This window comes from Brassica napus, chromosome A6, assembly GCF_020379485.1.
Source record: "Brassica napus cultivar Da-Ae chromosome A6, Da-Ae, whole genome shotgun sequence".
In the NCBI taxonomy this organism is placed as follows: domain Eukaryota; kingdom Viridiplantae; phylum Streptophyta; class Magnoliopsida; order Brassicales; family Brassicaceae; genus Brassica; species Brassica napus.
Window position 1 is genome coordinate 17,837,543 of NC_063439.1, and position 141,684 is coordinate 17,979,226.

The following is a 141,684-nucleotide window of genomic DNA, read 5'->3' on the forward strand; positions in this document are numbered from 1 at the left end:
GTGCTTCCGTTCTCTGCGGCCTCCTCTGAAGACTTGACATCCCTCTTACCGTTTCGATGTACTGAGCTTCAACAGAATTATTTAAAACGCGAGGTCACTGCAGCACAGATCAAAGCCACGTTGTTTTCCATGCCCATGAATAAGAGTCCGGGTCCGGATGGTTACTCTGTGGAGTTTATCAGAGCTTCTTGGGACACTGTGGGTGAAGATGTCATCAAGGCGGTTCGTGAATTCTTCAGGAACGGTAAATTGCTAAAAGATATGAACACAACTGCTATATCTTTGATTCCTAAGAAGCCAGAAGCTTGTTCATTGAGTGACTTCAGACCCATCAGCTGCTGCAATATTGTCTACAAGCTAATCTCGAAAATCATTACGAACAGGCTTAAACCTATTCTGTCTGAGTGTGTTAGCCCCAACCAGGCCGCTTTCTTAAAGGGTCGCAGTCTCGGGGAGAATGTACTTTTAGCAACTGAGCTCATCAAAGATTATAACAAATCCTCTTGTCACAAGAGCGCTATGCTAAAGATAGATATTCATAAGGTTTTTGACACAGTCTGTTGGGATTTTGTCACCAAGGTGCTTGCGGCTCAGGAGTTTCCTCCTATGTTCATTGCTTGGATCCAAGAAGGCATATCATCGCCTAGATTCTCGGTTGCAATAAATGGTGAACTGGCGGGGTTCTTTGAGGGCAAGAAGGGTCTTAGGCAAGGAGACTCAATTTCCCCATATCTGTTCATTATGTTGATGGAGGTTCTTTCTCGTCTATTAGATCGCGCCCAAGCTGAAGGCTCCTTTCGCTTGCACCCACTTTGTTCTGACCCGAAGCTAACCCATTTATTATTTGCGGATGATCTCTTGGTGTTCTCTGATGGCTCTAGGACGTCAACTGCTGGCATTAAAGAGACTATGAATCTTTTCAAGAACTGGTCTGGACTGGATATAAATGAGACAAAGTCAGAGATCTTCTATGGAGGGTATTCTGACATCCAAAAGTCAGTTTTAAGTGATCTCTCTGGTTTTCAGCGTGGTGAGTTTTCGACGCGGTATCTTGGTCTGCCCCTAAGCCCGAAGAGAATTTCTGCAGCTACGTTGCAGCCGTTCGTTGATCGAATAACCTCAAAGCTGCACTCCTGGACAGTAAATTTTCTATCGTTTGCAGGTAAGGTGAAGATGATATACTCTGTTATCTATGGGATGGTCAACTTTTGGAGTTCTATTTTTGTATTACCGAAATGGTTTTATGCAAAAGTGGACTCACTATGTTCTGGGTTCCTATGGAAGAACAACACAACATCTGCGATTGGGGCCAGAGTCTCTTGGGTTAATATTTGTAAACCAAAATCAGAGGGTGGTCTAGAAATTATACAGCTTGAGGAATTTGAGATGGTATTTAGACTGAAGAGGGTGTGGCTTTTCTTCTCTGAGTCTGGGTCTCTTTGGGTTCCTTGGCTAAGGAATAATAGGTTTGGTGGTCGCTCTTTCTGGCAAATTAATGATGCTCAGAGATTCTCTTCCACTGTTAGAAGTATGCTTCAACTGAAGCCGGACCTTCAAGGATTTCTCCGCTGCAGCATTGGTGACGGCAAAACAGCAATGTTTTGGTATGACTATTGGACAGAGTTGGGTCCGTTACTCTTACTGTTCGGTTCATCAGGCCCTAGAACTCTAAGGATTCCGCTTAATGCTACGGTCTCTCAAGCAGTTAGCAAATGGCCACTGGAATCTACCGCCCGCTCGGTCGGATATTGCAGAAACACTCCATGTTATCCTATCAACCACTAGAGTCCCGACTGATGCGAATGGCAAAGATGCCTACTTGTGGAGAAACCAGTCCGGAGGCTTTGCTGCGTCCTTCTCGTCGCGTGTGACATGGGAGAGGCTTCGCACGCCTAACCCTTCAGTACAGTGGCACTCATTTGTTTGGTTCAAGGAGGAGATTCCTCGCTGTTCTTTAATCTCCTGGACCGCGTTCCTTGGCAGGTTACCGACACGAGACCGCTTGATATCATGGGGACTCTCTGTTCCACCAGGTTGTGTCTTTTGCACTTCAGCAAATGAATCCCATAACCATTTGTTTTTTCAATGTGCTTTTGCGGCTGCTATTTGGCTTCGATATTGTGGCAGGTACATGGCGTCACCTCCAGCTTCATTGGATGCAGTTATGGTGCAGTGTCGCAACCTCCAGGGACCTCAAGCTCGACGTGTGGTGGTTGTTTTGAAGCTCCTCTGTCAAGTCATCGTCTACAACCTGTGGCGTGAACGGAATGCTCGCATCTTCAGGGACGTGAGGATGAATCAAGACGGTTTCTTCAGAGTGGTGGATCGTTCCATGCGTGATCGTCTCCTTTCCCCTTCTCTCGTATCTTCCTCATCTCCCTCCTTGCTGGAGTTGTATTTTTGGTTCCTTTCCCCTTATAGTTAATGCAACTTCTCTCTCTCATTCTCCTTGTAATAAGTTGTGTTTCACAACATTGTAAAACCTTTTGAAAAGCTGGTATAAATCTTAACATTTAGACCAAAAAAAAAAGATTACTCCTATAAGATTACAACACTATTCAATATTTTTCCATCAGTTTTCTTACAATGATTGTGTAGCATTTTTTATTTATTGTTAAAGTCAAAATGATTGTGTACTACATATTCTCGATTTTTCTATTTCTATACTTTTGGTATCTCCACATAAAAAAAAACTGAAGTAAAAACTGATTGTTATAATGTCGTCTTCACATTCGTAAAAAAAAAAAAACAAGAGACGATCAATTAAGCCATACAAATGGATCCACTTTCTTTGCCTGATATACATGAAAGTGAATTGTTTCCCTTGAAATGTACGTATATTATCCTTCACAATATATAGTACAAAGTTGTTGAGAGATATCAGAATATACTCTCATATCTTACAGAAATATAAGAGAATAATATCTTAACTATTCAGATATAGTTATCTTATGTAATACCCTTCCGCAGTTGCACGCACGCCAAGACTGGATCTGAAGCTTATGAACAATGAAGATGGAAGACCTTTGGTTAAAATGTCAGCATACTGAAGTGTTGAAGGAATGTGAAATACTCGGACCTCTCCCATAAGAATTATTTCTCTCACAAAGTGGATGTCTATTTCAACAGCTTTGTCCGCTGGTGTTGAACGGGGTTTCAAGATAGTTAGACGGTCCTCACATTATCACAATAGACAACAGTGGCCTGACAAAGTGGTTTTCCCATTTCGAGAAGAAGGTTCCTTAACCAACAAGCTTCTGCAACGACATTCACAACTCCTTTATATTCAGCTTCCGCACTCGAACGCGATACCGATGGTTGCTGCTTTGCTGACCATGAGATTAGGTTATCTTCCATGTATATACAGAATCTAGAGGTTGACCTTCTTGTTGTAGGACAACCTGTCCCGTCCGCATCCGTATAAGTTGTGAGAGCCATGCTCTGTTTCTTGAGGAGTTGGAGACCCATTGTTTTGGTGCCTTGAAGGTATCTTATTATACGCTTAAGGGCATGTAAATGAGGCTCACACGGTGCATGCATGAAGAGGCAGATTTGTTGTACGGCATAGGAGATATTCGGGTCGTGTAAAAGTTAAGTACTGCAATGCACAAGCAAGACTTCGATACTCTGTCGCATTCGCAACTGGCTTGCATGTATCTACTGCAAGCTTTGATTTCAAGTCCACCGGGGTCGAGCATGGCTTGCATTCAGACATTCTAGCCCGTTGGATTATCTCTGCAGCATAGCTTGCTTGCGACAAGAACAGCATGTGCTGGTATTGGGTTAGATCATGGTTGCCATCTTCAATGTCCAAGACAAAGGGAATTTGGTTTTTGATGTTGGTAACTCCGTAGGCACGTTCGAGTTGTGCGGGAGCAGCAGCCATGATAGAGAATATATAGAAGAAATTAGAAGTGAAAGAAGAGGTTTTGCGGAAAGAGAAGAAGAAGAAAAGAGAGGCGCAGAGAATTAAAGTGGTTCTGGATCGCTAGAACCCTCTGATACCATGAAAGTGAATCATTTCCCTTGGAATGTACGTATATTACTCTTCACAATATATAGTATAAAGTTGTTGAGAAATATCAGAATATACTCTTGTATCTTACATAAATATAGGAGAATAATATCTTAACTATTCAGAGATAGTTATCTTATCTAATAATACATATTTGATTTCTTGGAGATCTCACATTTTTTCCAATCTTTCTACGATCATCAAAGCGTCACGAGTCTTTCGCTATTACTCATGTTCGTTTCATAACCGCTAGACTCAGCGTCGGCGTCAATAAATTAACCGTTCGAGTCTCAGCGGCAATAAATGGTGAATGAAAGAGACGCTGAAATTAATGACGTTACCGGCGTTCCACTTTTTTGTTTCCGTAATTCTTTAGCGTCTATTTCAACTTTTGATTCTATTATTTTGGTGTCCATCGCGTTACCTTTTATTGCCGGCAGCGTCTACCTTTTATTGCCGGCTGACGCTGCTTCTAGCGGTTATGAAACGAGGAGGGTATTATACTATTATCAAACCCAACCCCAAAATTTCGACTTCTACCTACCTCCCCTCTCATTTTTTATCATCATGGTACAATCGAATTATTTTAATCTACGTGCGGAATTGCGGGCCTTTGGTCCATTTATTTCACTTCCCACCTACCTAACTAGCCCAAAAGATTACAGATGTATTAAATATTCAAGAACCATCAACATCTAACCCGTAAGGCCACCATACTCGTTATCTCCAAAAGAGAATAATATAAAATGAGAAACTCCACACATAGCACAACTTCCTTGACGACTCCATCAAGTGTAAATAACAAAACTCAACTAACCAACCAACTTATTCATCTCTCAAATAAAAATCATAAATTTACAGTGTAATCATAAAACTTTACTGGAGCTAAATTTTCCAAAAAACCCTTATTTAATAAATAAATAATCATTTATCGAACCATCTCCCTCCTCCTCCTCATCTCCATTTGTACCAATTCTCTTGCTCCTTGAATCTCCTAAATACTCCATCTAAGGCCACATCGAAAGCATCTTTGAAAGTCTCTAATCCGTTCAGAGACTTTGCGTACACCAAATTCGGTATCAACTCGATCACTTTTTCCCGCATTCTCCGCACATCTTCTTTGCTGAACCGTTCCAACACTTCCTTTATAGATGTCGTCCCGTTTTTCACCTCATTCCGGTCTATGTAAACCGAGTAGCTACCCAGCTCCTTCGGTAAAAACCACTGATACTGCATGTAAGCGGTTCTACGCCAAAAGAAAACCGGAATAGAACCGGCTAACATGCAATCGAAAATCGAGCGGCGCGTGAAGCTATCTCCACGTGGCTGAAGGCAAAAATCAGAGCCGAGAAACGTCTCCAAGATCGCCGACGAGCCATTCGAGCATTTTCCTCCGGTGCAATCCACCGTCCGGCAAGCTCCTTGCGACTCCTTGCAGTGATCGAGAAGCATTCCTCTAAAATCGTTCTGAATCCCGGCGCGTGGCGCTCCGGCGAAACAGAACAGCGTCTTGCGATGGCGATTCCTGACGAAATCCTGCCATTTCACGACGTCGGAGTCAGATCGAGGGTGGAATCCGGTGGGGTACGGTACACCGACGTCGAAATGGTCCCAAGAGTTACGCTCAATGAGAAGGCGCGTGATGTTACGCATCCCCGGGATGTAGATACAGTTAGATCCCCAATCTTCGTCTTTGGTTCTGCGAAAATCCCATGTGATGCGACCCATGGTAATGAAATGATCCCATCCGTTGGATCTATTCCAATAAGGTTGTTCCCTGACCCACTCAGTCATCATCTTACAATGACGGTCGCGATCAGCCGCCGCGTAATTAGACCATAAATATTGACCGACAGCGAGTCCAGCGTAGAACGGGATGTAGAACGCCGTCGCGGACTCCGGATCATAAGTCCGGCAACGGTGGTTGAGGATCCGGTTGTGGAAGATGATCTCGGAGACGAACTGATCAGTCCAGAACCATGAAGGAACCAAATCGTCAGGGATCACGCCTTTCAACGACGTCGCTTCTTTGCCGAAGCCGTCGTTGGAAAGCGCGTCGCAGCGAGAGCTCCACGGGTTGAGATTGTCGCACTCTTGCAGGATCACTTCGTTGAAGATCTTCGGCATGTCGTAGACGAATACCCGACCCGTTTCGCATCGCCCTGAGTCGTCGGGTTCGGAGCGGGTTCGGGTGGGTAGAGACTCGTCCGAGGTTAAGTGAGGCTCATCTGAGGTGAAGAGAGACTCGATGGAGGAGACGGAGACGGAGACGGCGGGGGATGGGAAGTTTTCAGGGGAGCGACGGCTGGGGAAAGCGATGGAGCGGAGAGTGAGGAAGAGGAGGAGCTGGAGACAGAGGAGAGAGAGGATGAGCCATGTACAGTGGCTCCGGGAGGCAGAGCGGTTAGCGGACGAGTTTCCGACAGAGTTGAAGGAGATTTTCTGATCAGTGTCGGTGGTGGTTTTGTCTGGTGTTCTCGATTTCTTAAGGAGGCGTTCAGGACTGGTTGGATTTGAGACGGGGAGCATAGTTATCAATTAGGAGGGAGAAGGGAGAGATTCCGTCGCCGGAAATATTGGATACGTTGCGAAGACGAAGCTAAAATCTCCGGGAAAGGAGAGACGTTCTTTATGTGGTTCTCGTTGATGGCGTAAAGCTAAGTAGAGAGAAGAGTTTTAAGAGTGCTCGAGAAACAAGGAGATTCTGTTTCCTTTACCTTTTTTAAATGTTCTGTAATAAAAAAAATGGAAACTATATTTAATTCGCTTCGGCTGCTACCAAACTATCTCACGGTTCACGATTTTATCTCAAAACTTTCACGAGTTTGTAAACTCTCCCTACATCGTTGAAAGATAAGTGTAATAATAATGAATTTTATTTCCATTATTCATCCTCGATCAAATCATGATTTTTACGCAGATCTGGTAATTCGAATCCTCTACCTAACAATTTAATGTTTGAAATTTTATTGCTAATGATTGAAATATATCATTAAATTAACGACTACAAAACATGATTTAATTGTCACAAATAACCATTGACATTTGCAGAACATAAATTATGCTGTTTGCGCAGTAGACCATTGTGTTAAGCTCCATGATTTTGGTAAGAATAGATGTATAAAGATGTCAATTTTGTTGTCAGATTGGGTCTAAATAAACAATTAAAACTTTGGGTGATAATACTAAAGTTTTAGAAGATGGAGGTCCTGATTAGTACACTGGTAATATTAATTTTATCAAGGTGTTGGAAGCATTACGGAGTGGAAGGACATGGACACGTGCCTGTGAGATTAACCGTCTATGCCGGCAACCGACAAGGGAAGACCACAAGAGCCGGTGAATACTGAACACTTGGAACTCAGCCGTTACAGACAACGTGTCCTTGTAGAAACAGAAACTATTATCTTAGATTATATTTTTCTATTTATTAACATAGGTTGTGTCAGAAACTAACTATTAGTTGCCTCTCAACCACGTTTTCCTTCCGCAGAAAAGGAAAAAAATCACACTAAAATATACTCCATATGCAGTATGTTTAGAAACATCACCTTAAAAAATCACCGATATCTCTGTTTTTAAAAATTTAAAGCGTTACGATTAAAATTTGTAACGGAATACAAAGGCGGAAGATGCACCGAAACGGTGATGTTTACGTGTAGGTGACAGATTAGAGTGAACTGTGCGATGTTGAAAGTATTAGCTAAGCGTCATGTGAGCTTTGTGGCCATGCTTCTTCAAACCACGAGTTATGCCGCATGACGTGTCACATACTCCAACTTCTTGCCGACAAATATTGTTTTTATTGATTGATGACATTAGTTTATTTGAGTACTTTGATTTGAATACATATTTGTAAACCGGAGAAGACCGCAAAACGGAAACTGATTCTGATTATACTCAAGCCCAAGCGCATAGTGAACTCAACTTAACTCGGTTCGGTTCAGAATTTGGTCTACCTCTATCGGAAAACATTTGTCGTTTTCATATCTAACATCAACTTTGGCCGTTTTGGTGTAATAATTAACAAATCACGGCAAGCGTTTCTCTGTGGGTCAATGTCTAATAATTTATCTTTAAACTTGTCGGTCATGTTTCGTGAAAGTGAAGAGACTATTAAAATGACCGAGATTAGAATAATAGATCGTGGCATGTGGTAATCAAGACAAGAAACACAAAAATAAGAATGTAACATTATACAATGTACACTAGTTCAGTAAATTTGTATATAAACGAGCAAACGGCATATCACCAAACATTTTTTATATAACGCACAAATTTAAATAAGAGAGTCAATGAAACCAAACATTTTTGTTGGCAAGTAAAAGAACGAAATGAATGCCTAAACAAAATTAGAAAAAATGTATTGTCAACATACATGGTTCCAACTCAGAAAAGCAAAGTTACAATGACCCCAAGAGGACGAGATTAGGGTCAACGTACGTTTCAAATATAAGCGCCGCATCTTTGTTGTACCACACAACGTCGAATCGAGTTTATATATTAATTTTGTAAAATGTTCTATTCCATCCGGGTCAAAATGTACGTTTGAAATGATTTTTTATTTTTTGAAATGATTTTTTATTATTTCATAATAGATGATGTTTTCAACATATCTAAATAATTTTATATTTATAAAAAAAACTGTATAACCAATTATATTTTTAACATTTACATTTATATTTACAATTAAAAACATTATATTTAAATATTATTCTTGAGTAAAACATACTCTTACTTCTTATTTTATATGTACATTGATATAAAACATCATCTAATATGAAACATGTGAAGTATATAGTTTTAAATAAATATAATATATTAAGAGATCTTCGACCTATAACACTATTATAGTGTTAAGATTACACTATTTTAGTGTGATATCAACACTAAAAACTTTTTCATTTCCAACCTAACTCCAAAATACTATTTTAGTGTGATTTTTACACTAAACTTCTCCAATCCAACACTAAAAGTTACACTATTTAGTGCAATACTATAATTTCATACCAAATTTAGTGTGGGAGGTGCAGCCCACGGATAGACCCTCCCCCAGATATTCAAATGGGCTGAAAAGTAATAGTCCATATCCGTATAGGTGACCAGGAAAATGTGACTTAGTTTCGCATAGCAGGTGGATCGAACCTGAAATGTGATGACATCCCAAACCCTTCCCCTTACCACTTGACTGGGAGCTTGTGGTCGAGTGGTAAGGGGAAGGGTTTGGAATGTCACCACATTTCAGGTTGGATCCACCTGCTATGTGAAACTAACTCGCATTTTTCTGGTCATCTATACAGATATGGGCTATTGCTCATTTGAATATCCGGGAGAGGGTCTATCCGTGGGCTGCACTTCCCATCCAGAGGTTAGGTCTGTGTCTTTAATAGACTCAGGTTTAACTTTTTTCAGTTCAAAAAGAAAATTGATGTAAATATATAGTATCACACTAAAATGATGTAATTTTTAGTGTTGGACTGGATATGTTACACTAAAATAATGTGAAAGTCACACTAAAATAGTGTTTTGGAGTTGGGTTGGAGATGGCCTAAAGATACTATTGGTATTAATATTGTTGGAGCTATACAAAAAATGAGATGTGCACTGTTAAGTAAGGATATTGGGTAGTTAGGAACCTGCTCAATAGGAATACAATAGAGGCACATATAGAACTTAGTATCACAAAATTTCAAGCCTTTGCTTGGAAGATATAAACTCCACCAAAAATAAAACATAATATTTGAAAAACGATACCTGGATAACTAGCAGTGACAAGCAAATTGACACATAATCATATGCGATGTGACAATCATTGTCTTAGATGTGGAGCAAAGGATGAAACTATAAACCATGCTATCTTTGAATGTCTCCCAATTCTACAGATATGGACACATGTAGCAACCCCAACTCTGTCCTTAGTGTTTTCTAGTGCAAGTCATTTCACGAATATGGATTATTTATTTTGGCGGAAGAACGATATTGAAGATCCTGAGCTAGATAAAGATTCATACCCTTGGATCATATGTATATTTGGAAAGCAAGAAATAACAAATTGTTTAAAGGGATGGACATGGACCCATTGAAAACTGTCTGGTATGCTGAGTCAGAATGCCATGCTTGGTTTGATGCGAATCGTAAACAGGAGGATCCGACGGAACTACAATGTCCAGAACAAGCACTAATCACTGAAAGATGTATGATAGATTGATGATCATGGACACATGACGCACTCTTTAGTGGTTATGGATAGACATAGACAAATTCCTTATGAGTAACTCAACTTTTGGGAGCAAGGAACCAGCTGCGAAGAATCTCACCACTTTACTCGGAACTCGAGGCCTTTTCATGGACAATGGAGTGCATGCTAACACATTCGACGTGTCAGACTTTTTGCACCGATTTTAGGATCTGGTCTCAATGATTCAAGACTCCGAAGCATGACCTAACTTTTCTACTAAGCTAAAGGAGCTGTTGAAGCTAAAGAGTATATTCACTAAGTTCTCGATTTTTTTATTTCCCTTGTTCTGAAAATGTATTTTCTGATTCATTAGCTAAGATAGCACGTTCTTTTCACATGGACTTGTACTATATTGGTTGTTCTATTTCGGTTTGGTTCCCTAGACCACCTCAAGTCTGAGTAATAAAATAACCATTTGAGGAAAAAAAATATAATATGTTGAAATCTCCACTTGAAAAAGAGTAATAATTAGGACACATCAACTCGCAGTTTGAGAATCGAGATTGGTACATAACTTAAGAACAAGAAACAGCGTGATAGACTCCCATGTCTCTAACAATGTAAGCATAATTTAATGTTTTAAATATCAATTAGTGCATTTTTGACAAAAAGAAAAGATTAGTGAACCCTCTCTCGCATCCTAAAATTTAAAGTTGATTTTTTTCGGCGTCAGCTACTGTGTGAGCGCACATGCTGGCACCAAAACATCCGTCTATCGTATTTTTTGTTCATCTGTCTTCTGCTTCCTCGATGTCAATTCTTTTCTATCGTCTTTCTCGAGGTTGTGCTTCTGGAGAAACATCTGATTAAGGTTTCATTCACGGGTAGGCTCTGAGACAATCTTATGTTTCTATTAGTTATGGAGTCTGGGCACAGAGGTGCAGTGCTGGCTCTCGGTGGAGTCAGCATTTAGAATAAGAAAAGGGAAATTTTCATTTCTGGTCCTCCTTCGTGAGGCATCAGCGAGTGGGCGGTGGTAGGATAGCTTCTTCGTCAGATCTGGTGTGTGGTCTTTCAATATATCTGATTCGGGTATGGATGTGTTGTGGCTTAAGTTTGTGGTTTGGTGGCGTTTATCTTGGAGTTTCGGTGCACTTCTGCCTCTAATCAATGCTTGGAGAGCTCAGAAAGTTTCTTCAACTCGGATGCGTGTCTAGGTGTGCGGTTTTCCTTCCCATGTTGGTGATGTGGTCGCAAGCTCATTGAGAAGTGAAGGTATGTTACTTGTGTTGGTCATCTATCCGTAGTCAATATCACGATCCCCTGGTTTAGGAAACTATTGTTATAGCTAACACATAAGGCTAATGTATATAAAGTTTATTGCATTTGTCCATTATTTATACAATAAATATAGATTTTTTACATGGTATCAGAACACATTGGTAACCCTAATATTTCTATGGCCGCCATCTCCTCTCTTATTCTTCTTCTTTCTCGCCTAATCACCATTGTTGCTAATGCTGAAACTCACAATGCTACTCAATCATCTCTTCTCAACGTCAACATGGTTAACATAGCAAAACTCAACTCCACCAAATTCATGACATGGAGCCTTCAAATCCATACTCTACTCGACAGCTACGATCTCGTTGGTTGCATCAATGGATCTCTGTCTGTACCAGAATAGACTCTCACCTTCGACAACTAAAAAACACTGAACCTAAACTACATAAAATGGAGACATCAAGACCGTCTAATCTACAATTGTCTCATTAGAACACTTTCACCATAAATCCAAACTCTTGTCACCAATACCAAAACATCTGATGATGTTTGGAAATCGCTCAGTGCTACGTATGCAACTGCAAGCCAAGGCCATATCCAACAACTGCGATTGCAGCTCAAGCACTATACCAAATGTGACAAAAATATTAATGATTACTTGAGGGGTTTCACTAGTCGCTTTAACCAACTAGCGCTCCTAGGTAAACCGTTAGACCATGAAGACAAAATTGAGTACATCATTGATGGAGTCGCTGAGGATTATAAATTTGTGGCTCAGAAAGTTAAGGGTCGTGATACCTCACCCTCTGTTGTTGAGATTCATGAGAAACTCACCAAACAAAGAAGCAAAGTTGCTGACATTGTTTGTTCCTGCTTCAAGCTTTGTTTCGATCACTGCTGATAGACCATGTATTTTACCCAATTTTAACCATGGTTTATGAGTGTTTTAAGATATATTATTACTATATAGAATCTATTTAGAGTAATTACAGGTTCAAGTACTAACTAGAAGAAAGTGATGTATTTGAAGCTATTTGGAGACGTTTTGAGCTTTGGTGGATGGCCGATTATTTGTCAGAATATCGACCAATAGTTACCAAGGAATATCGATCGATAGTGAACTCCTCATATCGATCGACGGCGAAGCCACCCGAGAGTTAATAACAAATTAGAAGAATTAAAGTTTCATAAAAGTTTCAATAGTTACATTTTAAGTCCATGGCCGCCTGTTAAGCTATTTATTAGGGTTTTGTATCATTTTAGAGGCGGACTTGCCTAGAGACCTTTTTGGACCTAGTTTGGAGGAAGGAAGAAGCCACCATTGAAAGGAGAGAGCTTAGAATTGGAGAGAGATATCAACACTGCAAAACAAAGAAGATCTTGAACTCCCTTGCTTTTATTCATTTTGTTGCTTACTATATTTACTCATTTTATTTAAGTATTATTCAGACCATCATAACTATGTGTTCCATGAATATGTCTGAGTAATCCTTATTGTTAGATTTAAGTTTCTCAATAGATTGATAAATGTATTACTGACAACAACAATTTTTAGGGTGTTTGGAAATATAATTATTTCATCTAGTTATGCTTAAAGCTAAGTTTAGGATTGATCACCCTTTAAACTTAGATCTTAGGATTAATTGGGATCAAGCTATTGCTTAACTCAATACCTGGAAATAACTAGTATGATCTAACTGACTAGATACAGACGAGAGTTAGTCTAGTGAGTTAGAGAATTTAGATCAAACCTATCCGTAAAGCTTTCTGGAAGAAGTATCGATCGACGCACCGATAGCCCTGTCGATCGATATTTTGAAAGGTGCATCGATCGATATTAATAAAGAATTATCGATCGACACTTTCTCGTGATTAACATACGAGAGTTGAAATCCGAGATCCAGATTAGATAATAAGTTTGATTATATCTAAAGTTTGAATTCAAGAATGATTAATATCTATAAACCTTTAAAACCCCAAATTAAGTTTTACTTATCATAGCTGAGAATATATCTGAATCTAGCTATTTCTCCCAACTGTTAACAACCTCAAAACAAATCAATCGAGCTATATACTTGCTCACCACTCCATTAACTGCTTTAAAACTTATAAACCATTTAATCTAGATTTATTTCAAGACCATAATCTATTGTGTAATCCTAGAGTCTCTATGGATTCGATCCCTAAGTACTACATCCGAACCTCTTATTTGAGAGATTAATTAATTCCTTAGAGTAATTTGAGTGATATCAACTGCCATGGCAACAACTCGTCTAAAGCAGTACCAGAACAAACAGTATTGCAATAACAATAAAAAAAAATGAAGCACTAACAAGTCACAACAAGACATTAACAACAACTCAGCCAAGCAAGAAAATCTTCAATATAAAGGCCATCAGAGATGATGTCAAATATGTAGCATTTTTGGCCATAGCCCAAACGATGTCCTCAGCTGCTACAACAAAACAGTTCTAGCTAAAATTCATCTTCGTTTCATCCATGGCAGCCAAAATCTAATATGGTGGTTGCGTCTCATAACTCAACAAATGCATGGATGATGGCTTTGGAGAAATTCATCACCTCACTAGCGATCTAAACAACATGGCGCTTCATCAAGCTAACAATGGCAAAGACTTGATTCCCATTGGATATGGAACTGGTTTGTCAATCATCCACACCAATTCTCTTTCTCTTTGTTCTCAAACTCGAAACTTGATCCTCGATATTTTTTTGTACATTCCAAACATTAAAAAGAACATTATCACTGTCTATCGCATATATAATGCTAATAAATTTTTGGTTGAATTTTACTATGCTCACCTTTAGGAGAAGGATCTCAACTCGGCGGTTCCGTTAATCCAAGACAAGACCAAGGATGAGTTGTATGAGTGGTCAGCTCAACCTTCTACCATTTAGTGTTTCTTTGCCTCAACCACACCAAAAATAACCATGCATGATTGACAGTTTTGCCTAGAACATCCCTCTGCTTCTATTCTTAAAACCATTGTTTCCAGTTTTTCCTTATTTTTTGTGTAATATGTAACTCACAACTCTATATACTCAGGTTATGCTATCAACAAAACACAAAAATTATCTTTTTCCCAAAAATTTATTACATCATCTCGTTCCCTACAATATATATACACATACCTTCTAAGCTCTCCTAACATCTCAGCTGACGGATACAAGTATTACATCGTACTTATTGATCATTGTACCCAGTATATATCCAATAAAATAAAAGTCACATGTTTGTGACACATTCAAGACATTCAAATCCCTGGCACTTTAACATCAAGATTGAAGCGTTATACAGTGATAACAGAGGAGAGTTTGTAGTTCCACAAATGGTTCTAATATAAGCCGACATCTGTCATTTGACATCTTCACCTCAAACACCTAAGCAAAACGATATTTCAGAGAGAAAACACAGACATGTAGAGGAAACCGGCCTTACACTTCTCACTCATGGTGTGATGTCTCACTTATACTGGACCCTACAACATCCCCTTACCTTATCAACTGTCTACCAACCCCGATTCTCAAAATGGACTCTTTCTTTCAGAAGATATTTGGAACGCAACACAACTACAACAAAATCCGAGTCTATGGTTGTGTTTGTTTCCCTTGGCTAAGCCCATACAATGCTCATAAGATGGAAGAGAGGTCAATCCCATGCATCTTCTTCGATTATTCACCAACTCAAAGTGGAAACTTATATCTACAACCAAATACCAGACGAATCTATGTCTCTCGACATGTGAGATTCGACGAAAAAGCCTTTCCACTCAAAACATCTATGCTCATCAACCTTCCTCACAAAACCCAACTGATACTTCCATGCCCATACCATCACCATTGGTCATCATAATACCTAATCCGCAACCACTCCTAACACCAAAACCTCACCATCCACTCGTACATCAAACGGAACCAACAAACTTGAATTCTCATATGCAAGTACAAGAAACTTCACTGGCACTCATCAACTAAAGCCCCATCAACACATCTGCAACAACGCCGATAACTCAGACCACCTCGTCATCTTCACCAACTGATACAACACAGCCACATTCGGCTTCTTCATCTCACAACACTGCTGTTAGTGATCAACAAACATTAACTGCAACAAAATCAACGGACTCAACATTGCAACCTCCAGCGCAAATTAATCAGCATCATATGCTCACTAAAAGAAAAAATCAGATCAGCAAAACAAATCCTAAATACAACTATGCGGCGGCTCTATCACCGATCATCCCGACATAACCTAATACCATTACTCAAGCTTTGAAAGAACAAAATGTGGTGTGAGTAAATGTCTACAAAAATGGATGCACTTTCTCCCAACCATACCATTGATCTTGTACCAAGACAACCACATCTTAATGTAGTTGGTTGCAGATCGATCTACAAGAACAAATTTCATACAATTGGAACTCACAAGCATTGCAAATCTAGACTTGTTGCGAAAGGTTACAATCAGGAGTTTGGACGAGATAACACTGAAATATTTAGTCCAATAATAAAGACTATGACTCTCCGCCTTGCTCTTGATGCCGTTTTAAGCAATTCAATAACTTGATGTTAACAACGCTTTTCTTCAAAGAACCTAGACATAAAATGTATATATGGAGCATCCTCTAGGTTTCATTGACACTGACATACCAAATTATGTTTGCAAACTGAAGAAAGAGATATATTGTGACACCTCTGATCGTAGATGACCCGAAATGAAACGGTCGATGTTCATGTTCCTCGATGATCGATCCGAGGTTCTAAAAATACATCTGATTGCCTTAGACCAACAACCAAAGAACACCAATGCTCCAATCGTATATCACTCTAGGCTTCTCAACCCGAAAAAACCAATATATGATTGTTAGTTCGTCCGAACATGGACTAATATCATATGGAAACCGTACTGTAAAAACATTCTTTATATATCGTTCAAAAGCATCTTACAAATTTTGTTATAAATTAACCTCGAGGTTTTCGGTCAACAAATCTTATACATAAGAAATATCAAAAAGACTTTGCAAGGATAATAAAACTACCGCTGGAAAATATTGTTCCTTCCGGTCCTAGAGTAAGGTATCCCGCCAATTGGTTACATGTATCACAAATGTGTCATGAGTAACTAGTTTACTTAGTGAGCATAGTCCCACACCCCAACGTATATTAATAATATCTCGAGCAATCAACTCCATTTGTATGTACTGGAAATATATTCCATAACTAATAAAAAAACATATATAAGACCTATCATTCCATCGACGTTAATCTTATCTTAAAGATCACCTCTACGACACCCGCTATTCACTCATACTTATTATATATATATATATACTAAACTCGGAAAACCACCAAGGCTAACTGAGCTTAGAGGGAAATAAATATAACCACCATCTCCATTAGATATTCCAATATCGAACATCTAACGCTGCATATGCAGTTACACGGCCTCCAGGGTGCGACCCCATCATCGTGTCTTCGTTACCTTGTTCTGTATCGCGGTAAATTTCGGAAGAATGAGTATACAATAAGACTTCACATATTTATACTCATATATTAATAATATACATATATATTAATACCTGAGAAAAAGTACTAAGGTTCGGAATAAACCTATACGACCATTCATAAATATTTATTAAGTGCTTATATTAAATAAACACCTCACCAATTCAATATTGATCAAGAGACAAAACCTATCAATCATCTACATTCAGTACGTTCAATAAAAAAATATTCATTCACTGCTCATCAACCATCTATCTAGACTCTGCTTTGATTATATGAGATTGGCTAAGGAAGACTAGACTCAAGTTTAAGCTAATCACACTCCACTTCCCGTACACTTCAGATTCAAAACGACAACCAATAAGGATCCGGTTGATCCTACCATTGTCCTACACCAACAAGGGGTAAGAAATCAAAATGGTTGGAGCGGACTGGTACAGCAAGGTGTCTCAGCCTTCTGACCCAATCAACTCACAGCTTGATAAACTCGGTTGGATTCTTCTTTAAGTTGAGAAATCTCTTAACCTTATGCTGTCTCACATGACCAGACTGAAGTAAGATGATGAAAATTAAATCACCCATGACCAGACTGTCTAACAGGACGTCCAGGAGGAGAGATGATAATAAGTTGCTTCAGGTCAGGGTTTTCTCTTTACACAAGGCAAGGCTGAGAGAGACATGTGGTGAGCTGCTTCATCACTCTCAACAGCCAAGCAGTTCTCCTTTCCCTCACATGTAGAAAGCTGCAAGCAGCTGAAAGTATTCCCGACCAGTTCTCTATTAAGTTTTCACGTCCATCGGTTCTCATCTTGGTTTTGTATAAACTCGTCCAACTTAAATAAAACCTGACCATAAATAATTAACACTCGGCCATAACTATCAAGGAAATATCTTTCGGCCACAAGACAGTCCCTTCGGGACATTAATTCACCGGGTCAATTTTTAATTATGGTCCAACCAACTCCAAACTGGTCGAGCGGGATTTTTCTCGACCAAAGTCCTATCCGCTCGTGAGGGGTTTTACATATACAGACTCAAACAAGCTCATAGCGCGTGGTACACAAAGCTTTGTAACTTTTTGTTGAGTCTCAGATTCTGCAACTCTTAGCTGATACTTCACTCTTCGTTCTAAACTGGGGTACAGAAATCATCTATCTCCTCATCTACGTAGATGGTATATTAGTCACAGGAAATACTGCATCCGGAATTAAGCGGATCCTTTAATTACTAACTGATTAGTTATCAGTTAACGATGATGAGGATCTAAATTATTTTCTTGGAGTCAAAGTTCACCAGACATCGAAATGTCTTCATCTCAGCCAACGAAAATACATACTCGATCTACTGCAAAAGTATAATATAACGAATGCCAAACCAGTAACGACGCATGTGGCATCTTTTCTTTGGAACAATGCTTTCTGGCCCGTCATATTTCAGAAAACTCATTGGAATCCCTCAGTATCTTCTATTCACCAGACTTGACATCGCTTATGCAGTCAACAAGCTCTCTCAGTCCATGCATAAACCTATCGATGATCACTGGCAAGTAGCCAAACGCATATTGAGATATCTAGCTGGCATGCCCACCCTTGGCATCTTCTTCTTTGCTACTAACAAACTGGTTCTCCATTGATACTCAAATGTAGATGGAGCGGGCGACTCATATGATTTTGTCTCAACAAACTCCTACATCATTTACCTTGGACATCATCTGATATCATGGGCTTCAAAGGAACAGAACGGGGTAGCTCGTTCTTTTATTGAAGCAACTTTTATTGAAGCAAAGGCTGAGCTGTTGCTAATGCTACCTTGGAAATTACATGGATCTGCACTCTCCTTAGAGAACTTGGAATTGGACTGCCTTTATATTCTCTACTACCCTGTGATAATGTTGGTGCCACTTTCTTATGCGCAAATCATGTTTTTCACTCGCGGATGAAGAACATTGCTATTGACTATCACTTCGTACGTGGACAAGTCCAAAAAGGTGCTCTAGAAGTATCTCATGTCAACACACGTGATCAACTAGCTGATGCTCTGAAAAAACTACAGTTATGTGTGCGCTTCTTAGAACTACAAAACAAGATTGGAGTTACTTCGGACACTCTATCTTGTGGGACATGTTGGAGATATGATTGTGATCTCCGTATATTACGTAGTCAAGATCCAATGTTTTAGGAATCAATTGTTATTAGCTAACACCTAAAGCTCATGTATATAAGGCAGATTGCATTGTACATTATTTACACAATCTATTATATTATTTGAGAAGTAATTTTGCTGATAATTCAAATTATCTATAATCTTAGACTGAATCATTAGCTTTAATAAGAAAAAATTAATCATTAATTTTAATAAATATTTTCGTAATTATCTCCATAAAATATCTGTCATTATATTTAATATAATTAATTAATGGATATTAACTTATGATGAGTCATTAATTTTAAATGATTTTTCTAATTTGTCAAGTTCTTCATAATTTTAGGATGATAAATTAGCTTTAAAAAACAACTTTCTGAATCATTAATTTAAAAAATGTTTTTAGTAATTATCTTTATATATATATATATATATATATATATATATATATATATATATATATATATATATATATATCATTATATTCAATATAATTAATTAGTGGATGTTAACTTAGAATGAGTCAGGAATTTTTATAAACAATATTCTAAGTAATTAATCTTAATAACCAATTTTTAAGGATTATATATGTATATTTGTCATTATATTCAATATAATTAATTAATGATAAACAGTACGTACATAAGCTCTCAGGAAAAATAATATTTTCTTTCAATGAAATATTTTTAAGAGGAAACATGTTTGAAATGGATATTATGATCTATGATTACTATGAGGCTTTTATGTGGTTTAGTGTAAAAATAAATAAAAGATTTTTAAATACCAATGTATTAATTATTTATGTTGTGTTGCCATAGAAAAATTTCAAACTACATTTTAGAGCACCACCTATTTTATTGTTAGAACTTATTTATAACAAAGATGAAAAGAAGAATCACTGAATAATAAATCTTGAATTTTTGAAAGATCTAACATCTAAATATTCTTAAGAACACTATCTAAACAAAAGTAAATTTTAAAACTACTGAACTAAAGCTAAACCAATCATAATTATAAAAACATCATCACTTTTCAATCTTAAATTAAATTTCACTAAAGTCAATCCATTAACTCAATCAAACGTAAAATTATACTTTCGAAAAGAATAATTATACATAGATAGTGAGAAAAATAAAGTCACCCAACAAGCAATCAAAAATTGGTTAAAAACACTAATAAATTATTTAATAAAATAATTAATTGAATATTTTATCTAATTAAATATTTTAGATTTAAATACAAAATTTATAAATTAACATAAAATTGGATATATATATTAGTCTATAAAAGGTGCAGAATTTCACCTAGTTAATATAGATTCTTTCAATCTCGACGCGGTCTCAGTGGTCTATCTTTCCTATGTCCTCCTCTACTCGGTTTGGTTCAAGATCTCCACTGATACTTGGCAAAGTTTTTTGGAGTCTTGCTCTTGGTTCTTATTATGTCAACTTTTTCTGTTTGTCACCGGAGCAATCTTCAGTCTTGGTGAAATTCATCGTCTTTTGAATCTTGGAAGCGAGACAAAGATTTGGTAACTTCGAACGTTTTTAGTTTTCAGACTCTCCTCTGTGACTCCTTTTGGCATGTAAACATAACCCAGTATATTGGTTGATCATTTGTCTCCCTTGGCAGTGTTGTTCACTGTTCCTATTGTATGTCTCAAGAGCCTACTCTGGTTTTTCAAGCAGTCGTGGTCTCAGGCCCGATTTTTGTTCTTTGTTCTTTTATGTCGCTTGAAAGGATATGGTTTGCGCTTTGGTCATCGTAGCCATCAGGTATGGTTATTGGATTTCTTTTCTTTTTGCGCTTCATAGACTATGGAATCTTCGACTATGAGGAGAGTGGGATGCTTTTGGCTCTTACTCGGATTAACTTGGGTGCAGTGGTAACGACGAAAGGATCTGCAGTTGCGCGCGCAGCTTGGTTATGTCGTCTGAATAATTAAATCTACCAAATTCATTATTGTACCTATCTTTTGCTATACTCGAGTTTGTAAGGTCTTGTAATGATGCTCTTTGGGGAAAATATTAATATATATCTTTCAGTTTTGAAAAATATAGCATCTAATGTTCTAAATTTAAAATATTCAGTAGCAATCTCTCTTGTTAAAACATAATCATTTTTTTGGACCCAACTGGTTTTTGTAAATTTTAAAAATAAATATACTTTTCTAATATATAGTTAAACCCACCCTTATTTAGTTATTACTCCCTCCCTTTAATTTCTACTATTGTTATTGTATGGGGTTGGAATCGTGGACTACCTATTTTAGAAATAACATGTTAAACATCAGTAGTATGCAAGAACATTATGTTAAAGCAGTATGAAAATATGTAGGGTTCAATAGATTATGTCATATTTATAATACACGAGAGTTAACATTATGACATCCCTATTATTTAAAATCCAAATCGAAATAATCATGTTAGGACAAAATATACATAATATCGATAGGTTTATAAAGTAACTGGTTCACGAATTCAAATGTTTTTTTAAATCTGATAAAGTAACTTGTTTTTCGCTTGTCCTTACAGTTACATGGTTTGGATTCGAGTAACAGGGAGACTTCTTAGCCGGATAATTTTCGATTGGCAAAACACTGTTACAAGGATGCAGTGTGGTCGTGGCTCTAATCTAGATAAAGTTTTGGAGAGAATGGCTTTTCAAATGACTATATACCATATATGGCAAGAGAGAAACGCACGAAGGCATGACAAAGCTTGGATATCGATGGAAAAACTAGCACATCAGATTATAAAACTATGAGAAACAAAATCTTATCTCTTAAATATTTGTATGAGAGCAAGTTGGAAGGTCTGGTGTGGCGTTGGTTTGAAGTCACAAGCTGAATTTCAGTTTTGTTTAATTCATTCATAGGTTTTTTCATTTAAATTACCGCTTAGAAGGTAGCTAGTTAAGTGCAATTCATCATGTAAATTCCTATTCTTTGTTTATTATCAATAAATTTGAAATTTCATCAAAAAAAATTGTCAAGTTTATCTTTTTTCACTTGGTCAACAATTGTAATGCTATGAAAATACACAAATAATATAATTTTAATGTTGGAACATAAGAGTATACCTACATAGGGGGTGGAAATGGGATGTGAATTTGTAATAATTGTTAAAATTCCCAAATTCTACTTTTATTGGTTAATTAATTTTTACTTTCTTATTAAAATCTAGTATTATTGGTTTTATGATTATTTAACGATTTTATAATTCCATCAAATCTAGGGTTTTGGTACTTGAATTTTAGACAATTTTATTCTTAAAAAACAATTCAAAAATCTTGCATATATTCTCTAGATTCTTAAAATCATTATACTAAAAAACTTTTATTTTTTTTAAATACGAAAAGCTCTTTAAAATTCTTTACAAATTTAGAAAATCTCTTGATTTTTATAATCAACTATTTCTACATAAATTCTACTCTCACTAACCGTTCCATAATTTCTACTAAAATAATCGATAAATTCTGTAATAATTTTTTAAAATTACGTAACAAAATAATGTACAAAAGAATTCAAAACACAAACTCATATTAACGTTGTATTATAACTAAACGCAATCCGCGTTTCGTAGCAGCACGGATCATGATCTAGTATATATCAAGATTACAAAGATTCTATTACTTTGTGTATTTCGAATGATTCTAGATACATATACAAAAAGTGCGTTAAGAGCATCTCCAAAAGAAACTCTATAACTTCAAATATGAAGTTTATTGCTTTCCAAAAAAGAACTTTAAAACTTCAAATGATCTGTATTTGAAGTTTCACTACTCAAAACTTCATATTTTATTTGCATTTTGGTTCCTACAATACACATCACATTCATGATCCATAAACATTTTCTCGTTTATTGCTTTAATCCTTAAAAAATTATATCTCATAAATATTTTAAATTTTGTTTACAGAATTTAAGTTTTACACATAAAATTAAATAAAACTTTAAAATATGATTTAAAATATTTTAAATTAGATTTAGACAACAATAATATACAAAAGAAACTTAACAAAAAAGCTTTTAAAAATTACACGAAGCTATAACAATTACACAAATTTAAATATTACAATAACACTAATAGTCAGGTAAGTTTGATCCGGAACCTTCAAAAATTTCAAATATTGTCTCTTTTTTTTGTAAATAAAGATGGTTGTTGTTGTTGTTGTTTTTGATGTCTTTTTTTGTACAATTCTTTCTTGTTCATATCGAATATATTCATGAGTATTAATATCATCAATAAAAATTAGTCTTTTAACAAAATTTTATGTTTCTCTTTTACTTTATTGTTCTGATCTAATGTATTTACAAATGTTCATACCACTTGGTTTCAATAACTTTCTTAATCTATAAAGTAAAAATGAGGAGAGCTATTTTTACTTCAAAATGGACTAGTAGATCATATATGCATTACGAAAATTATTTTATGGAATAATATAGTATTTTGTTTGAAGTTTAAGATTAATTAAGGTATTTTATTTAAAATTTTAGGTTTTAATATAATATTTTATTAATTAATATTGTTGTAATATGTTTATATATGTGTTAGTTATTTATAAAAATTATATGAATTCAAATTAGTTATGAAAAATATAAGAACCATATTTTAAAATACAAATAGTTTTGAAGTTGAGTTTGAAGTTTTTTTTTTGAAAAAAAATACCCTTAAACTTTAAATATATAATTTTGAGAACTTCAAAATAGTATTTGTTTTTGGAGATGCTGTTAAGAATCAAAACTACTAATTTAGCTAAGCGCGTATAGCATAGACAAAAATATTCTACTATATAAAAGGGACTAAATTCAAGGCTTTTGGGACTATCCACCTCAGCCAAAATATTCTCATCCAAAAAGAATTAGAAATATATGTCATTTAGAAGATAATTAACTAACATACGACTTTTGATATTTCTAGAAATTTCAAATTTGTAACTGCTAATTTATTAATAGAATCATATATCTATATTGAATTATGTTATATTTTTAATCGTTAGACTTCAAGGGTAAATAAATTGTTAATTTATAATATATATAGTTTATAACTTTATATTGTAGTTATAAATAAAGAGAAAATAACCGGGGAGGGTGAAGAAGCTCATGTAAAATTATGTAATTAAAATGGTAAAATAGTGAGTATGATGAGGTGAATCTAAGAAAATTTGTTGTACAAATTATGGTGCTTTCTTCGTCCACTATAATGATTTAAAATAAAATATATATTCACACAAATAAGTCAATATTTGTTGTTTTTTTTTTGTAAGATGTTAAGATTATCATTTTCTGAAAGGTTACACTGTTGTTTTTAAACAACTTATTACAGCAAGAAAACAAAAACAACCAACAACAACTCAAGGTAAAAAAAGCCGTAAGGAAGTCTTATACAAAAAAAGATAAAAAGAAGTAGAGAAGAGGAGAAAGAAGAACTTGCCGGGTAACAGAGGAGACAGTCACGCATCATATGGTCGAGAGAGGCAAGGATGACTGATGAAGGTGAGGAGACAGCTGTGAACACACGAGCATTACGCTCTTTCCACATCAGGTAGATGGCTGACTGAAAGTAGAGCTTGATGACTGGAGTAGCATGTGCATCTGCGTTGACGCGAGGTTGATTGATCCAGGCTGCAACAGAGTGTAGATCAGCCGGAGGAGAAATCCAATTTCAGCAGCAAAAGGCTCCCATATCAAGCGAGAGAAAGAGCACTCAAAGAAGAAATGATGGTGAGTCTCTATTTCCATATTACAAAGGACACACGTTCCTGAGACATTTAACCTCCAACGCCTCAAGCGATCCTTGGTTGGCAGTCTTCTCCGCAAAGCCAGCCATGATATAAACGCATTACATGGAATATATTCCTTGAACCAAATAGTCTTGTGCCAATATTTGTTGTTGATAGTGTTTATATTCTTTTCTGACATTAGTATCCATATTTTTTAGTAAACTTATCCAAAGAGATTAGTTTGTGGAGATAACCAAACGAGGATTATAGTGTTTACTTTGGAAAAAATAATAGGTTGAATGATAGATGGCGTGCGTGCTTTTTCACATGGAAATCTGCACATATATTAAAATTGTAAGATTTGAATCATAGAGAAAATATAGTATATATGACTGAAGTTGGGCCATTCCGAAACTAAAGATGGCTAAAAATTTTCTTTGTCAAAATGCATAGATGTGAATCTTATATGAATAGAGTTTTCCATTGCTTATAGCAGTGTAATAAACTCCGTGTGTAAAGGAGAAAAAATGTTATATAAGTGAAAACAAAAATTATGAATTTTTTTCTTGTGCCTATAGGCTCTTCGCAATTTGAAGAAGAAAGAACATATTGTGTGAAAATCTTTGGCTCGGTCAAATTTTATCCAGTTGTTTATAAAATTGTTGTTATCTGATTCATGTAATTTTTCAGTGTTGATTTAAAAGCCCAAAAAATCCATCTATACTGACTTTTTGATATTTTTTTCTGTGATTTGAATTTAAAAAGAGATAAAACTTTCGATAAGTTATGTAAACTCAGAACAAGTATTTAGCTTTAGAAAGCATTTACATGTTTTAAACTTATAATATATACATATATAATGTTTAAAATTATGCATATAAAACCTGTGTAAAATGTGCCTGAATATGTTTCTCTTCTTTAATGTGTTAATCGTACTATATATAACATTATTTTAAAATTCAAAAAGTTTATGTCACATATAAAAAACCATCAATAAAAAATATAATTCTCCATCTACAACAAGAAAAATGAAAAATTATAAACATATAAATTTAAATTAAAAAAAAACTAACATTGGAAAAACAAGAAGTTCATGTAAAAAACAAAACCGACAAATAATATTATAAATAAAATAAATTTATAAAACACAATTCGCGCGAAACGCAGAAAAAATCTCTAGTACATGTAACAAGAAGTCGCATGGAAACACAGTTTACGATAAATTGACAAAAGAAAATTATTACTAAATAATGAGTGTCGGCGTCAATAAACGCGTTGATTAATGTGAACATTAGTTAATTTTCTTGGCTGCCACTGAAGCATACTTATGTTGAACGTAAACTGGTTTATGTTGATTCGAATCAGACGGATGAAAGGAAAATGGTTAAAAGATACTCCTTCTGTTTTTTAATATTATATATTATAATTTTTTCACATATTTTAATGAAACACATTAAATTTACATAATTTTTTATGTTTATCTTTGTTCCATAATTTTAAACCAATAAAAATTTAGTAAATATAATTAAGTTTTTGAAATTTACAATTAGTTAATAAAAAATGTTTTGAAAATGTAAAAAATAGATCTTTTTATAACAAATTTTTTTTCTAGAATATATAATATTAAGAAACAGAGGGAAATGATTTACACCAATTGTTATAAATTTAAACGAAACGGATGGCAATCATTTCTAGAAAACAGAGAGTTTATAACCATTTATTATAAACTGCTGGTTAAAGTCGCAAAAGTCTGCTCAACAACCAGAAAGTGTTATAAAAAGGTGGATTAATTTGATGGAAAAGTAACAAAACCATTATGATTACTCTTGTAACAAAGGACAGTGGTGACGCACTAACGAGAAGTGAAAGATGCTAATGACATACTAAAATAATGTACATTTCATAGTTTAAAGAACATACGCTTTACGGAAAAATCGATCAATTCACACATCGATAGACAATTGCAGTTTCGATCGGTACATAAATACGGATTCGGTACTAAAACATACATCAACACATAATATATACAAATTTCATATACAAACAAAGATAATTAAGTTTATACATACATTGACCGTATGTAGATTAAATATATTTTACATTTTAAATAATTAATCTCACTATAAAAACAGCTAAACTGGAGTTTTTTTAGAGGTGCCATATAGGAAAAAAAATTGAAAACCAATCTGCCATGTTATCCCGGACTGGGCTTGAAAGACCAACTTTCGCAATCTATTATTACTAAATTTCAGAGTCTATTTACACCATTCTCAGCATTCCATTTTAACAGCCCATTATTATTCAGATACTAAAGGCACTAACCCATTATTACTCATATACTAAAAGCCCTAAAACATAATCCCTAGTTAATTAATACTAAAAGCTCTAAAACATATAATTCCTTAAAAACTAAAGATCACTCATCCTCACCCTAACCCTAATCACCGACTCCATCTCATCGTGATTCTCTTCATCTTCAACTTAAATATTATCATTTTTGAATGAAAACATTATTATTATTGAAATATTAATTATTTATCCTAAACTCTAATAAACAAAATATACAAGTTGTTAATGCACTCTATTGTTTGCAAAAAAGTTTTTCATATTATTTCCCTTTTTCATTTAATGCACAAATACAAATGTAGATTTTTCTTTTATCTAGAAGATGTTTTTTAATTTAACATACAAATTATAAACCGTTTGACCATCTTTATCATAAATTTGGTTATATATATATATATTTAGTTTTAATATATTATTCATTATTTACATCTTATTAGTTTTAAACCATACAAAAACATATATTAATTGCATATTTTAAAACTTACTTTATATTTTAAAACGATTAAAGTCACAATGACCAATTATTTTCCAGCACCACCAAAAACTCGAAAAATCCTATACAACCGAAATTTTATTTCCATATATTATTAAATTTTATTTGTTTATAATATGTTATAAAAACAAAACAAAAACAAAATTGTGATAAAGAAGGAAAGTTTTGATAGAATGACCAAAATGTTTCATTTAATAGGTAAAATGACCCTTATACCCTAGATATATAAAATTTAATTAAAAATATTAAAAAACATTAAAATAAAAAAATAATTAAGTAATAGTCTTAGATTATACGTTTTCAAAATACAATTTTTTTAAATAATTTTTTTACTTGATTTTTTAATTGCTATTTTTCTCTATTTTTGTTTTCAATTTATCTTTTTGTAATTCTAGCCGAAGTTCACAACAAGTGGAGCGACAACCTCGGACATCAACCAATTATCGCTAGGATCATTAGGATGTGTCCCATCACAAATCACACAAATAAAAATGCTTTCCTAAGAACAACTTTCATTTATCTAGACATATAGGTTTGTCTAAAAAATACTTACTTTTAATTATTCCAACAACATTTCAAATAATTGCTTTTAACCACTCAACAAGAACAAAAAATGGAAGGGCGGGTGCCTATTTCTACGTCTGACACAATGTACCAACGGTTCGAGGAAGGGAAAATTTATCACATTAGATATTTTAATCTTCTTCCCAATAACCGACGGTACATGCTTACCGTTCAACCATACATAATCAATATCAATGAGACAACAATTATAACACTGATTCAAGAAAACATTTCACCAGATCCTTCATACATTTTCCGGCCCCAACGCTATCCCCAGTTGTTCAGCTTAGCAAGTGCAACCAACTTCCTTCCAGGTCAAAAAAAACCCATACCTATCACACATACAAATAAATTCTCTATTTTTTAACAAATTATTCCCACAGATGTTGTTGGCCGCATATGCCTCTTCCAAGGAAGTGATTTATATAACCACAACACAGATACAAAAATCATTATTGGATTGCGTTAAGCAATAAATATATAATACAATATTTTTTTGTAGATCCAAATTGGTCCGTCTAACTATATGGGACAATGAGACGGCCAATTTCAGAGAGTTAAATCACATATCTACCAGGAAAAACTAAATCGTAATCATCATAAATATCATTCCAAGGTTATATGAAGGTAATCAACTAAACATAAGGTTTATGTCTAACTAAATGCTTACAAATATTTCACTTTTCAGGGAAACTATCACTCACAACCACACCAGGATCGCGCTTTTACTTTGACAACGACATAGATATCATACAACGCTTTCAAAAGAGGAATAAACTGCTATCCTAAGCCTGATGGCATACCTCCACATGGGATCAAACCACAAGACGGAAACCGACACGAGTCAACTGTTTTAAAATTTAAATTTCAATGCAAACAACCATATATTTTTCAAACTTACTATTGTTTAGAAAACAGAAACTGATCACCGCATCTCATTCAAACAAAAACTCTATGGTTAATTCTACAACGAACCTAGGTTCAATATCTGATACTTAAAACTACAAAAATATAAAAATTTACTTTAATAAAACATATTATCCCCGCGGACCCCGGCTCTAGTAAAAAATAATAAAATTAATTTTTAATCTGTCCATAGGAATCAAACCTAGGTTCAAACAAAATTAAACCATATGCTCAACCACTGTACCAAATCAGATTATTGGTTTTGTTATCTTTGTGTCATATTTATATCTAATATGTTTTATTCATATATTTCTAATGATCTAGAATTAGTTCCACGAATATATAAATTCTAAGTAATTGTGATTAATTAACTTAATTATTCTTATTCTGTTTTTTTTTTAAATCAGAATTTCAGAATAAAAATTTTAAAAATCAAAAAGCATTCAAAATTTAAGAAGAAAATATGAAAAATACAATTTTTAAAAATTGATTTTTTTCTAAAATTGTATAGTATTAAAGTAGAATCTCTACTAGAATTATGTCCTTACCTTTTGAAATTATTTACAGTGTTATGTCACTCTTTTATTTAGACTTTTAAAATTTATTTTGCCACCTATTACTCATCCAGTCAGTTTATCCCATTTTAAACCATTTAGAAATCTCAACAAAACTAAAGGCCCATCTAGACCACTCGATTTTCTTGCTCAATAGCTCATTTTTAATTGGTTCTGTTAGTTTCCTATCGTAAGTGATTTCCTTTTTTTATTTTTGGCAAAATGATGTCTATATATAAAGGGCTTATTTGTGATATAACCAAAAAAAAAGTAAAATTAATTTTGTAGAAAGAGGTTAGAGAGAGATAGGAAGAGAGAAGAGGAGAGAGGATGTGATTTTGGTTATATAATGAATTATGGGTTTTTGTTTGGTTATATCACCTAATTTTCCATATAAAATTCAAAAACAACCAATTTTTACTCAGTAAACAAATATGTATTCTAATCCCCAAACCACAAAATACATACCCTAATCCATTTGTATAACATTATGCTACTTTTTGATGTACATCATCACAACTCTGTTTCGAACAAAGATAAACCTGAAATTTTTTTTTAATAAAAAAGTAATGTTTAATATTTGTGTTGACTATAATTTTCCTAGATAACTTAAGCAACTAATTATACCATTTTAATTGTAAACTAAATGGTCTTGACGGCCCAATGGTCTTGAGGGAGCTTTCGGCCCAATAAGGATCCGAGTTCGAATTCTCCTAGTCATCGTCGATTAAAATGAGGTAAAAAAGGCAGCCCTCCAGAATATCTTCTGCGGAGGTGTACTTAGACGCTAGTCGAGTTTTCTCTGGGGTGTCCAGATTACATGGATTATCAAAAAAAAAAAACTAAATGGTTAAAATATTTCTGTTAATTAGTATATTCTCCTATATATTGAATGAGAAGTCAATTAAGTGATTTTTTGCTTATGTGTCAATCATAGAGAGAATTTAAGAAAAAATGTTATAACTTGATTGGTTGAGAGAGTTTCAATTATTTTAATTTGATTTAAAATATAAGGTAAGTCTAGAACTAATTAGTGTCACTTACCAAATAATCTAAATGATATTACAAATAATAATTTATAGTAACTAATTTTCAAAATTATAAAAAGTGTAATAATGCTTGATTAATTTCTATTGTATCTATATACAACATAAAATAATTAATAGAACACAATTTATCGAAATCGATATAACGATTTAATATTTTTTAATATAAAACATTATATTCACATAGTATTATAATAAGCATTAATTAATGTATTACAATGTCCATATGTGTCTTATAAGTCTTTTATTAAAAATATTATAAAATTATTTATCAGGGCTTACAAAATTATTTTATCATAATTTTAAATTATTTATAAGAATTTATAAAACATTTATGAAAAATATAAATACGCATATATATTTAAAAAAGTCACTTAAGTGACTTTGGCTTACATGTCGATCATTTGTGAAGTCTTAAGAAAATTGTAATAATTTTTTTGGTCGATAATTTTTAATTTTATTTATTTTAGTTTAGATTGGACGGTTAATTAATAGAACACAATTTATAGAAATCAATATAATGATTTCATATTCATATAAAAATTATAATCATATATTTTAATATTATTAATCTCTTATATCGTCCATATATGCTTTATAAATAATTAGGTTTCAAAGATTGGCCGAATTATATTGAACGAAACATGTGAGAACTTTGATTAAAAATTATTTTGCATTTAAATAAATTAAAAAGTGAATAAGGTAATGCTATGATTGAAAAGAATTATAAGATGGAGTTTTAGTTTATTGATTGTATAATATGTATTTCTATTTAGAGAGAAAAATAAATATTTGACAAAAAATAAGTAAAAATTTAGGAAAACATTAGCAAAAATTAATTAAAAAAAATAGGCTGAAGAATATGTATAATATATGTAGGAGAAGTAAATATTGTATTTAAATATATAATTTCATAAACATTTGTTATTACTAAATATTTATCAGTTGTTTTTACATCAAATTTATGGAAAATTTTCGAAATTTTATATATAATATATATTTATATAATATTTATATCTACGAATTCGCGGACAACCATCTAGTATATATATAAAGTACAAAGTATGAAAATTGATAATCTTATATAATAAAACAGGGTTTTCTCTCACCTCCTTGCGCCACGTCAGTACAGTGGGAGGGGCAAATCCCGACACGTGTTGCCATACCAAAGCCTCTGCGATTTGTTTACTTCAGCTGTTCTGTAATTGAGTGTTTGAGAGCTGGGCTTTTATTAAAATGAATAGGTTAGGCCCGTACCTTTAGCCCATTTAGAGACTCAATTGATATTAAGGTTCGTCGTCGTCTTCCTCTTTCACATGCGACCTCCGCGTTGATCCGAAATCTGTAACGTCTCCCCGAGGCAGGATGACTTTTTGGTTATCTTGATAAAGTATCTGAATACAATAAGCTCCATGTAACCAGGTCTGATCCTTGATCAAAACTCCTGATTGTTATTATATTAATTCCATTATCAACTTTCGTTCCTATCATGAAACCAACGAAAAGGTTTCAATCGCAATCATCGCCACCATGACTGTGCTATCATCTACAGATCGAGGTTCGCTATCATCTCTTTTCTCTAATGGTTTGCATGTTGCGTTCTCATGATTCATCTATTTTCGCTTGCTGGTTTGATCTTTTGTTATCTTGTCATGTTTCATTTCTGGAGAATTGGTTGAGTTTTCATTCGTCGATCACCTGATATACCAAGTAATATGATTGGTTCTGTCAATGAAATTGTGTTTTTGATTCCGAGAATTTTGCGATTTCTAATTCTTAGATTGCTTTCATTTGTAGATCATACAAGGGATTCATGATTGCATAGACTTATGGAATCAGAACTGTATAGGAAATGAAATCTTATTGAGTTTGTGAATGAATTGTAGATAACGCTGAGAAGAAGGTGAAGAGTTCGTATTTTGATTTGCCGGCTATGAACGTATTCGTTGCATTTCCTCAAGCAACTCCAGCCTCTAAGTTCCCAACGTGCAGTAAGGATTTTTTTCAGAGAATATACATTTTTTGTTATGTTTTGTTGTGCTTTTGCTTCAATCTGTGTGTTTGTATACTTTATTACAGCTTCAGACTATTATCATTTCAGTGAACTATTGACTCCAGAGGAGCAGGCTGTGCGGAAGAGTGAGGGAGTTCATGGAGAAAGAAGTTGCCCCCATTATGACAGAGGTTTGTCTATCTTTGTGTTTGTTTGTTTGTTTACTTTGATATTATCATTGCGTGACATCATCCTTCTTTCTTTGATTTTTACTCATCAATACTGGGAGAAGGCAGAGTTTCCGTTCCATATCATTCCAAAGCTTGGAGCTTTAGGTGTTGTTGGTGGCTCTATTAAGGTATGTTGAAATGCTTTGTTTCTATTTTTTTTTTATATGTGGATGGAAGATTCGTTTTTTAATTTGGTCGGGCTTATTAGGGTTATGGCTGTCCTGGCCACATCACAGCCAATGCCATTGCAACAGCAGAGATATCTAGAGTTGATGCAAGCTGTGGGACTTTTAATTTGGTCCTTAGCTTGGAGAAGGTTCCATCTCAAGACATAGACTGATATTCAATTAATGATCCCACATCAATCAGCTAAAGACCTGCATGTATATCTTCATTATCTCATTTGTTATTATAACAGATTGTGGAGTTCCTTGGCACTGGAGAAGTTGTTAGAATTAAAACTACTAATGGGTGGTGCCTGCCCGTGGATTCTCTTCCTTCACATGTTCATTGTGCCATAACGCCAGCGCAGTTGGGGGATCTCAGTTTATCAAACTTTAGGTTCTAAACTCATCACTACCAAACAATATCAACACTGTTATGCAGGTACCTAAGGATGTCTGCACCGTCAAGAAGCCTCACAATGGTTAGCTTCGCATCATTGGGAGTGTCCAAGCCTAATGCCCATTCATGCTCCTTTTGTTTCTAATTTTCTTCTAAGTTTGAATAACATGTTTAGCAAGTCCCTTCCTCTCTGAATTTTTTTGTGTGGTCAACTTTTCGGAATATTTTCTATGTTTAATCTTCTCAAAAATTTCATTTTGCTTTGCTTGGTCACTTAAAAGTCTATTGGGCCCAATCTTAATTTATAAAAAAAAACATAATTATGAAATCTCAGTATATCTTTCATTTTAGGCCAAAAAACCATGCTGCATTGTTATTTTTCAAATGACAAACAGATGCTGAGTTTGCAAACGAACTTGAGGAAAGGATGGGCCCCAGTAAGATCATAAGAACGAAAACCTGACTTAAATTTCTTACCGATTAAACAAAAATAAGTTTTTTTTATAAACCTAACAAAAATAAGTTAAATTAGTGGAAGCTTCATTATATATGATTCAATTGGTTTAAAAAATAAGCATCCTAAGAAAACTTTAAAATAAATAATACAAATATCGTTTCTTAATTAAAAAATAAGAATCCTGATCAAATTATAAATAATAGTTATATTATTAATAAAATGAAACGTCAATATTAAAAATAACACCCGAAGACAATAACATAACTGATGATCTTGAAGTTACTCTTACGATCACATATTACAACCAAAACGCGACTGCAAGACTTGACGTTGACCTTATCATCATCGATCTTAAGTGAACTAATAGGCCTCCAACTATAGAAGAAAAACATGATGCATGCATTGTATGTTTCGAAAATTACAACAATGGTACCTATCTATGCTCTCTTACTTGCAGTCATACTTTCTATTTCCGCTGCATTGATTAATGGCTTCGTATAAACATAAGTTGTCCCATATGTAAGAAAGTCATCTATGATTCAACATTATTACAATTTATAAAGAAGTTTCTTATGTTCTAATTTTCAGTTTCATTAATATACTGTTTGGATATGTGTATTAATTTTTAAACAAAACATATAAATGTTTTTCCTCATTTCCTAATATTTTCCATTGCTAGAATTGGTTTCTTACCAAAAAAAAAAAAGAAGAAGAATATATGAACAAAATTTTATTACACATGTGTAAATTCAGATTAATCTCTAAAATAAAATTTCAAATGTCGTTCTTTTATATACTGTCCACAATCACTTATGCTATTCCATTTGAACTAAGCTATTTCAAAACAAAGTAATATAATACAGTTGCTAATTAATCACTATCAAATGCATCAGAGAAATATCATTTTCTTTGACGTATTTTCATTTTCATTTTCATTTCTGTGAACATACTTCTTTTATTAAGACCATAAAATGAATTGTAAATTCACGTACGAACAAAACATATGAACCCGGCACGTAGCGCCGGAATACCACTAGTATACAATAATCTATGCTATTAAAGTTAATCTCTAATAGGATTCTGCCATTGACTTTTTAAATCATTTACAAGAGATTGTCTCTGCTTTTTTAGATTTTTTTTTAAATTATTCTCCCCCACATATTGCTCGACCAATGACAGGCTCCTATTTTTAAACCATCTAGAAATCTCATGCTTTAGATTGTTTAGGAAATTTATGTTTAGGAAAGTCAAAAAAAGTAGCTTACGTTTTTAGGCCAATCTTGATGAGACAAGAACATGGGCCTGGGCCAATAATGCTGAGAATAGAGAGTAAAAAATGGGTCTCGGCCAATTTTTAAACAACATAAACATAAATGTAAAGGCCACCATTAAACACGATTTTAATGTGTTTTATTAATTGTTTCGAGTATATGTTTTATTCTAAATGATATTAACAGTATATTATATCCCACTAGGGTCGGCCCGCCCTACGGGTTGGATATTAGTTAATTTGATATTTACTAAATGTTCGAGTTAAAATTTGTTTTAAGATTCAAGAAATTGGTTATCTGTTATGTGTTAGTTATTAGTATGCGGTGATATAGTTGTTTTTCGATTATTCTTGGTATTGTATCAAATTAACTAATTGTCTAACTCATAATTATAGATGTACAAATGTGGATTTGTAATAAAGTTTGATGACAATACTGTTTTTTTTTATTCTTATTCATAGTGGAGTGTGCATGTGTCAAAAAGAGGCATATAACAACTTTTATGTTTTTGCGTATGGATTTTAAATATATACTAGATTTTGATCCGCGATTTCAAAGCGCGGGTTTATTTTTATTTATTATTCAATCGACAAATATTTCGTAAATATCATATTTTTATATATTTGTGTTTTATTTTATAAAAGACTTAAACTTTTTATCTTTTTATTTATCGTATTTCATTTTAAATGACTATTTATGTTAAAAAATTAAACATTATTTATTTTATGAATTAAGTTGGTATAACTCTGATAAATTAATTTTATTATCTGGTTAATATTTTAACAAAAAAATTATATACTTTTAATAAAGATTTATACTTTTCAATGAAAAAAATCAATTTTTTTTATGAATGCTTAAATTATATTAAGAAAAGAAAAAAATAATAAGGATAGTTGAAAAAAAATTATTTGAACTTGGACTCAATGGCCCAAAGGAAAAAAATGTGAGAATTGGATCTGATTTCTTAATCGGCCCAAATGGGCCAAAAGAGATCTGATGTGGACTGGCTCCAAAAAAAGACTAAATATAGATGTGTTATTAATATTACTTGATTGCCCTTAATGAAACATGCAATCTCTACTAATAAAAGGGAGCTTTTGAGGCTCCATAGGGCGTCCACATCAGCGAAAAAAATTTCTCCCGAAAGATGACACGTGGCATAAAATATAGTTTTACATTTTAATATTACTAATTTTCGAAAATTGTAAAAAATATGTAAACATACAACATAAAAAATGGAAAAACTACATTAAACATATCTCTACTAATAAAAGGGAGCTTTTGAGGCTCCATAGGGCGTCCACATCAGTGGAAAAAATTTCTCCCGAAAGATGACACGTGGCATAAAATATAGTTTTACATTTTAATATTACTTACTTTCGAAATCCTTACTAATAAAAGTGACCTTTTGAGGCTCCATAGAGGGTCCACATCAGCAAAAAAAACTTCTTCCGAAAGATGACACGTGATATAAAATATAGTTTTACATTTTAATATTACTAATTTTCGAAAATTATAAATAATATGTAAACATACAGCATAAAAAATGGAAAAACTACATTAAACATATGTAAGATTATCATTTTTCACTTGAAAAAAGACGGCTTATCTCCATAATGTAACATTACCGTCTTATAAAAAAACAAAAAACATTATATATAATTTGGAAAATAATAAATATATGTAAACATACAACATAAAAAATAGAAATACTACATTAAACATATGTACGATTACCATTTTACATTTTTATTTTTTTAAAAATAATATGTAAACATACAACATAAAAAATGGAAAAACTACATCAAACATATGTAAGATTACTATTTTTCACTAAAAAAAAGACGTCTTATCTCCATAATGTAACATTACTATTTTGTAAAAAAAACATTATATATAATTTTGAAAATAATAAATAATATGTAAACATACAACATAAAATATGAAAATACTATATTAAACATATGTAAGATTACCATTTTACACTAGAAAAAACGGCTTATCTCCATAATGTAACATTATCATTTTATAAAAAAATAAAAAAACATAAATATAACTATTTGACTATTTGTCCAAGTTCTTCTATTAAATATTACCGTTTTACATTAAAATGAAAAAATACATTGAGACTTAAAATATAAAATATAAAATATAGATATTAAATAAATATAAAGTATAAGAAAGAGAAATAATAAATATATAGAAAAATAAATAATAATTAAATATTATAAATATATTAATATACGAATTATATATACAATAATAAGTAAATGCACAATTTAAAAAAATGGAAAGAGTACATTAAATATTAAACATCTATCTTAAAATGTAAAATATAGATATTAAGAAAATAGAAAGTATAAGAAAAATAAATACACAACTTAAAAACAATGGAAAAAGTATATTAAGATTTAAACATCTATCTTAAAATATAAAATATAGATATTACGCAAATAGAAAGTTCAAAAAAAGGAAATACACAATTTGAAAAAAAATGGAAAAATTACATTAGTATTTAAACATCTATCTTAAAATGTAAATCTATCTTAAATTATAAAATTATTAGTAAATAGAAAATATAAGAAATATAAATACACAATAAAAAAATATTAAGTAAATATATAATATAAGTAAATCCCCAATTTAAAAAATGGAACATTACATTAAGATTTAAAAATATATCTTAAAATTTAAAATACAGATATTACGTAAATAGAAAGTATAACAAATGGAAATATACAATTTAAAAAAATGGAAAACATACATTAAGATTTAAACATCTATCTTAAAATGTAAAATAGAGACATTAAGTAAATAAAAAATACAAGAAATGGAAATACATAAACATGAAAATAAATAATAAGTGAATAATGTAAATATATAATATATGAATTATATATATAATAATAAGTAAATACACAATTTTAAAAAAAAAATGGAAAAAGTTCATGAAGCATTAAACATCTATCTTAAAATGGAAAATATATAATATAAGTAAATACACAATTGAAAAAAATGGAAAATGTACATTAAGATTTAAATATCTATTTTAAAATATAAAATATAGATATTATGTAAATAAAAAATATAAGAAATGGAAAAAGTACATTAAGATTTAAACATCTATCTTAAAATGTACATCTATCTTAAAATGGTAGTAAACTATATTAAAATAGAAATACCACATTAAACAAAAAAAATAAAAATGTGTAGTTTTACATCAAGAAAGTCTCTATAAAACTCATTATTCCATCAACATCAACCTCACACTATCAAGGAAAACTTCAAAGCACTCGAGCAAAAAAAATGGTTCCACCATCAACTCTTGCCGTCCCAAAAACCTTTAATGACCTTGAAAGAGATTTTTTATAACAACGAACTTTTTGTTAGGTGGATTCATTGTTGGAAAACCCGCAACTTCCAAAAGCCAAACTTATTCATGGGAATTGAATTGCTTTTCATAGACTCAAAGGTATTCTTACAATTTTAAATTAATCTAATCCATAATTTTATTGTTAATATTCATAGTAACTCTTTCATGATCAAACCATTACAGTTAATAACCATTCAAGCGTTTATCCCGAAACACTTCCTTTCTCGCCGAATCAGGTATTGATTCATGTTGGTTTAGTATTGTTTTTGGTTTATTAACCGGTTTAGGATGGTCCTATTGTAAATATAATTTAAGTTGGTTTAGCATATATTATGCTTAAAATAACTTAAATTATATAATAGTAATATTATGCTTAAAATACAATTTTAGAGAGTTTTCAAATATAGTTTACAGAACATTATAGGTGATGAATTTAATTTATTAAATTTGTTTATTCCTTAAAACTAAATTTTTTTAAAAACATACTGAGTTATAAATATCAATGATGGATTGGTGAGTATAACATAAAGAAAAAAATATAATTATTTGATTTTCAAGATAAGAAATTCAGCTTTTATTCAGTTACTCAATATATAATTTCTTAATTTTTTTTTTAAAATATACATAATTTATATATATATATATATATATATTAATCTTCCAAACTTAAACTATTATACTATATATGAATAATGTTTTTAAATAAAAAGAATTTCTGATTTAAAAATAAAATAAAAACAACAAATGGTATTTTCAAATAATGGATGTAATTTACATTATACTATCATTTAATAAGTATTAGATATGTTTTGATATATCATTATTTTCTATTTCCAGAAAACAATAAATTGTTAAACATCAATATCATCTAGGTTAAGTATACGAACAACACAAATTCAAACATCACAAAAAAATATTTACATAAACATTATAATACAATGACTTAATCAGAAAATACAATTCAAAAAAACAATATTCAAAAGAATAGTTATATACTTAATATTTAAAAATCAAAGATATTTTTGCTAAAATTGTACTTACCTGGCTAAGGAGATCGACCATCTTTTTACGGATCGATCGATTGTTTAGCATATGGTCGATCCGAAAATACTCTGCAGTTTGATTAAATATCTAAAACATTTATTCCAACACTCAACAGATAATTTTGCTAAATATGATAACTAGATAGCCAACAAAATTCCAAAAAAATATTTAAATAGTAAAAAATATGTTAATTTAATGTGTTAAAATTTAAAAATAAATTTTAATTATGACATGCATCTTAACATTTATATAAATATATATCATAACCTAAATATAAATAATTTAACAACTTAAATTGAAAAAAACATAAAAATCCCGGGCGTAGCCCGGATTAATCCCTAGTCTATACTATATTAAAAGGGTTATATGAGCTCCATACAGCATGTCCACGTAGGACAATTAAATTAACCAATAGGAGATTATATATTCGCCACGTCAGACGTTATTTGAGACAGAATCTACCGGGTCAAAGCAATTGGGCTTATAACAATTATAACTGGCCCATTACACGGTGCTCTCTTCGCGAACGGGATCATCACCTCCGATCTCCTCTTCGATTTGCTCTTCGTCGAGTCTCTCACCCTCTTCGTCCCCACCGACTCCATGCTCTTCGATCTCGACATGACTCACTCTTCCTACTTCTACGTTTCCACCCTCCACCTCCACTGCATCCCCCTCCGCCTCCCGTTCTCCGATCTCCGATCTCTCCCGAACGCCACCTCTCTCCCGACGCTTCTTCCCTCTCACCACATCTGACTCACTAGACCTTCTTCTTCCTCCTCCAACGATTCCATTTCTCTCGACGGTGTTCCCGTTCTCCTCCCTGGTTTGTTCTCCTCCAACAAGGTATCGACTGTTTAGCTTCCTTCTTTATTTAGTTTTAGATAATTTTGGTTGTGGAGATGATGGAGCCGACTGTTATTTTGTATCACTCTTGAAGACAAGGAGGGCATAAGCAATCGTATGGCATAACTCATGGGGTCTCAATACCAGATTAGAAATTGTTTAATCTTAATGTGATTTATTTTGTTTTGACGTTTTTGGTAATGTTATTTCCTCTAATATCAAAATTGAGTTCATGGAACATAGATTAGAGTTATGTTTATGAGTCATGGAGAAGACAAAGACTTAGCATTTCCTCCAAAAGTTGCAAATCAAGTAGTTGATCCCAATTTCCTTTAAAGATATTGTCTCAGAAGCATTTTTGATGTGTGTGAAACTATTGAATCCACCTTGCTTGGGACTTGAAACCGTGCTAAAATAGGGTTTTACGACAACTTTTATTGCCATTGGAAGTATTCAGATCGGGGAATTAGAAGGTGTTCCAATGGGAGTTGAAAATGGTCCAAGGGATTTGGCTAAAAATTAGGCCAGCCGTGTCTCATAGTATGTGTGTAGGCTAACAGTTTCTTAGATTCTTGGGAGCAGCTGAGATGGATTTCATGAGAGAAGACTTCACTAAAAGAAAAAGGTCGAAGAAACCACTCAAAGGTAAAACTAGGTGGATTTTGTCGAAGCTTTGAGCTAAAAAGAAAATTTTTTTTTTCTGATTTGAGCCAAAAAATCACATTGGAATAGCTTCTTGACGAGGAAGAAACTATTCAAGAGTGCTAAGGAAGAGCCGACTCATACATTTATATTTGTTCTGATTTTTTTCTCGATACATCATTCACATTTCTTAGAAAAAGTTTCTGACTGGACTTTGGAGTATTGATGTTTTTAGTCTTATGTGATAAATCTCGAATGTAGAAACTATTGTGGTGCCAAACTATTGTTGAAGAACCTCGGGATGATGCTGATACCAAACGTACTTCAATTAATATATAGTATTCTGAATTCAGTGCGCATTATATTTAGGTTTTGATTGGTAACATGATTTATACTTGATTTAGTTTGAGTTAGAGGTATAAATCAAAAATGTTACCAATCATGATTTAATTATAACTTTTTGATTTTGTGTTTGAGTTATAATGTGGTAAAGTTGAGTTATATTTTTGAGTTGTCTTCTTTGTAAAATCACTAAATCAAATTCTAAACCAACATCAAGGAAAAGTGGGTGTATTAGAACTTGAGTTAGTGTTTTAGTTGTTTGTTATTTCCACGTTTGTTTTTTTTTTAACTTTAAACAATTTATCATCTTTTGAAACATGGTTTTTGTGTTTACTATTGGTGACTTAATAACTATTTGTTTCTTAGTCTTTTTATAAGCATTCTTATTTCCATTTAAATGATTCAACAGAATAATTTTATAATAAAAATTATTAACTATGTTTGTATATAAAGTTGTATGTTTATATGAGATTTTTTGCTATTACATATATAATACAAATGTTTATGTATCTTTCATTAGTTTAGTTAATAGAAATTAATTTTCTGTAATATATTTCTCATTAAAATTGTATAAGGATAATCATTTTATACTTATAATTTTTATTTATTTGAAATAATATTTTGTACATATTAAAATAAAATAGTTTTTATTATTATTTATTTGTCTTAAATGGTTTAACGTTTAATTTATTTTAATAAATAATTAATTATTTATAAATTTAATTATTTATAAAAATTGTACTGCAACTTGTACATCAAAAAAGTTATCAGTCATTACTTTAAAAAAAATCGTAACTCATACTTTTCCTGCAAACCTACCACATAAATTTACAGTTTTTACCACATAAATTTTACTGCAAATCACATCAAATTACAATACATACTGCAAATCAACCTTAATACTGTATGTCACCAGTCGGAGCCTTATTTGTTGAATGGTTCTGGAAATACTTTAACGGTTATTCTTTTAGGATTACATTCATCTCTTCTGAGATATTCACATCTGGATTTGATTTTATTTTAAAGACTTTGGTGGAGGATGATAATTGATAAGGTCCTTTTTCCTCATTCTTTTTATTTGGATCTGATAAATTATATTTATCATTATTTTTCTCCTTTCTTAGGTTTAATTTCACATTAGAGCTGATGGATTTGGCCATTTCACTTTTTCCGAAACTGAGTCGTCCTCATAGTGTGTATCTGGCAGGCTAATTTGTCAAGGTCTCTACCATACGTGAAAACGGAGGATCTAGACTACATACATACTCCTCTTTTTACGGCTGTTGTCTTTATACAACCTGAACTAAGAAACAAAATTTCTTTTTATTCAAATTTATATGTAATAAATACATATGTTTTTGTTCAAATAATAATAGATATGAATACATTTTAAATTATAATCTTGAAAAGGTTTTTATTTATTTCTTTTGGTTAAAATATATTAAATTAAATTCTATAAAATTAAAAGAAAGTTTTGTTAGATATATAAGTATTCAAATTAAAAACTAAATAATATTTTAAAATTTGTAGATATTAAAAAGAAACTAATGGTATTGAGATTATAAAATTACAATTTAAAAAAAAACTGCATAAAATTTTGAATAATTTGTAGTAAAATTACATAATATATAAAAAATATTAAAAAAAAACTAAAATTATAATAATATTTTTGTTCCTTTTTTTGAACAGCATTTTTGTTTTTACTATTGTATTATTTATTGTTATATTAATGATGATTTATGAGTTAACATATTTTTAAAATATTACCAAAAATATAAATCAACATTAAATATAAATATACATGCCACAACTAAATTTAAAGCATGTCATCATAGTTAAAATAACATGTCAACATTTTCTTTTTCGAAATCAATATAGTAATGACACATAGCAAATCACTTCTCAAATAATGTTTTGGAGATTTGATCTGTAAAATGTGCTATTTAAAGGTTACCGGCTTTCTCAGTAAATCATCCCAAGACTCTCTTCATTTCATCTGGATATTGGAGAAGAAACATACCAAATACTGAAATCGATGTTGCAAAATACTAATATTATCTAGGATATTTTGTTCTAAATTTCTTTCTCGCATGGCAAAGAAAATAATGACATGATTCTTACAACTCATCTCATGACCATTGTATCTTCAGTCACTGTATTTCAATTGTCCTAATTCCACCACTTTCTGAAGAAAGATAAAAACAAATCGATATAGATATTAATTATATAATAAAAATCCAAGGATCAATGCAAAGAGAACCCAATTTTCAATGGCGTAAGTAAAAATTTATTGTTAGTAGAAAAATGAGAACTTAATTATTCCAAAGTTTAAATTAGTTGTCAATTTAACAGTTGTTTTTATATGAACCTCAATAAAAAATATATAAGAATAATCAGTACCATCATATATGTATACACTCAAATAAAAATGCGAAAAACATAAACTAAATTAAAAATTGTAAAACAACCCGGGCGTAGCCCGGGAAAAGCCCTAGTGTTAGTAAAGAAAAGGTAGGATAAGGTAAAAAGGACAATAGGATCCTGCTTTAATAGTAAAGATTATTTTGTATAATGCATACTTGTTCTACAACATTTGCTTGTACACTAAAAAAACTGTTTTCTATATTTTTAAAAGAGAAAATATTTAGTCTAGAATATAACATGGATATATGTATTGACTATATATAGAAGTTGAGTGTTATTTTAAAATAACATATGTATAGAGGTTTTTCAACCATTACTTCACTGGCACAAAACATGGGGAAATTACATGTTTACCACTTTCATGCTACCACTTTTCATTTTTACCATTACTAATGAGACATTTTCAAAAATACTTTCTTTATTAAGTGACAAAAGACTCTTAGGTCCTTGTTATTTATATATATAATAAATTATTATTCAAATAAAAAATAAAAAAAATAAACAAAAAAATAAACAAAAAAATAAAAAATAAAAACTATTCTTTTTCAAACTCGAATTTTTTTATAATTTTTTTTGAATTTTTTTTCGAATTTATTTATTTATTTTTTTCAAATTTCTTTTTGAAAAACGAAAATTATGTTTGAAACTATTTTTTAAAATTTTTTATATATTTTTTAAGTATTTATATATTTATTAGAATCATAAATTTCACATTCTAAAAGCCCTACCCCACCCCTCAGCTCTAAACCCTAAGTCTAGATTAGTTAACCTTAAGGGTATAATTATATTTTACCCTTCATTAAAAGTGAGGGTAAAAGTGGTTAGTGTAAACATGAAAAGTGGTACTATGAATGTGGTATTTGTGGCAATTTCCCACAAAACATTTATAACTGTAAATACCTTCTTTTAAAAGTAAAACTAATAAAAGTGTGTACAATAAATGTATTTTGATATATATTATATGCATCAAGTTATAAAGGTTGGAAACATTGCAAAACTGTTTGGAGCAAAGTTTTTAACTTCACGATCTTCATCTTGACGTCAGTTCAGTGTCGGCGCTGGCCACAAGCAGAAGAAGCATGGACTTCCAGCCGACACGATAATAAGTATCTTCGCGGCCACATATTTATATAAATGACTTTAGCCTAGTGGATCTAAGAGAAATTACCAGTGCTAGAGGTGTTGGATTCAATTACCCCTGACTGCATTCATTTATTTTGACCCCAAATATAAAATAGGACACCTTATACTTTCATAACGCACGACTTGATGATGTGGCATCACAGGAGAGAAACGAACATATTTATATATATATATATATTATATCATTATACAATTAAAAAAACACTGATAATAATAATTTCGTTGAAAATGTCAATTTTAATTTAAGAAAGTGTTATACACTCTTATGTTTATGTCATAATAGTGGAATCTAATACAAATAAAATCTAGTACTGTCAATATACATAATACCCATCACAATTTTTTTCATGCAGATATAGAATAATAAAGATGATTCATAAACGTGTAGAAAAAGTTAAGAAATTACAAAATAGACAATTATGCGCTTTCAAAACGCGGGTGAAAATCTAGTTATTATAAAAATTTAGATTTGAAAACATATAATTTGAAACTATTCAAAAAAATAATTTATTATTATTATTTATTTAAGTTATCTTTGAATTATTTAAAATTATTTTTTCATATTTTCTTCTTAAATTTCTAAAATGCTTTTTGTTTTTTAAATTTATTTTTAGCTTTTTTAATTTTTTTAAACACAATAACAATAATTAAGTTAATTAAACACAATTAGTTATAGTTTATATTTTGTAAAACTAATTCTAGATAATTAGAAATATATGAATAAAACATATTAGTTATAAATAAGACACAATAGATAACAAAACATATAATCTGGTTTGGCACAGTGATCATAAGGTCTAAATATGGTATGAACCCATGTTCGATGCCTCCACCTACAAGTTAAAAATTATTTTTATTATTTTTTATTAATTATTTTAAATGTAAAAACCACGTAAACAACCGTTAAATTCATATAAACATCCGTTACAATTTAACTAACAGAGACACGATTAATGTATGGATATACCTAAATATTTTTGCTCAAGTATAAAATTTGAATATATTATGTGTTGATGTATGTTTTAGATCGAAATCGCAGTTGATATACCATGGATTTTATCCATTTTTAGCCATGGTATATATGTGTTTTAAATACATCATAGTTGTTTTTGAGTCTTTCCAGTATGTTTTCAGGTTTTGGAGTGATTTGGAGGAAAATAGTGATTTTACAGCATTTTGGAGATAAGATGATAAAAACCCTGTAGTTGACCATCGACCAGGCTAGCGATCGATGATCGAGGATAATAATCGATCGACACACTCTGTATTGTCGATCGACGACGAAGCGCACAGAGGCCATATTGGTTCCAGCTGACTTTAAGACCAAGTCCCACAAGAATTACAAAATTACCCCTGATGAGTTTTAACCTAATATTTATGTGTTATGCCATTGTTTTAGGCAACACACGCTTTCTTACTTTCATACAACAAAATACTTACACGCTTTCTTAGGTTTGGAGAAAAGATCTAAGAATTTCTTCAGAGATTTGTGATTGGAACTCTAGTTTTCTATTATATTTTGTTTATGCAATTTTCATATTTCTTTGTTATTAATTGTTTAATTATATTTGAGTAGTTTTCATTGTTAGATTTAGGGTTCAGATATTCAAGAAGGATTAGCTTAAAATATAGAATTTCTAAGTGTTAGGATATCCATAAATTAGACTGTTCGTATTGCATGTTTTCTAAAGTAGCTAACTAAGAACTTGCCTATAGATTGGAATCTTCCTGCAAGTCTGGAAGGTATTAGACTTAGTGTCCCTGGTTTTCTTTCCACCTCTCTTTGGCATCCATATATATTTACGAAAGATTGAAATAATTTCTTGCGGTGTAGAGGGGTAGGAGTGTCTCATGCGACCCCATTATTCTACTATAATAGAATGATCACACATTGTTTGGAAGCGAGTGGTAGATATATTATCGATGACCCTACTATTCGCCTACGACTTTGCCGAGTAAAAAAAATTAGATTCAGAGAAGGGAGAAGAGAGAATGGAAACGAGAAAAGGTTACATGTAGTTCTAGATACTTCTTTGAGTTGATTCCATGTGTCTACTGATCGATACTCCCAAAGTAAAGCCTACACCTTTATTATTTATGTGAATGAAATGAGGTCAGTAGAAGGGTTAGTCACACATGATTAGTTAAGTTGCTGGATGAATGGAAATGATTGCTAAATTAGAATATTGCATAGAAAATACTTCTAAGTTAAGATTGATTTGATATGGTTTGCAACATTGTAGAGGTAATGATAATGAATTTTTAAATTGTGTGAGTCTCTGCTGTCAAACCACTTCCAGAAAAACTGCTTGTTGTTTTGCTTGAGGACAAGCAAAAGAGTAAGTCTCGGAGTGATATACCATGAATTTTACTCATTTTTAGCTATGGTATATACATTATAGTTGTTTTGAAGTCTTTTCAGTATGTTTTCAGGTTTTGGAGTGATTTGGAGGAAATGTGGTGATTTTGATGCATTTTGGAGATAAAATGATAAAGACCCGTAGCTGACCATCGACCAGCCTAGCGATCGATGATCGAGGATGATAATCGATCGACACACACTGTGTTGTCGATCAACGGCGAAGCGCGCAAAAGCCAAATTGGTTCTAGTCGACTTTAAGCCCAAGTCCAATAAAAATTACCATATTACCCCTGACTATTTTTAACCTAATATTTATGTGCTCTGCCACTGTTCTAGGCAACACACACTTTCTTACTTCCATACATCAAAATACTTAGAGTCTTACGTTTGGATAGAAGATCCAAGAACTCATTCAGAGATTTGTGATTGGAACTCCAATTTTCTACTATATTCTATTTATGCAGTTTTCATATTTCTTTGTTATGAATTGTTTTGCTATGTTTGAGTAGTTCTCCTTGTTAGATTTAGAGTTCAGATATTCATGAGGGATTTGCCCAAAATATAGAATTGATAATGTTAGGATATCCATCAATTAAATTGTTTTAATGTATGTGTTCTAGAGTAGCTAACTAGGACATTGCCTATAGATGTTAGGGCGCAAGCAGAAGCTTGATTCTCTGTATGAATTAGTTTAGATTATGCTAGGATTGCTAGAAACAAGTGGAAGCTGATTTAGCTAAACCTAGTGAACACGTCAAACTCGTGCATAACGCTTCCTGGAAGGTTCATCAATCGACTACTCATTAGTTGTATCGATCGACGGGCTGAAAGGTGTATCGATCGACACCCCGTTTTTGGAGTCGGTCGACACTTTCTCAAGACCAATAAGCGACAACTAAGGTCCTAGATCCATCGATAGATAATCTAAAAATATGGAAGCTGATCTAATATTCTTATTGTTTGAGTTCTAGAATATCCATTATATACTTAGTATCTATATCTTTATAATCATGATTTTCTGAATAGAAACCCTAAGTATAACGCTTTCCATATATGTCTTAAAACCCCAATCAATCAATCGAACAATCACTTGTTCACAAACCTTGTTATTTACATTTAAGACATGTTTGCCTAGCTTAACCACATAACTAATAGATTTATTGTTTGTCTTAGCTCTCCGTGAATTTGATTACTAAGTACTGCAACTCGACATCTTATTTGAGAGAGTACAAATCAATTATATAGTAATTTGAGTGATATCAGCAGTCTTTGGTTGATGTATGAATTGGCCGATTTTCGATGCTTTGTGCTATCAGTCGGGACTCGGGATCAAAGACCAAAGCATGCATTTTGGCTAATGGCTACTGAAATAATACTGATTATCCTTTCTAGGATCCATAATAAAATATTATACTGAAAACCTCAAAAAGACTTACATGAGAACTGAACAACGAGTACAATGGGCCATCAAGGTCAATGTTCGAATTATAACAAGTCCATTTGTTACAAGTATTGGGCCTAATTCGTTTGGTTAACGAGATGGAGTAACAAAGCAATTTGCATGGTTTTATTGGATGTGGGCTTTACAACATAAAATACTAACCACATTCGTTTGATATACGTAGTACTTGCTAAGAAGTAGTCACAAATTAAATGTATAACCAGAGTTCCATTGGATCTAACGGAAACCATCTCAGAAACTTTACCAGGAAACCACGCAAAGACCCCTATTTTCACTTGCCGCATGGATGGCTCATGGAATGACACCACAAGTGGAGCGGGTTCGGTTCTACGTTTACAAGATGGATCAATTGATCTACTTGGATTACGTGGTGGTTACAAGGAAATTTGTCACTACATGTTGAACTCAAGAGTTTAACGTGAACTTAAAAATGTTTATCTCGCCATCGACGTTATTCTAATCATTTTGTCACTAATTTTCAAGAATTAGTAAAAATGATATAGATGTCTGAAGATTGGCCAGCCTTCGCATCTGAGCTTAGCGAGCTCAAATCTCTGTGGGAGACCTACCATAATGTCAAAATGGTATACGGTGCCAGATCCAATAATACTCAAGCAAATATACTTGAAAGACAAGCTTAAACAAATAAACTTGTTTTCTCATATGTCAGTACGTCTGTTTTCTATTGGATGGATACTACCTATCTTGTTTTTTGCGAATTCGTACTAAATTTTATTTTTGTTTTTCTTTTTCGAGATTAAGAAAACACTAGAGTTCCATTGAATCAAAATTCTATTAAAAATGCAAATTTGAAAACATACAAGACATTTTGATCAAAAAAAAAAAGAAAACATACAAGACAAAACAACAAACCAACCGGAAAAAAAATTATAAAAAAAACTAAACCTAAATTCATAACGATATTAATACGGCTCAATTATTTTTACAAAAGTAGTAAACTAAACAGAAACCTAGATTGGGAAACCTCTAGCAAATAATGCTTTTAGAACTAGTTTCAACGGCTGGGATAAGATGGTGCATTGCCCACCGTTAGTTCCCCTAGGGATGATGCAAGCCAGTCCCAAATCAGTTACTACTTACTGATACAACCATCGTCTCAGCTTTTGTCTCAGCTTTTAACTAATGAAGCATACATGTCTTGGCGTGTCAACCTTGCCACTTATCCACTAACTCTTCTCCCTCAGGATATCTTTTTTTTTAACGACCTCAGGATAAATCTCTAACACTATAAACAATATTTTTTATATATCTATTTTAACACTAAGAATCATTTTGTCATTCATATATGGGATCCAAACAAACCAATACACACCAGTGAAACAAAAGAATTAACCTCAATCGCAGACCAAAACAGAAGATAGCGAGGTAGAAGTGAGACTCCTTAACAAGATAAAAAAGAGAACCACAAGGGAAACCACGCGCTACATATGATTAAGCAAAAAAATTTAGATATCACACTCTTTACAATCAAATGGACATGAGCATTTGTCTTTCAATTAACCTGTTCCAATTTTCATTGCCCCTTTAGGATGGCCAAATGGGAGGTCTTAAAACAGCTCATAACAACATTTAATATAAGCATCATTAATTCTCTTGCGTATTTATTTTGTTTAAATGAAAATGTATTTTGGGGTAATTCTATCCTCTGATTTACCAGTTTAAAATAAATTAAAAGTGTACTTTTCATGAAGTGGAACGTGAACCAAATTTACCTCATTTGTTTTTAACGTTTTTGTTGTTGTTGTTGTCAATTACCTCTTTTATAAAAGTAAAACATAAATGTTTATTGTTTTATAACTTCAATAATATATGCCCACGTTATAGAGGTATGTCACATTAGTATAGGAAGTGGAAGCCTGCGAGCTTTTATGAAAATATAAACTCGTTTTCTCTTACATCTTGTATCATAAATTACTATTTGCACAACCGATAAATTAATAGATGAAATAAATACAAGTTAGAAAAATTCTATTTACACTAAAAGCAGTGTGGTCTTCTCGCATAGGCCATAGCTGTGAACCCATGCACCTTTAGAGCCTACAGACGCTTGTAGCTGAACCTATTTAAGCACCTTTTGTTTTCATTTATTATTTATTGGCGTCGTCGATACAAATTTTTCTCCAACATTAAATACAAAGATGATTATTTAGTTCTTACTTTACGGTGAACACAATAACAAATAAATACATGCAACTAATCCTCACAAGTCACAACTAACAACATCACAATCATTGTGTAAATAAGAACTTAACTGAAAATTAAATTAACAGCTTAATGGAACTGTATAGTCTTCCTAAATATTCAAAATATACAAAAAGATTCAAACGTTTGACCGATAGGGAGGTTAAGACTGTGTAGTACGACTGTACACGTAAAAGGACTGTAGCCTAAAGATCCAAACCAGTGCAGAAAAATCCTTATACCAAACTATTTTCTCAAAAACATTTCAATTAGATACAACACTAATCATAGATTATTTTACTTTTGGACTTATGGGATAAGGTTTATTTTATTTCGTATTTATCACAAGGTACAACTTCACCTATTTTTTCGCTTCATCATGCAACTTTAATTGTGAAAACAATCCATAAAAAACCAACATGTGGCATGGTCTCTATACAAGAGTGAAAAAATCACATCAATATAACAACATGAGGTATGTTTTCTAATCACTTAAAAAAACGAACGGTCGATAAAAAGGATAACCACAGAACCCTAAACCGGTCCAACCGGTGTTTCCCAATCACTATCAAAGCATTAACTAACTTTCACAAGAAAAGGCATTGTCTAGTTTCTCCACATCCCGACCCACGCTATTAACCGTGTACACGAATTATCCACCGTACGATCAGACACGCATTGTAAAATCGCACTCGTCCCCAGCATTGGAAAACGGCGTCTACAACAGACGGCGGGTCATGTCCCCGTCAAAATCAAACCTTTCAATATTCCTAACGCCGTTACTCCTCCGTTAACTAATGAATGTGATCATGTACTAATAATCCGAAGTAGAGTGGCTAACGGTGACATTAGTATCATGGTTAATGTTTGATCAAATGCTGCTAAGTGATATATACTCTCTCTCTCTCACTCTGACAGATTTGTCGTGGTCTTCGTAGTTTCTCTCTCTCTCTCTCTCTCATGGACTCAGCCCTCCTAGTTATATAGACTGTACATTACCTCACTCTCCATCTTTCTTCAACTCTCTCTCTCTCTCTCTCTCTCTCTCTCTCTCTCTCTCTTTATTAACATCTCTGGCTCTGCATTTCTTGCTGTTCACGCTAATCTCCTGTGCGTTTTTACTTCTCTCTCCCCAGCAATGGCAGTGGGAGCCTGAACTTTCGTTTCTTTTTCTTGTTTCCTGTCTGCTTTGCTGTTTACTCTTTGGTTTCTAACTAGAAACAGCTTCAACGAGTGGTTTTGGCTTATTACCATAAAAGGAAAGAAAAAGGAGTCTCAGAGAAGGAAGGAACAAGACGAAGGGAAAAAAATGAAGGAGATGATGCAGCTAATGTTGGTTTTCATGCTTCTTCTGCTTGGTGTTGCTTCTCCTATGAACGACGAAGGTTTCTTTCTCTTACTCTTTGTTGTTGTCTCTTCTTCCTATTACATTTGTCTTTAACTGGTTCTGTTTCAAGATTCAAATCTTTGGTTTCAAAACTCTCTTTTTAGACACTGAGAAGAAGTTCTCATCAAACAAACAGTTTGGTTTCCCCGAGAAAGAAGAGTTCAAGTTGAAAACTTTTTTATACCCTATTCTTAGCTTTGGCCTCTTCTTCTTCTTCAAAAAGATGCAATCTTTTCTAACTATTTCCCAAGAAAACCACTGATATATCATGCCTCTTCCAGGACCATTTAAAGACTGTCTCTTTGATATTTTCATTCTAATTCTAATTTAACTAAAGAAGAATGTTTTCGAATTAATCCACAGGGAAAGCTTTGATGGCGATAAAAGGCTCATTCAGCAACGTAGTGAACATGCTTTTGGACTGGGACGATGTTCACAACAGTGACTTCTGTTCCTGGAGAGGTGTCTTCTGCGACAACGTCAGCTTCTCCGTTGTCTCTCTGTAAGAATCTTTTTTGTTTTGTACTAATGAATGGTCTCTCCTCTTTTGAAGGTCATAATAGTTTCTTGTTCTTGTTTTCAAGGAATCTATCGAATCTGAACCTTGGAGGGGAAATATCTCCAGCTGTTGGAGATCTACGGAACTTGCAATCAATGTAATCTGTGTACTTCTCTCTTTGAATGTTTCACTAGTGGTGGTAGATTGTGGTTATTAAAAGGCTTTTTTTTATCTTACTTGCAGAGACTTGCAAGGGAATAAATTGGCTGGTCAAATTCCTGATGAGATTGGAAACTGTGCTTCTCTTGTCTATCTGTAAGTCCTTTCTCATGGTAAAACATACTTATCTTTTAAGCTTTCAAGTCTTATATATGAGATTCCTATACAGGGATTTTTCTGATAATCTTTTGTATGGAGACATACCCTTCTCAATCTCCAAACTCAAGCAGCTGGACACTCTGTATGTGTTATACTATTTTACCTTTTTCTTCTTTTCCCCTGATTTTAAAGTTCCATCTTTTGTCTTCTTGTGCTTCTTCCTTGTGGATTTTTCTGAACCTTTCAACTTGAGGATGTATTAGGAACTTAAAGAACAATCAGCTCACAGGCCCACTACCTGCAACCTTAACACAGATTCCAAATCTTAAGATACTGTGAGTTAATTTTTAACCTACTTTTATTTACTTATATGCATCAAATTTGGAAACTGATCTTCACACATGTAATTTTGTTTTTCTAATCAATGATGTTGCAGTGATCTTGCTGGGAACCATATAACGGGTGAGATACCAAGGTTGCTTTACTGGAATGAAGTTCTACAGTACTTGTAAGTTCAATAGTCATGTCTTCATAAAGTGGATATTTATTTATCCTTCTAATACATGATCTCTCTCTCTCTCTCTCTGCAGCGGCTTACGTGGGAATATGTTGACTGGAACATTGTCTTCTGATATGTGTCAGTTCACCGGTTTGTGGTACTTGTAAGTGGATCCTATACGCTTGCATTCTCCAGAGTTTTTTTTTTTTTTAAGTCTGAGTTTTAACTTGTGTTATTTTGTTGATCAAGTGATGTGAGAGGCAATAATCTAACTGGAACTATCCCGGGGAGCATTGGAAACTGCACAAGCTTTGAGATCCTGTATGTGTCTGCTTCTTATATAAACATTTGAGTTCCAGCATAGAACTGTACTGTGGACTTATGTCTTTTTCGATTTTACAGGGACATATCTTATAATCAGATAACTGGAGAGATTCCATACAACATCGGTTTTCTTCAAGTCGCTACTCTGTGAGTATTGAGAAACACTTCAACCTTAGTTTGATCTTATGAATAAAAATGCGGTTACTGAACTTTGTTTTATATTTTTCTTGAAGGTCACTACAAGGAAACAGATTGACGGGTAAAATTCCAGAAGTCATTGGTCTAATGCAGGCTCTTGCTGTTTTGTAAGTTCTGTTCATAAAGATAAAGTAAAACCAAAATGTTATATATCGAACTTGGCTCATTTGACATATTCTCATTCCCAGGGATCTGAGTGACAATGAGCTAGTGGGTCCTATCCCACCGATACTTGGCAATCTCTCATTCACCGGGAAGCTGTGAGTCTTCTTCTTTGTATAAACCACAATAATGCTTCATATGTTCAGCTTGTGGCATGTCTAAATGCATGTTTTTGTTGGAATAGGTATCTTCATGGCAACAAACTCACTGGTTCCATCCCACCTGAGCTAGGCAACATGTCACGCCTCAGCTACCTGTATGCTTGTTTCAAACTTTAAATCTGTTTACTTAGCTTTTGCATATTCATATACTCATTTTGTTGATTTGGCAGGCAACTAAATGATAATCAACTAGTGGGAAGTATCCCACCTGAGCTTGGGAAGCTTGAGCAATTGTTTGAACTGTGAGTTTTCCCTTTTTTTTTCTCTTTTGGTTTCTGTAAGAGTCCTTCATTTTAATTTATGGCAACATTGTTTAAAACATGAAAAGGAATCTTGCCAACAACCGTTTGGTAGGGCCAATACCATCAAACATCAGCTCATGCGCAGCCTTGAATCAATTGTAAGCTCTGATGTGAATGAATCTTCGTGAAATTATTGTCTACTCTTCTTATATTCACAAACTTAACTTCGGTTTTCACTTGCTATCAGCAATGTTCATGGGAACCTCTTGAATGGATCCATACCGTTGGCGTTCCGCAATCTGGGGAGCTTGACTTATCTGTGAGCTTCCTGTTCTAAAATGCGCTACACTACATTGCATCTCTGTAAACATTTTAGTGACCTTTTAATGCAGAAATCTTTCATCGAACAATTTCAAGGGGAAAATACCAGCTGAGCTTGGACATATAATCAATCTTGACAAACTGTATGTCTTCTCCATTTTGTTACATCATTTGGTTGGTTTTGTACTTGCACCAGCTAAACATAAGTTTTTCTTATTTATTTTATTTCCAGGGATCTGTCTGGCAATAGTTTCTCAGGGTCTATTCCATTAACCCTTGGTGGTCTAGAACACCTTCTCATATTGTAAGTCCTCATTCAACCCGGAGGTTGCAAACTTGTTTTTTATTAACTTGCGTACTCTGCTTGATTGAACAGAAATCTCAGCCGGAATCATCTTAATGGACAACTGCCTGCAGAGTTTGGGAACCTTAGAAGCATTCAGATGATGTAAGACTCAAAGTTGCTTTAAACTTATAACCATCTGTTTCTACCTGACTTCTCTGTTACTCCTGCAGTGATGTATCATTCAATCTGCTCTCCGGAGTTATTCCCACTGAACTTGGCCAGTTGCAGAATTTAAACTCTTTGTAAGCTAACCATATGATCTTATCTTTCCCATTCTATACAGAAAATCAATGTAGTTCTTATAAAAATTTATGTAGAATATTGAATAACAACAAGCTCCATGGTAAAATCCCTGATCAGCTTACAAACTGCTTCACTCTTATCAATCTGTAAGTTCTCTTGTAAGAAATCTTTTCACTTACTGATATTTCTATGAAGATTTAACAATCCAACATTTCTTCTAAAAACGTTGTAGGAATGTTTCCTTCAACAATCTCACCGGGATAATCCCACAAATGAAAAACTTCTCACGTTTTGCTCCAGCCAGGTAATGAAGCTACTCTCACTAGTCTGTCATTGTGATCAATAAAGCATATCATTTTTGATGTAAAACTGCTTCTCTGTCTTTTTGTATAGCTTCCTTGGGAATCCATATCTTTGTGGAAATTGGGTTGGATCTATTTGCGGTCCTTCTTTGCCTAAGTCCAGAGGTATCTTCTAGATTTATTCTCTAAGCATTGTCTTCAGTATCTGAACTTACTTTCTTTTCTTCTTCTTTGTAGTATTCTCCAAAGCTGTTGTGATCTGCATTGTTCTCGGTATCATCACTCTCCTATGTATGATACTCATCGTGGTTGTCAAATCTAAGCAACAGAAGGAAATCTTAAAAGGCTCCTCCTCCAAACAAGCCGAAGGTAATGAATGACGCCTTCATTGTAATTCTTAACTCATCTTCTAATCATTAGATGTTGAATACCTCTCTGCTCTTGATCCTCTCAGTCTCAACCAAGCTAGTGGTTCTCCACATGGACATGGCGATTCACACATTCGATGATATCATGAGAGTAACAGAGAATTTCAACAAGAAGTTCATAATTGGATACGGTGCTTCAAGCACGGTCTACAAATGCACTTTGAAAACTTCCCGACCTATTGCCATCAAGCGACTCTACAATCAGTATCAGGACAACTTGCGTGAGTTTGAGACAGAACTCGAGACCATAGGACGCATCAGACACAGAAACATAGTCAGCTTGCACGGATACGCCTTGTCTTCTGTCGGAAACCTTCTTTTCTATGATTACATGGAAAACGGCTCTCTTTGGGACCTTCTCCATGGTAAGTTCCAAAGAATGATTTTACTCATGGAGTGTAATACAAAGCTTTTAACTTGTTTTCTTTTTCTAAGTAGGGACATCTAAGAAAGTGAAGCTTGATTGGGAGACAAGGTTGAAGATAGCTGTTGGAGCTGCGCAAGGACTTGCCTATCTTCACCATGATTGCACTCCTCGGATCATCCACCGTGACATCAAATCATCGAATATACTTCTTGATGAGAACTTTGTGGCGCATTTATCAGACTTTGGGATTGCTAAGAGCATACCAACTAGCAAAACGCATGCTTCCACTTATGTTTTGGGGACTATTGGTTATATAGACCCAGAGTATGCTCGCACTTCACGTCTCAATGAGAAATCTGATATCTACAGCTTTGGGATTGTTCTTCTTGAGCTTCTTACCGGGAAGAAAGCAGTGGATAACGAATCTAACTTGCACCAACTGGTACATGAATCACTTCAAAATTATAGATATAGTTTTGTATGGTCTTGAACTATTGAGTCAAATTTGTGTTTTGTTTTGTGTTGCAGATCTTGGCAAAGGCTGATGATAATACTGTGATGGAAGCTGTTGATCCAGAGGTTACTGTGACTTGTATGGACTTGGGACATATCAGGAAGACATTCAAGCTAGCTCTTTTGTGCACAAAGCGTAACCCTTTAGAGAGACCCACTATGCTTGAAGTCTCTAGGGTTCTGCTCTCTCTTCTTCCATCTATGCAAGTGGCCAAGAAGCTCCCTTCTCCTGATCCATCAAAAAAGCCTACAAACTATGGAGTTAGGGAACAGCAGCAAGAGAGGAGTGAAGAAGGATCGCAATGGTTTGAACAGTTCCATGAAGTTATCTCCAAAAGCAGCGTATAAGATGTCAACTTTGAAAGAAGCTTCTTCTAGGGTTTTTGCCTTGCTTTCTTGATTCCCAAGGAAGTTGGTGTTGCTGATTAGAAGAAAAGGATGGTTTTTTAGTTAATTTAGACTAGTACAAGGGGTATTTTGGGTAAGGAAAAAGAAGGTATGTTTGGTGTGGGAAGCATTAAAGACAAGAACAAAGATTATATGAGAAAAGGATATGTGAAGTTAATGTTTGTTTTCTCCCAAGAATATTGCTCACGAGTACTGTAAAGTCTTTAGTCTTCTGATTTAATAGCTTACATATGTATGACCCCACAACAAAGAATCAATGAAATCACTTTCTCTATGCATATATCTAAACAAGTATACACGTTTCTATATATATATATGTAGACATAGGAAGGCGTTTGTATTAAACATTATCATAACATCTTCAATGTGAAGATTAAGCAATGATTAGGCTCCCTGAAACTTCCTGTGAATCGAATTTCCGGCATAAATTCAGGCTCCTGTTCAAATTAAAAAAAGAAAAAAAAAAAAATCAGTGGTGACTATGTCATGGCCCGTTGTTTTTTGAACTATTGAGGTAGATTAGATTGTTTTAGTTACCTGTAAGAGCTCTTAGTTCCATATTTGATGCTAGTTGGTTCAGGGAGTTCTTCTTTACTTGATCTCTGTCAAGAAAAGGAAGTTTCTAGAGTTCTTTAATACTATTACTGTATACAATGGGACTTTTCATGAGTTCTTTTTTTTTTTTTTTGGGAAGAAAGCTGATTATTTACCTTTGAGTCTAGAGTGCAGATATTAGATCCATACACTTGGCAATTTATCTTTCTGCTGTGGTTTCCTTTGACTAACCTACTACCCTTTGAGGAATCAGTGGCTTTTAGCCTGCAGAGAATGCACGTGGGAACGTTTTTAGCAGGTAAACTAGACTATGGCTATGCAAGAAAGGTAGTAGCATTATAGAGTCTTAAAGCTATGAACTACTAACGTTCTGGAGTTAGTAGCAACGTTCTCTTGTACGGCATCAATTTTCGCCTGCAATATGAGACATCGTTTAGTAATGTGTGAACATAGAGGCGAAGAAGTTAGAAAACATTTGAAAATGGCTTCATATGTTGGATTTGAGATTTACGTTTGAAGAGCGTTCCTTTGCTCTCAGTAATGTTCTTAAGCCAAATACCTAAACATAATTTATTTTTAGTTAATGTGAGGCGGATAAAAACTTACGACTAATAATAATATGACAGATTAGTCATACCTGAAGATCTTGAGACCGTGGAGTATTACTTTTTGGCAAAGGTGTTGAACAAGGTTCAACATTTATCTGCAAAGGAACCCAACACATTAGTTTTGTTTCTTAACTACAGCTTCTGAGAATGTAGTAACAAGATTGAAAAACAAAGAGAGTGAACAGGTAATACATTATTGTTTGTAGCATTTCTTTTGGATGAACTAATCCTTGATTTCGCATTCTGCTCGGTTTCTGAGTTAACCTTAGACCTGAAACTCTCACAGAAAACATGTTTATAACGAAGCCAAAACACTGTCTTATTGACAAGCAGCAGAGATTATGATTACCTGTGTCTTTCAGATCTTTCTGCAGTTCTGAGATTCGGTTCCTTTGGAACAGTGAGTTTCGATCTTTTGTTGGAGTTAACTCGAGACACCTGACCACAGTAACAATTAGCTTAAAGATTTCTAGTATTAACAAATTCAAAAGTCCATAAATATGTATATAACACAGACCTTAGCTTCCAGTTTTGGCCTTTTGGTGTCTTGGTTTTGCAACTTAGAGTCTAAGATCGGAGATAAGTTACCACCAAACTTTGCTAATGATCTCTGACATCTGAAGCACCAAATAAAAACATTTGTTGAAGCCAAAAGAAATAAAAAGCAAATTCACATTAGTAATTTACTCATTCATTAGTAGTACCTAGTCAGAAGTTGAACAGAGTAAACGTCTAATGGTTTGTTCTGCCTTGCAAGTAAAGAAGCCGTAGGTCTTGTTAAAGTTGAGCTACAGCATGATTTCGTTTTTGATTTGGGTTTGGTCTTTGAGACATCTTTAACTGTTTGGTTATAATAAATGAACCCTGAACACCAAAAATACACACTTTAAGTTAAAGCCTCTCAATAATGAATTGACGCAAAACCAAGTGTAGAAAGAGGAATCATCATCATTAGTACCGTTGTATTGATCTTTTCGATTCAGACCGGATTCTATAACCGGTTTTGAAATCTCAACAGGCTTAGTTTCGGAGATGATGTTTGTGATTTGCTTAAGCGGCTCGAGTTTCCAATTGCACTTTGGGCTAAAAGCTGAATAAAATAACCAGACAAGAAAAAGAAAAAGAAAAACATTGTAAGAGAGAGAGAGAGAGAGAGAAAAAGGACAAAGCTTTGTAATAAAAAAACAATCTTTGCGTGTGTCTTACGCGAAGGAGGATAGTTTCCAGCGGATTCGAACCAGAACTCGATCTCCTCTGTCTCGGAATCGAGCTCAGGTCTGGAGAAATCGTAGAAACGAGGTGCGTCGAATTCGAAATCGATGTCGAATTCCTCAAACGAAAAAACTTCTCCAGATAAACTCGGAATCATGATTAAGGCTGGAAACGGGGTGGGAGAGATTCACATTCAACCAAATTACAAAAGGATCGGAGATGTTTCTTCTCCCTCTCTCCCTCCTCCTCCTCCTCCTCCTCCTCCTCCAATCAATTTCCCGCAGAACCTCTGGAAAAAAAAAGTTTCTCCAGAAAATTAGGAGAGAGAGATGGAGAAGAAGAGAGAGAGAGAGAGAGAGGAAGGAGAAGATAACGGCCCTAAATTCAGTTTGGCGCGGATGTGAAACGACGGTGATCAATTGCTCTTATGTACAGCTCATAAATTCAAATTTCTGAATTTTCTATTTGGTTCTTTATTTTTGAAATTTCATAAAGTAGACCCCTTAGTATAATAAATGGTTTCCACAAACCCTCAATCAATGTTTTTTCGATACAATAATTTTTGTTTTCCTTGGATTCTAAGTCAAGGGAGAAAATTGCAATTTCAAAAGATAAGGGGAAGAAACCAAATATATGAAAGTTGCGTTCGTTATAACGACTTACCTGTAAGTCTTTTGACTAAAACATTGAATCCCCTTTTGTTTCTATCCGAAACTTTTTTCTAGGAAAATAACAACGGCTGTGTCATCATCATTCAATCCAGGTAAAGGTCTCTTCCTCCATTTTCCTGTAACATTTCAAGAAAAAAAAAGTCTGAAATTAAAAAGTGAATATTGCCTTTTTTTTTTTTGCAAATTCATTTGGAGTTAAATGAACGTTCCAAAACTTGTTATCATTTTAAGAAAAAAGACCATCTCCATACAGGATTGAATAAGATAGCGAATGAGGAATAACTCTGAATTTAATTTTGTTATGATTGTAACGGTATTTGTTGGCAGAGTTTGGAGATGATAATGTCCAAAACTCAATTCGAATCAATCTGCTCAACTCTTCTTCAAGAACTTGAGGTTTGTTCATTTGCGATTGCTTCAGCCTCAAGAAAAGTTTTTCTTTTGTACAAATGTGATTCTGTTTCTTGATACAGATTATATGGGACGAGGTAGGAGAAACTGAAACCGAAAGAGAGAAGATTTTGATTGAGATTGAAGACGAATGCAGAGTAGTTTATTGTCGAAAAATCGAAAAGGTAAAAGAAGAGAGGAATCGGCTAAGACAAGACATTGTTGATTCAAAGTCGAGAGTTATTGCTATATGTTCTGTAATGGAAGAGCCATCCAGTCTTGGAAGACAACACCAATCTGATCAAAGTGGAAGAAGAAGTTTGAAAGAAGAGTTAGTAAAGATTCTTCAGAAACTTGAAGATATGGAAAAGAGAAAATCAGAGAGGAAGGATCAGTTTATTCAAGTAATTGAAGATATAAAATGCATACGAGACGAGATAAATGAAGAATCTGTTGATACTTGTTCATCTGATTTTTCTATTGATGAGTCTGATTTATCTCTTAGAAAGCTTGAAGAGTTACACAGTGAGCTTTACACACTTCAAGAAGAGAAGGTTTCCTGAACTTAACATATTACTTAAAGTTTTAACTTTGATTTGATTTCTTTTTTCAGATTATTAATATTAATTTTGAGGTATATTTTTTTGGCTCAGAGAAACCGCATGAAACATATTCAAGATCATCTAAGAACTCTGGAATCACTTTGTTCGGTTCTTGGTTTGAAATATGGAGAAACTGTTACCAAGATTCACCCAAGTTTAGTAGAATCTGAAGGGTCAAGAAGTATAAGTAACACAACACTTGACAAGTTAGCTTCGTCAGTAAATCAATGGCATGAGACAAAGATACAGAGAATGCAAGAAGTAAGTTAAATGTTTCCAAACTTCTTCAGTATCTTAAGACTATGCTCTTTGTTCTTAGCCATTTTATTTATTGCAGCTACAAGATCTTGTGACGACAATGCTTGAGTTTTGGAATTTAATGGACACACCAGCAGAAGAACAACAGAAGTTCATTAACGTTTCCTGTAATATAGCTGCTACTGTTTCTGAAATAACCAAACCTAATAGCCTTTCCACAGACTTGCTTGAAGAGGTACATTCACATCAGCTTTAACTAATTTCTAATATTTCTAAGATTTTTTCTCTGATATGGTTTAATGCTTAAAAAGGTTAAAGACGAGCTAAGTCGGTTAGAGGAATTGAAATGGAGCAAAATGAAAGAACTTGTTTTAAAGAAGAGGTCAGAACTTGAAGAGATATGCAGAAGAACACACATTGTTCTTGAAGAACAAGATATCTCAGTGGAGAATGTAATTAAAGCCATTGAATCAGGAGATGTGAACCCTGAGAATATACTAGAACAGATTGAGTATCAAGCTGGGAAAGTGAAAGAGGAGGCTTTAAGCAGAAAAGAGATTCTTGAAAAGGCTGAGAAATGGTTGAATGCTTGTGAGGAAGAGAATTGGCTTGAAGAGTATAATCAGGTTTTGTGTATCTTTTTGTGGGTCTAAATGATCTGATCTCTTACATTTTGTGGTTATTTATGGATTTTTTGATTTGTATAGGATGAAAACCGATACAACGCTGGAAAAGGATCTCATTTAATCCTCAAACGTGCAGAGAAAGCTAGAGCACTTGTTAATAAACTTCCAGGTTTCATATATATGATCCCAAAATGATTTTTCAGATTGTTATCTCTGTGAATTTTTTAACCAACTGAAAATGTCTTAATTCTTCTTAGCTATGGTTGAAGCATTAGTTTCCAAGATAACAATATGGGAATCAGAGAAAGAAGCTGAGTTTCTATTTGATGGTGTATGATTTATATTCTTCCCTTACAAAAAATCATCTCTTAGTTCTTATCTCTTTGCTTAATGATTTTTATCCATTTCTTCATTCAGAATCGTCTACTTTGGATGCTTGAAGAATATACAGAACTTAGAGAAGAGAAAGAACAAGAACGTCGCAGGAAAAGGGTATTAAGCTAAACTCTTTTGCATCAATATTCTTCTAAGAATGACCTAAAAAAATGCTTGTTGGATTGTGGTTGTTTTCAGGATCTGAAGAAACTTCAAGGTCAAGTGACATCAGAGCAAGATAAAGGAACTCCTACGAGACCTCAAAGCGCAAAAAAGGGTCTTAAAGTATCAACTAACAAGAGATTTGCATCATCCCCTCATACTGATTCGCCTCGCTCAGCAAAATCGTTTACATCTCAATCTCGCTATGGCTAAAAAGATGAAGCAAAGACTTCAAAACAATTCTTTTAGTTTGTAATTGATTCAACTGGTAATTGATTCTTTCTTACATAAAAAAAAAAAGAATCTGTAGGAATATTTGTTCTTTTTTCAATGGCGTTACCTCAACTTTGTTCTTAACAACACCATTATTATACAGAGCATGTAAACAAAAGAGATTAGGAAGAGACACATCGTCTAGAAACTAAGTCATATCTCTTTTGTTAAAATCAAACTTTTCTATGCTTAAAACATGCTAATTAGTAAGCGGCTCTGACAAAGAAAGGAATCTGATTGATTATTGGATCATTTGTATTCTGTCAAACTCAGATCCAATAAGGTACACTGTTTGTGTTGCGGAAAGAAAATTTGACTTTGACCGACCAAATGTACTTGTTGAAGAAATAAATGTCAGTTATCTTTTTAAGCTTTGTACTCACTCATATGAAAATCTGTAAACTTCATATATAAACTTTGACGCTTACTCAAATTTTACTACAGTTGCATGATTGTATTTGTGTCTAAAGATTTAGCTTATGTTGCAAATTAATTGGTCTTAGTAGATTTTAAAAACTATTTTCTTTGGTCAACGTTACTACAAAGTGATTAACTGGAAAAAGACAAAAGAAATTGTCAGAATTTGGTATTCTTTTTTTTTTTTTTGAAATTTCACTTTAATGTCTTTTTAGCAGTTTCGTTTATTTAATTACATATATTAAGTTTCCAAGACGGACGTGATCTTTCCCTAAACCAAATTCAATACTTTTATTTTTGTAATTATTATATAGATATTAAAATAATTAAATCCTTAATATTCGTATTAAATAATACAACTGTCTAGATGGTATTTTTATATATTTTATTTCTTTTTTCCTGAAATTTTCCATTATATATTTAACCTCCTTATTTCTTTGCAAAAACCCTAAATTCAGTTGTCTAAAAGAAAAATTGGGGATAATTGCATGTAATTTTTGGTGTGTTTTTTTTTTCCGGTGAGATTGAGAGGTTAATCTCCACGCTGCTACAGTATAGTGTTGGTTTTCAGCTCCAGAGTTCGTTGAAAGTAAGAAACCAAATCTATAAACTAACAAAAAACAATCTGCTATGATCTTTGATTTTTTGAGCTATTTCATCTCTCTTTTTTCCTCTAATCTATCTTGTAATATTTTTACTTTGTTCATAGTTAATTTGTCTGCAAAAGAACTCTTCGTCTTTTTCTTTCGTTTTCTTCATCTTAATTTTTTTTCTCATCTAAAAGCTCAATGTTTTTTTCTCTTGGTGAATTGTAGGGAAGAATTGTCCTGCCAATTCTGGGAACTTGTGGAAATAAATATGGAGGATAAAAGTGGTATTGGTCCAAGTGGGGTCATCACAGTTAAGGGAGATGAAGCTTTGGCGTCAAGAACAGAGTTCCAACAAAGCCCTAGCTTTCTCCAATTCGTAAGCCCCACGACGGTGGTGACTCCTCCTCCTCCTCCCCCTCCTCCGGCTCCGACCCCGGCTTCAACCACCGTGAATCCTGGCTCAGCCGCCGCACCTCCGCCGCCGCCGATCTCCAGCGCTGGGTCAGATCTGACGAAGAAGAAGAGAGGAAGGCCGAGGAAGTACGCTCCAGATGGAAGTTTGAACCCTAGGGCTTCGAGACCAACTCTCTCTCCAACACCAATCTCATCTTCGATTCCCTTCTCTGGAGATTATAATCATCATTCTCATTGGAAACGAGGAAAAGCTCAGCAGCAGCATGTTGATATCATCAAGAAATCTCACAACTTTGAGTATGGAAGCAGCCCAGGTAAATAATCTTGTAATCTCTTTTGTGTGTGTGTGCATCGGTTTTAGTGAGATAGATCTGATCCGATCTGGGTGTATTATCATCTGTTGATGTGATTGTTATGTGGGTATTTTTTTGAGATGTTGGGGAAGTGGGACCAACATAACATAACTGGATTTGGCTGAGTACACTTTTTTTGTCTGAAGAAGCCTACAAACAGACCAGTTAGAGACCCATACAGAGAATCTGATGATGCTGACCGAACCAAACTGAAAAATAAAAAGTCGATTTCTTTTTTAAATTTTTTGAGAGAATAATCTCTTTGTCTCTTCCTTTTCTCTTTAGAGGATACGAGTGCTTAGCAGATCTCTAAGATTTATCATTGGGTTTGGTTAAATCTGTTTTAATTACTGACTCTGGTGGATATAAAGGGACTTACTTGTATGTTCTTTAAAGGCTAACACTGATTGTTAGAGTTTACTGATTGGTCAAAGTCAATAACATTAAAATTCTGTTTCTATCTCTTTGCAGCTCCTCCTCCTCCTCCTCCTCCTCCTCCTCCTGGGCTCTCATGCTATGTGGGTGCAAATTTCACAACACATCAGTTTACTGTCAATGCCGGTGAGGTAATAAATTGCCCTGACAGAATTTTTCTTCTTTTTTACCGTTCTTGTAGTAAAAAAATTTGGTATTGGATTTTGTTTATCATTGTTTTTGAGAATGTATTTTTTTCTTTACAAGGATGTAACAATGAAGGTTATGCCGTATTCGCAAGGATCTCGAGCTATATGCATTCTTTCTGCAACTGGTTGCATCTCTAACGTCACACTTCGTCAAGCTACCACTTCAGGCGGCACCCTTACATACGAGGTAACTCTAATCTTGAAAATATATTTTCTGTATTTCTTGATGGGATTTTTGGTGGTTCCTGAATCAGATTATTTTCTTGTGTTAGGGTCGATTTGAGATACTTTCGCTATCTGGTTCCTTTATGCCTACTGATAACGGAGGAACTAAAGGTCGGTCCGGTGGTATGAGCATTTCTTTAGCCGGACCGAATGGCAAAATCATTGGCGGTGGTCTTGCCGGTATGCTCATAGCAGCCGGTCCTGTCCAGGTGACACAAATCTTGATTTAATCCAAAAAAAAAAATGTATTTACTAATTCAGTGTATAGAAAAGTCTAATATAATTTGTGACAGGTGGTAATGGGAAGTTTCATTGTGATGCATCAAGCAGAACAAACACAGAAGAAGAAACCTCGAATCATTGAGGCTTCTCCTCCGCCACTACAACGACCACCTCCGGGTTTCACCATAACCACTGTGAATTCTACTTCGCCTTTGGTGGCCACAGTAGAGGAGCCAAAACAACAAACCTATGGTGGAGGTGGTGGTATAATGAGACCGATATCTCAAATGCCTTCTTCTTTCAACAACGACAATTCTGGTATGAACAACTTCACAACGACCTTTCAGGGATACGGGAATATGAACACGGGTACTAACAAAGACGAAGATGACTATGACGATGGTGGTGATGATGACTCTGGCGATACCAGGAGCCTATCTACTAGTGGTTGACCGATTCTCCAATTTTCTTGTGTAGAAAGTAAGAGGGACCTTTAAGGTCAAAAATGTTTCAGCTATTCTTTGCTTTGCTTTCTTTTTAGAGTCTGAGACTTCGCTTCCTGTGTGTGTTTCCTAGCGTATTTGTTTTTGTGATCGGTTTAGCTTAACTATGTTCAAATCATCGACTAAACAACGTTATTATGGTTGCTGTTGTTATTGGGATTAAAATTTACTATTTTTTGCATATGACATTGTTAAACTGTGATTCTTATGAAGTCAATATCTCACGCAATAGCAAAAATGTGAAGGATTAAATTTGATTATTGAAAGGCGATCGATTACAAGGATTTGAGAGAATGGTATTGGAAGTCTCTGTTCTCCCCTTTACAAACTTATATTCTCTTATATATACACTTAAATACTACTGGAGATTACTCACGCTATCCATAATTCAATTTCATCTCGTAAAGAGTCAAGTGCAGCGCAGCAGCGGTTAGTGAGGAGTGGTATTTTCTTTTTCAGTCAAAACAAGCGTGTGCTTCTTCAAAGAAGCTGTTTATTAAATTAAGTTTTGGTCACAAAATAAGCTTAAGAAAGTACACTAGAATAAATAAGCTTAACAAAGTACATTTGATCACAGTCGAATAACAAAAAGAAGAGGCGTTCCGTTCATTCATCAAAGCCTAGATCCACGTATGATACTTGCGATCCCGTATCGAGAATCTAGGGAAAGCGTTAAGGGATGTGGGTGTGGCAATATTGTAGATATTAGAACCAACTGCCACCAGATTCCTAAAGCTCGAAGGAGGAGAACTGGGTACAGGGACTCTAGCCAAAGCGTATCCACTTGATCTGGTTTTTAGAGATTTATCAGGCTTCCGGCAGAGGGTATACCAGTCAGCGTTACCACAAATAGTTTGTAAGCACACATAGAGTTGTCTCTATGTGAGACTGTGAAGCCAAAGAGTGACCGGGTCTTGTAAAACTCAGGAGAAGATACGAGAGATCGAAGCTCTTGGAGACTAGGGAGAAAGTCGTATAGTACAACCTTGAGATTTTGAAAGAAAAAAAAAATCATTTTTCAAGTTTTTTTGTATTTAAAGATATAACTTTCACTTAACTGATTTTTGATTTTTTTAATAGATCATATGATTAATAGATTTAGACATAACATTTTAAAATTAAAAAGTCACTAATTTGGTTATTGTTTTTAAATTTCGAATGTAACTTTTGTTAATTCTTGAAACAAAAATCTTGACATGCATTTTAAATGAGTAGCAAATCATTTATTCCGTAATTATATGTATATTATATGAACTTAAAATATGTGTAGTATCAATATAAATATTTTAAATAAAATGAGAAATGTAAACTAGAAATATAAAGTTAGTGATACACATATGTTCGGTTATTTTTAGATATCTATTCAGGTTCGGATATTATCCACTCGGGTTCGGATATCCAATCTCTCATAATTTAATATCCATTCAGATATTTTGTTACTTCGGTTCGAATTTTGATTCGGAATTTTCGGATCGGGTTCGAGTATCGGATAAAATGGTTACTAATCTCAACTTCTTCTTTTTTTGACTCTTCTTATGTCCCAATAAACCATCTGCGTTCGTTTTAAAGTTGCTAGATTTTAACATTTGCTTCAAGTCAAGTGGCAAGAATCTATATAACTATTTGTTTGAAGATTCAGGGTTAAAATGTAAGAAACTAAACTTCTAAACCTATGCAGGAAAATAGCAAAACAAATCATTATCTTTACATTTTATAACAACCAATGGAATACAGGGAGTAAACAATAAATAAAAGAGAAATCTAAAACCCTTCCCCTTCCTTCCTTAAGCGCAGTCGCTCCGTTGGTCTCTTCTTCTTCATCGCGATTCCGATTAATCGGAGAGTCGACTCGGAACGATAACGATCTTCGCTCCATCTCCTACTATCAGGTATCTATAGATCTTCTCCGTCGTTTCTAAGATTGTTAATTAGATAGTGACTAGATCTTCTATCTTCATTTCGTTGCAGCGTTTGAACATCAGTAGCTATGTTTAACCTAAGTAGGATCATTCCTCGTCTACACTCGGTTTCCCTTAACCCTAGCACGACTGCGTCTGGGTCTCTGATCGAGAACGCCCCAAGAATTTTCCAATCTCTCGGAAACCGAGCATTTTCCGGGAAACCAGGCTCCGACGGATCTGGAGGCAACGAGAACGGTTGGGACATCGCGACGGGAGGATCGTTCGGTGATCGTTCTGATGATCTTGATTGGGATCACAAATCAATGTGGTCGACTGGTTTAAGCAAGGAGCATTTCGACGGTGTCTCCGTTGGCCGTCAGAGCAACGAGAATCCTTCTTCTGATTCAGGCGATGTGATGAGCAGGTTAGGTCCGAGAGAAGTCGCCATGGTTAACGAGATGAATGAGTATGATGATATGATCAAGGAGATTGAGAAAGAGAATAGGCATAGCAGGGTTTTTGTTGATGGGATTAAGCAGAAGATGATGGAGATGAGTGTGTTGCTGAAGCAAGTCAAGGAGCCTGGTGCTAGAGGTTCTTATCTTAAGGACTCTGAGAAGACTGAGATGTACAGGTTGCATAAAGAGAATCCTGAGGTTTATACCGTTGAGAGGCTTGCTAAGGATTATAGGATCATGAGGCAGCGTGTTCACGCCATTCTTTTTCTTAAAGAGGATGAAGAAGAAGAGGAGAGGAAGCTTGGTCGTCCCTTGGATGATTCCGTTGAGCGTTTGCTTGATGAGTACCCTGAGTAAGTTCTTTCTACTTTGGTATTGAGATAAAGATACAAACTTGGATAGGTTGCTGAATGTGTACCTCATGCAGGTTTTTTGTTTCACATGACCGGGAATTTCATGTGGCCTCACTCAGTTACAAGCCCGACTTTAAGGTCATGCCAGAAGGATGGGATGGTACAATCAAAGATATGGATGAAGTTCACTATGAGATCTCAAAGAAAGAGGATGACATTCTTTACGAAGAATTTCTCAGGAGGTTTGAGTTCAACAAATTGAAAGTAAGTCCCTTCTTTTGCCCTCTTGAGTATGCATTGCCTTCTTATCAAGTGACCTAGCGTGTTGGTTGATCATTTGATTTTTGATGATATCAAATATGCATTCTCTTTTGGTGTCTTAAACCCCAGTGGAAAGGAGAAGTGAAGTGCCACAAGTACAGCAGAAGACGTTCATCAGATGGATGGAAAATCACGGTTGAGAAATTGGGTCCTCAAGGCAAGCGTGGAAATGGAGGTGGCTGGAAGTTTGTGAGTCTTCCTGATGGATCGAGTCGGCCTCTCAACGAAGTGGAGAAGATGTATGTTAAGCGTGAAGCACCACGTCGCCGCCGTAAGATTCTCCCTTGAAGTTACTAGAAACAGACTCCATCAACGGTAATTGGAATGTTATGTCTCCCTTGAGGAGTGTCAAAGTTGAAACTACTTTGCGTTGTTTAATCTTTTGTTGAATAGTAACATCGGTAGCTCTTTTTTTTTGTTTTTAGCTCTTGCATTTCTCTGTGGCCCAGTGGTTCAAATAATCTTAAGACCCAAACATTTCAGAATTTCTGAGGTTATAGACCAAACATTACAGAAACATATCTTATCTTTATGTTTTTACCTTATATTGGAAATTTCTACTACACAAAAGTTTTCCAGAAAAGTTTTAAAATCTTAAGTGGGTTTAGAAATCTAAAAAACTTAACCAAAACTTGAGTTTATTTCAACATTTATTCACTTAATATAAAAATTGCAATATTTAAAATAAACAGAAAGCCATCCATGATATTAAAAGCGTAATAAAAGATGATGTCTCCTAAAGAAGTTTTGGAGGAGTCGTCAGATTTTTTCCCCCAGGCCCACTTCCCTAGAAATACCGTTATCCACTGAACTTTTCATCGTGTATTGTTTTACCCGTTGAGTATTTGCCTGTCATTTTCAAAAATATTCTCTTTTTGAAAATATCTTTGGTTTCTACAAATCTCTGCTTTTTACACACCGGGTTCTTTCCCCGATCCGTGGTCGGAGGGACCACTCCTCCTTCTTTACGCACTGGCGGCAACACCTATCCAAAACATGAAACGCATCTACAACCAAACCCCAGAAAAAGTCCACAACTTTATCTAAACATCTCTTCTTAGGAAGAACCATAGTTCTGCTCTAAACTCTCTCTTGTGCTAGCAAGAAGATTCTCTCAACACAAAACCGGCCTCTACTCTCCTGCTTTCACATTCACCGAAGCATTCACCGATACAAACAAGATGCACCATAGACTCTCCTACGCTGAAAAAGGGAAAGGCCGTACAGACCCCCCACCACCTCCATGAACAGCTAGAGTGAAGGTTCCTGCTTTTGATAGCTCTGAATTTATCAGAAAACACTCCCTCATCTTGGTTTGCAGGATGACAAACCCTAAAGTCCAGAGAATGTGGTCACTTATCCCATTCCTCTCTGACCACTGGAAATGCGTATCTCGACCAATTGGTGCAGATCTAGGGCAAGGGTGCTTCCAGTTCCAATTTACGTTAGAACGGGACCTCTTGAAGGTCCTAGACAACCAGCCGTACCACTTCGCCCATTGGATGGTGATAATACAACGATGGCAGCCCTCGCTATCACCTTTTTTCCCTAACCAGATCCCCTTTTGGATAAGTTCAAGGCCTCCCTCTGCACCTATGGTCAACTTAAATCCTCGAGCGAATCGTAGGAGACATAGGAACACTGTATCTATCTGAGATAACAAACACAGTAGCCAGAATGCGGGTGTTTATCAACGAGCTTCAACCCCTTATTCGAAAAACTACTCTAGAATTTGATGATGGCCGTGAGCTTGAAGCAACACTGGTATATGAAAAGCTCCAAAATCACTGCTCTACTTGTAACAGCCTCTACCATGACAAGGAAGAATGCTCCGAGAAACAACAAATGGCTAAAGAGCTTTCAAACACACACCGTAAGCGACAATCTACTGACATACCCGCCCTCCACGTTCATCCACTAGAGAACCATCAAACCTCTCACAATCATACCACCAAAGCTCCTTTAGGACTTCCCCCTATGATGACCAACACCCAAACTACAGGGGCGTCTACAATGGAGGACCAGAAAAAAACCAAAGGAGGTATAAAAGAAGAGCAGAACCATACAACTTAAACAATCCTCCCTCAACGGAGAGAACCAACAACAAGAGAACCTCAAAGATATGGCCATAACAATAGCTATCAGAGGAGAGAAGATAGTCTCAACTCTTACCGCTCTCGAGAGTATAGACGCCATGATCAACCAAATAACCACTATGCCCCTCAAAAGTCGCAACCATCTCAATCTCTATGGGTGGAGAAACCTGACCAAAAAGATCAACCACCCCATCCCCTGGAGAGGTCCGAATCATCTCGCTCCAATGCTCAAATTGCACAGAGAACTGGTACTACAATACCCCCAATATAGATACCTGAGGAAGCTGTAAACATAGCGAGAGGAGTAATCAGAGACTACATGCTGATATACTGAAACTGCCAAGATCCCACCAAGAGCGCATCTCGAAAAGAAAGGCTTCGCATGTCTGAGGAGCAAGGGGATATCGAGAAAGCTGCTGCTCGTCTAGTCATAAACAGCTTAGAAATTCACTCTGAAAATGCGAGGGAGCTCTCGCTGGAAGATACCCCTGACAGAATCCCTGCAACCCAAAGATTGGGACCAGTGAATGAACCTCAATCCGCATTCAATAGACTGGGACCTAGAGGCTCCCCAACTGAAAGAGATACTTTACCTCAGTCTGAGCAACCTGCACAAAGAAAGAAAGCAAGCATGCCACCCATAAGACATATAACTCCTCTGTCTCTAGCCATGGTCAATGCAGGAATCCGTAAAAGAAAAGCAGCCAGAGCTGCAAAAATCTCAAAAACAATCCCTCGAAATGAGAAAAACAACTCAAAGAGTATCCCTCTTAATGAGGAGAACGTGTCCAAGACTAAGCTGAGAAAGTTTCAACAGAATAAGGAGAGTACCTCAAGTAAACTAAAGCGGGATGGACCTTCATCTGGGAGACCTCAAAGAAGAAGTGTAGAAACAGATTTTCAAAATCCGCCCTCTCCTCTTCCTTAAAAATAGTGGCTTGGAACTGCCAAGGGCTGGGGAACCCTTGGACAGTTCAGACACTCCGAGAAATCTGCAAACAATTTGATCCAGATATTATCTTTCTCTGGGAAACAAAAAATCTCCACCATATAGTGGCAAAGAAACTTGAAGGTTTGGGGTTTACAAACCTCAAAACAGTCGCACCATATGGAGTTGCAAGAGGAGAGCTCGCAATCTTGTGGAAAGAGTGGCTTCAACTTGACATTATATCCTCTTGTAACAACTATTTCGATACAAGAATTTCGTATGAAGGAAACTTTTCTTATGCGACCTTTGTATATGGAAATACTGACAAAAGAAGAAGGAAGCAAACGTGGGATTTTCTTACCTCTTTGGCCCTTATCAGAGACTCAGCTTGGCTGGTTATGGGTGATTTCAACGATCTAACGGGAAACTACGAGAAGGAGGGAGGTACGGAAAGGTCCAAAGCTTCTTTCTCTGACTTTAGAACGTTCCTCTCAGAGGGAGACCTCTACGACCTTCAACATAGTGGAGAATGTCTATCATGGAAAGGCACAAAAAATACCCATGAGGTTAAATGCAGGCTAGATAGATCCATGTGAAATAGCGCATGGGAAGAGCTATACCCTTAAGGCCGTTGTGAGTACCTCCGCTTTGATAGTTCAGACCACAGACCCATCATCACCTTCTTTGAACCGCTGCGAAGGAAAAAGAGAGGCACATTTAGATATAACCGCAGTTTAAATAAGAACCCTCAGGTAGTAAAGCTTATCGAAGACACGTGGGCCCATCATTCTCAACTCAAAGTCAAAACAAAGATTGATAAATGTTGAACAACTATTATCAGCTGGTCGAAGCAACATAGAGAGGAAAATGGAGCTCACCTGGAAAAACTGAAGAAGTTGATCGAAGATCAAACCATCTCTACACACCCGAACGCAGAGCTCTTGGAACGACTAAAGAAAGATCTCCTTGAAGCATACAAAGTCGAAGAGAACTTCTGGAAACAATGCAACAGACAACTCTGGTTGCACCTAGGGGACAAGAATACGGGTTGCTTCCACGCCTCTACAGAAAAGAGAAAATCAATGAATAAGTTTGCAGTACTAGAGAATGAAGATGGAGTACCAGTTTATAAGGAGAAAGAAATAACAGCCACAATCGAAAGATACTTTTCTAAACTATTTACTCCAAACGTATGCAACCTAGAACTGATGGACAAGACAGTCTCAAAAGCTATTTACCCGCGGATCACAAATGAACAAAATGAAACTCTTACGAGAATACCTTCAAGCGAAGGATCAAGGAAGCTTTATTTTTCATCCATCATGAAAAAGCCCCAGGCCCTGATGGTTTCTCTGCGTGTTTCTTCCAGAAGAATTGGACAGTGATGGGAAGAGATATTGTAAAGGAGATCCAAGACTTCTTTATCTCCGGCAGCATGCCGACAATCAATGAGACTCATGTGAGGCTGATTCCAAAGGACTAGGAGCAAAAACCACTGCAGACTACAAACCCATCGCGCTCTGTAATGTCTACTATAAGACAATCTCCAAGCTGCTATCTAGACGCCTCCAGCCGATCCTCCAAGCTCTTATCTCCGAGACTCAATCTGCATTTGTCCCAAAACGAGACATATCAGATAACGTTCTTATAACACATGAGATCCTACATTACCTAAAAACCTCCAGAGCGGAGAAGCACTACTCTATGGCCATTAAAACCGACATGAGTAAACCCTATGACATGCTAGAATGGGTTTTTATAGAGAAGGTGCTGGGAAAAATGAACTTCCATCCTACGCTTATTACTTGGATCATGCAATGCATAACTACCGTAAGCTATACCTTCATCATCAATGGAGCCAGTAGGAGTTTTGTAAAGCCGGGAGAGAAATAAGACATGGAGATCCACTCTCCCCGTACATATTCATTATCTGCTCTGAAGTCTTGACAGGCCTCTGCACGAATGCTCAATCAAAAGGGCCTCATGAAAGGGATTTCCATCGCCACCAACTGCCTCAACCACCTCCTGTTCTCTGATGATACAATGTTTTTCTGCAAAGCGAACAAAAGAAATGCTGAAACATTAAAGGCCCTCCTAACAGCTTATGAAGCAGTCTCTAGTCAACTTATAAACAAGCAGAAGTCATCGATATTTTTCTCTAAGAGAGCAAAACCAGAGGTCCGTACTTTAATGAAGTCAATTCTTGAAATAGAAAAAGAGGGAGGAGTTGGTAAGTACATGGGGCTCCCTGAGCATTTTGGCAGGAAGAAGAAAGATTTGTTTGCTTCAGTAGTCGACAGAATCCACCAGAGAGCGGTGAGCTGGTCGAAAAAGTTTCTATCTACGGCTGGGAAGATGGTGATGACAAAGAGTGTCTTGGCCCCGATGTCCTCCCATACGATGAGCTGCTTCAAGCTTCTTCAGCATGTCTGCTCGAACATACAATCAACTCTCATCAGATTCTGGTGGGATTCTAAGCCTGGCAAAAGAAAGATCGCTTGGATATCTTAGGAAAAAATGGCTCAACCAAAAAGAAACGGATGGTTATGGTTTAAAGATGTTACAACCTTCTTTTTTTTTTTTTTTTTTGTCGTCTATCCATTTAAGCTAGATCAAGTGGAGAATAGACGAGTCGATTCTACTGAGAGCATCTCCATCTGTCCGGGTCTAATCTATATGGAAAAACAAGTAGCCTCTGATCCTTGCATTCTTTGCTAACGCATCTGCCCGACCATTCCGACTCCGAAGAATATGAGACAGACTCACATCCTCAAAATCCTCATGTAGCCTCTGGAAAGCCTCGATCTCTGCCGTAAATGCTGGCCAATCCATCGGGTTTTCTGTCATATCCACTAAGTCCGAGCAGTCCGTCTCGAACCGTATCGATGTTATCCTTCTGTTTCTCATACAAGAGGCTGCCCAAAGTAAACCTTCCATCTCAGCATGCAAAGCTGAGAGGCTCCTATGACACGCCCTTAATCCGAAGTATTCAGAGTCCATTTGATCCTTAAGACTCCACCCTAAGCCACTAACGCTGCCATTATTGTTCAATGACGCTCTACTTGCAAAAATTGGCTGGCGTATCCTCAAAAATCTCTCATGCCTCCTAGCCTGCTGTCTCTTTGGGAAATACTGCCACTCGGAGCCGTTCCTTAAATGCCAAGCAACATCATCTTCCTCTCATTGATGGAGAAGCGTCCTTATAGGCAGATACCTCCTCAACAAGCAACTAGGCTGGATGGTAGGATCAGGAGAAACAATTCATGTTTTGGACGAGCCGTGGCTCTCACACTTTGAGCAAATGAAACCTATGGGACCAGCCCCAGAAGCGCTACAACATCTCAAAGTCTCTGATCTCATACGGGCAGATACCTATGAGTGGAACATAGAAAAGATGGAGCTTACTGTACCCTTTCACAAGGAGCTAAGGATCCGGCCCAGTAAACTAAGTGTTAGAGATACCTTAGTGTGGCTAAAGAACCCAAATGGAGAATACTCAACACGATAAGGGTATATGTCATGTATGGAGGAGAATACGAGAACCCTCCCACCAACCCAAGAACCTGCAACTGACTGGCTCTCTAATGTCCGGAACATCAAAACATCAGAAAAAATCAAGTTATTCCTTTGGAAATCCCTACATGACGCACTACCAGTAGGAGAACAATTCGCGATTCAAAATATACATGTCGCTACCCTCTGTGCAAGATGCAATGAAGAAGAATCTGTGAAGCACCTCTTGTTCTAATGCCCATACGCAGAAAAGGTATGGCTTTTAGCTCTGACAGCAATTGATTTCAATACACAAAACATCAATAGTGTCTGCGAGGGGTTGGAGAGAGCGCGAAAGATACCCTCTCTTCCACCGTCTGGGATCGGAGCAGGAACACTCGCGGCCTGGATCTGCTGGTCCCTCTGGAGCTCAAGGAACCTCTTGATCTTCGAAAAGAGAAGCTTTGCCCCTGAGGAAACGATCTAGAAAGCCATCACCGACGCCAAAGAATGGCTGATGGCCCAACCCCCCCATCGAATCCAAAACTGTCGATGCCTTGGATCAGAATTGAACCAAACCCTAGAAGATCCGATCTCTCGATTTTCACTGATGCAATGTGGAACTAACGGTGAAGCAGGGCTTGCTTGGATCATTGATGATCTGACATCGATAACCTAACATGCAGCGGAAGAGACCTCAGTCTCATCGCCCCTTATGGCAGAAACTTTGGATGTCCTCTCAGCCATGACCTTTGCCCTCTCCATTGGTAGTGAAACCGCCTCAATCTTCTCGGACTCTCAAACCCTAATCAACACGATCAACAAGAAAGAGATGAAGTTGGAGATCTATGATGCAATCAATGATATCGACCTTCTGTCGTCTTCATTCAAGTAGATCTCTTTTCAGTTTATTCCTAGAACGGCAAATGTTAGGGCCGATTTAATTGCTAAGCAAGCCTTTTGGGCCACAAACCCCTAACAAACCCCACTCTAAGTTTCTTTAATGAAATCATTGCCTTAAAAAAAAGATGATGTCTCCTTAAATGGTCGAAAGAGAATCTGTAGCCGCTCACTGTTTCCTATCGTTGTCTCCTCCTCGACATTATTCCAATCTCACGTTCGCTTTATATATATATTTTTTAATTTTTTTAATTGTTCATCTACAATTCAAAATTCAAATCAACCAGTATAAATTATTTCGAATTTGCCCAATAAAAATTAAAACTTATTTCGAGTTGCACTTGGACCACAACATTTATACTAAATAAAGTTTAACTAGATCAAAATATTTTTGGATCTTTGGACCAGTTCGGTATGGCAAATCAATCTCCAATACCCTTATCTTGATAAGGAACGTAGATAAAGCAATAATAATGACAGATGCATGAAACTAGTTCAAGTGGAAGAAAACATTATACATTGAAAGATCTTCATCAGTTGCAAGAACATGTCTCTGATAAACCCAAAACTCTTCCAGCATTCTTTCTGAATCGTATCTATCAGCATGGGACACCATGGCAGTATGGCTCTTTGTGCCTTTGGATTCAACGCATCCTTTGCGATTTTTTTTATACCGCATCTCATTAGTAGCAATCACCACTCTGATATGTCAACTTAAAGTACGTATAAATTCCTTTTATCAAATATATATCCACGAAAATTCGATTAGGATGGTTTCTACAACAAGACCATTTGTATCCATTTGATTTTTTATATTATATAGGTATATGTTTCAGCAGTATATGTAGCTTAACATTAATTTACTTTCTCTGTCTTAGTTAACAATTATAATGCATAGTTAGATTAAGTGTATATGAAGCTTCATGGAAACCCGTACGAGAGATCAGGACGGTCACTAGATTGTACAATCAAGAACTTAGTATATGTACACACACACATATATATATATCAATTAAACAAAACCGTACGTTCTAATTACTTAATTTTATGAAATCAAGAATCTAATCTTATAAGAAAATCTGCAGGCCTGTTGCCAGAATAAACATGGACCCATGTTCTCTATGTCCTACGATGTGTATCAAATCTTAATTCACTTCTTTGTTGCACTACATTTTAAAATGATTTATTCTATATATATATTTATTCTCATTGAGATGTCCATTGCCCCTGCTGCAATAGACATTACAGCTCATTGATTCTTATAATTCAAACTTTATTTTTCTTTCTAATTAATCAGTTAATTATCTACTCATATTTGGGTAATAGTCGTTGAAACTATCTATACATGTAAATTTAAGTAAATTATATAAATATTAATGTTTGTATTCCTAAAGATGCATGCATGTATACAAGTTCGAACATCCAGACTATGTTGACCTACATTCAAGCCATGAATGCTTTCTAGAGTAGAGTATTCACGTTTGTATTTGTTTAAGTTCCAATGTTTTTCCGTGTAAAATGTTTATACTTAGAACAAACATTACTATGATCTGCAAAATCATTAGTACAATACATGTGGTTTCTTTTCCCTAATTCACGTATATTTTGCCAATCAATTATGGGAGGCACATTGCTAAGTGGGTATGCCATATATACCATATTGAACATAGTCTAATTCCATTAACAACAACCCTTGAACATAGTCTAATTCAATTTAGATATCATAAGGAGCAGAGGAACATTAACAATGACAATAGCTGACTAGTCCCTCGACAATGAGACAATATGCTTTTTGATATATATACATATGTATATCATATAATACCAAACAATATTGTATACACGCATGTTGAATACTGCTACAACTTGACCAAAATTATTTTCTCTTCTCCATCTATTTATTATATCTAAGAGAAAAGATTCATGAAACTGGACCAGCCTGTTTGACAAATCTCCCACTATATAAATAAAGACCTTTTAACTCCTAAAACCAAAAACCATCATCAACCACTTTAAAACTTTTTAAGCAAGAGACTGAGAGAACTCCGATTTTCTTTCTAAGATATTCTCAAATCAACAAAAACAAAATGGCTTTTTGGTCTGCTGAAAATGCTACTAAAGCCTACCTTACTACATTGAAACAGGTAAGAATTTATTTATTTTTATATATTTGAATAAATTAGAAGATATCTTATGATTCATTAATTAATTAGTGTTTTGAAAAATATGATATGGATCGATGCTATAAAGATAACTATTGTCTACCTAGTATTAATGTCACATTTTGACATATGTATATCCATTTTGCAGGATCAAAGAACAAAAGAACCAAACGTGGCTGAGTTCATATCGGCTCTAGCCGCCGGAAATAACGCAAGAAAGATCGTCGTGGCTTGTGCCGGTGCAGCAAATGCTGACATAGTCGTTGCCCTAATCGCCGCGGCTAATCAAACGCGCGGTCAAGTGGTATGCGTCTTACGTGGCATAGAAGAACTAATCATATCCAAGAAAATGTTGGAACCATCAGAGATTCATCAGATACAATTCGTGGTTGGAGAATCTAACGACAACACTCTAATTAATGGTCATTTTGGAGAAGCAGATTTCGTTCTCGTCGATTGTAATCTAAAGAACCACCAAGATATTGTTAGAAAGATTGTTAATAACCATGAAGAAAACGCAAGAACCGGCGGTGGAAGCGGTGTGGCCGTTGTGGTGGGTTATAACGCGTTTTCGAGAGGATCTTCGAGATTTGGCGATGGGAGGAAAACGCAGTTTTTACCTATAGGTGAAGGGTTGCTGGTGACGAGGGTTAACGATAATGGTAGTTATAACCAGAAGACGATGAAAAAGAACAATGGTCATCATCATCACCATGACCACGTGAGAAAGAGTAATTGGGTGATGAAAGTTGATAAGTGCACAGGAGAGGAGCATGTGTTTAGAGTTAGGGCTCCACGAGGAGAAGCCATTATTGGAGCTTAATTAAACATTTAGATATCATTGGGTACTTTATAGCAAAAATCACCTCTGTAATGGTTCAGACGAGTGGAGTAGTAAGAAGATTAGTTATTTTCTATAAGTAATTAAAAAGAGTTTGGATTAGTATTGGAGTGTTATGTTTGTATGAACAGAAAATATGTGTTTCATTTTCTTTTCTTTTTGTATGTGTGAATATGAAGAGATGTGTTTCGTTTTTAATTTCTTTTCATTTTGGACTTTACTTCGTGAGCACATGTACATACATTGTGATTCTTCAGATTTTAGCAAATAAACTATTCAATAATGCACGTGCACGAGAAAAGATGCCGGCATCTGAGAATAAAACAATGAAATTATATTATCAAGAAAGATGTATTATTTATCTATGCAAGTTATATCTTTCTTATACAGTATCTTCAAAATAGATATCAAGGATCGTAAGGAGTTACTAGCGGTGTTAAAGTATGGTCCCTGCTAACTAAATAATGTCGACTAGAGGGAATGGTAGACTCTCTCTCCCTTAAGAGATCTTGACAGAGAGATCGAGTCGTGGTGGTTCCCGCCTTCTTCCTCTCTTTTCTGGTTCACGGCATCGACTCTGGTGCACGGTGGTCTCTTTGACGCCGTGTAGCTGGCTTTGACTCCAGTTTTTTCGCGATCTTCTATGCGAAATCATTCGGCTTTGGTCCACGGTTATGGGTTTGGATGAGATCTCGGTGTTTAATCGATTGATGCTCTCCAAACAGGGGATGTGTTGTAGCTGATGAAGCCCAAAACGTCCAATACAGTCGTTGGAGGTGTGTTTCTTCGGTGTTCATGAGAATCCGGGAAGAGTATGTTTGGTGTGTGATTGGTGTTGTGGTGAGGCGGACGATCTCTCGAATAGCTCGATGAAGCTCTCCGCTGGGTGATGATTCTGATCTGGGTAAACCTTTGTGTGTGTGTGTGGAGTGGGGATGGATGAGATCTCGAATCTGGTCGATTGAGGCTCTCCATCGGTGTATGCCCTGAAATTGGAGGGCTTGTGATCGTGATTCTATCTCCGGTAGGTTTCCGGCGACGAATCTTAGTCGGTGAAGATGGTGAAGGCTGTCCCAACACGTGTCTTTCCTCTTCGTACGGTTAACACGTTGTTGTCGACTCTTCTTCTGATGTGTTTAGGTTTTGGGCTGTTGATGGGCCTTAGATCTTTAGGTGCATGATGTTGGGTTTTTATGCCTTCTTGTCTGGGCTTTTATGTTTTTGTATCAACTTCTGTTTAATATAATATCAGTTCACAGTGAAAAAAAAAAAAAAAAATCAAGGATCGTAAGGGCATACATCTGCATCGGGCGTGCCTTGGGCCATCCCTTATTTTTTATTGGGTCGAAAATAATTCAAAAAGAAATTAAAATGGGTGGGACGGGCCGTAAGTAAGGGACAATCGGGCTCGTCCCGAAGGAGACGTGGCATCACGGTATTGGGTGATGAAAACGAAGAAGGGACGGTCGTTTCGGCTCATTCGCATTTTGGGAAATTGAAATCAAAATTCGAAAAAGGAGAGCTCGATGGCGACGAAGTGAAGCATCGATTCGAAGGTCGATCCTTTCCAAACGAAAGCGAGTACCTGATCTCCTCACTCCACCTGCGTCTTCTCTCTTCCACCGGAGTCTCCGTCGGAGTGTCTTTGCAAATCGAAAGGTCGCAGCTTCCAATCGAGAGGTCGCAGCTTCGAAATCTCAATCCACTGCCGTTCGATTCCGGTCCTGTACGCAAGCTTCTTTCCTCTCCAAATCCTCGGCGAATCGTCCCAATCTTGGCAAGGTACGGTCTTCAACTCCTAGATGAAATGGATAGATTCTAGGGTTTGCAATAGAATAAAGTTTATTGATTTACATGGTTCGATTGTATGATTTGTATCCTTGTAGGTTGAGATTGTTTTCTTTAGATTATATGCGTGATTCTGGAATCTCCGTCGGCGTGATTGTTTTCTTTAGATTATATGCGTGATTCGTAGCTAAAAAATAGCCTCCGTTTAAAACTTTTGTGGTTCGAGATGAGATCCTGTAACAAAATAGGTTGAGTGATTGATATATTTACAGTTTGATATTAACTAAATAGTTTGTGTCTCTTGTGGTTGTCGGAAAAGATCCTGCTCGTTTTGTTTTGTGATGTAGTTTAGTTATGTTTTTGCTATCGTCTGAATCTTGCTTTGTAACAAGATGTATACTCTATGTATTTGTGAAGTATTTTGTGGTTTTTGGTAGTTAAACTTTTGTGGTTTTTGTGATGTATTTTGTAATCTTGCTTTGTGAGATGCATTAAGAATAAAACTTTTGTGGTTTTTGTGACACCTTGCCATAGTTATGTTTCTGCTATCATCTATCTGCTTTGCCTGAGTTTGTAATTCTTTGCCTGAGTTAGCTTCTTTGCTATTGTTAAAGACACTTGCGTGTATTTGAAAGACAGAAGGTGTTCGAAATAGACTAGGATTGTTAATGTATTTTGTATTCTTTGCCTTAGTCTAGTTTGTTTGAAACCAAATCTCTTTATATTAATGATGTAGTTAGGAATGTTAGGTAGCTTTTGTTGTGTAATAAGTTTGGATTAGACACTTCTTGTTCTTAGTTAGCCATTTATTAGCGTTTGTACTTGGTAGTCTTAACTTCCTCCTATAAAATCTATTTGCTCTTCTCACTTTTTTCATCTCACTCGTTTTTCTCTAATATATCTCTTCTCTTTTCTAATATATCTCTTCTCTTTCTCGAATATATCTCCTCTCTTTTCTTACTGCTATGCATCCAAATAATATTCATAGTCAGAGCTCTAGTTTATTAGGACTGCTTCACAGTCAACAAGGGAGAGTTTACCATGGTCGTATTAACTTTGGTGATTCTCAACCTATCCCGGCATTCAGTTCACAACCATCTCAAGTACCACCAGTCGCCCGTGGTGTTAGACGCAAATGGGACCCGGCTGATGACGAGGTGTTGATCAGTGCGTGGCTCAACACCTCTAAAGATTCCATTGTAGCAAATGAGCAGAAGTCGGGGACCTTCTGGGATAGGGTTGCTCATTTTTATTCCTCAAGTCCTCATGGATTAGAGGAAGGTGAGAGAGAACCCAGGCAATGCAAGAAAAGGTGGCATAGACTAAACGATGAAGTTAACAAGTTTTGTGCCGCATACTCCGCAGCAGAGAGACAGCATAGAAGTGGTGAGAGTGACACTGATCTTCTAAAGAAGGCGCATGAGATCTTCTTTGCTGATCAAGCTAAGAAGTTTACTCTTGAACATGCGTGGTGTACGTTGAGATTTGAACAGAAGTGGCTTTCCCTTAACGGACCTAAAGCTGGTGGCGGTGAGAAGAGGAAGAATGTTGAGACAACGACCCAACCTTCCACCACCGACGGTGTCGTTGATGTTGAGCGGAGGCCAGAAGGAATCAAGGATGCTAAGGCTAGAAGAAATGGTGGTAAAGGAAAGTCTGTCTCTGACTATGCGAGTGTTTGGGAAATGAAGAAGGAGGACTGGGAAATGAAGAAGGAGGACTTGGAGAGGAAGGAGAGACTGTCGAAGTTAGCTATACTTGACACTCTCCTTGCCAAGACTCAACCATTGACTGAGGCGGAAGAAGCTGTGAAGAATAAGCTCTTAGCGGAGTGTTTCTGAACAATTAGAGCTTCTAAACATTAGTGGCTTAGCCTTTAAACCTTTTAATTCTCTATGTATGATGTATGGATCCTTAATGTATGGATCCATTAATGTATGGATCCTTTGCTTTGTGCTCAATGTTTCATATACTTTGCTCAGCTAATGTTAACGTCATAATTTTATTCTCGCGCCACTTTTTATTCTCTATGTATGATTAATAGCCTTTAAACCATATTAATGTAGTTTGCTCTTGCTATTTTCTTGCAGGTATACTAGAAAATGGGGTGCTACAGCTATAGCCAACCATCACGGTCGGAGAATAATTTTGGAAACAATTCAGACACTGAATACTCCGAGACGGAGGATCTAATCCGACGTGATCAAGCTGAGCTAAGCTTAGAACGTCGTTCATCCGTCATATACCCTCCACAACCAGAGGTGGAGTTCGGGTTCCCGCAGGTTTGCTACTGTGGTTCTCCGCCACAGCTTGTACCGTCTAGAAGTATTAATGGTCAAGGTAACAACAATTTCACAATGTAGCTACTCATCAGCGTCTCTCCGATATGATTTGTTATCTTCCGTGTGTGATACAGGTCGCTTAGTATACACTTGCGTGAATAAAGACGACGGAGAGTGCCATGTATGGAAATGGTGGGACGTTGCGGTGATGGAGGAGATGAGAGCAAGAGATAGACATGTCCTCCAGCTGGAGGAAAAGGTAGATAACCTGTCTCTTTTGAGTGACTATGATAAGTTATCTCCCGTGTGTGATAATGCTAAGGAGAAATCCGTTTGTAGTGATGGGTTTCAGTATGTTGTGGGTGCTATGGTCGCGGTCCTAATTTTAATAGGCTTGGGGATTATGTATGTGTAATGGTTTAGGCAGGGATGGTCGTAGCGTGGGTTTAGGCAATGCATGATGTTGTTTTTTTCTTAGCCCCTCGGATGTAATCAGTTTCAGACAATGTAATATTGTGTACCAAGTTTGACCGTCAAACATGATCACGTATGTTTTTAAATATCTTGTCAAATGATCACATGTATGTATTACAGTCATTCGTTTAGAATCATATATTATAGAGTAGTACTGACATGTATTTTTTTTTCTACCTAAAAATCACATGTATGTTTTCTTTCTACCTAAAAATCACATGTATGTTTTATTTCTACCTAAAAATCACATGTATGTTTGCTATCTAACTAAATTTCACATGTATTTTTCTATCTACCTAAAAATCATACCTAAAAATCACATGCATACTTCCTAACTACCAAGATCTATAAATAAGAGACTTCTTTTGGTTAGGAAAAATGCAAAGCATTCTCTTCTCTTTAATTTCCATAGCATTTTCTCTCTTGCAAAAATTTATCAATGGCTTCTTCCTCTCATTTTCATTACCACCAAGACGATCACCAACCTGATAATGAAGATATATTCGAAGACTTATTTGAAGACATTGACGAATTTCTAGAAGAAAATGAGCGTGTACCACGTAATTTTATTGACAGACATCGGGAGGAAGGTCAAGATTTGCTATGGAATGATTATTTTAGCGATACTCCAACCTACCCGCACAATGTCTTCCGGCGACGGTTTCGAATGAACCGGACATTATTCATGCGTATTGTGCAGCGTCTCTCCACTGAAGTACGGTATTTTCAAGAAAGAGTAGATGCAACCGGGCGGTCTAGTCTTACTGCACTCCAAAAATGTACCGCAACAATTCGTCAATTGGCTTATGGTGTTGGATCTGATGCAGTGGACGAATATGTCCGAATGGGTGAAACAACTGCTCGAGGATGTTTGCACAATTTTGCCGCGGGAATAATCAGCTTGTTTGGCAATGAATACCTAAGACGTCCCACACCGGAAGATCTGCAGAGACTACTATACTTTGGGGAGCAACGTGGGTTCCCAGGGATGATTGGAAGCATCGACTGTATGCATTGGGAGTGGAAGAATTGCCCCACTGCTTGGAAAGGAATGTATTCACGAGGAACCGGAAAACCAACGATTGTCTTAGAGGCGGTGGCATCATATGACCTCTGGATATGGCACTCCTTCTTTGAAGCTCCAGGTACTATGAACGATCTTAATATTCTCGATCGATCACCCGTTTTTGATGACGTTATTACCGGAATAGCACCACAAGTTAACTTCTATGTCAACAATCATCCGTACAACTTGGCTTATTATCTCACGGATGGTATTTATCCGAAATGGGCTACATTTATTCAATCTATCCGACTACCACAAACTCAGAAGCATTCTGTATTTGCTCAAACCCAAGAAGGTGTGCGAAAAGATGTCGAGCGTGCCTTCGGAGTCCTACAAGCTAGGTTTGCCATTGTTAAAAATCCATCTAACATATGGGATAAACGAAAAATAGGTAATATTATGAGAGCTTGTGTCATACTTCATAATATGATTGTCGAGGATGAACGATCGTCAAGAACTCAGTACAACATTGCTGAATTTCGAGAAAGAGAAGAGGCGGATACCTTTACCGTCAATAATCCGTCACCTCTCGGCACTCCACTTGAACGTCGGACAAACCTTCAGAATCTAGAAACCCATCAACGTTTAAAAAATGATTTGATTGAAAATATATGGAATAAATTTGGACATCTTCCAAATAACATATAGTTTATAAGTTTCTATTTGTATTGGAATAAATGTTTGTTAGTTTTTCTAAATTATGATTTTGTATTTTTTTAAAATTTTTTGTAATTTACTTAATATTTCAATTTTAATGTTAAACTTCTATCATATAAGTTTTATTTAAACTTCTTTACATATGTTATCACTTATTCAAATAAATAAATTAATTAAATAATAAACTAAGGGACAATCAAAGTCCCAGTATTAATCCACTTATTCCCTTAGCTTAGATCCCTTAAGATAAAAGTTTAATTAAAAATCCTAAGGAACTTGAAACACAATCCCACCATTGTGGTTGCCCTAACTATCTTCTACATAAGATGAAGGAAGGGTGCGATTGAGTCCGCCAAACTTGGGCGAGAGATGTGACTAATATATGTATATAATAATCAAGGTGTGTGATTTTTATTTGGTATGAATACTCGACTTTTGATTCTTATTTAAGTTGACTCAAATATATGCTCAAAGCTTCAAGGATAGTACGTTTTCAAGATATGGGGTTTAAATTCTCATCAATCTACATTTTAGAAGTTATGGATATAGTAATAATAAGGCATGTACACAAACTAGGATGCATTCAAGATTTTCTTCTTTGAATTAGTCATTGCATTAAGTATGTTATTTTCAAAAAGATATATTGACAATGACCAATTCATAAATGCATGCATTGTCACAATGTGCAAGACAACAATGAATCACGAACGACCCATGAGCTTGCCATATCCCCATGACCACCACCCCCCCCATTTCCCTTATCCACATCCTACTGTACAAGAAAATGACATTTCCATTCAGATATCGATGTATTACACAAAATTTAATAAGTTTCTCAATATATGTGAAATTAAAAAAAAAACATTTATGATAACATGGATGCAGGATGTAGCCATAAACTAGTTTTTTTTTGGAGCAAAGCCATAAAATAGTTTGCATCAATATTTAGTGGGGAAAAGATGAAAGCTCAAAACCAAGTTGAGTGAGTTTAATGAAATGGACCACATATGTGAGAGACCCCATAAACAAATGGGCTCCCTTAATTCATTTAATGGACATTTTCTAACGAAGCCCATTATATCAAAAGCCCAATAACGTTCTTCATCATGATTCTCCGAGAAAACCCTAAAGAAAAACCCTACCAGAATTGAGAGTGATCGGAAACGATGGTGGTTGGTGGTCTAAGAGAGTTCGCGCACAGAACCGGAAATGGCTCCGGTACACCGGTTCTGGAGGAATCGAACGGTGAGGAACTTATGCGCGTGCAGCCCTCGGTCGCCGTCGCTCTCGGGAATCGATCCCTGGAGTCTCCCGGAACTCTCTACATCACTTCCAGGTGATAGATTGCTCAAATCCATCCTCGTCGTTTTGGAACCTTCTTCTGAGATGGAGATTATAATAGTGACTAGTGTATACATTGCAGGAAATTGATTTGGCTGAGTGATGTAGACATGGCGAAAGGTTACGCCGTCGATTTCTTATCCATATCGCTTCACGCAGTGTCTAGAGATCAAGAGGCTTATTCATCTCCTTGTATATATACTCAGGTATGCAACACCTTATTAGTATCTGTGGGATTGATTTGAGTGCTTGTTACGGTTCCATGTCTGCATGATGTTTGCATTTAGATTAGTTGTCTGAGTTTGTGGTTCTGTGCTTGAAGATTGAAGTTGAAGATGATGAGGATGAAGAAGATGAGGATGATACTGAATCCACCGGAGCTTTGGACTTGTCTAAGATCAGAGAGATGAGGCTTGTTCCTTCTGACTCTACCCAGTGTGAGTTTTTAATGTAGCAATTCTTTAAGTGCTTAATTTGAACCGGTTAGAACATAGTTCACAAGAGTCTTAGATGTTAACTTTTGTTCTTGTCTTTGACAGTGGATACTCTGTTTGATGTGTTCTGTGAATGTGCTGAGCTCAATCCTGAACCAATTGAAGGTAAAGATACAACCTTGCTACTTTCCTTTAATGCAATTTTTTTTGTTACATTCTCGTTTCATTTTATCTTTTTCATCAGAAGAAGAAGAAGAAGAAGAAGAAGAAGAACATAACTGGGTGTTTAGTGCTGATCAGATGGTTGTTGGTGGAGGAGGTAATGCTTCTTTTTATACGCTGAGACCAATCTTAAGATTTGATTATCATCATGGCTGTATGTCGACATTTGTTTTCTGTGTTGTGCAGCGGAAGAAGACGGCGAATGGCCAATATCTCAGAGCCCGACGAGTGTAATTGGTCTATCCATTGGAGATGAAGGGGGTCTTGCTCAGCCTATGCTCGAGGTAAATCATTAACCTGATTTTTACCTAATTTATTCGCATGTTTGTTTTTATGTTTGCTAATTTCATTGACGCATGAACTCACACCGCAGCTCCAGATCAATGATCAGAGGTTTGACGACGCTGAAGAGATGGTTCATGAAAGTGAGACCAAAGATCACTAATCTGTTCACAAATGTATTACTCCAAAACAGAGTTGTTTCTTATGTTAAAACAGTGTCGTCTCTCTGTTCTTCAAAGCTGAGCTGTGTGCTTTGTTAAATATGCGTTTAGACTTGGAAGGTAGATTTTGCTCATCTTGTTATCTCTCTCCTTAATCACTTACTCATTCACGAACCAGAACATAGCATGTGCCTAACATCAAGAACCCTCGAACATTTTGCACAAAGTGAGGAGGCTAATGCATTAAACTTGATGTATCATGTGCTGTGCTAAAAAGCTGCCCAATTGCCCATCATACTCGTTGAAACATTAAGATCAAAGTGAGACTAATCGCTGATATCATGGGCTTATGTATTTCATTTTGGCCCACTCACCTGGATATTCGTCGTCCTTATTTTATATATACACTATGATTGATTATTTAATAACTTGTTAATTCTGTTCAATAATATTACGTAGAGTATCAACGTGCGTAACAAAAAATAAAATGTACATTTCTAGAAGTTCTAACAAAAAATATCTTAGTACCGTGTTTTTTGTCAACCCTGAAGAAAACATCATGAAATGCTAATTTTTAATTTTAAAAAAAATTATAAGATTGGGTGATTTTCCGTTTCAAGAACTGGGGAAGACATGTATTGTGTTGGAAGCACGTTGTTCGATATGGACACATGAATATTCAAAGAACTATATAATCAAATTAATATTTTCTAGTGTCTGAAATATTATGTCACAATCTTTTTATAACAATTAGACAATTCTAAAGCTAAGTTCAAAAAAATAAATAAAAAAATTAGACAATTCTAGATGTTACCACAAAATCCACTATAATCAAAATCAATTTACAAAATCAACTGTAATCAAATTAATATTCATTTAATAAAGAAAAACTATTATTATTTATATATATATATATATATATAAATATAAGAGACTCATACGCATTGAGCGGAATTGCATCTAACTAGTAAAAGAAAAAACCGAGTCCCACACTTCCCGCGAAAACCTCAGTCTCTCTCTCTCTCTCCTTCCTTCTATCTCTCTCTTTCGCAACCGCTTCTCTGTGTTAACCTTTTGGTAATGTAAATATGAAAACCAAATTAATCCTCTAAAAAAGGTATTCAGAAATCTCGATCCCTATTACCAAATGTCGCCGATGTCTACGACGGAACAGTCGCATGAGCATAATCGTGATCCGCAATTGACCACCGTGAAACACCTGGAGAAGATCCCTGAGAATCCTTCCCGCCAATCGGGCGACGATGAAGCTGCTGCGGAAGGTTCCACCACGAGGAGCCAGGATTCTCCCGAAATGCTTGGTCCTTCTTCCTTAGGTCTGAATCACATCAGAACGAAATCATCTCCGGCTCCGTCTCCTTTGGGATTTTCGTCGGCCACGCCTTCGGTTCAGGAGAAAGCTAGGGTTGGGGCTGCTGATGCTCGCGCCGATGCGCGTGCCAGATGGCCGATTCCTCCCCATCAACCCGATCAAGGTATTTATTGTCCAAACAAGATTCAGAGAGGCGATGATGATCCTAATGATGATTTGTTTGCTTATAGGAAAGAAAGTTCAATGGACGCAATCAAAATCTCTGCGGGTGCCTGTAAACACCAATCCAGGGATAGAGGTGAATATGATTTGTTCTGGTTTTTAATTGCTTAATAGTTGTCATTTGATTTGATGAGATTTCTTTTGATCAATGCAGACTTCTCATGTTGGTCTTGCGAAGGAAACACATTCTCCACGTTTTCAAGCGATACTGCGTGTCACAAGTGGACGTAAGAAGAAACCTCATGATATCAAGAGCTTCTCTCATGAACTCAACTCCAAAGGTGTTAGGCCTTTCCCCGTGTGGAGGTCTCGAGCTGTTGGTCACATGGAGGTTAGTTACTATTCTCTCTCTCCTTATGTTCATTTCTGATGACTTGAGACTCACGTTTTCATTTTCTTAGGAGATTATGGGGGCGATTAGAACCAAGTTTGATAGACAAAAGGAGGATGTTGATGCTGATTTGGGAGTTTTTGCTGGCTACTTGGTCACCACTCTTGAGAGCACTCCTGTATCTAACAAAGAGTTGAGAACGGGTCTCGAGGATCTGTTGGTGGAGGCTCGCCAATGTGCAACCATGCCAGCGAGTGAGTTTTGGCTCAAATGTGAAGGGATTGTTCAAAAGCTAGATGATAAACGTCAGGAGCTACCCATGGGGGGACTCAAGCAGGCTCATAACCGTCTTCTTTTCATCCTTACTCGCTGCAATAGGCTCGTGCAGTTTCGTAAAGAGAGCGGTTATGTTGAAGAGCACATTCTTGGGATGCATCAGCTTAGTGATCTCGGTGTTTATCCTGAACAGATGGTAGCGATTTCGAGACAGCAGGACCTTCTTCGAGAGAAGGAGATCCAAAGCATTAACGAAAAGCAGAATCTTGATCACAACTCCAACAGTGGAGGTGATGGGAATGAAGTCAACACTGCTAAAAGTAATGATTCAACTTCGAGCAATTTCCGGATGTCATCCTGGAAGAAGCTTCCGTCTGCTGCCGAGAAGAACCGTAGTGCTAATACTACTCCCAAGGCGAAAGGAGAGGGAAAAATCCAACCAAAAGTGTATGGAGATGAAAACGCTGAAGGCTTGCATAGCCCCTCAGGCCAGCCTGCATCCGCAGGAAAAGGTGACATGTGGGGTTTCTGGGCGGATCATCAATGTATGACATACGATAACTCCATGATTTGCCGTATCTGCGAAGTTGAAATACCAGTTGTACATGTAGAAGAGCACTCTCGAATCTGCACCATCGCTGATAGGTGTGACTTGAAGGGGATACATGTGAACGTGAGACTTGAAAGAGTAGCTGAAAGTCTTGAGACAATTCTGGAGTCATGGACGCCCAAGTGCGGAACCCCGAGAGGAATTGCTGATAATGCTACATTCAGTAGACATGAAGATATGGATGAAAGCTCTCATAGATGTTCAGATGACATGCTTGATTGTGTTCCTCGTTCCGAGAATACATTTTCTTCGGATGAACTGAAAATCTTGAATGAAGTGTCTATGACGAATGAAGCAAAAGACTTGTCAGCAGGAAGCTTGACACCACCATCACCAGGAACACCAAGAAAAAGCCAAGTAGATTTGCTACTAAGTGGTGGTCGGAAAACAATAACAGAGCTTGAGAATTATCAACAGGTAAAATGTTTAAATTTTTATGCCTTTCATGCCTTCAACATTCCAAGCAATGATTAGTTCATTGGACTTCTTCATATTTTTTACAGGCTGAAAAGGCTCTCATTTGCTTGTTTTTTTTTTTAAATTTATTTGAGCTTGAAATTCAACTTCTCATCGTTTTTCCTTATATCCTGCTTTGAGTTGACAGATAAACAAGTTGCTAGAGATTGCTCGCTCTGTGGCAAATGTGAATTTATGTGGATACAGCTCATTGGACTTTATGATTGAGCAGTTGGATGAGCTAAAGTACGTCATTCAGGATAGGAAGGCAGACGCCCTCGTGGTAGAAACGTTTGGAAGGAGAATAGAGAAGCTATTGCAGTAAGCATTTTTACTTATCCTGTGTTTTTTTTTTTAATCATCACTACTGTTTAACTGCAAATTCAGTCAAGCTGATTTATTGTTTCATGAATCCAGGGAGAAGTACATTGAACTTTGTGGACAGATAGATGATGAAAAAGTAGACTCATCGAAAGCCACCGCGGATGAAGAAAGCTCAGCAGATGAGGATACAGTGCGTAGCTTACGGGCAAGCCCACTTAATCCACGCGCCAATGATCGAACATCAATAGAAGATTTTGAAATTATAAAACCAATCAGCCGCGGTGCATTTGGAAGAGTGTTTCTTGCAAGGAAAAGGGCAACTGGTGATTTGTTCGCTATTAAGGTTGGTGTTACTGACATGTTACTCTCTCTCTCTTCCAGGTTTACTCTATGAATACGTTCTTACCTGACTAAACCATGGTACAGGTTCTAAAGAAGGCTGATATGATCCGTAAGAATGCTGTTGAGAGTATTTTAGCGGAGCGTAACATCCTTATCTCAATTCGTAACCCATTCGTGGTATGTAATGTCAGAAATTTTATTATAATTGTCGTCATGAAAACACTTGGGGCTTTCTCTAATGTTTCTATTAGCTGTGCAGGTCCGGTTCTTCTATTCTTTCACATGCCGTGAAAATCTTTATCTGGTCATGGAGTACTTAAATGGTGGAGATCTCTTTTCTTTGCTGAAAAATCTTGGTTGCTTGGACGAAGACATGGCCCGTATTTATATTGCAGAAGTTGTAAGGCCATTTGAAGACCTCAAATTTGCTCACATTATTATAGAAATTGTACTTAACTCAAATGCCTTTTTCAGGTTCTTGCACTGGAGTATTTGCATTCTGTAAATATCATTCACAGAGACTTAAAGCCAGACAATCTGTTGATCAACCAGGATGGTCACATCAAGGTAAATATTTATCGACTATAAAAGCTTTGCGTTAAGCATCCAGATCTGGTGATGTCTCACAAAACCTGTTACCTTGTGATATACAGTTGACAGACTTTGGGCTTTCCAAGGTTGGTCTTATCAACAGCACAGATGACTTATCAGGTGATGCATCATTGGGAAATAGTGAATTTTTAGCCGAAGATGGAAGCAATCAACATTCACAAGACAAAGATAGCCGTAAAAAGCATGCAGTTGTTGGAACACCTGATTATCTTGCACCTGAAATACTTCTTGGAATGGGTCATGGTTAGTATTTTCATAAGGAAGCTTGCCTTCATGAAATCTGTTCATGGACTTATATTATCTTCCACTACAGGTAAAACCGCTGATTGGTGGTCAGTAGGTGTTATTCTCTTTGAGGTTCTCGTGGGTATTCCTCCTTTCAATGCAGAAACCCCACAGGTAGATTATCAAGCTGACTTCATCAGATATCAGAACGACATTATTCTAACTGCTTAACATTTCTTTCATTCGTGGGTTTTCAGCAAATTTTTGAAAATATAATCAACAGAGATATACCATGGCCTAATGTGCCAGATGAGATATCTTATGAAGCATATGATCTGATCAACAAGTAAGAAATCTCACACTTCTGCAAATCAATCTCAGAAACTTCATCTCTTTCCCGGATTTAGATCTACACGCCTTTTAATCGATCACAGAGAATTAAGAACATGTTAATTGCGGTAACATTGTCTGCTTATGTCCTTGTTTCAGGCTGCTAACCGAAAATCCTGTCCAAAGACTAGGTGCAACAGGGGCTGGAGAGGTAAAGCTCTATTAGCTCATACCGTAGCTAACATTTTTTCTTCAAAGCTAGATCAGTATTCTGAAAATCTACTTACAGGTGAAGCAGCATCATTTTTTCAAAGATATAAACTGGGACACACTTGCCAGGCAAAAGGTTTCTCTCCATATTTTAATCACAAATTAAGTTCCCTGAGAAAATGACTCTCTCCTATACTAACTTCAGTTTTTGTATATTTTGTTACAGGCTATGTTTGTACCATCGGCTGAACCACAAGACACTAGCTATTTCATGAGCCGGTATATATGGAACCCGGAAGACGAAAATGTTCATGGAGGCAGCGATTTTGATGACCTTACAGACACGTGCAGCAGCAGCTCTTTCACCACACAGGAGGAAGATGTATGCCTCTCTTTTTTTTTTAACTTCCATTGATTGCTTGAAGTTCCATAATAAATGTTTGTTTATATGTTGTAAAAAAACAGGGTGATGAGTGTGGTAGCATAGCAGAATTAGCAAACGGACCCAATCTTGCTGTGAAGTATTCCTTCAGCAATTTTTCTTTCAAGGTCAGTTCAATTCCTACGCTCTCTCTCTCTCTCTCTCTCTCTCTCTCTCTCTCTCTCTCTCTCTCTCCCTCTCTCTCTCTCTCTCTCTCTTTCCCTTTGGATTTACCTTTGAATGCTTATTACTTTTGACAATATTAATGCTCTTTTTTTGTTATTAGAACCTCTCACAACTGGCTTCGATCAACTATGATCTTGTCCAAAAGAACGCTAAGGAATCAACAGAGGCTTCAAACCCATCAGCCCCTTGACCAAAACCGAAAAGAAAAACTAGCTCTGGGCCCCAAGTGTGATGATGAATATGTGTATTGAGCATCTACTTCAAGTGCTGATTGGTTTCTGGTTCATCAGGCCGTTGGTCTCTTCTCTTTGGGCAAGAATAAATGGGAAGCATAGCATTAGATAGGAAGCAAAAAAGAGCTGCAGAGATCTCATATCTGAAGCAGCCTGAAAACCTGAAACTCCCTCAAGATTCTTCAAGATTACTACTCTCTCTCTCTATCTCTCGCATATGTATACAAAAAGTAACAACTCTTTTTTTTTCCGTTGTTGTTTACATATGATAACAAAGACCCAGTAAACCTATTTTGAGGAATCTACTCAAGAACCAAATTATGCAGCCAACAGTGAAGAAGATTGTACCAGTCTTAAACGTTAAACTTATATATATTTATAAATTTTTGAACTGTAGTAAAGATTGTTTACTTTAAAAATATCTACTTAAAGTACAAAGCCTTAATTCGTTCAGTGCTTTAATATCTTCATAGAAAGATGAAGTTTCCATGCAGACAAACATCATGATCAGAACATCAAACGGATTCGAGGCCAGAGAACCTGCAAACAGGAAACGAAAATCTATAGTGACTGTTGAGAACGTTTTATTATTGATCAGAAAATACAAAATACTATTCGTTAGATTGGTCCAACAACATGGGTATAGTATAGAGTGAAGTAAAATGAGCCATATATAACCTACGGCAATATATAAATCTCACCAAACATGTATTTTATTTACCCTCTCCCTAGTCGTCGAAACATCCTAGTTCTAAATCTTCGTATCCCAACTCTCCATACTTCAACCACAACGATGACGAAGACGAACATGATGACGTAATGTCTCCGGACAACAGCATCGTCAGCTCTCCCACCGAGGAACATCCTCCTCCGTTGTTCTCCATTAAAAAGCTCCACGGTTGAATATTGTCACCGTCAATGTCAGCTAAGTGGGTTAGATTTCCTGCTGACGTATCATTCTGCGAACCCACCGGTGCCTCTGCCTGGTGCAGAGGGTCTTGGCCGTTGACCAATGTCGTCTCCTCCTTCTCGTGGCTGACTTTCTGTTGGTCAAACGGACTATGTGTGTTTGGATCAATACCCATTCTTATGAGCTTCCTCTTTATATGAGTGTTCCAATAATTTTTTATATCGTTGTCTGTTCTTCCCGGTAGTTCTGCTGCAATCTTCGACCATCTACAATGTTAAAGATAAATTTTATAAATGTCACTAATGGAGCACATAGTATTTTGTTAGAGAAATAAAATATTAAAAGCAGTCAACATTTTACTAGAAATCTAAATCGTTTAGTTAGATAAAATGGAATACACATTCCACTCAAACAAAGGAAAACAAATTATAAAGATAAATATTCATCTACTATATAAAATAAGTAAAATTAGCGAATTATTTTGATGAAAAAATAATAATAACCTATTGCCAAGTTGCGCATGAAGATCAATGACTAGTTGAATTTCCTCTTCACTAAAAAGACCTCTCTTGAGATCTGGACGCAGATAATTAGTCCACCGGAGACGGCAACTTTTGCCGCACCTCTTTAGCCCCGCCAGCTTCGGCACATCTCTCCAGCACCATCCGCCGCTTGCTCCACGTGTTCTTAAGAAATCAACTAGTTTCCCATCTTCGTCCGCCGTCCATGGCCCCTTTCTGAGTCCAATCTCATCACAACATGGTTTACGACCACCCATTATTACTCTATAAGTCAACAGACTTCACACGCCAAAAAAAAATGTTACCGAACTTAAATTTTATTATATTTCAATATCATGAAATAAACTAGGTTAGAATCATGGGGTCGGAAAATGGAACATGGAAATAGAAAGAAAAATAAACACAAAAGTGGTATAAGCAAGTTTATCTCAACTAACTAACTATATATATACACACGTATGGGGTTTCTTGGCCATTTTTTTGGGATGCTTGAGAAATAATTCAGTATATAATAGTATTCTATATATATATATATCTTGAATTGAAGTATTTAACGGTGGGCGTGGAAAACTCGAACCGAAATTTTGTGGCCGATTGAGCTATATATAACATTAGATAAGTACCGTGTAATGAAGTTGTATGTATTTTAATTCGATAAAAACCTTTCCCAATTTAGAAACTTTGTTACAGAATGACATAGCGTACTTTTTTTCCACCTTTCATATATATCAGCTTTACGGCTCATGTTGGATTACTCGTAAACTTGATGATATTAGCTAACATTTTTATATGTACACAATTGTTAGTTATTTATATATGTATGCAGATAGTTTATTTATATTATCTTTTCTTTCTCTAATTTCTCAAATCTTATATTAACATGATATTAAGTAAATTTTATGTTTATCCACATGTTATTAAGTAAAAAGAAGATCATGCTACTTGCGTTTTGATAATGACAAGAAAATGAGACTTAAAATAGAGACAAAGAACATGAGGCTTCTTTTTTAAGTTTATCTGTTATTTTTTAACTGAGAAATTAATTGTTAACAAAAGTTCAGTTAATGACGTATCCACGCCCCTTTTGAAGAGGATACGTCACTCATAGCCAGTTCCGAACACGCCAGGACTGTGCCTTAGCGTCCGATATCAACACATTGGCTGTCTGGCAAAATTTAAGAGCTGAAGCTTTCTTAAAAAGCGAGTGATAAGACTAATTAATTAAGAGCCATTTAATTTTTTGTTTCATATGAGCGAGGTTCAAGCGTTGATCACTTCGGCTTGAGGATGACCATTTGGATAAAGAACACAAGCTCAGGCCGGTTGCCAGACTAAGACGAAGTCAGCCAGACTCCAGGCCCGGCTGGTTAAGTTACGCAAAGTAACAAAGCAATGTCATGTCATTGTCTAGTGCCTTTGCTAGAGTTAGCTGTAGCCTGTTAAGACTTCTTTTTGTTTGAATTGAGTCTGTTGTGGGGAGAATATCCTCAACAGATGCTGGTTTGATATGAGAAGAACAATAATTAATAAACTACTCTTGAAATGAAGACGAGAAACCCTAGCTATATATTGTTATACATTGGTTTAAGCTTGGAGTTAGCTTAAAACACAAGCTATCCTAATTCTAACTTGTTATGTTTATCTAAAAGGATTATGAAATATTGAAAGTGTTATTTCCATTAGGATTAGGAGTTATCTAGTCTTATATTTTTTTTTTGACATCAAAAGCTCTATAATTTATTAAGAAGTTTCCCTCTGGTTGGTGTGAACCATCCAGCTAGGGGATCTAGTGTTTACATGGGAAAAGATGAAGCCGCGAGCGCGAGCACCTTTTGCAAGGACGAGCACCTTTTGCAAGGACGAGCAGTTACAAGAACGAGGAATAAAACGTATGGAGCAAAAATTAAACATAGAATAAAGGTGGTGAAACTCTTCAAATTCGACCAATAAAGATGGCCAGTCGTCTTCTTTGCCATCTGTAATGATTTTGACCAGTTGTAGAAAGTCCGTCTCAAAAGTCATATTTAGTTGATCCAATTGGAGTGAGGATGTCATGGCCCACAGCAGAGTATGAAGCTCGGCATGTAGGGGTGTTAAGCTTCGGTTACTAGTAAATAAATCGAAGGTTGTTACCCCATCCTCGTCCGTAAGGAGCATTCCTCCGCCAATAAGAGCATCTCTTGATGCCAAGATGTGTCAATCGAGCATCAGGGGCCGAGGGGTTGTGTATCGGGTGGTGGCTGGTTCTCCTCTTTGCCTTGGGATGTGTGTAGGATTTGTGCTAGTCTCCAGTTGGCTGCTTCTGATATAGCTGTTTGGACTGTATCTAGAGGGGAAGTCTCCTTCCCGTTAAAGAGTTTATCATTTCGAGCTTTCCAGATATACCACAAAAGCCATGGCACGTTATCAAGAATCGAGGACGGGGTGACTAATTCTTTCACTCGCCAGATGATGTGATTAAGGTTACTGGCAGCTGAGTTGCTCTGGAACAAGCCCGGAGAGTGAGGGACATGGGCTAGAGCCCAGACCTGAACAGAGGGAGGACACTCGAAAAGTAGATGATTGACTGATTCGTTGTCAGCTCCTCATCGCGGACAGTTCCTCTCTGAACTACAGTGACGATCTGAAAGTCTACCACAAACCGGAACGTAGTTGGAAAGGGCATTCCAGATAAAATGTTTGATCTTTCGCGAGGTCTTGATGGACCATACTTTGTCCTTTAAACTCGTAGTACTTGGCTCGGATACCAAAGGAGGCACGTGGTTTGTATCCATCTCCATCGCTAGGTTGTATCCGGATTGAACCGAGTAAGATCCAGACTTTGTGAAGGCCCAATTGTAATTGTCGGGTCTGTGGGAGCGCAGAAGTCTCAAGCTCTGGATAAGGGAGATGTCGCGGGGTGATAGTAGTTGGTGGAGCAGCGGGAGGTTCCAGTTGGGAGACAACAGGTCGATGAGATCATAGATGTGGAGGTTAGGGTTAAAGGAGGGACCGCAGGGGATAGCAGGCCGTGGCTTCGTGTCTGGTATCCAATGATCGGACCAGACCATGGTGTTATTGCCCATTCTGATTGATCATCTCAGGCCGGCTTTCAGGAGCGGTTGTGCGGCCATCAAGCTACGTCAGACATACGAGGGAGAGCTTGCCCTTGTGATGTCCACCGGAGTCGATATGCGAAAGTATCTCCCTTTTAGAACTCTAGCAAAGAGTGACGTTGGATGTTGGATCAACCTCCAGAGCTGCTTCGCAAATAGTGCGAGATTAAAGTTTCTAAAGTCTCGAAAGCCAAGTCCTCCCTTATCTTGGGGAGTGCATACACTCTTCCAGGCGATCTAGTGTAGTCCTATGTTATTTTGTTTTGTACTCCACCAGAAGCGGGAGATGGCACTGGTAAGCGTTCTAGTGATCTCTAGTGGGAACAGAAAGCATGACATGACATAGGTTGGGAGTGCTTGCGCCACAAACTTGATAAGTACCTCTTTCCCTCCTTTGGAGAGGAGTTTCTCGGACCATAAGTTAATACGGTTCTGGAGTCGGTCTTACTAAAGGCGAAACCTTGTTTTTTGCTTCAACAGATTTTCTCCGGTAGCCCGAGGTAGACTCCCATTCCACCTTTCTTCGAGATCCCGAGAGAGCGTTTGAGTTCTGACTTGATATCCGGAGGAACTTTGCTTCCAAAGAGGATGGACGATTTGTTTACGTTCAGTTGTTGCCCAGAGGATGAACCATAGGTGTTGATGATCCGCACTAGTTCAGATCGTTGCTGGACGTCAGCTTTACAGAAGAACAGGCTATCGTCTGCGAAGAGAAGATGAGAGACTGGTGGACTGTTTATGGCGATCTTGAGTCCGATGATTCTTTTCTCCCTTTCTGCTCCCTGAATGTGGGATATAAGAGCTTCCGTGAGGAGAATAAAGAGAACGGGTGATAGAGGATCGCCTTGTCGAATGCCTCGCGAGGGAGTAATATTTCCTTTTGGTTCGTCATTCAGTAGGACCTGGTAAGAGACTGACGAGATACAGAGTTTGATCCATGACACCCACTGCGTAAAAAAACCTAGTTGCAGTAGGAGTGCTTTGAGGAAAAACCATTTGATTCTATCAAAAGTCTTGCTCATATCGGTTTTGATCGCTACGAACTTTGAGCGGCAGCCGGGGTTCTTACGTAAAGCATGGAAAACTTCGTGGGCGATGAGAATATTATCTGTGATCAGACGCCTGGCTACAAAAGCCAATTGGGTCTCCGAAATTATTTTTGGGAGGCATTTCTTGAGACGCTTGCTCATGAGTTTAGAGATGACTTTGTAACAGACGTTACACAGACTTATTGGCCTAAATTCTGTCATTTCTGTTGGTCTTTCCGTCTTGGGGATGAGGAAAATATTAGTCTGGTTTAGGCGGGGATCCATAGCACCGTTCGTGAAGAATTCCTTCACTATAAGTCGTACTGCCTCCGCTGTAATGCCTCAATACTTCTGGAAAAATAGGCTCGTCATTCCGTCCGGACCGGGAGCTTTGTCTGGGTTTATATCAAATATTGCGCTCTGAACTCATCATCTGATGGAATTTTTGTAAGGGCTTCATTCATGGCTGGTGTAACCTTCTCAGTAATGTACTGGAGTGAGTCATCGAAGTCCGAGGGGTTCGACGAAGTGAACAGAGTCTGAAAGTACCCTGTCACTACTTGTTCCAGATCATCGTCCATTTCTGCCCATGTACCATTCGTTCTTCGTAGCTTTAAGACACGGTTTCTTACTCTCCTCTGTTTGGTGGTAGCATGAAAAAACTTTGTATTAAGGTCCCCCTCTCGTAGCCAATTTTCTCGGCTCTTTTATATCCAATAGAGTTCTTCGTCTCTGAACGCTGTGCAGAGGTTCCACTTAAGGTTCAAGATTGTCTCAGTGGAGAAATTATCGCTGAGCTGGGCTTGCTCAAGTTGGCATTTTATCTCTTCAATCTTTTTTTCCGTGTTGGAGGGGTTGGCCCATTTACATATGGATATGACTTTCCTACAGAACACGATCCGGTCGTGTAGATCATCTCGATCAAAGGGGTTTGGGTCGTTCCAACCCTGAAGAATGGTCTCACGGAAGCCCTCCTTACCAATGTATATCTTATTGAAACCTCGTCTCCCGGGATTATGAATAGAGAGAAAACGCGAGAGGATGGGGCGGTGGTCCAAACCCCATAGGCGAAGATACTCCACATTTGTCTGGGAGAAGCAATGGTGCCAGTCTTCGTTACCCACAACACGGTCTAGTCGACATTGGACTTTGCCATTGCTTCTATTACCTACCCAAGATAGGGGGTTTCTTGAATATGGGAATTCAATCATTCCACAATTAGCGAGCATGTTTCTGAAGGGCATGAAAGATGATTCACTACGTTTGCCACCGCCTTTTTTTCTAGATTACTGGTGATTTCATTAAAGTTTCCAAGCATGAGCCATGCTCCAGATCTATTAAGGCTCATGCGGGTCAAACGTTCCCATACATTTTCTCGATAATTAATAACCGGATCACCATAGACAAATGTGATGTAGACTTTGTGTCCTGCTATGATTGACTCGACATCGATCATACGATTATCAGAATAAAGAATGGTAACATCAAAAGAATCTAAATAGAAAAGAGCTAGTCCACCGCTTTGACCCTCTGGTTCCACGGTGAACAATTTATTATAACCAAATTCAAACTGAAAATCCTCAAGAATAGAAAAACTACTTTTTGTTTCTGAAAGAAAAAGAAAAGAAGGAATAAAACAACATTGCAGTTCCCGGAGATGTTTCTTGGTCAAGTATGCTCTGGCTCCCTGACAATTCCAAGCTATGGCACTCATATCCTCTTACTAGGTGGTTTCAGGGACACCACCGAACCTGAGAGAGACAAAGGTTTTTTGCTTAAAGTAGAAGGAAACACCTCATTACGAGGGACATCAGAGGAGGAGACAGTAAAGAGATTACCCAGAGTGCTTCGCTTACGAGGGGAACAACCTCGAAGCTGATTGAGCTTCTTTGAAGCCTTTGATGCCTTTTGACCTTTTAATTCCGGGTTCTTTGGAACGAGTTTCTTAAGGTACCCTTTTGCAGAGGTCATGGGAAGCGAGGCACGTGGGGCTATGTCCTGAGTCGAGGTGAGAGCATTTTGTGCTTGAGGTGGAGCCGCAGGGAGTGGAACTATCGGAGGATCTTTCTGCAGTTCATTTGTAGTCTCAGCATTAACTGGAGAAAGTTGTGAGATGGCGTCGATCTTTTCCGCGTTGTCGTCTGGAACATCGTCATGGAGATCATCGTTGTCCAGCATCTCCACATCCATCTCCAAACGTTCAGTTTCCATGACCATACTATCAACAAGAGCTATCTCATCGTCAGCGAGAGTGATCTCAAGGTCTTGGCCAAGGTCTAAATCAAAGTCGAAGTCGAGTTGCTTAATGTTGTTCTTATGATCAGGAGAGGAAGCTTCCGGTCTCGGAGATATGGTATGCTGGTGAGCTTGATGCATGTCTTCTGGATCACAAATGATGAAGGAGCATGACCAGGCTCAAGGTTCTCGATCGCGGGAAGTTGGGGTATCAGTGATGTGAGCTTTCCCCTTAATTATTCTTAGGCGTTTTTCAGCAGTTTCAGTGAGTGGGCTCTTTGGATGTTCTTTCCTGTTAACGTCTCCTAGGTCCAGGTGGCCCAGTTTGTCGAAGATGGTTCTCTGAGAGTCCGAGACAGTTTGGGTTAGGGCGTCTTTCGCCGATAGGGGAGCTCGGGAAGATACTGGCGCCATATCAGTGTAAGGGTTTGTCCTTGGTGGGGATCGAGGACGCCAGGCTCGAGTTTCCTGATGACGATGATTTGAGTACCTTCCTCTGTATGACTCTGTTTGTTTAGGCCCTCTGTTCTTGTGTGAGTAAGGTATCTCTCCGTGAGGAGCATTAGAAGAAATATCCATTCCATAGGCGGAAGAAGCACATGGTGGAAGCTCTAGACGTCTCCAGACATCGTCCTTGCGAGGGTGATCACGATAAGATGATTTCCGCTCTTTAGACGATTCTTTTTGAGAGGGGTGGTAAGCTCTATTTTCACGAGGTGTTGAGATCTTCTGTCTTTTTTCTTCTATTCGTAGTCACTCTAGGGTTGATTTGAGGAGGAAAGTCTATGTCTCCCTGGATTAGGGGAATGGCGCCCATTTAAATGGGAGCGAGGACATTTCATGGTCCCTGTCGTAAGAGAAGGCGGATCTGCTTGAGCATTAAGATCTGCTTGTTGTTGCCGTTTGAGTTCTCAGTCCTCCGGAGTAAGTTGGGGACATGCATTTTTATCGTGTGAGATCATGTGGCAGGTAAAGCAGTATCAGTGGAGACCCTCATAGGAGAAGAAGATCCTTTCTATGCAACCGTTTGGAAACTCTATACGATGCTCGAATTGCAGGGGCTTGTCAACGTTGACAGATACTTGGATTCCTGCTCGTTTCGAGTCTAGGGAGGTCCAAATTCCTAGGGTTTTGAGATCGCAACGAAGGTCTGATCGTTCCAGAAGTGGACTGGGACCCCTGTTACACTTATCCAGAATGGAATTGTGTTAGGAAAGGATTCACTGGTAAACGGTTACCAGCGTTCGAGCTCGAAACTCCATTGATTAAAATGACATGGGCGTTTGTTTAGGACAGAGAGTAGATCTGTTTCATTGTCAAAGTCAAACTGGAAACTCTCGTTGCCGAGATTTAAACCACAAACACGGCCTTCTACGTTCCAGATCCTGTTATGGGGGAGGAGATGGATCAAAGCATCAATGCTCTGTCCTTGGAGATTGAAAACTCGTCCAATGAGCGTCATACGGAAACGCTCAGTCACAGCATCGAGGTCGCAGTCGGGGATCTTGATAATCTCATCCTCTGATTCAAGCTTGCGGCACACGTTGGAGGAGCCGCCATTGCGTACTATCATTGATGATTGAGTCATTAAGTAGGGGAACATAGCAGTAAGCTAAAGGAGATGGCTGGTAGGAAGCGTAGCAGTAGACTAGAGGAGATACAAAAGGGTTTACATGTCCGTGATCAAAAAGGAGAAGACTTGGCAAAGAAGCCAGAGGAGAATTGAAATCAGAGAGAGAGAGTGGTAGAGATGACAGAACACACAAGGAGTGTAGATAGTCTCCCTTGTGGGTATGGAGAGGGTGCTGGCTCAGATCGGAGAAGGCGTCGGGACGGGGGAGCTTCAGATCTGGAAATCGCCTTCGGGGTCGCTTGCGGCTATGGCTTTCATCTCTCTATCTCCAGTGTCACATTAACTAATACACCGAATACAATAAGTACATTTGCTTTCTTATAACTATAGGATAGACTCTAGGCTTGTAGGTTTGTTTCATACAAACAATTTAGAAAACGATCGATGTTTCCATGTGATATTCCCTTGAACCTTCTAATTATTGTGTACAATTATCTAGTCTTATATATATTGATGGATATGATGTTGAATCAATCACGGATTCTGTGAGTGCTTAGCTTTAGACTTGAATTGTTTTGCTAAAGCTTTGAGTGATTAATAAGAGAAGGACTTCTTGTTAAATTAATTGAGATTCTATAATTGGTATCAGAGCTAACTATTGAAATATAAATCGTGAGTAACAGACCTTACCGAAAAGACGACCATGGCTGATGTGAAAGATGAAACCGAGACAAGCAACAAAGAAGCGGGACCTTCGTCCATGAAGTTCCCAATGTTAACTTCTTCAAACTACACCGTTTGGTCTATGAGGATGAGAATCACCCTTAAGGTTAATAAGGTTTAGGAAACCATTGATCGTGGGAGTAAGCATGAAGAGAAGAATAATATGGCTATCGCTTTAATCTTTCAATCTATACTGGAGGCATTGACGCTGCGAGTGGGAAACCTCGACATGGCCAAAACCGTCTGGGACAGGATTCAAGTTCGCCATGTTGGAGCCGAAAGAGTACGAGAGGGACAACTACAGACATTAATGGCAGATTTTGAGAAGCTCAAGATGAAAGAAGAAGATAGCATTGATACCTTCATCTGCAAGCTAACTGAAATCTTGTCAAAATCAGCTTCTCTAGGAGAAATCATAGAATAGCCAAAACTTGTCAAGAAGTTTTTGAAAAGTTTGCCAAGGAAGAAGTACATACACATGGTTGCATCTCTTGAACAAGTTTTGGATCTTAACACAACTAGTTTTAAAGATATAGTCGGAACATTAAAAGCGTGTGAGGAGAGAATAAGCGAGGAAGAAGAAGAACAGAATGATGATCATGGAAAGCTGATGTATGCTAGTGAATCTCAGAAAGAGAACTATGCAAATAGAGGAAGAGAACGTGGTGGACGAAGCTACTGGAAAGGAGGAAGAGGTCGAGGACGTGTAGAAGGATTCCTTGCACAAAAGAAAGCTTGGAAACAGAGTCAAAACAAAGACAAGAGTCACATTACATGCTTCCACTGTGATAAGCTCGGCCATTATGCATCTGAGTGCCCCGACAAGTTTCTTAAACTACAAGAAACTGTTTAGAAGAAGGAAGAAGATACACAAGAAGCAGATGAATTAATGATGCACGAAGTGGTGTATCCTAATGAGAAGAAGGTGAAGCCGAGTGACTTAGAGATTGAAGGAGACATGGAGAATGTGTGGTATCTTGACAATGGAGCAAGCAATCACATGAGCGGAAACCGAAAGTTTTTCTATAAACTTGATGAAGAAGTTACAGGGAAGGTATGATTCGGAGATGATTAATGTATTGATATCAAAGGAAAAGGCTCAATCAGGTTCATCTTAGATGGAGGAGAGAAGAAGACGTTGAGAAATGTGTTACTACATACCTGGACTACAGAGCAACATTGTGAGCTTAGGACAAGCCACCGAAGCTGGATACGAGGTGAGTATGAAGAATGACGTACTGATGCTCTTTGATCAAACATGGTATCTAATGATTAAGACCGTTTGTATAAAGTGAACCAGCAAGCAGATATTATCGAATGTTTACAAATTGTAACAACTACTGAGTCATCGAGATGGCATGCGAGGCTTGGACACATTAATATTGAGACAATAAAGGCGATGATAAGTAAGGAGCAGGTGGTCGGCATACCTGATATAGTCGTTAAGAACGAAACCTGTGTATCGTGCTTGCTTGGGAAGAAAACACGGAAACCATTCCCACAAGCTACCTTATATAGAGCTGCACATCCTCTTGAACTTACCTCTGTGAGCCTATCACTCCTCCCACACCTGGACAGAAGCACTACGTGTTCGTGTCAATTGACGACTTGTCAAGATACATGTGGACCGTGTTACTTAAGGAAAAGAGTGAGGTTTTGGCGAATTCAAATCATTCAAAAGGCTTGCAGAACAAGAAACAAGGGTGAGTTCATGTCTTATGAGTTTGATACCTACTGCAAGGCAATGGGATCAACAGACACATGACAGCTCTGTACTCTCCGCAGCAAAACGGAGTTGTCGAACAATGAAATCGTAACTTATTTGAGATGACCAGAATTCTATTGAAACACATGAGCGTACCAAATATGTTGTGGGGAGAAGCGGTCAGGCATGCCACATATCTACTCAACAGAGTCGCTACAAGATATTTGCTTGGAAAAACACCGTACGAAGCTCTGCGACACAAGAAACCAAACATCTCTCATCTTAAGGTCTTCGGGTGTGTCTTTTATGCAAGAACAGAGACCGCTTGTAGAAAAAAACTTGATGATCGATCAAGAATCCTGGTGCATTTAGGGACTGAGCCTGGTTCGAAGGCATATAGACTGTTTGGTCTACGTTATGGATAAGCTGAACGTCAAAGACTGATAGGCTTTAGTGATAGTTCTCACAATGTTGATGTTGATGATGGCAAGAGTACGACCGGATATATTTTCTATCTTGGTGATAATCCTATAACTTGGTGCTCTCAAAAACAAGAGATTGTGGATTTATCATCATGTGAAGCGGAGTTTATGGTTGCTACTGAAGCTGTAAAGCAAGCAATTTGGCTCCAAGAGCTCTTAAGTGAAGTCGTAGGAGATGTTTGCGAGAAGGTGATCATACAAGTTGATAACAAATCGGCGATTGTGCTCACTAAGAATCATGTTTTCCATGGGCGAAGTAAACACATCCACATGAGGTTTCACTTCATACGAGAATGTGTTGAGAATGATCAAGTTTAAGTAGAGCATATTCCGGGAACTGAACAAAGAGCTGATATACTCACAAAGTCGCTTAGCCGAGTTCGATTCAAGGAGATGAGGGAACTTATTGATGTCCAAGTCATGTGTCAAAATGAAATCAAGGTTAAGAGGGAAAATGTTGGTTTAAGCTTGGAGTTAGCTTGAAACACAAGCTATCTTAATCCTAACTTGTTATGTTTATCTAAAAGGATTAGGAAATATTGAAAGTGTTATTTCTATTAGGATTAAGAGTTATCTAGTTTTATATATATTGATGGATATGATGTTGAATCAATTACGGATTGTGTGAGTGATTAGTTTTAGACTTGAATTGTTTTGCTAAAGCTTTGGGTGATTAACAAGATAACCGGTTTATAACCAGATGTGTTTATATAGGACTGGTTAAAGCTAAAGGAAACTAAACCAGACTCAACCGGGATCTCAATAACCGGTTTATAACTCTAATAGCCCCCCCTCAAGATGGAATGAACAAATGGTGAAGTCCCATCTTGAGTAGTAGCTGCTTAAACACCGCTGGTTGCACCGCCTTAGTGAGAATATCAGCAAGCTGATGTTCAGATCGCACATGCATAGTCTTCAAGAAACCACTAAGCAACTTCTCCCGAACCACGTGACAATCTATCTCAATATGTTTCGTCCTCTCGTGGAAGACAGGATTAGACGCAATATGAAGAGCCGATTGATTGTCACAGAACAATGTAGCCGGGCCAGAAAGAGAACAATGTAGATCACGGAGCAGAGCATCAAGCCAGATCAGTTCACACGTTGTGTCAGCCATTGAACGATACTCAGCTTCAGAGCTGCTACGGGAGACCGTGTGTTGCTTCTTGGCTCGCCAGGAAATAAGAGATTCTCCTAAGAACACACAGTAGCCTGTCGTTGAACGACGAGAATCAGGGCAAGACGCCCAATCAGCATCACAAAATGCAGTCAAATGAACAGAAGAGGATGCCGGATAGAAGAGCCCTTGAGCCGGATCATTCTTCAAGTATCTAAGTACCCGTTGAGCAGCTTTGAGATGATCCGTGCGAGGAGCAGACATAAATTGACTCAATTTATGTACTGCATAGGTAATATCAGGGCGTGTATGAGTTAGATACAACAGCTTCCCAACAATCTTCCAAAACACTGAAGCATCAGATAAAGGATCACCGGAAGAGTCGGAGAGCTTCAGGTTTGGCTCCATTGGAACTGAAACTGGTTTACAACCAAGATAACCGGCATCTTGCAGCAATTCCAAAGTGTATTTCCTTTGATTGATAGAAATACCACTGCTGTTCCTTGCAATCTCAAAACCAAGAAAGTATTTGGCAATACCAAGATCACGTAGCTTGAATGCACGACTGAGAGAGGCTTTGAAGTCATCGATGGCTGCATTATCGTTGCCCACAATCAGAATATCATCCACATAGACAAGAGCCGCAACAAAGACATTCTCTGATCTTCTAACAAACAAGGAATGATCAGAAGGAGCCTGTGTGAAACCCTCAGATAAAATGACATGGCAGAGCTTGTGATTCCATTGCCGAGAGGCTTGTTTCAGTCCATAGAGAGACTTATGAAGACGACAAACAGAATTCGGAGGAACGGTTCGACCAGTCAACTCTTCATAGCCTTGAGGAATTGTCATATAGATCTCCTCATCCAAGTCTCCATTGAGAAAGGCATTGCTAATGTCAAGCTGCTGTATGAACCAGTTCTTAGCTGCAGCCAAACTGAGCAGCAGGCGAAATGTTCCCAACTTAGCAACAGGGGAGAAAGTATCTAAGAAGTCAAGACCTTCTAACTGAGTGTATCCTTTGGCCACCAAGCGAGACTTAGGGCGTTCAACGGTGCCATCTGCATGGAACTTGTATGTATTGACCCATTTACAACCAACCGGATGTTTCCCTGGAGGCAGTGGACAGATAGACCAAGTACCAGTGTCTTCTAGAGATGACATTTCAGATTTCATAGCACCTTTAAACTCTTCACTCAGAATGGCTTCTTGGAAAGATTTTGGAGCAGTGACCGTGGTGATATTAATAAGAAAATCACGGTGCTGAGAATCTAACTTATCATAAGAAGGACACGCAGAAATCGGATATGAAGTAGTATGAGTGGAGTGAGAAGGAAAAATTTTAGTTTTATCCAAAAGGTAGCAATGATACTGATCTAGATATGCAGGAACTCTAGTTTGACGTTTACTACGTTGAGAAGGAATACTAGATGCACAATGAGGTTGATCAGTATCACTAGTAGAAGGGATAAATGTGTTAGGATCAGACAATGTTGGAACCGAAGTATGATCATTAGCAAAAGGAAATTCCGTTGAAGATGTAGGCCCTAAGTCAAAGAAAGCCGGAAAAGGAGAATCTGGAACAGGAAGTGGTAAAACATCTTGATCAAAAATGTCATCACCTAACGAATGTGAAAGTCTTTCAGAAAAGGGAAAAGTGGATTCATGAAAAATGACATTGCGTGAAATTGAAATCTTGTTCGTTTGAAGATCAAAAACTTTATAGCCTTTATAACCTTGTGGATAACCAAGAAAAACACAAGGCGTTGCGCGTGGAGAAAATTTATGACGATCTTTCAAAAGAGTTGATGTGAAACAGAGGCAACCAAAGACACGAAGATGACTATAACCAGGAGCTTTAGTAGTAAGTATTTCAAAAGGGGATTTGTTTTGAAGTAGAGGAGTTGGTGTTCTGTTAATGAGGTAAATGGCAGTTTGAATGCAATCACCCCAATATTCTATAGGAATGTTAGACTGAAAGAGCAAAGATCGAGCTACATTCAAGATATGTTGATGTTTTCTCTCCACAACAGAGTTTTGTTGTGGAGTGTATGCACAAGAAAAATAATGCATAATGCCTTTGGATTTTAACAAAGAAGTGAAAGCCAATTCTGGAGCATTGTCTGTCCTAATTGCTTTTATGGTGGTTTTATATTGGTTTTCAACATATGTAATGAACTCAGGAAAAATCGTAGCCAAAGAACCTTTGTCTTTAAGAAGATAAACCCAAGTAACTCTACTGCAATCATCAACAATAGTCAAAAAATATCTATAACCATCAACAGTTGGTACATGAAAAGGACCCCATATATTAAGATGGACTAGATCAAAAGGAGAAGAAGCAATATTATTCAAAGATTCAAATGATAAACGCTTCTGTTTTGCTAAAGGACACACTTTACACAAATGATCATGACTAATTTTGTCCTTTGAAAGATCCAAACATTTAGAAAGTATTTGAATTTTATTCGATGATGGATGACCCAAACGTTGATGCCACACTTCAGAAGAAACTTGAGCTAGATGATGAATGTGAGCAGTTGTGAAAGATGCAGGAGCATTGGAATCCAGGATATAAAGATTGTGTTGGAGGTTACTCTTCCCAATCATGTAATCCGGAATATGCTCCTGGATGAGATCAAGAGGATTGTAAGCAAGAATATGACATGAATGAGATGAAAACAACACAGTAAGTGAGGTGTTTTTTAGTTAATGCACTAATGCTCAAGAGATTAAAATTGAAGTTAGGAACAAACAACACAGAATCAAGAATCAGTTTATCGGAGAGAACTATAGTTCCAGAAATCCGTGACAGCTATTTGGGTTCCATTTGGTAACGTGACAGATGTGTTGTTTATCAATCGTGTGTTAGAAAACATTTTCAAATCCGAACAAACATGACAACTAGCACATGTGTCTATAACCCATGAATGCGTTTGTAAAGTAAGGCTGTCTTTTATTCCCGCAGAAGAAATAAAATGGTTAAGCAGAGTACCTGATGTGGAAGGATGAGATGAAGCAAGAGCAACGAGATGAGGCTCAGGTTTGACAGTGGAAACAGAGCCATCAGAGAGTTTAATGGTGCTGCCTGAAATCTGAGAATGATTGTTCTCAATACCAGAAGATGTGGCTTTGAGAACACTTAGCAATTGCTGGACTTGATCTGCTGTGACTGTCCCCAAGTGAGCACCTTGTTGATCATGCATGGAGATACTTCCAAAGTCCTGAGTGATGAGATTGGCCACGTTAGTACCCTTATGCCACGCTTGTTGACTTCCAGTAGACTGAGAAGAAGAGCCATTGAGATTCTTAGAACTCGAGGAAGGAATCTTATATCCCTGAGGATAACCGTGTAGTTTGTAGCAACGGTTAACTGTATGTCCAGAGAGACCACAATGTGAGCAAATCGGCCTGTTCTTCTGTCTGTTATAGCCACCACTGTAAGCTGCAACCATCGGCTCAGAAGAAACCGTTGAAGAGGCCTGAAAAGTAAGGTTGCTCGTAGTCTTCATTGATCGCTGGCGTTCCTCTTGGGAGATGAGGTTAAAAACTCTAGCCAACAACGGCTTTGGTTCCATCATCAGTATCTGTCCTCTAATAGCCGTGAAAGTATCATTCAATCCCATAAGAAACTTCAAGACGCGATCTTGCTCTTCCCTCGTAGCAAGGCGTTTATGACTGTCACAATCCAAGCGACCACAACAACAAGTATATGGATCATCGTGATTCTTAAGCTCCTCCCACAGCTGCTTAAGACGAGTATAGTACTCACTGACCTTCTGAGAACCTTGTGTTTCAGCATAAAGTTGCTGTTTAATCTCTGCTGTACGAGGGCCATCACTCTGCTTGAACTGATCATGTATATCCTGCCACATCTGCTTTGCAGTATCAAGATACATGACACTCTTTGCAATATCCTTATCAACAGAGTTCACGATCCATGTGCAAACAATGTTGTTGCAGCGTGACCAAGATCCATAATCTGGATGACTCTCATCTAAATCAGGATAAGTTCCAGTAACAAAGACTGCCTTATTCCTAGCACCTAAGGCCATAAGCATAGATCTACGCCAGCTATTGAAGTTCCCAAGACCAGTGAGTTTCTCAGAAACAAGAGATATACCAGCATGATCTGCATGATGAACGTAAAGAGGATTGGATCGCGGATCAGAAAGTGACGGAGTTTCGGCATTGGAGAAAGACGGTGGCACTTGATCCGGTTCCGAAGACGTCATCGGAGAGCAAAGAATCACAATCTAGATTGAAAAGAAGCAGAATCAATCAAGATCAGAGAACAAGAAGCTTGATTCATAGAAAGGAGATCAAGACGATGAAAGAAACGATGAAGATGACGGCGAGGATCTGCGACGAAAGTAGTTCAAGAAACTCGCAAATCGAAGAAGGAATAAAAGCACTCATGGTGAAGAGAGTAGCGAGATGGAGCTGAGAAGCGGAAGAAACGAACTCAAAAGAGCTCTGATACCATATTAGATGATCTCAAGCTCGTAACGAAGGAGATGAAAGTGATGAATCGGGAGAGAGAGAGAGTTTGTTACGAGAATGGAAGAAAAGTATTATTCAGCTCAAAATATCAGTAACTGTACAAATGTGTTTATATAGGACTGGTTAAAGCTAAAAGAAACTAAACCAGACTCAACCGGGATCTCAATAACCGGTTTATAACTCTAATATAATCTCTCTCGATCATGTTCATAGACCATCATCACATGCCTAAGCGAGAATTATTGCTCAGTTGTTTTATTGCATTTTACTAAGCCTTATTTTGTGGGATTTATTATTTTCGTCCTCATCGTGTCCTCCCCTTCCCTCTTCCTACGACAGTGAAGGACCTACCCAACCAGGCAACCAATGATATTAAACTATACATCTGTACATGCCTATTAAACTATACATGCCAACTTGGCAACTTCATTGCTTCGTACCGCACGAGAAACAACAGTGCGGTTATGTCGGTAGGTTACTAGTAATAGTACCATGTCAATTTAACGTGATTAACAAAATTATTATAAGATCATTGTCGTTATCATTTAAGTTAAAAACACTTAGTGTATTTGGACTGGAAGAGTTTTGACTTGTGAGCGTATCTGATGTTCGATTTTGACAATGATAATGTACATTCAATATTTATTACTTCCTTGTATTATATTACGGCTTGATTGATGCAATTTCTTTGATCGCTATTTTTTTCTTCCCTTCTTGGTTTGAATAAAACGACAAATGTTTATCTCTGCTCGCTTTTGATTGCGTTTAATATAATTTGGATTGATACTTCACGTTATATTCTGGATCGGACCGACGTTGAGAGGACCCTGCCATGATTGTATATCAAACCAATTCCAACTAATATTTAATTGAGCCCTGGCCCTGCGTAAATATAACGTCATTTAGACGTCTGATTGGTTTTCACACGTCGGTGGATTGAAACATCAGCTTCAACCCAATTTCTATGCGATTCATATTAGTTATAATGCAACTTAGACCATTTGGCGACTACTATACAATTTATAAAACAACAAGTAATTTGTAAGCTTTCAATAAACACCAGTTAAGCGTTTTTTTATTAATAGATTCCAACAAATGTATATTGAATCCGATCTTAGGTTAGAAGTTTCGTTTTTATTATTATAGAACAGTAAGACAATCAATCAGATTAATTAGTTATATATCATCAAATTAAACTGAACATATTCCTAGGTTGTAAAAGTCTAATCCACTGTTTGTTTTTTCTTCTTCACTGTTTTTTTAATATTCCACCGCGTGTTACGGCCAATGGTAGAATAAAAAAAACCTAGACAAAGTTGTACACACTATAAATATTCAACCCCACCTCTTTCTTCTCCACACACTCAATTCTCTAACTTTCTATCTATCTTTCTTACAAGAAACACCAATGGCCAAACTAAACCAAACTTTCTTTCTAATCCTCTCAATCTGCTACTTCTTATCGCCGGCGCTCACTGCCGCCACCACAGCCTTACGGGCTGGAGCTTCCAATAAAGCCGTAAACTTCATCCAAACATCTTGCAAAACCACCACATACCCAGCCGTCTGCTTCCACTCCCTCTCAGCCTACGCAAATGCCATACAAACAAGCCCTAAACGCTTAGCCGAGACCGCTCTAGCCGTTACCCTGAGCCGAGCCCAATCCACGAAACTCTTCGTCTCGCGTCTGACGCGTTTCAAGGGCCTTAAGAAGCGCGAGATCGAAGCCATCAAGGACTGCGTGGAGGAGATCAACGATACCATTGACCGTTTAACTAAGTCGGTCCAAGAGATGAAGCTATGTGGGAGTGCCAAAAATCAAGAACAGTTTGCGTTCCACATGAGTAATGCTCAGACTTGGACTAGTGCGGCTTTGACCGATGAGAACACTTGCTCAGATGGTTTCTCGGGTCGGGTCATGGATGGAAGGATCAAGAACTCGGTTCGAGCTAGAATTGTTAACGTGGGCCACGAAACCAGCAACGCCTTATCCTTGATTAATGCATTTGCTAAAAAGTATTAATTTATAACTAGTTTTAAGAAATATTGTGTCGTATCTCATATATATATATATATACACATAATATATAAAATGGTGTCCTAAATGTAATATATGTCGATTTTGTTAGATTTTTTTTTTCTTATGTGGTTTGTACTACTACTATTCATGTGTATTATGAGTTATTCCCTCCTTCAAAAAGATCTATATTTAAAAAAAATTATTTCAAAAAAAATATATTTTACATTTTCAATGCATAAATTAATTACAAATTGTAAATTTAAAAAAATATAGTGATGTTTATAAAAAAATTATTACAGTAGTTAATAGTTGTATGGAATAGTTGATAACAAAAAATAAAAAATAATGTATTGGTACATTATTTAAAATTTGATAGTATGTTGTTTTTTAATAAGTATGAAAAACCTGAAACATGCAATTTTTGGGAAACGGAGAGAGTTGGAAATATGGACAAGTTGGCACATACTCACTCCCTTTCACACGCATTAGTTTCCTTGCGACAAGTTGGGCATACATTTTCAAGTTTTGACATCGACCATTTTCAAACAACAGAGAAGTTGAAAAATAGACACATGTAATCTAAGTCTAATTAGTTATTATGAATCACTGCTTTGTAAATCAATTGCAAATGTTGGCGGCAAAACAATACTATTTTAATCAAAATAAATAGTCGAATAATTTATTTTATACAGTCGGCTTACCATATGGATCTTATCTCTTAAAATGTATCTTGTTGAAAACAAACCATTAACAACTATATGAAAAATATAATAATCTAGTAAAAGGCTTAAAAGAATAAATCAAGTTGATATTACTGTTATAGATATTTTCGTATTCTTGGAACCACATGGGTTGTGTCTGATGAATACTATTTTTTTCAAAAGCAGTGTGCATAAACACAACACACACATATTGTACGGATGCTAATCGAGCTACGTCTCCCCCAAGAAAATATCTCTCGACCTGAAATCCAGGTTATAGTCGGCCTATTATGCATTATTGGCTAAAAAGCTTTTTCATATTCTTCTTTTATTTTTCTGTGTTACTCCAACATGAATGGGATGAAATGAGACAAAAACACAAAATTGATGGAATAGAGGAAATTTGAGGAAGAAAATGTCTCCCCGATGAATTTATACTAATTTGGCAAATAAATTCTAGACACATTTGTACGAATTAGCAAGAAGATAGTGTGATTGATTTAGTGGAACATTGTTCTTCTGTAATACACACCGTTTGCATCCAGGCCTTACAATTCTTTCTAAGATATCACATATTTATTGATGATCTCCTGACATTTATTGATGTATAGAGCAGCGGCACATACCATACAACTTGCGCCTTTACTAAACTCATCCACTTTTCTTTTGCTGATGATTTTATGATATTTATTGATGGATCCATTGATTCGGTCCAGCAAGTACTATAAGTTCGGAAAGAATTTGAGACAAAATCAGGTTTGGCTGTTAGTATGCAAAATACTATTTTCTATGCTTCAGGATTAATACAATGCAAAACTGACCTCATTCAAGCCTCAACGGGTATGTCACTCGGATCTCTTCCCTTCCGGTACTTAGGGGTCCCGTGAACTCCATGAAACTATCTCTCACGAACTGTGAGCCATTGATCCATCAAATAAAGACAAAGTTCTCTTAATGACCAGCAAAATCTCTATCATTTTTTGGAAGGCTACTTCTCATAAAAACTCTGATTGCGGGAATCACTACTTTCTAGTGCTCTGCGTTTGTACTGCCAAAATCTTGCATTGCGGTAATCAACTTCCTTTGTAGCTAGTTCCTGTGGAAAGGGAGTTTAGAAGGTCATAATACTGCTAAGTCTCATGGGAAACAGTTTGTGTTAACAAAGAGACAAGGAGGTCTTGGCGTGAAAGATATGCGTACCTAGATTAAAGCCTGCACTTTTCGACTGATATGGCTTATGTTCTTTAGACCTGACTCCGTATGGGTTCAATGGTTCAAGGAGGTGATCCTCAAAGGCTCAGTGCACAATTATTGGACAACATCGCCACAGCAATCTTACTCCTGGCTAGTGAACAAACTGGACAAATTGCGGAATGAGGTGTTTCCTCTCATAAAGCTCAGGCTTCATAATGGTGAAACGGCTCGGTTCTGGTCAGATAAATGGACTCCATTTGGATCTCTCTACACTCATCTCTCGGGCAGCAACTCAAGATTGGGGATACCGTACCAAGCAACTGCATCTTCCTTATGTCCTAATGGCTCCTGGGTCCTTCTTCCCGCTCGAACTGAGGCACAAATACAGCTCTACGCCTACCTTACAACTGTTCAATTGACTGACAATCAAGACTACTATGAATGGGAGATAAATTACAAAACATACACTAGTTTCAAAACAGGTATCATTTATGATTTCCTTATGGAACAGTGCCTTGATGTCTCTTGGCATGCTTCTGTCTGGATCTCTAGGGCAATACCACACCATAGTTTTCACATGTGGCTAGTGATACATAACAGAATCCCTACTCGTGATAGACTCATCCAATGGGGACTACAAGTTGACCCTCGATGTCTGCTCTGCAATAGAAACCAAGAAACAATAGATCATCTCTTCTTCTCTTGTGACTTCAGTTACGATCTATGGAAACTAGTGGCGAGAAGACTTGAGATTTTACCTAACAAGAACTGGGCGGACACACTAGAACAAATAACTTCTCTCTCATTGCCGGTACCGCAAAGACTACTTGTCCTTCTTACTTGGCAGGCGATGGTATATTGGATTTGGAATCAGAGAAACACAAGACTCCATGCGAACACTTTTCGTTTAGCTGACCATATCTTCAAGCAGATCGATCGCCAACTCATGAACAAAATCCAGAGATTCAGAGACTCCATTCATAATTGATTTTCATTGATGATGCAAAGTTGGATTCGTTTTGGATGATCGTGATCGATATCTACTACTCTGCTCTTCCTTAACTGTAATGACATTTCCTCTCCATCTGCGGGCTTTTACTCCTTCGGCTTGACTCATCATGGGCTTCTAACTATCTTAGGTTTGACTATTGTGATTTCTATGTATGGGCTTATTGAAACTCTAAAATCTTTTGGGCTTTTGTAAACATTTTACTATTTTAGGTCTTTTATTCAATTTAAGAAAGCAGTTTGCAAAAAAAAAAAAAAAAATCTCATATTTTGAAAAAAGAAGAAGTAATGCTAGTATGTTGGATATCATAGATTCCATCTGTTTAAAAATAGTTGATGTTTTGGTTTATTGCACAAAAATTAAGATATACACTTTTATCGAAAAAGTATAATTAAAAATATAAATAAAAACTAATTCAACCAATCATCAAAAGAACTATAAAACATAATTGGTCATACAATTTTCAGTAACACTAAAACTAATATAAAAATACCAAAACATCATGTATTTTGAAACATCAAAAACTCTTCAAACATCATTTATTTTGGAACGGAGTGAGTAGTATAAACTACCAAATCGATGAAATCTTAAACTTTAGTATCTCAACTTAATATTATATATACATATACAACATATATATAATATAAATTTACAATGTTAGATATATAGTCTATATGTGATTTTATAATCAATCTTATAATAGTATATAATATAGGAAGCCTAAGACCAAGTCCAACAATGAAATCTAAAGAGAGTATTTTCTATTAATTTTTAAAAAAAATATATGTGAAAGAATATGGGAGAGTTCTATGAGAGAAAAATTAGGATACTGGGTTTTATAGCTGTCACCCATATGTTGGTTTTAATAATTAAAAAGTTGAAACATAAATTTTTCATTAAAATGTTTTTCTCTTTTTTTCTTAGAAACTTTGGTAGTTTCTGCTGATAGAGTTGTCCTAAAAACACATGAAGTGTCAGCATTACCAAAAACTCAATCTCAAATTTTAAATCAGTCTCTTGTGGTGGGAGATCTTATAAATCCCATTGATTGTTCCTGGAATGGGGATTTTCTGGATGCATATTTTCATCCAGACGATGTGAAGACTATTCGCGGTATAGCAATTAGCCGGACACAAAGGCCAGATACGTACGACTGGATGTTTACAGAATTTGGTAAATACTCGGTTAAATAAGGTTTTAGGACTGAATCTTTATACCCGGATAGGGCCCAAGAATGATAAGTTATGGACCAAATATTAAACCCCCCCTTTTCATTTTCGTATGCTCCCTGAAACTAAGCCACTTTGTTTGGCAAGTTTTATCTGGGACACTGCCAGTGTCAAAGAATCTGAAGGCCCGCGGCATTGAATGTGATCTTCAGTGTGGTATTTGTGGGGCAGAGGAGGAATCTATCTATCATGTTCTCTTTGAATGTCCACCAGCATTACAAACTTGGGCTTTATCTCGGATCCCTTCCCCTCCCGGAATTTTTCGATCATCATCAGTTTTTACCAGTTTGGACTATCTTTTTTGGAGGCCTCCAAAGGAGGTTGATTCGGATTGTTTTCCATGGATTATGTGGTATATATGGAATTGAAATGACAAAATTTATACTAATAAGAATGGGAATCCTCAAGAAATTCTGCGCAAAGCAGAAGTAAAAGGAACACTTTGGGCTGAAGCGCAACTTTTGGTACAAGAGCATCATGGGTATTCTCAGGTAGATGTTAACTGGCAGAAAATGGGATCTCCACGAGTCTGCTATGTCGATGGGGCATGAGGGAACAAGATATTTTCACCGGACAGGGTTGGTACTGCTGGAAAATGAATTTGGAGGACGTAATGATGGGGGCAATGAATCTTCGATGAAGCCTATAACGTTTGCATGCTGAATGTGAACCCTGATTTGGGCAGTGGAGTGTATGAAGACCTTGCAGTTCTCAGATGTAGTATTTGTGACGGATTGTTCTCAATTGGTGAAGATAGTGTCATCACCTGAAGAATGGCCAACGTTTGCTACACATGGAATAATTATGCCGCTGTAAGACTTTCTTCCATAACTTCAAGATAAGACATATTCCAAAGGCACAAAACCCAATGGCATACAAGCTTGCAGTTGTGCGAGGAGTTCTCCTTTAGCTATGTTATATGTCGATTCACTACCCCCGGTTTGGCTATCTGAACCGGTGGTTTCATAGGCTAATAGCCTCTTATGTTGTCAAAAAAAAAACACATGAAGTGATGATCTCTCACTATAGTCTTTTAACAAAAAAAGTAATTTAAAAAAAAGTGAGAGAGAAAATGTAGATAAAAGGATAAATATCGATTCTTTTAAAGGAGACTCTGCTGGAACCATGAGAGACTCTTTTGCATATGTGTCACCTAATAACAGGTGCAACTGTATTTAAGTTGATGACAAAGAAAAATAGGTGCAACTGTATTTCTATTTATTTTTTTTGGTAAATTTATTTATATTATAATTAAATGGAGAAAAGACTCTTGGGAAGAAATTCTGGTTAATATATTTGAAGTTTGCAAAACTCTATATTTGAAGTTTCGAGGTGTTCTTCTTCAAAAGTAAAACTTTAAATTTAATTTCAAAATTATTTGTAATTTATACTATGGTACATATTTATATTTGTCATAATTAATATAAATCCTTAAAAAAATTTATAAATAACTAGCACGTATATAAAAATATTAAAATAATATTAATTAATAAAATCTTACACTAAAATAGAAAATTATAAATAGAAATACATAATTAAATATTAAACTACAAGCAAATACCACATTATTCCATAAAATTATTTCTGTAATGCTCCATCTTTGGTTACAAAACTTCTTTGCACAATATCTTGGAGGTTCCGAGGTAAATTTACTAGAATATTAGTGTTGTTGTAATATTTAAACTTGTGTAATAAATATATCTTCATGTATCTTTTTTTGTCAGCAACTTAAACACATATAGACTCTGCATACCAAATTGTTAGTTTCACATCCATATGGACAACAAACGACGGTTGCTTTCTTGCATTGCATGTGAGATTGTCCGCCCTTGAATTCTGCGTCCGTGGTTTATGAATGAGCACTGAGCTGTTGAAACTTTTCTTCAAGATCTTTATGCCTTCCAATAACTTGCAAGGCTGGCCCGTCTTCATGTATCTTTTTTTTAAAAAAAATTATTAAGTTTCTTTTGTAATATTTTGTTTTCTAATTCTAGTTTTAAAATATTATAAATCTTATTTTAAATTTTTTATTTAATTTTATGTGTCAAAATTTGAATTAATAAAAATAAATTTGAAATATTTATGATATACAAAATTTTTAAAGATTAAAATGATAAATGAGAAAATACTTAAGAATCATAAATGTGATGTATAATTAATTATAAGAACCAAAATGCAAATAAAAAGATGAAACTTCAAATTTAGAGTTTTGAGTAGTGAAACTTCAAATACAAAGTTTCACTCCTTAGAACTCTAAATTTGAAGTTTAAAATGTTCTTTTTGGAAAGCAAAAAACTTTATATTTGAAGTTATATAGTTCCTTTCAAAGATGCTCTAAGAGCCTAACTTCTTACATTAATGGGGATTGCTAACTTCAGTTAGAGAATTTTCTAGTATCAAAAAAGATATAATTAACAAGCTAAGATAGTCAAGAGATATATGGCACCTCAATATGGACTTGACACTACAATACAACTTGATATTTCAAATAACGTGCTACTGCTTATAGTCATGTGTGTGTGACGACGTGTTTTAATATGCAATTTAGGATAAATATATTTGGGAAGCAGACATAATGATTTAGGGCCACATTTAGCTGCGTCGATTACGTTACAAGGACGATTGGAACCTTATCTCACATTCATTGGTTTATATGCTTTTCTGCTAAATATCATATAGAAAAGTAAGATTTACAACAAGTTGAATCCAAAGAGTTACTCACTTTGGAAAAAGGAAACAGAAAACAAGGTGGGATTAGAGTTAGGAGCGAATTCCTCTGATTATCTAAGCCACAAAGACATTACAATTTTTAAGTGCTTCCTCCTTTTTGCAGTGAGTGTTACGTACCTCGCCGACACTGCACCAGAAAATGGCGGAAGTGGAAAGCGAAGTGTGGTTGTGGAGAACATTGTTTCTGTTTCTAAAGGTAGAATATAGGCCAGCTTCCTAAGCGTTGTTGATGATTACAATTATATAATTGTTTTTTTTTACATTCACTAAGGACGATTAGAACCTTAAATGTTGGGACGGGTTGCATTACGTTCACAATTTGACTTCCACGATGGCTATTAGTCTACTAGAGTATCATTCAAAACGATAAAACCATTGGAAATTATCAACTTGTCGACTCCAATTGCTTCTGAAAGAGACCACGAATTGGCCATGGAGAAATGATCTATTAGCCAATTAAATACATCATTCCAAATGTTATTAATGCTTAGTTAAACAAATGATATATTATGTTTGGCTCAAAACTGCAAATTCCTTATCCCATTCATTATCCCAGACTCAGTGTCTTACCCGTGTGTTGCTTTAACATGTTAGATATTTCTATTTATTTTTAATAATTTTTCTTTATAAAATATCTTCATTCATGCAATCAAATTCCCACTTGCGTATTATTTTTTCTGTTAAATGAATATCATCTAAATAATTTCTCTATATATATAAACCTCAGTTAAATAGAAACACTACAACAACATCATCACATTCACAATCTCATAAACCTCTTATAATATATAAGAATGGCTGTTTCTTTTAGATTTAATCATCACTTCCTCGCATCTCTTCTCATAACCATTACCATAACCACGCTCAAGTCGGTCCATACAACAACAACAACAAACACGGAGTTCGTAAAATCATTATGCACATTCACAACGTACCCAAGACTCTGTGTCACTTCACTCTCAACTCAATCCAGTCTCATCCAAACCAGCCACAAGCTCATGGCTCATGCGGCTCTCAACATCACATTAGCCTCGGCTAAAGCCACGTCAGCAATGATGGTGCGTGTCTCGAGTAGTAGTCGGCTCAAGCCGAGAGAAGTCTCGGCCATGAGAGACTGCGTTGAGGAGCTAGGTGACACGTTGGAGGAGCTTAGGAAATCGTTAGGCGAGATGGGTCAGCTAAGTGGCTCGAACTATGAGGTCTACATGAATGATATTCAGACTTGGGTTAGCGCGGCTCTGACCGATGAGTACACGTGCTCGGATGGATTTGAAGGAGATGAAATGAACGGGAAGGTTAAGGTTTTGGTTAGAGGGAGGATTTTGATTATTGCTCATTTAACGAGTAATGCTTTAGCTTTGATTAATCACTTTGCTTCTATTCATTGTTAGAGAGACTGAAATATTTTTAGTTTCTTTTTATTGCAATTTCTGTTGCTTTTGTCTGTTTGTGTGTATAAGAAATAGTAATAATACAATGTATGTGTTCGTCTTTAAGATTCCTGAATCAATATGTACCAGAAAATGTTTAATACTTTTTTTTTGCTATCCAATGTAGTTGTAGATATCGATGTATCATTTACGTACTTTAACAACTTTCCAAAATAATTAATGAAAAACAACTTTCTAATAACTGAGTCAATACTAATTCAGTTTATTCAAATACCACGTGGTCTCATTTTTCCCCATAGAGACTTACGTCAATGAGATCCTTTATTACTTTATTTATTTATTTTATGTACAGAGGTCTTAATTGCAAATATAAAAAAGGCAGAGAGAGGACATCAATTAACAGGGATGAAAGTAGCGAGAGCTTGCCCGTCGATATTTCACCTGCTATTTGCGGATGATAGTCTATTCTTTTGTAAAGCTCAAAGGGATGAGTGTCAAACTATCCTTAGAATTTTGAAAGAGTATGAGGCAGTTTCAGGACAATTAATAAATTTTGATAAGTTTTCAATTCAATTTAGACATAAGATTGAAGATTTTGTCAAACAAGTATTAAAAGATATTTTGGGCATCCAGAACCTTGGAGGCATGGGATCCTACATGGATTTACCGGAAAATATGGGAGGCTCAAAGATTCAAGTTTTTAGTTTTGTACAAGATCGTTTAAATAATAGAATCAATGGGTGGACTTTTCGGTATTTCATAAAAGGAGGAAAGGAAGTGATAATCAAATCAGTGATCACCGCATTACCAAATCATACGATGTCCTGCTATCGTTTGCCGAAAGTAACTGTAAAGAAACTGACGATTGCAGTATCACAATTCTGGTGGAGCCCAGGGGGAAGTACAAGAGGCATGCATTAGAAATCATGAGATAAGGTGTGTGCAGACAAAGAAAAAAGAGGATTGGGATTTAAAGACATCACAAACTTTAATACGGCGATGATTGGTAAACAGTTATGGCGCCTGATAGAAAAGCCAAATACTTTATTCTCTCGAGTATTTAAAGGTCGGTATTATAGGAATGCTTCGCTTTTGGAACTGATTCGTTCATATTCTCCGTCATACGGTTGGCGGAGTATTGTTTCTGCTAGATTTCTGGTTAGCAAAAGACTAATCAAAAGGGTGGGATCATGGTCTTATATATCTGTATGGAATGACCCTTGGCTCCCAACCACTCGCCCGAGACCAGCTAATAAAAATCAACACAATTTATACCCGGACCTTACAGTAGAATCCCTCATTGATTCTACATCGTGTACTTGGAATTCAGAGGTAATTCGTGCGTTGGTGGATCCTTAGGATGCGAAACTTATAGAAAGTATACCACTGAGCAGGACTCTGCGGATAGATAGAGATGGATGGCACTTTACAAAAAATGAAATTTTTTGATTAAATCAGAATATCAAGTAGAACGTATCTATCCAGATAGAGAAAGACCACCGTTACTGATTGGTCCTACAGTGGATGTTTTAAAGGCTCACTGCTGAAAAATACGGTGCCCACCAAAATTAAAATATTTTCTATGGCAATTAGTGATAGGATGCATCACAGTGCGGAAGAATTTACAAGCAATGGGGATTAAATGGGATATATGTTGTGTAAGATGTGGAGCTCTGGAGGAATCGATAAATCATGTGTTTTTTGAATGTCCTCCAACTCTTCAGGTTTGGGCTCTTTCGAAGATATCATCACACCCAGCTATTTTTCCAACAAATTCCCTCTTCACAAACATGGATCATCTATTCTGGGGAATTCTCCCGTCGATGAAAGATCATCAGTTCGCATGGATACTTTGGTACATTTGGAAAACTAGGAATAATAATTTTTTTAGTAATTTGGATATGGACCCTATGGATACGCTTCAACTGGCTTAAACAAAATCGACATTGTGGGCGGAGGCACAAATAGCAATCAATCAGAGGATGACAACATCAATAATAGATCCGATCTTACCGTCGATACCATGCAGATAGTGTTTTACAGATGGCTCATGGAAAGAGGGTGTTAGTTTCTCAGGACAAGGTTGGCTTAGTACTTTGGAAGGCTTTGATGGTTTGTTGGGGGCGAGAAACGTCAGAGCTAGTCTTTCGCCTCTTCATGCGGAAATAGAAACGCTATTCTGGGCAATGGAATGCATGAGGAATTTACGTCAATTTCAGGCTACGTTTGCAACAGATTGTTTTCAATTGGTGAAGATGGTTTCGGAACCAGAAAAATAGCCAGCTTTTGCAAATTATTTAGAAGACATCACGATCCTGAAGGGACATTATCTATGTACCACGGACGCAAAATTCAAAGGCGGATAGTCTGGCACGCATTGCTAGGAAGCAATCGTCTTTTGTCGTTCACATGGACTCAGCTCACCCGGTTTGGTTCACAGAGTCAATATGAGTGTAATTTTGTAATGCTGATGACAAAAAAAAAAAAATTTAAATATCTTCTGCTAATATACTTTGAAGTTTACACTATAATAATCTTAATAACATAGCTATAGTATGGACCATAGAAAATTATGAAAAAGTCTATTGATTTAGTTATGTTTATGTGAAAACAACAAATTAAAAAGGAAACTGAAGAAAAGCTGTCTTTTTCTTCCACTTTTGCTGAATGATTTTACGCATGGAATCTATCTTAAACATTTCACACTCAGAAACATTTTTAAAGGTTTAGCATATGAAAAATACAAATCATTATTCTACATCACGTTTACAAGCAAATTACAATATACTAATACCGTAAAAAGAGCAAAAAAAAAAAAACGAAAGTTACCTAAGGGCATCTCCATCCCTACTCCATTTTTTCCTCTAAAATGGAGTAAAAGTGAATATTGGAGTAAGAAATGCTTCAACCCAATTCCATATCTCACTCCATAATCCGGAGGGAAAAAAAAAACCTCGCTTCTCTCTTGACTTCCTCTCAGCCGCCAAGAAAAAAAAAAGTTTTCACAGATCTACCTCCGGTCCGGCTACGTTCGGTGACCGGAGGGTCCCCTCTTCCCCTTCTACCTTCTTTTCTCTTTGCCTTCTCGACTTTGTCCCAAAACCTAAGACGAGATACATGCTGTTCTGGTTTGTCGGAGTGACTCTGGAGACTCGTGTGGTCAAGGGGCCATCTCACGGCGTTCTTGGAGGAGCAGTGAGTGGTAGGAAGGCAGAATCGAGGCAGGTCGGCTTTTAGGGTTGAGAGGAGTCAACGAATCGATTTTCTGTTTTAGATCTCGGATGCTCCTCTCACAGCAACAACGCATGGTTCAGTGGGAAATATCCTCCACCTTGGATCTCCGGTCCAGTGTGACGGTGAGCCAAACGGAGATGAGATACGACGGTTGGGGAATATGGTTCTGGTCCTCGGTTCTCGTGGAAGACGCATCGCAGGGTTTTCTTCACCGGAGGAGTCTACCGGAGGATGAGCTCTGCAGCGGGTACGCGGTGGGGGTTCACATCCCAGTGCCAGAGGTGACGTCTCCTGTCTCACTCTGGTGAAACCGCATGCCATTATTAACCTTAATTATTGTTCTGGTCACGGTATGTTCGCCAAAGCCCGACTTTCAGTACAGGAAAGTTCTGGTTCATGGCTAAGGAGCGAATTCTGAACCTTGACAACAACGAGTTTTCACCGGATTTGCGCCGCAAGGTGATGAGTTGTTGGACTGGGTCTGTCACTCTAATTTTTAGGAGTCCAATGTCCTGGACCAAATTGTAATCTGGTTTTTAGCTTTGTTATTGTTGAGTTTTTTAGAATTGTCATCTTGTATGGTCAATTTAGGTGGTCTAATGGGAGATTTGCTCTGAGTCATGGAGCTCTCTTACCCTACTGTGATTAAAATTACAATAAAGTACTCTAGGTTGCGCTTGATCCGAGTGAGAAATCACCTAGTGAGTGTGCTAGTGAGTGTTCCAGGATGTTTCTAAGATGCTTTGTTGTATTTGTGGTAGAAATTCAATGTGGTCAATCTCATTGTAAAACTTATTAGTTAATGAAAAGTTGATGTTGAGACAAAAAAAAACTAAAGTTGCTGATTCTGGTTAAGCATTTTCAACAAACCCAATTTAGTACAATCCAATAAAGATCGCTCAGACTGAACCAAAACAGCAAACAAAGCACGGGCCTCTCTCAACTTCTTCTCTTCTTCACACAAAATATAAATCAGCCAAGTGTAACTAATTGAATGAGGCCACTAATTTTGAGCAGTCATAGCTTTACCACTTTAACCGCTTCTATGGTCAATCAAGAGTAACAGAGACACTGAAACACTAAATCACATGCTTCTGCAATTCTAACAATAGTGGTGGACCTAGGATTAGTTTTGATCAGGGGCAAAATTATAAAACACTGTCTATACATCTAATAACTTGAAATTTTAACAGGAACACAATTAAAAATTTACATAAAAATTTACACTGAATTTACAAATCTATGGTGGGCAGCTGCCCCTCCCACTACCCATGTAGATCCGCCACTGATCAGAGCCAAAGGATCAACGGGTCTTTGACATAGACTCTTAAGCAGTAGTACTGTACATAGCTTAATCTGGCTCACAATTTGACACCTCAAACAAATCTATCGCAGATTTAATATCGCATGCTTTGATATAAGATCTCATTAGTATAGTCAGTGGGAGATCTAGAAACAACTTTAATCTGGGAGAAAAACTAAAAAACACTATTACTACATTTACAAATTTAAATTTTCAACAGGAGCATTACCAAAATTTTGTATAAATTTACACTAACTAAAACAATTTCATGGTGGACAGCTGCCCCACCTATTTACCACATAAATTGGCCCTTGAGTATAGTAAAAATCACCTGATTTGGAATAATGCCTTCTTTTTGCATTGATTCTAAAAGGTCACTCGAAGTGGCATAAGTGGAGAGTGATGGTTCCAAGAGAAGATCGCAGCCTTTCTCGATTTCACTAAGGAATAGCACAAACCCTTCACTTTTAACATTGTCCAAACTCCCAAATCAGATTTTTCTAGATTTCACAAATCAGTTGGAGATGGGAAGTATCAATTCAAATCTCACATTAGAAGTTTAAACAAATAATTTTTAATATATAATAAAAAATTCAACTCTGATTAATACAAGGTATTTTAGATAGTAAATCTATGTGAGTTTGTCTCTTAGATCCAAATTGGACAATATATAATTTGACATGGGTTCAGTGCCGTCCCGGAATATCCGGTGGCCTAACCAAAATAAAAAATGTGGCCTTTAATTTATTTTCAGAAATTTTGAATTTTGTTTATCATTACTATATTTTTATTTTATATAGGAATAAAACCAAATATAAGCAACCAAATTTCTGTTATCTTTTAAATCAAACAAATATAACAGTTTAGTTGTGATTGCTGTAAATTTTAACCTGGATTTTTGTTAATTTATTTTACAATTATATAAAGAATCAAGAAAATCATAAAAATGTAAGAAAAATGCATTACTATATGTGTCTGAAATATAAAATATGACCGTCTTTAACTATGAAAAGTTAGATGACAATAAATGATAGTTAAAATGTTATATATATATATATACATGATTATTAGCTATAAAGAAAGACACTAGGAAAGTACTAGAAAAAAGAAAATGACTAAATATTCTTTAGTATCAATTATATCTAATTGGATTCTATTGAGAGAAGACACCGAGAAAGTATGAGAAAAAGGAAAATGACTAAATAGTACATCTTATACTAAAGAATATATAAAACAACCACTTATGAATCATTACACAGGTTAAAATTTTGTGGTCCTCAAAATGTTAAATATAAATGTGGCTTAAAGCAACAACTTTACCTGTCTTATGGCTAGGACGGATCTGCATGGATTCACTAAATTCCCAACAATTGGTATTAAAGAGGAATGACGAAAATTTGCTAAAAAAACAAAATACCGAATAAACCCAAAAGTAAATCCTTAGGGCCAAACTAGAAAATAAAAAATCTTATTTTACATTAGCTCCTAAAGAAAATGAATCATTTTTGAAGAGGATAGGCGAGAGAATTAAGGCCAGCGGTTAAACAGTTGATTGAAGTAGAGCGATGGCGAGTGGAAAGTGTGGGGGTTGATGCTTTGAAGCTATCCTCGAATGGTCTAACACTCTCGTCGTCGTCTCTGTCAACTTCTGTTTTCTAATTTCTCTCATTGGTTTAAGTGTGAACCGGTAAATTAATTTAGCTTAACCGGACTTTGTTGTTGCTAATCTAATCGATGCTTAATCTGTTAATAAATTTAACTTGAGCCCAACCCATTATGTATGTCTGGAAGTGTCCGTATGTATTATTTTATGCATAATTTAAATAAGTTTTTATAAAATGTAATATTTTATAAATATCAATCTAGAATATATTAAAATATATATATAGTGAAATAAATAAATATATATATCGGTATATATAATTTCTTCATCAGATAATGCAAAGAAATAATCAGGATATGTATATTCATTCCAATTATTATAGAGTAATCTATTATATATTAAATGAAGTACAATCATTCGAACCCTTTGTTTGTTCTAATTTCTTAGTCATATGATTAGTATCTATAATTCTATTATTAACCTATGAGGTGACTCTAATACCAAGATTAGAAGAAAACGAAGGTTTTCTCCGTAATAATTTAGTATTAGGTGGGAACGTTGACAAGTTGTGGAGGAAACGTCTTCACAAAGTGCAAATATATTTAGCACTAAAGAATTTCATGATTTTTTTTTTTTAATTGTTTACACTTGAGCTTATTTTTGAGATAATTATATTATTTATGACTCTTGTGCACGGATTATCAAACAATAAGTAAAAGAGAGATATGAACATTAGCTAGCATATCCACATATGCAAATTAAATCAGCCTATCAGAATGTAGTTTATTGCCACATCATTTATATAAAACAAACAAGACATTCCACGTATGACAATATTATAAATACAACAAAAGAAACAAACAAAAATATACACAGCACTTCTTATGCAGAAGCCCAAATTCATCCATAGCTTAGTCTTTTCGTCTTCCACCAACTTGTAACTCTTCCTACATTAAGGTTTTTTCTTCCTCTTCCAAATCAATCGCCACACAAATCACGAATTCAATCGATAGTCAGCGGCGGTTTCGAACACTGACCAATCATAAATCTCCACAGCCTTTATCACTCCACCTTCTCCTACTTAAACATATGCTATATGGAATCTGAAACAACCCTATCATATTAAAAATTCCCCTTACTATCCTATTTATATTGTCTCCCATCTAAAGAGAACAAGAATAGATTGGTAAGAATTTCAATGTTATTTTGTTTTTGAAAAGCTCAACGTTTTATATGATTTTTTTAGTATATTTTTTTGCAAGATCCACCAATAATCCCAAATCACTCGAAGATCAGGTATTTGTCCTCGTCTTCATACTTAAATGTTTCCTTCTATATTGTTATGGTCATCTAAAATTTAATTTATTCACATACAGTGTATGGTGAGCTCCTGGTAATCTAATCTCTTAAGAATCTGTTATTACATATGAGATATAGCGAATACATTAGATATTCATGTCTCTCTGCTTTTTGTTCTAGAGGGCTGCCATGAAGAGAGAATGATTCACCAAAGCTTTTGCAATGGTATGTTTAGACCTTATTTTACTGATATTGGAGTTTTTTTTATCAGTGGTCCATTTTACTCAAACGAATAAGTTTGTTGGTTTTATTCTAGAAAACCATCATGGAAGATTAATATATATTATGTTCTCCTATTAGTAGACTAATTTATGAAAAATCCTAGATCATGTTAATTTTTTTGGTTCACCTTGACAAATATATGCAATGATTTTGTGATGTTCCAGTTAGCTTTTAGTGTTTCTTCTTTGCCAATTATATTCTTTGTAATGATTGGAAAAGTATCTCCAAGCTCTATATTGGTAATAAGTTTATAAGTTCTCGCTTACTTGAAACGTGTTTAATCTTCTTTTTGTTGCGACAAGCAGCTTCACGGTTGGTATGGGAGCTATACAGAGGCAACTTCAACAATCTCCGTATTGAATGAGATATAGTAAGTCTGTTCCGATAAATTTAATCTGTAACCCCGTAGAATTCATCACATTATCAAAGTGTACATCTTTCTATTACTGTTTGTTCCTTCGGTGATACATGTTTTTGACACCCTGAAATGGTGCAGAAAAATCTCACGGAACAGCACTACTGCAATTCGTTTGTTTAAAACATCACTCAATGCAGTCCATTATGGGCATGCCGGACTTCAGGTAACCTTTTTCAACTACCTTGCTTAGTTGTAGTGACAGACTCGAGCAGTGCATCGGTTTAGAAATTAAGGCTTTGCTTCTAAAGGAATGGATGTCTCGCAGCAGTGCATTGATTGTTGGAGGCGGCAGTAAGTTCTTTTTCTCTATAGGAAACTCCATCATCTTGGGACTACCGAGTTATTCAACTTTGTGTCTCAGCTAATGGTTTTCTGTTCGGTTATGTACATTCTAATCACATCAGAATCAGGCGGTAAGACTGAGCAATTCATGAACATGCTCCCGATCAACCACTCCGCTAGCGTCATATGTGTTGAAGTCTTGGGCTTTAGCCATCTCTGGCGTCCTTTTAGCCACAGCGGAGATCGCATTCTTCCAAGGATGTCTCGCTTGGCTATGGTTAGGCTAATACAATATGCACTCCTTTTATCGTTGGACTGACTATGTTTCCTTCTACTCTCGAGGTAACAAAATAAAGATTGGATCTTCAAGAATTTTATGTTGGAGATGTTATAATGTCTTTTTGGTGTTTGTTTTATTGGAGGGAGGAATAATGAGACTGTTGATAACAACGGTGGTGATTGCGTTGAAGGATCTGTAAGCAAAGTTTGTTTTGAATGATCCTAAGAAGACCAATTAGCTGTTGTTGGTTTCTTTAGTCGGAGCTTTCAAGTGCTGCCATTGCTGCTGCTTTGTATTGTAAGAAGAATCATGTAGATTAGTTGAGAAAGATAAAGATTATAAATTGTTTATGGTTTTAATTTAGTCTTTTTTTTTGGAATGTTATGTAGTGTGCAGCGAGAGATGTGTAGTATGAAATTTCAATTGTTATGTTATATACTTATATTGTATGTGATCCGATTCTTTGAGGAAAACGTGTAAAACTGTTTGCTGATTAATTGTTTTCAAAGACGAAAACATTTTCTAAATGTAGAAAGTTGTATCAAATTACAATAAACCATGTTTTAGTATAAGTGAAGTTGCGAGTCAGAGGGAGCATATGGCCAGCTGGTAATGGATTAGTAGTCTTGGAGTTAGGTAACGATGTAATCAACGTGTCTGCGTGGTTAAGGATTATGCAACAATTGCTTTTACGTTGCTCAATGAGAAGAGAGATAAAAATATGCATGCATTATATTAGAAACGGTTATTAACCTATAAATACATATTTTTTTGGCTGACAAAAAAAACATAATTTTTGATATTATCAGAATCTCCATATTAACATTTTTGAATATTTATTATTTTCCTTCAATTTTTATTACTTATACCAAAAATATTTATAAATGTCATATCAATAATAATATTGTTTACTAAGTTAGCATAATTATTGATTCTAAATTTTAGAATAACAAGCCTTTATTTTTAGTACTACACAAAAATTAAATTTAATATAAAAATTAGAAATATAAATTATTATTAGATTGAAAATCTTTAATTTCAACATGAAGAGGCATGGAACAGGAAATAAATGAACATGTGAAATTACTATATATTTTATTATTATTGTTTCTAATTCATAAAATTACATATGATCATTATGCTTATCTACTGTCAGAAACTTAAATATTCTAATTATAAGTGAAACTATACAAAAATTAGAATTTAAAAAAGTATATAAAATTAGATACCAAAAAATTAGGGTAAATTTATAAATTATATAAAATTAGATACCAAAAAATTAGGGTAAATTTATAAATCGCAGTCTTCAATAAAAAACGGATGATAACAAAAAAAATTAAAATCTTACAACACAACAAATATTAAAAAATTATACTCAATACAACAAGAAAATGAAAGTAACTAATATACCAATATGCTAACTATTATTAAACAAAATATAGTCCATAATCCGCGCGTAACGCGGAAAAATCTTTAATTTTTAATAAATGTTGGATATACTCTCTTGTAGTTAGAGACAGAAACTTTGATTGGTTAAAAGCTTACAAATAAAAGAAGAATATCACCGTTACAAAAATGCTGCAATAATTTTCTTCATTTATGCTGTTTGATGCATGTCATTGATGTCAATAGTATGATTACTGAATATAAATCAATAAGTAATACAATGCCAACATTGCATTGCAAAAATCAAAAATATCAATCAGTACAATAGAATAAAGGGTTAATCATGCCTACTCTAACACTCTTGAAATTCTGTTTTTTTTTTCTTCTATTATATAATGTAGACAATGATTTGTTTAGTAAGACAAAATCAAACTAATGTGCCCTATGATTTGTATATTTGGTCGTCATAGTCTTATAGGCTTATATGACCATGAACACATCTTGGTGAAATGATGCCACAATCAACCAATCACGCCTCAAGAGATTATGCTAACTTACACCACATATAATCTCTTTTGATTTCTTTCGAGCATGTAATAACAATATGTTTGCCACTAGTTAACCTCTCAAAATATTTCTACGTTACTAGATTACTCCAAACAAAATGAGATCAATTTTATTTCCGACGTTAATCAAATAAAATATAGAATCTTCCTTCTGCAAAGTCACAACCAATCTTAGATCTTTACTGAAACATGCTCCATTAACAGTTTGGTCAGTTTACCACCAGAGAAACACATGATCTGAGTTCAAGAGAAAAAAACTAGCTTCGTTTCATTACTTTGCAACAAATACAAGTTTTTTATAACAAATACGAGATTCATATTACATATATGGGTCAAGTGATACTCGTCTGTTATAGGAGATCATCGTTCAATGCAATATGGATAGCCAGGATAGGTGTATGTAGAAAATTAGAAATAGGTTAACTAAATTCAAACTCACACATGAGCTTCACGTGTAGCACACTACTTGGGCTCCATAAAATGATAACGGGTTTCCACCAAAGGCACACTCATTAGACCTGAAAGAAGGTGGTTCGTTTGCAATGGCTGACTTGACAGTGGCTAGGACCACGCCGGACTCACGAGTTCAATCATATATACTTTCGAGTGGGACCAGCCGAGCGTCTTCAACCGCAAGATATAGTAAATTTGTGTGACTTGACTGGTTAGGATCGAACAAGCTTAACCAGTTGGTCTTCAAACTCGGGTTGGCAGAGAAAACGTGTGATATTATGGTTTGGATAAGTGTCACTTTTTCAGTTTCCTGAATGTAAGTAAAACTTATCAATGCACTCAGATGGTTTATCGGTCCCATCATCCAAGGAGATGAACGGAAAATATGTGAAAACTTTGATTTTTCTACCGTTAATTTTACTTTCATATTTATATTAGATATTTTTAAATTTATTGTCTTCTTTATTGAGAAAAGGGATTTATAATCTATATTGTTTTCACTATTTTATATGAATGAGAGCATAAAATTTAAACGCCATTTTGTTGCTTTAACGACTTCATCTAACTATGGCTCCGATTGGCGTGTAGACTGTTGGGGCTTTAGGATATTCTACAGCCGTGAAAGTTAAAACAAAACCAATCAGGTTTTTACTTTCAATTTTTTCTCTCAGGTTTCTACAGTTGTCAACCGTCGACTGTTAACTATTTACTCCTAAAATATTTGTTTGTTCTAAAGCCAGATAAACGAGACTTTACACGGCTGTGAAGAATTTTTTTTTTTTTTTTTTGCATTTTCAAGTTTATTTCCTTCTCTAATAAAAACTAAAACAATAAAATAAAAATATGTAACATAACAAAACTAAAATCTAATAAAAGTTAAACTAAATCAAATTAAATTTCAACTTTTTTTTTGTAAACATAAATTCTTATTGTTTATGACAAAAAATAAATAAAATACATTGTATTGATACATTTTCACAAATTTCTTGTTTCAAATTACATAATACTTCCTTCTCCTGTTTCAAAAGATGTGTGTTTCAGAATTTTTACACATATAAACTAGGGCTAGGAAAAAATCCAAATCCGAAGAATCGAACTGAATCCGATCTGAAAAAATAGTACCAAATCCGAACTGAAATTAATTGAATATCCGAACGGGTTTAAAATTTTGGTACTTAAAAAATTGAAACTGGATCCGACCTGAATCGAAATATTTCGGGTACCCGAATGTATCCGAAATAAATTTATATACCTAAATATATTGATTATTTTTAGATTTAGCGTATATAAGAAAACACTCAAAGAATATAAGAGACTTTTAAGTTGTCCAAAAAGCTTAAAAATATATACAAATAGTCAAAAGTAAATGCGTAAACTAGTTAAAATATATTCAAAACACCAAAAATACTTAAAATATCTATTGATTCTCAATTCAAATATTCAAACCAAACCAATTTTTATGGTAAGTTCAGGTATTTCAACATAGATTATTCAAATATATTATTTTGTTTATAGATTTTGAGAAATTTAAAGTATATAATAAATTTTTAAATTTAAAAATAATTTAAATGGGTTATCCAAACCCGAACCCTAACCGAACCCGCAAAGATCCAAACCAAACTCGAACTAAAATTTAGAAATACCCGAATGGAAATGAAATCTTTGACCCCAAAAATCTGAAACCCGAGTAGACCTGAACTGAAACCCAAATGGAGACCCAAACGCTCACCCCTAATATAAACACTCAACAACTTCATCTATTTTTTTCAATTTATTCCATTGCTTAGTGTAATTTTTGATTATTCAATTTTGTCGTTCTGAATACTTTCTCATATTTTATTTTCAAGATTTTTGCAATCTTACAGATTTTAGATTAGTTTTTGTACATAATTCATAATAAAAATATATGATTTTATAATAGTCACAGTTTGTAAAGCTTTTGATACTAATCAGACTTTTAAAAATATTTAGAATAACAGCGAAATCTTTTAAAGTTAAAATGTCTACTGCCAAAATTCTAAAGTCAAAGACTAAACCGAAAGTCCTTACCTATCTTTTCATTATAGTACAATAGTTTCTTGGGAAAACTGTTTTTTTAGAGCAAAAAAATAATAACTATGTCCTTTTAGACTAATCTATATTTTGTGTCATATTTTCCTATAATACCCTTTAATATTTATGAAAATAATTTTAATAAATAGCTTTACAAACAAAAAAAATTTGGAAAAATAGTAACATTTGTTAAAATACCTATATGAACTTAATGGTATATTTTCCAGTTATAAAAAAGTTAAAATTATAAATTTCAGATTATGTTCTAAAAAAAGTAGAAATGACATTCTACGAAGTAGAAAACGAAATCTACTTTTTCATTGAATCTACAATGTTTAGAATACGTGATCTACGTAAATAGAAGTATTCTACAAATATGTAGAATACACATTCCGCGCTTAACCTACCATTCTAAAATTCTTATAAATCAAAATCTACACATTAATCTAATTCTAAAACATGTAGAAACCGACTTCTACAGATTTACTATAAATCTAAAACATGTAGAAATCAAATTCTAAACATTACTATAATTCTAAAAAACTGTAGAAATTGATTTCTACATATTAGTTGTATTCTACGGATAAGAAATCAGTTCTTAAAAATATGGAAACAAAATATTTGAGGATATTCACTTTTATATTTTTTTTAAAAATCGATTTTTTTTTAAAAAAAAAAAACAAAAAAGAACAAAAAAAAAACGACAAAAAAAACCTTGGCAACCTTCTTCGCCGTCTTCTATATTCCATTGATTGTTCACAAAATTTTCAAAAAAATTTCACATTATTTCTACCATGATTCATGTCTATGCTTCATGTGCTGTTTGGGAATTGGTTGTATCTTCAGGTTGGAGTTTTAATGTTGATAAAAAGAAAGGGGGAAGGTTACTTGCTTTGGAATTGAAGTCTTCTCTGGAAGAGTTACAGAAAATTGTTATAGAGGATTTTGGTTTTGAAGAAACAGATGCTGATTTGGAGTTGAGTTACCTTCCTATTGGATTGATCAATTCATCAAAGTGTCCACCAGTGATCATTGGAAACTCAAGGCAAGTTCAAAATTTTCTAGGGTTTTGTAAGAAGCATCAGTCAACTCAATTGTGTGTCAGCTATAAAGCAAAGCAAGGAAATCCAAATAAGATCGACATTGATCTTAATAAGATGCCAACTGATGCAAGTACTAGTGAAGAGAACAAGCGAAATCCTTGTGACATTGGGACCGCTTCAAATATTGTTAAGGGGGCTAAGCATAACGAGAAGAGGAAAGGGAAGATGAAGCAAAGTGAAGTTGATGGAGATGATTATGATGCTGACAAGCATAACGAGAAGAAGAAAGGAAAAATGAAGCAAGACGAGGTTGAAGGAGATGATGATGATGCTGAGAAGATCAATTCTGAAAAAGAAAACAAAGAAAAATTGGCAAAGAGTCAGGTGGTCGAATTGGTTAAGACGGGAGATCTTTTCCTCAACAAAACAGTTTTGAAAGCGAGGTTTGAGTTATGTGCAATGAAGCATAACTTTCACTACGCAGTTACCAACTCCAATAAATCAGTTTGGTGTATTAGATGCGCTGATAAGGTGTGCTTTTGGGGTGCTCGAGCTGAGTGTTTGAAGGGCTCCACATATTTTATTATTAAGAAGTATATCGGTGTACATTCCTGCGCACCTTCAAACAAAACCAGTGCCGGAAAGACAGCTTCAGCGAAAACGATAGGCAATCTGATAATGCATAAATATGAAGGTATCAAGGAAGGGCCTAGAGCGAAAGATATTGTTCAGATTATGCGTAATGATTATGGATGTGAGATCTCTGATTCTTTAGCATGGGATTCCCGTGAATATGCAGTCAACGCTGTTAGAGGTATTCCAGAGGAAAGTTATGGGAAAATACCAAAATATTTGCACATGCTGCGAGAGGCCAATCTGGGTACACATTCCTCTTACAAGACTGACGTCGATAGTAGATTTTGATATCTGTTTATAGCGTTTGGTCAATCGATCAGAGGCTTTAACACAGTCATGAGGCGTGTCATTGTTGTCGATGGAACATTCTTGAAGAGTAAATTCAAAGGGGTGCTACTGGTTGCAACTGCTATAGATGGAAATTCAAATTTATATCCTATTGCATTTGGGATAGTAGACTCTGAGAATGAGCAGTCTTGGGAATGGTTTATGAGAGAATTAAAAGTTGTTGTTGCTGATGATAATGGTTTGGCTGGGACCACTGTTGATTTTGGTCAAGCTAGGACCGCTTGCTTGATCACTCTTTCCCACCAATTCAGTCACCACTAAACTTGTTCTGAGCTGTGTAACCTCAGCCTCAATTTTCCCCAATCTGTCGGTTACAACGGTCTCAAATTGCTCAGTTCTCTCTGAAGCTGTCCTGAGTTGTGTAACCTCAATCTCAATCTTACCTAACCTGTCCGAGAACTGCTGACAGAATTTCTCCCCAAAAGTAGTAAAAGAAGCTTGTACCAGATCCTCCAAGAAATTTTTCATATCTGTGTCAATATTTCCTTTTGATGAAGCAGCTAGGTGGCACAAAACATTCTTCTTCCTTGACTCTGCTCCTCGGTCTGCATGCTTTCTCTTGTTTCTTCCCGAAACATCAGCTGTGCCATCAACATTCCCTGCAACATGACTATTTTCACCTCTCTCAGTATCAGCTGTTTGATCCTCTCCTTTCTCTTCGCCAGATTCCTCAAATTCAGAGTTCGTAGCTTCTTTTACTCCCCAAACATGATTGTTCCAATCATGTTTACTATTGATCATATCCAAAATGCAATCTACTCTTTCATCTTTCTTCTCATCCTTCTGTACAAAATCAGTTGCCAAAAGGACCACTCCATCTATGTGGGATTCCATGAATAAATGCAAAATCCCCTACAAACAATCAAATCATTAGTAAAGTGAACAAGACAATAAATATTTTAATTTGAAAAAAAATATGCATACGTTTACTGGGAATAAGTTCTCAACGCCAATGATATCTTCATAAGAACATTTTGCACATCCTCTCCAATTACCACACAGTGGACCTGTAAAATTTTTACTGACTTTTGTGCCACAAATCTCTCCTAAAGCACGAACAGCTTCCATTATCCAAATTTGGAAACCAAACAAGAATCCTTCCATCAGATACCCCTCTTTCTGCTCTAATTTATGCCTTGTTTTATCAATTTGCTTGAGAAGGAAATCAAACGAATACAGACCCCATGGGTAATTCCGAAGCTTCTCCAAATCCATCGCCAACTTCATGTACAGATGCGGGATATTCACCTTCTCATCCTTCCCCATCACCACACCCATAATAACGCAAAGATATATCAGTCTCACCCTATCAACCCAAGTCCAGGTATTGCTCTCTTCCAAATGCTTCTTTTTTATGATCTACAAATTTATTTTTCCATTTGTCTTTATCTGCTTGCTCCAAAAACCATCATCGTCTTTCCATGTCACTAACCCACTGTTATTCTCTCGCTTCACTTTCAGACCAGTGACAGCATGATACTCTTGCAATCCAAAACGCAGAGGTCTCCTAGCGAAAGTGAACCACTTCTCATGTCTCTTGCTTGTCATCAACTCCTTACACAAGAAAGAGTGTACCAACCTCGCCGAAAACTTCAGATCATTCTTCTGGATAACCATAATCTGTGAAAAAATGGGATCTTTCATAACTTCATCGAATTTTGGTTCCATTTTTTCTTTTAGCAACTCGAGAAGTTTTAGTCGGCAGCTGTTATTAATCTTCTTAACCTGAGGTTCCAATCCCTCACCGTATAAACGATTAGGCAACTCCAACTCCATACCTGAAAATTGAAAACAATACAACATATATCTATTAATAACAAAAACCTAAAATTCCTAAATCTATCCCAAAAATATGATTTAAGCCATGATTGTGTACAAAATCTTCTCTAATCATCACCTTAACACATGATTGAAGCCTAAATATCTTAACTAACTCAAAAAATTTACCTTTTACCTTTCTATTTTCAAACTCTAAAAAGAAGTGGAGATAAAGTTTCATACCTTTGCAGAACGAACTAAAGAGTGATAGATTCGTAAAAAGCTCACGAAATCGTATGAGTTAGGCCAAATAATCGTCTAAATCAGAGAATTGAGTGAGTTAGGGTTAATGAACTTTGGGTGAGAATTTGATTTTCTCCCCCTTTGTTCGTGAATGGGAAATTAAGGGTTTCGTCCCAGAGAAATCGAGCTTAAAGAGTTGAAATCATGCTTGGTCGGTTCAAATCAAGTAGGAATCAACCCGGATATAATCATACAAAACCAAAAAAATCGATTTGGGATTCTTTCCTGGGCACGGGATCGATCGATCTATCCTTACAGATCGGTCGATCTGTAAGGAATCGACCTTCGCCGATCGAGTGAAATGGACCAGGTCGATCAGTATATATTTCGCGTTTTTTTGTTCTGAATAATGATCGGGATCGATCGATCCACTGTAACTTGTAAAGCTGGATCGATCGATCCCGCTTGTCGAACTCATTATTTATCTTTTTAAAAAAATTACAATTTTAAGGGCATTACTGCCATTTTCAAAAAAATTAAACTAATAGAACATAAAATAGTATAGATTAGTCTAAAGGTACATAGTTACCTTTTTTTACTCTAAAAAAACAGATTTTCCTAGTTTCTTTTGCCTGCCATACATCTTATACATGCATATATTCTATAAAAATATATAGCGAAATACCACACTACATGCATCTTAACAGAAAAGAAGAAAAAAACGCGCAATATAGGAGACATCAATCGATAGTACACGTACGTTTTACTCACAAAAAAGTGTAGCTATATATAGAGAGATATAAGACTATATACTAAAATGTTATACATATAGTCAGTTACAAAAAAAAAAAAAAAAAACAATCATAGTGTTCACAAGTGGAAAATTGGAGATAGAAGCGTACTGCTTAAGAACCACTTTTTCATTATTTTTTTGTCACAAAAACCACTTTTTCATTTATATATTTATATTAATAGCAATATCAGAAGAGGAAACGAAAAATGCCGCGTTGTCAAAAAAAAAAACGAAAAATGCCGTAAAATAGATAAAGAAAATAGGTCTAACGCATTAGGTCATGATATTTCACTATAGAATCTAATGATCAATGTGATTTTTTAATTCTCTTATCTTCCGTTTATTCG

General features: G+C 36.0%; 16 protein-coding genes, 1 long non-coding RNA gene and 1 other non-coding gene across 24 annotated transcripts; 13 read left to right on the plus strand and 5 right to left on the minus strand.

Annotated features, from left to right (window-relative positions):
- Positions 1-4,735: 4,735 nt before the first annotated feature.
- On the minus strand, positions 4,736-6,775 carry LOC106350353 (xyloglucan galactosyltransferase XLT2-like). The gene has a single exon (XM_022688475.2). The coding sequence runs from the start codon at positions 6,542-6,544 to the stop codon at positions 4,970-4,972; it is 1,575 nt and encodes a 524-aa protein (XP_022544196.2). The 5' UTR covers positions 6,545-6,775; the 3' UTR covers positions 4,736-4,969.
- Positions 6,776-26,425: 19,650 nt separating this feature from the next.
- On the plus strand, positions 26,426-33,810 carry LOC125610115. The gene is made up of 2 exons (XR_007340130.1): positions 26,426-33,124; positions 33,205-33,810. It is a non-coding gene; the product is annotated as an uncharacterized LOC125610115 (long non-coding RNA).
- A 6,260-nt stretch (positions 33,811-40,070) lies between these two features.
- LOC111198695 lies at positions 40,071-41,541 on the plus strand. Its single transcript, XR_007340131.1, has 2 exons — positions 40,071-41,196; positions 41,284-41,541. It is a non-coding gene; the product is annotated as an uncharacterized LOC111198695 (transcript).
- A 10,627-nt stretch (positions 41,542-52,168) lies between these two features.
- Positions 52,169-58,025, plus strand: LOC106347795 (LRR receptor-like serine/threonine-protein kinase ERL1). 2 transcript variants are annotated; one of them, XM_013787394.3, is made up of 27 exons: positions 52,169-52,513; positions 52,879-53,017; positions 53,100-53,171; positions 53,258-53,329; positions 53,403-53,474; positions 53,596-53,667; positions 53,769-53,840; positions 53,923-53,994; positions 54,081-54,152; positions 54,234-54,302; positions 54,389-54,460; positions 54,542-54,613; positions 54,700-54,771; positions 54,847-54,918; positions 55,005-55,076; positions 55,166-55,237; positions 55,311-55,382; positions 55,472-55,543; positions 55,616-55,687; positions 55,756-55,827; positions 55,903-55,974; positions 56,061-56,132; positions 56,222-56,295; positions 56,368-56,499; positions 56,585-56,923; positions 56,994-57,367; positions 57,454-58,025. In XM_013787394.3, exons 1-27 carry the CDS (start codon positions 52,438-52,440, stop codon positions 57,784-57,786), a joined length of 2,904 nt encoding a protein of 967 aa, XP_013642848.2. In that variant the 5' UTR covers positions 52,169-52,437; the 3' UTR covers positions 57,787-58,025. The 2 variants fall into 2 exon arrangements, with proteins under 2 accessions (XP_013642848.2, XP_013642850.2); XM_013787396.3 differs by having other exon boundaries at positions 52,170-52,513; positions 56,997-57,367.
- An 11-nt stretch (positions 58,026-58,036) lies between these two features.
- Positions 58,037-60,623, minus strand: LOC106350352. The gene is made up of 12 exons (XM_022687741.2): positions 60,216-60,623; positions 59,968-60,099; positions 59,714-59,873; positions 59,527-59,626; positions 59,359-59,447; positions 59,202-59,280; positions 59,039-59,104; positions 58,913-58,960; positions 58,769-58,815; positions 58,557-58,665; positions 58,384-58,448; positions 58,037-58,283 (listed from the first exon to the last, which is right to left on the minus strand). The coding sequence occupies exons 1-12, from the start codon at positions 60,376-60,378 to the stop codon at positions 58,220-58,222; spliced, it is 1,122 nt and encodes a 373-aa protein (XP_022543462.2). The 5' UTR covers positions 60,379-60,623; the 3' UTR covers positions 58,037-58,219.
- A 209-nt stretch (positions 60,624-60,832) lies between these two features.
- On the plus strand, positions 60,833-64,118 carry LOC106350351 (65-kDa microtubule-associated protein 9-like). The gene is made up of 10 exons (XM_013790249.3): positions 60,833-60,984; positions 61,220-61,288; positions 61,366-61,836; positions 61,936-62,145; positions 62,222-62,377; positions 62,454-62,768; positions 62,850-62,937; positions 63,026-63,099; positions 63,186-63,260; positions 63,342-64,118. Exons 2-10 carry the CDS (start codon positions 61,229-61,231, stop codon positions 63,516-63,518), a joined length of 1,626 nt encoding a protein of 541 aa, XP_013645703.3. The 5' UTR covers positions 60,833-60,984; positions 61,220-61,228; the 3' UTR covers positions 63,519-64,118.
- A 298-nt stretch (positions 64,119-64,416) lies between these two features.
- Positions 64,417-67,127, plus strand: LOC106351809 (AT-hook motif nuclear-localized protein 6). 2 transcript variants are annotated; one of them, XM_013791546.3, is made up of 6 exons: positions 64,417-64,584; positions 64,811-65,313; positions 65,824-65,918; positions 66,034-66,162; positions 66,248-66,409; positions 66,494-67,127. In XM_013791546.3, the coding sequence occupies exons 2-6, from the start codon at positions 64,854-64,856 to the stop codon at positions 66,872-66,874; spliced, it is 1,227 nt and encodes a 408-aa protein (XP_013647000.2). In that variant the 5' UTR covers positions 64,417-64,584; positions 64,811-64,853; the 3' UTR covers positions 66,875-67,127. The 2 variants fall into 2 exon arrangements, with proteins under 2 accessions (XP_013647000.2, XP_048637837.1); XM_048781880.1 differs by having other exon boundaries at positions 65,836-65,918.
- Positions 67,128-68,559: 1,432 nt separating this feature from the next.
- LOC106347794 (protein GAMETE CELL DEFECTIVE 1, mitochondrial) lies at positions 68,560-70,443 on the plus strand. The gene is made up of 4 exons (XM_048781881.1): positions 68,560-68,814; positions 68,894-69,637; positions 69,712-69,901; positions 70,028-70,443. Exons 2-4 carry the CDS (start codon positions 68,913-68,915, stop codon positions 70,244-70,246), a joined length of 1,134 nt encoding a protein of 377 aa, XP_048637838.1. The 5' UTR covers positions 68,560-68,814; positions 68,894-68,912; the 3' UTR covers positions 70,247-70,443.
- An 8,824-nt stretch (positions 70,444-79,267) lies between these two features.
- LOC106351563 lies at positions 79,268-80,575 on the plus strand. The gene is made up of 2 exons (XM_013791351.3): positions 79,268-79,518; positions 79,685-80,575. Exons 1-2 carry the CDS (start codon positions 79,462-79,464, stop codon positions 80,357-80,359), a joined length of 732 nt encoding a protein of 243 aa, XP_013646805.2. The 5' UTR covers positions 79,268-79,461; the 3' UTR covers positions 80,360-80,575.
- A 2,555-nt stretch (positions 80,576-83,130) lies between these two features.
- LOC106363722 (glutathione S-transferase T3-like) lies at positions 83,131-84,006 on the plus strand. The gene has a single exon (XM_013803421.2). The coding sequence runs from the start codon at positions 83,131-83,133 to the stop codon at positions 84,004-84,006; it is 876 nt and encodes a 291-aa protein (XP_013658875.2).
- Positions 84,007-85,360: 1,354 nt separating this feature from the next.
- Positions 85,361-86,558, plus strand: LOC125609970. Its single transcript, XM_048781604.1, has 3 exons — positions 85,361-85,928; positions 86,067-86,328; positions 86,426-86,558. The coding sequence occupies exons 1-3, from the start codon at positions 85,361-85,363 to the stop codon at positions 86,556-86,558; spliced, it is 963 nt and encodes a 320-aa protein (XP_048637561.1).
- A 1,161-nt stretch (positions 86,559-87,719) lies between these two features.
- LOC106351806 (chloride conductance regulatory protein ICln) lies at positions 87,720-89,226 on the plus strand. 3 transcript variants are annotated; one of them, XM_013791541.3, is made up of 7 exons: positions 87,720-87,980; positions 88,068-88,191; positions 88,308-88,422; positions 88,525-88,584; positions 88,664-88,738; positions 88,828-88,925; positions 89,015-89,226. In XM_013791541.3, the coding sequence occupies exons 1-7, from the start codon at positions 87,811-87,813 to the stop codon at positions 89,084-89,086; spliced, it is 714 nt and encodes a 237-aa protein (XP_013646995.2). In that variant the 5' UTR covers positions 87,720-87,810; the 3' UTR covers positions 89,087-89,226. The 3 variants fall into 3 exon arrangements, with proteins under 3 accessions (XP_013646995.2, XP_022543463.2, XP_048637842.1); XM_022687742.2 differs by having other exon boundaries at positions 88,667-88,738; XM_048781885.1 differs by having other exon boundaries at positions 88,670-88,738.
- Positions 89,227-89,404: 178 nt separating this feature from the next.
- LOC106350350 (probable serine/threonine protein kinase IRE) lies at positions 89,405-95,493 on the plus strand. Its single transcript, XM_022687743.2, has 17 exons — positions 89,405-90,577; positions 90,645-90,712; positions 90,791-90,967; positions 91,038-92,270; positions 92,458-92,630; positions 92,727-92,976; positions 93,060-93,152; positions 93,235-93,375; positions 93,450-93,542; positions 93,629-93,830; positions 93,901-93,986; positions 94,070-94,158; positions 94,302-94,353; positions 94,432-94,488; positions 94,579-94,734; positions 94,818-94,901; positions 95,060-95,493. The coding sequence occupies exons 1-17, from the start codon at positions 90,232-90,234 to the stop codon at positions 95,147-95,149; spliced, it is 3,390 nt and encodes a 1,129-aa protein (XP_022543464.2). The 5' UTR covers positions 89,405-90,231; the 3' UTR covers positions 95,150-95,493.
- Positions 95,494-95,547: 54 nt separating this feature from the next.
- Positions 95,548-97,061, minus strand: LOC106350349 (MYB-like transcription factor ODO1). 3 transcript variants are annotated; one of them, XM_048781884.1, is made up of 3 exons: positions 96,606-97,061; positions 95,914-96,368; positions 95,548-95,732 (listed from the first exon to the last, which is right to left on the minus strand). In XM_048781884.1, the coding sequence occupies exons 1-2, from the start codon at positions 96,878-96,880 to the stop codon at positions 95,921-95,923; spliced, it is 723 nt and encodes a 240-aa protein (XP_048637841.1). In that variant the 5' UTR covers positions 96,881-97,061; the 3' UTR covers positions 95,548-95,732; positions 95,914-95,920. The 3 variants fall into 3 exon arrangements, with proteins under 3 accessions (XP_048637841.1, XP_048637840.1, XP_048637839.1); XM_048781883.1 differs by having other exon boundaries at positions 95,578-95,732; positions 95,894-96,368; XM_048781882.1 differs by lacking the exon at positions 95,548-95,732 and having other exon boundaries at positions 95,760-96,368.
- A 6,900-nt stretch (positions 97,062-103,961) lies between these two features.
- Positions 103,962-104,569, minus strand: LOC106350348. Its single transcript, XM_013790246.1, has 2 exons — positions 104,220-104,569; positions 103,962-104,160 (listed from the first exon to the last, which is right to left on the minus strand). The coding sequence occupies exons 1-2, from the start codon at positions 104,567-104,569 to the stop codon at positions 103,962-103,964; spliced, it is 549 nt and encodes a 182-aa protein (XP_013645700.1).
- Positions 104,570-114,370: 9,801 nt separating this feature from the next.
- LOC106347793 (pectinesterase inhibitor 11-like) lies at positions 114,371-115,275 on the plus strand. Its single transcript, XM_013787392.3, has one exon. The coding sequence runs from the start codon at positions 114,493-114,495 to the stop codon at positions 115,105-115,107; it is 615 nt and encodes a 204-aa protein (XP_013642846.1). The 5' UTR covers positions 114,371-114,492; the 3' UTR covers positions 115,108-115,275.
- Positions 115,276-122,605: 7,330 nt separating this feature from the next.
- LOC106347791 (21 kDa protein-like) lies at positions 122,606-123,463 on the plus strand. The gene has a single exon (XM_013787391.3). It carries the CDS (start codon positions 122,762-122,764, stop codon positions 123,356-123,358), a length of 597 nt encoding a protein of 198 aa, XP_013642845.1. The 5' UTR covers positions 122,606-122,761; the 3' UTR covers positions 123,359-123,463.
- A 15,230-nt stretch (positions 123,464-138,693) lies between these two features.
- On the minus strand, positions 138,694-139,821 carry LOC106350345. The gene is made up of 2 exons (XM_013790245.2): positions 139,570-139,821; positions 138,694-139,395 (listed from the first exon to the last, which is right to left on the minus strand). Exons 1-2 carry the CDS (start codon positions 139,819-139,821, stop codon positions 138,694-138,696), a joined length of 954 nt encoding a protein of 317 aa, XP_013645699.2.
- Positions 139,822-141,684: the final 1,863 nt, after the last annotated feature.

Excerpts from the sequence above, each read along its gene's own strand:
- LOC106347795 (XM_013787394.3), top strand. The coding sequence starts at position 52,438 with ATGAAGGAGATGATGCAGCTAATGTTGGTTTTCATGCTTCTTCTGCTT. Across the intron at positions 56,296-56,367 it reads TTCTTTGCCTAAGTCCAGAG|TATTCTCCAAAGCTGTTGTG; the intron begins GTATCTTCTAGA and ends TCTTCTTTGTAG. Across the intron at positions 57,368-57,453 it reads AATCTAACTTGCACCAACTG|ATCTTGGCAAAGGCTGATGA; the intron begins GTACATGAATCA and ends TTTGTGTTGCAG.
- LOC106350348 (XM_013790246.1), bottom strand. The coding sequence starts at position 104,569 with ATGACTCAATCATCAATGATAGTACGCAATGGCGGCTCCTCCAACGTG. Across the intron at positions 104,161-104,219 it reads AGTTTCGAGCTCGAACGCTG|GGGTCCCAGTCCACTTCTGG; the intron begins GTAACCGTTTAC and ends TAAGTGTAACAG.
- LOC106347794 (XM_048781881.1), top strand. The coding sequence starts at position 68,913 with ATGTTTAACCTAAGTAGGATCATTCCTCGTCTACACTCGGTTTCCCTT. Across the intron at positions 69,638-69,711 it reads TTGCTTGATGAGTACCCTGA|GTTTTTTGTTTCACATGACC; the intron begins GTAAGTTCTTTC and ends TACCTCATGCAG. Across the intron at positions 69,902-70,027 it reads TTGAGTTCAACAAATTGAAA|TGGAAAGGAGAAGTGAAGTG; the intron begins GTAAGTCCCTTC and ends CTTAAACCCCAG.
- LOC106350345 (XM_013790245.2), bottom strand. The coding sequence starts at position 139,821 with ATGGGTGTGGTGATGGGGAAGGATGAGAAGGTGAATATCCCGCATCTG. Across the intron at positions 139,396-139,569 it reads GAGAGATTTGTGGCACAAAA|GGGATTTTGCATTTATTCAT; the intron begins GTCAGTAAAAAT and ends GATTGTTTGTAG.
- LOC106350351 (XM_013790249.3), top strand. The coding sequence starts at position 61,229 with ATGATAATGTCCAAAACTCAATTCGAATCAATCTGCTCAACTCTTCTT. Across the intron at positions 61,837-61,935 it reads ACACACTTCAAGAAGAGAAG|AGAAACCGCATGAAACATAT; the intron begins GTTTCCTGAACT and ends TTTTTGGCTCAG. Across the intron at positions 62,146-62,221 it reads AGATACAGAGAATGCAAGAA|CTACAAGATCTTGTGACGAC; the intron begins GTAAGTTAAATG and ends TATTTATTGCAG.
- LOC106347793 (XM_013787392.3), top strand. The coding sequence starts at position 114,493 with ATGGCCAAACTAAACCAAACTTTCTTTCTAATCCTCTCAATCTGCTAC.
- LOC125609970 (XM_048781604.1), top strand. The coding sequence starts at position 85,361 with ATGGCTTCTTCCTCTCATTTTCATTACCACCAAGACGATCACCAACCT. Across the intron at positions 85,929-86,066 it reads GATGATTGGAAGCATCGACT|GTACTATGAACGATCTTAAT; the intron begins GTATGCATTGGG and ends TTGAAGCTCCAG. Across the intron at positions 86,329-86,425 it reads TTCGGAGTCCTACAAGCTAG|GATGAACGATCGTCAAGAAC; the intron begins GTTTGCCATTGT and ends ATGATTGTCGAG.
- LOC106351806 (XM_013791541.3), top strand. The coding sequence starts at position 87,811 with ATGGTGGTTGGTGGTCTAAGAGAGTTCGCGCACAGAACCGGAAATGGC. Across the intron at positions 87,981-88,067 it reads ACTCTCTACATCACTTCCAG|GAAATTGATTTGGCTGAGTG; the intron begins GTGATAGATTGC and ends TATACATTGCAG. Across the intron at positions 88,423-88,524 it reads TCCTTCTGACTCTACCCAGT|TGGATACTCTGTTTGATGTG; the intron begins GTGAGTTTTTAA and ends TGTCTTTGACAG.
- LOC106350352 (XM_022687741.2), bottom strand. The coding sequence starts at position 60,378 with ATGATTCCGAGTTTATCTGGAGAAGTTTTTTCGTTTGAGGAATTCGAC. Across the intron at positions 59,874-59,967 it reads TCGAAAAGATCAATACAACG|GGTTCATTTATTATAACCAA; the intron begins GTACTAATGATG and ends TTTGGTGTTCAG. Across the intron at positions 58,666-58,768 it reads GTTGCTACTAACTCCAGAAC|GCTAAAAGCCACTGATTCCT; the intron begins GTTAGTAGTTCA and ends CATTCTCTGCAG.
- LOC106347791 (XM_013787391.3), top strand. The coding sequence starts at position 122,762 with ATGGCTGTTTCTTTTAGATTTAATCATCACTTCCTCGCATCTCTTCTC.
- LOC106350349 (XM_048781884.1), bottom strand. The coding sequence starts at position 96,880 with ATGGGTGGTCGTAAACCATGTTGTGATGAGATTGGACTCAGAAAGGGG. Across the intron at positions 96,369-96,605 it reads CATGCGCAACTTGGCAATAG|ATGGTCGAAGATTGCAGCAG; the intron begins GTTATTATTATT and ends TTAACATTGTAG.
- LOC106363722 (XM_013803421.2), top strand. The coding sequence starts at position 83,131 with ATGCATCCAAATAATATTCATAGTCAGAGCTCTAGTTTATTAGGACTG.
- LOC106351563 (XM_013791351.3), top strand. The coding sequence starts at position 79,462 with ATGGCTTTTTGGTCTGCTGAAAATGCTACTAAAGCCTACCTTACTACA. Across the intron at positions 79,519-79,684 it reads ACCTTACTACATTGAAACAG|GATCAAAGAACAAAAGAACC; the intron begins GTAAGAATTTAT and ends TCCATTTTGCAG.
- LOC106351809 (XM_013791546.3), top strand. The coding sequence starts at position 64,854 with ATGGAGGATAAAAGTGGTATTGGTCCAAGTGGGGTCATCACAGTTAAG. Across the intron at positions 65,919-66,033 it reads TTACTGTCAATGCCGGTGAG|GATGTAACAATGAAGGTTAT; the intron begins GTAATAAATTGC and ends TTTCTTTACAAG. Across the intron at positions 66,163-66,247 it reads GCGGCACCCTTACATACGAG|GGTCGATTTGAGATACTTTC; the intron begins GTAACTCTAATC and ends TTCTTGTGTTAG.
- LOC106350353 (XM_022688475.2), bottom strand. The coding sequence starts at position 6,544 with ATGCTCCCCGTCTCAAATCCAACCAGTCCTGAACGCCTCCTTAAGAAA.
- LOC106350350 (XM_022687743.2), top strand. The coding sequence starts at position 90,232 with ATGTCGCCGATGTCTACGACGGAACAGTCGCATGAGCATAATCGTGAT. Across the intron at positions 93,831-93,900 it reads ACTTCTTGGAATGGGTCATG|GTAAAACCGCTGATTGGTGG; the intron begins GTTAGTATTTTC and ends CTTCCACTACAG. Across the intron at positions 93,987-94,069 it reads TCAATGCAGAAACCCCACAG|CAAATTTTTGAAAATATAAT; the intron begins GTAGATTATCAA and ends GTGGGTTTTCAG.